Consider the following 144,179-nt stretch of genomic DNA (forward strand, 5'->3'; position numbering starts at 1 on the left):
TATTTCGTCTAAGCATCCAAAAACGTTTTTAATAGATTTAAAATTACTAGATATTTCGATATTGGTACATTTGAAAATTGTAGCGTTTTATAACAATTGAATTATTAAGTTTACTGCCGCACTCAGCGTGGAACATTAATAACATAAATATAATTAAGTAATTAAAAAAAAAAATACAAAAAGCTTTGCATACATTTTCTGTCAAAATCTTTATTAAAATTGAAGGTTTTATAATTATAATTAAATGTCTCTGAGTACGGCAAATAGACATGCAAAGCTTTTAACAAAATCCTGCATTCCGAAGAAAAAAATATGTTGGTCAAAATATAAATAGGTGAAATTGAATTTTTTGTATTAAAAACAATACACAGTTTATGGCTTCAAAACGTACGATTAAAATTCATCGTTCATCATGCTTAATAATTCAATGTAAAAAACCATATAACTAGAGAGCAGTGCTTGTGGTTAGTTCAAGCGTTATTACCGTGTACACCTATCTAATAAATTCTACACAAAAATCTCCACTTGTGAAGATAACCAGATCTTACAACAAACTGCCTGACATTTGGAATTTAGAATTCTAATTTCAAAACAATTTTTCCTCCTACATCCGTTATAATTTTAAATACAAAGTTTCTGATCCTTAAACCAAATTGATGTATTTGACGTAGAAGTTTTCTACTGGCAGCATAGCTGGCGTGATACGACAAAACGTAGGACGCACAGAGCACAATAGAGGACTCGCCTGCAAGCTATACGCTTAAAATGAGCATACTGGCATAAACGCACATATGCGCACAATTTTCTGCGTATGTGTAGCGCACACAAAACCGCGATCTGTACATGCTTCGCACGCACACATCGCTATGTTCTGTAAGTGCTTTACGCACACACACAATCTGCGTATGCTTACAACGCTGTCTGTAAGTGCACGTTACGCACACATGCATGACGACATCCCCTAAATATGTAGGACGGTACACATGGTCACTGTGTGGTCGATTATAGCAGCCCCCGGTCCAGTTCTTTCCGCAGCATGCGCGTGAGTTTGAGCACGTCCTCATCGACCTGGCCGGCGAAGAGGGAATCTAACAACTCACCCCTCGACGCGAGATTGAACACTCCGGCTAGGCGGGACACGGACTTCTCTGATAGATGCCTCTCTACTACCGACCTGAAATGTGAAATGTTTCTTTCTTGGTTATATAGCGTGTAGTAAGCTTATGGTAACTATTGTAGTACTTCTTTACGCACGCTTGACTTGGGGAGTAAGCTGGCAATTGCGTGACGAGAGCGTTACGAAAAGTTTGATTGAAGTGAGGCGGACGGAGACTGTGCCCATGCACATCTTCTTCTTCTTTCAAAATACATATTTAAAGATGGAGTTCAAGGAGTTTCACTTCAGTAGTGTGGTCTAAAGCACACTCGTTTTTTGTGTTAGTTTGATTCAATAGTGCTCAATCTAGTATCCAGCATATCCAACTCACTTGAGCGACTGGTGTGACTCCCGCAGCGCGTCCTGCAGAAACACGCGGTCGTACGAAAACTCCACCTCGCAGAACGAGATCACCGCCATCAGCACCGTCTGAAAAAAAAAACAATTTTGAAATTCGAAGGAACAGAAAATGCGAGCATGTGTATTGTGTGTTAGTGTGTATCATTTTAAAATTCGAATGAACAGATTTAACAAAAGCGAGCGTAAAGTTGGCGTAAAGAATATCGAAAAGATATAAGATAGAAGAAACTTAGGGAAGAATAAAATAATTTGTGGTTGACATAGGTAATATTTTAATATTGATATAATATTTCGTCCCGATATAACTAATATAAGTACTTCGATTCGACTACGTTTAATTCGTTTAAAACTTCGTTATCGATTCGGTAATTATTTTTGTCTGTAAGCTCTTATCTTTCTATCCTTATCTATGTATTTGACATAAATTATAGCACTGTTATGTATTATATCAATAGTATCTTCTGTTAAAGTACCTCAAGCTCATAAACCACGGATGAGGTCAAACTCAAAAACTCGACCATAAAGATAATATTATTTTTAAGAGGGGTTATCTTCTTATAACAACACTCTCACCATGCTGTTGTTATTGTTTATATCAACTTTACATCCTAGAAATACAGCACAATAAACTACAGACTATGTTCGATGTGTAGCTTACATAAAATTGATGTTGTGTAAATTATTACATGAATTATTAATTATTATTATAAACTTGCAGCAGCTACCATTTTATTATTAAATGAAGTTTGTAGTCCCAGCAGACTACATTTGCCTTTTTTTGCGCCGGGAAAATGCTTTTAAGCATCTTGCGGGGGATGGGGGTCCTATCCGCAAATAATTGACACGAATGGGCCGGGTCGACCGGAGAAATACCACGTTCTCACAGAAAACCAGCGTGAAACAGCGCTTGCGCTGTTGCGCCGAGTGAGTGAGTTTACCGGAGGCCCAATCCCCTACCCTATTCCCTTCCCTACCCTCCCCTATTCCCTTCCCTTCTCTACTCTCCCCTATTCCCTTCCCTTTCCTTCCCTACCCTCCCCTATTCCCTTCCCTTCTCTACTCTCCCCTATTCCCTTCCCTTTCCTTCCTTACCCTCCCCTATTACCTTGTTCCCTCTTAAAAGGCCGGCAACGCACTTGCAGCTCTTCTGATGCTGCGAGTGTCCATGGGCGACGGAAGTTGCTTTCCATCACGTGACCCGTTTGCTCGTTTGCTCTTTTATTTCATTAAAAAAAAAGTTGGTCTCCGCTGCGTCCGAAGATGGTGGTGGACGCAGCTCTTACAAACTAAAACCTCGGCGGCACCGTACTCCACTATGCGCCTTGGGCGTGCCGCGGGATCGCATGAGCTAGGGCCGCATTTATATTTTTTATGACTTTAATTTTGCCGCCCCTATGTACGGTACGAACTCTGCCGCCATCCTAGGACTCCCTAGGACGCCAAAGGAAGTAGCCGCCCATAGGCCATGGCCTATACTGCCTATACATAAATCCGGATCTGCCCTACACCACGACTCCGTCGGCAAGCGTCTGCTACAGCGCAGGCTCTACTTTGTGGGGATTTTTGCATGTGCCGTAGCCTACATCTCCTGTCTCGCTCTCACACTACGCGTGTCTCACTCACGTGGAACTTGCTGCGGAAGGCGGCGAGGGCGCGCTCGTCGGCGGGCGACAGCTGGTTGTGTCGCCGCAGCACGCCCAGCTTCACCGCCGCCTTGATCACGTGCTTCACCAGCCGCTCCGCCTCCCGCCTCTCCACGCGCTCGCGGAGCACCGTCAGGAACTGAAATGTAATAAACACCTTGTTAATAAAACAAAAATATATCGTAATACTCTATTTACACTCGCGCGCGAGCCACGAGGCGAGCCGCGAGACGCGCCGCGAGTTCTGAGTGTAAACTCGAGCTCGCGGCTCGTCTCGCGGCGCGGCTCGCGTCGGGAGCGATTTCCAGCTCCTTTGGAAATCGCTCCCGACGCGAGCCGCGCCGCGAGACGAGGGGGACGCGAGCTTTGTGTTTACACTCGCGCTTCGACGCGAGCTGCGAGACGCGCCGCGAGCCGAGCCACGAGGCGCGAGTATAAATCTCGTATAACAAACAAAGTTATTAACAAAAAAAATACAAAAAGCCAACATCACGCGGTATTCCTAGGCGGTCACCCATCCAAGTACTAACCGCGCCCGACGTTGCTTAACTTCGGTGATCGGACGAGAACCGGTGTATTCAACGTGGTATGGACGTTGGCGAACACTAAGTGCAAACGACTTTTCTGATTTCGATGTTATACATAAAGCAACATAAAATATACTAACAAAAAGCCAACATCACAGGCGCGGTCGCAGCCAGAAATTTGAAGGGGGGTCACTCAGTAGTCACTACACTATTTTTTTTTATCTGCGCCCTCGGACGGTTCTGGGTTTTATTTTATTTTCAATTTTACCTTACGTTTTGGGGAGGGTCATGTCGCCTGTGACCCCCATCTTCGGACCGCGCCTGCAACATCATGCGGTATTCCTAAATCCCAGGCCACCATGGCGGCGGTGAGCGTTGTATATTTGACCTTTAACTTAACTGAGTTAACAATAACTAACTCCTGTATTAAATTTTATTAAAATCGCTCCAGCCGTTTAGACGGTAAGAGGAACAAACATACAAACTCAAAAACATTCGCATTTATAATACTAGTATGATATGATTATACTTCGCTTTTTGAAACTAGCTAAAAGCCAAGCTTTGTGAGGGCTCGCGTCGTTTTTTTGCCTGCTAATAATCATGAAGCTAATACAGAGAACTTAGTATTAGCTCCGTGGTAATAATCTTTTAGAATTTAGGGTGTTTAGAGTTCACACAGTACGGCGCGGCGCCGCAGCGGCACCGCAACCGCGGCGTTGCCGCTGCATTAAACTGCAGGCGCTGATGCACCCTAAGGCAGTTTTTTTATATATTTTAATAGTAACCAAACCTTGACTAACCGATAATAAAACATTTAAGTACATAATATTATAATAAACTACCCTGCATAGCATGGCCTCAAGTTTATTCAATGAAATAGCAAACATAGCACCTTAAATTTTTAACTTCGCTGGCGTAAACTAACGCAACATTATTTCATGTTTATTCGCGGCGAGCACGAGGGAGGTGTGTAATGTTAATAATGAAAATTAATGGACACACGGCACACGGCGCCGCAGCCTGAATATTTTAACGCTCGGGTTTTGGTGTTTATTACATAAAGGTGCCTCTTCACAATGGTCCACGCTGGCCCACGAAAAGTCATCGTATAGACTATAAGGCGGGTCCACATCAAGCGAGCCGCCTCGGGCGAGGCCCGCCGCGCGCGGCAAGCGAGCAGCCGCAGGCGAGGCATGCTCGCCAAGGGCGAGGCGGACGCCCGAGCCATTGCTTACAAAGACACGATGGCACCGCAGGTACGCACAGCCGTGGCAGCAGCTAGCATATGCTTTTATTCTGCTATAAACAACTATAAAAAATAGTCCGAGAATCTCGTCTGTATGATCCTAACAAAGACTCCATTTTTTTAGATCCTTAACAGGAATATTCATTTTGCGGCTGATTTTTCTCCAAGAATCTTCCCTCATCTTTTAATTACATAAAAATAATATTAATGTTTTGAACGGTGAGGTCCCAGTCGGTGTGGCGGCCAGTAGATCCGACATTTTACGATTTCCTTAGATTTTATGCTGCTCCACCCTTTGCCAAGACATGTTGTGACATTGGCTTGGTGGAAAGGGGTCACTGAAGCTGGGAAAAGTTTCTAGGGTGTTAAAGAGATATCGTTCTGTGTCGAATCTACCCGCCATGTTGCTTAGGACTTTAGCGTTCCTGTCTTTTATAGCCATTTTTATAATCTTTTATGTGTTCGGTTGACACCTCCGTGGCTCTTTTTATGAAGCTTGCCACAGCATCTCCATCAGTGTCATTGTAATAGACACAGGTGTTAGTGTGCCGGGATATAACTACAACTGCATAAGGAACGCTGTCATGGATTGCCAGCTTTCGGGACTTGGTCTGTATGATGATCACCGAGGGACTCGTTAATCCCTGAGCTTCATGGATAGTGAGGACGCGAGAGTCCGTTCCCGATCCATAGCCTGTATTAGTGAGGGCTGCTTTCTCCTCTTGTGTGTGGACAAGATACAGGGTATTTAGATCGGTTTTAGGTATTCTCGCTCCTGTATACTTCATTAGCTTTAGGGACCGCACAATTTCCTTCGATGAATAGATGTTATTATAGACCATGCTTAAGGCGTATGCCACATCCATTGGGCTCCTGTGTGTGCAAGACAACTCCTGGGTGATGCTGGTTACCAGGTTTGGACGAGTGTAATTAAGTTTAAAGAGGTTTTCACGCTCTATAAACGGAAGTTGGTTAATATCTCCAATGAGGATGACATCGTTGGCGCCTGTTAACTGATTCGCCATGACGATTGAGCCGAAATGGTTCATGAGGGCCTCGTCAACTATCAACCTTTTGTAGGTTCCTTTTGTCCCATTTACCATGGTACGAACTTTATCTTTAACTTTGTTGCCAGTTCGTAGCGATAGCCTTTGCTTTAGATCCTCGGCTGCTTCGATTGTCGTTGTTATTATAACGTCTGTTTCCTCATTGAAGTTATTAATGATCCAAGTTGTCTTCCCACATCCAGGAACAAAGTAGTTCATAGGTTTTGCGAATATGTCCCAGTCCATGCTGGATTCGGGGTCCCCAGATAGGACTTCTGCCATTTCTAGTATCCTGTCTTCCAGCATTATTCTGGTACATTCCGCTATTACCACTATTGGATCCTCAGATTTTGTGATAAATTTGAGTGTTCCCGTGCGTTTTGTCTCATCCTCGTCCAGAACCCCGAATCCGCAGTCGGCACTTAATGCCGCCATATACTGCCCTGTCATCGCCCCGGCAATTATTGTGGAGGTGACATTGTCGTATATGGCAGCTTTTGCATCCTCGAGTCTCACTTCTAACAGCTTTTGATTTTTCCGCTGATAGGCCTGCATGATCTTACTGCAGGTCAAGAGCTTTATGGTCTTATTTGCTCTTATTATCGCCTGGAACTCGAGGAAGGCATTTATTGTATGATCTTCGGGGTTCTGGGCCAGTCTGAGTTTTGGCGGGAGCACTTGCCCGAGATCGGCCCTATATCTTTTGTTTTTATTTGCCGGTGTTTGTGTAGATGGTTCCCTCAAAAAAGCCTCCATTGCTAAAGCCTGCCGATTTGATTGTGTAGCCTTGATCCGAGAAAGGGTGTTTTTATCCTCGATCATTCTTTCACGATGAAGTACTTTTTTGATGAAGCCCACAAACGCTTTTAATTTGGCCATTGTGTTTAGAGACTTCTTAATTTCATTTTTATTTCTCTCTTTCTCATCCTCTTTTTTGTTCTCCCGTGATACTTGGAGTCGTTCACTTGCGGAGGATGAGTTCGCCTTATTGCTGGGTTGGGACGCTGCTGGCTGATCATCACGATTCTTTTTTAGGAAGCTTAGGTCATCCCCTCTGTTCTCGTAGACGATTATCTCATGATGTTCTGAGGCTTTTACTATTCCATAGTAATTTGCAGCCCTGCCTTTGTCCTGTCCCAGTGACATGGCGTCTCGCTGATTATGTGTGGGGTGGTACTGTGTCTTATCCCCATTGCTCCCAACTCCTTCAAAGACGAACATGCCCGTTCAAAGGCTGTTTGCGCATCCCATTCGAATACTATTATCGTTTTGGTGTCTGATTTCAGTATTCTGCATGGTTGGCCAGCGAAGGTAGTTGTTGGGAGAGCTAAATATTTGCTCATTTTCATGTTCGTCTTTGATGTACTTCCGTTTAGGATTGCTGCTAGTCCCGGTGAGATGTTGACGTGGTTGGGAGTGCTAAGACGGCTGCATGTTATACCCAATGTTTCCGTTGGATTTGACATAAAGAGAGGGATCAGCCTTAGTTTAATTTTCGGTTCCCCGTTTTGTCCGCGGGCTAGTAATTGTTGGGTTTGCTCTAGGGTCGGCTGTGTTACAATTTCGGTTGAAACTGCCCGTTGTATTTCTGTGTGTGCCTGTGATTGTGTTGATTATTGAGTTGAGTTGATTATCGCGCAACATAATTTTCTTAGAATCTAATATGAACCTTATCCTACGGTAATAGAGCTCAATTTCCCTCGCTAACCTGGTCCAGCAGTTTGGCGGTATGTTCGTCGAGAACTAGCGCGCGCGCGCTGGCCGCGCCGCCGACGCGCGATAGGAACTTCTTCTGCGCGCGGAGCGAGATGTCGCGCGCGCACCACGCACCCCCCTCCATCGCTGGAATAGACAGACATATACAGATAAAAATATATTATGTAACATAAGGCAGTTATTATTAACTAGACGTACCGCGCGGCTTCGCCCCTGTCAATTTAGAATTTCACAAATTAGCTAAATTATAATATAATATAGGCTATATGTACACAATATCTTCATTATTTTGAAGTCAGTACCAGTTTTAAATATAAAAAATATTTTGTCATAGAACTCAGTATTATTAGCTGGTACCGTCTTCAAAATATTGAAGATAATATTATGTACCTACAGAAATAGTTGAGGTTTAGGAGAATTATGCCTAAGGCACTTCAAAGAGTAAGAATTATTATTTAATACTTTTTTATTCATTATAAATTATTATTGTTAATTTAAATTCTCAGAAGTAATAAAGTGCGTTAACGCTTTTCAGTTAAGGCTGAATTTGTTATGTTCAGTTTTAATAATTCGCTTCGATGCGTTTCGAGTCGTTAACGCTTTTCAGTTAAGGCTGAATTTGTTATGTTCAGTTTTAATAATTCGCTTCGATGCGTTTCGAGTTTCCACTCTGCGCTAGTATAAATTGACCCTTACTGCCAGCCCGTGCTATGCCACACTTATTTACTGGCGTAGCATTCTCGTAGCGCTACGCAGGGCAAGTGCTACGGCGCTACGATTGAGCCCGTATAATAAATATTAAATCTATGGATTGAGCCCTACGGCCTACGCCAAGCATGGCCACGATAGAAAAAGAACTTTCTTCATATATATATATTGTGGTTTCCTTAAAGATAAGAAACATACATATTGAAGATCTGTCATTTTGTCTTTCAAATCTGTCAGCATTTCTATAGATTCATACTACGATTAATAAAAACTAAGGAAGAGTAACTGTGTCAAAAATTTGTTCCGATTCTGCAAAATGTGACCCGAACCCGAATAGATGCATACTTTATGCAAAAAGAGCCCCGAACACATGCAAGAATCTATATATTAATGGGTAGTATTTAATCGAGTGACTGTAAATTACAGTTTTAGGTGTCAAAATTACTAAATTTGGGTTACAGAATTACTATTTGAGCGACTGAGAGTGAGTGACGAGAAATTAACAGAACAGCTACTTAGAAATTATTTATTTGATTTACTTAAAATACAAAATGAGCAGCTTTATAATTTTTGAGCGACCTAATATCTGTTTGAGTATCAACGTTACGTCCTGCATTTTTTTCAATATTTGGCAAATGTAATTTTTATACTGAGCGGCATTTTATCTTAAATGAAGTGTTTCGAATACCAAAAACCACTTTGAAAAATACACTAATGAGCAGAGTAAAATGAGCACACATTAAAACAAAAAAATGAATATGAAATAACTATTTGATGAAACACTTTTATTCAGGGACTACTACGGACAGGGATAGAATTTTTTTTTATTACTATCAAGCAAATTTTTTGTGAGTAGCTTCATTTGGATAAGAGGAACAACAATTTTATATGTGAAAAAAAGTGGTAGCTAACAGAGATAGAAAGGATTTCATACTTTGATTTGATGATCCCAAAACATGTATTGTTCTATTTTAGGAACTTAAATTATATAACGGTAAAAGTTTAGAATCATACCCAACGATTTAGAGGGGTAGGGGAGGGGGGGGGGGGTGGGGGTAAACCCCGTTTATATATAAAATCATTAATAAATTACACAAATTATAATCCTTAACGGAACGTCAAAGAAATGGGTAAAATTTTAATGGCGACCTATACCAAAAAAAAACAACTGGCTTCAATTATGACTCGACGGAGCCCCGCTACGCTGGGCTCCTACTTCTGGGTGATTTACAAAAAAATAACCACGATGGCTGAGGCGGCGACCCTAGCCATCTAACCTAACCCAAAAAAGTCGTATTGGTCCGCAGCCTAACTCACCTGACTGCAACGATTCGTCGCCCCGCCCCCATTCGAATTCGCACGCATTTAACGATATGTAGTTTTCATTAAACACGTATCAAAATATAAAGCCTCAAATAGAATATCAGTAACCAATTATCATTAATAAAGCAGCTCACAAAAGTTTGCTCAAAATAAACTTTTTAGTAGCTCGTAATAAATAACCTCACTTAGAAAAATTGAATCTATATTTAATATTGAAGTTGCCCGCTATGTATTTCCAGTCGCTCACTTAGTAATACCACAGTATAGCAATATAGGGATATGTCATATTGCTATACTGTGGTAATACAGTCGCTCGGATAGAATTTTAATATCTGAAATAGATTAATCGCAATACACATTTTGTAAGCTCGTTCTGGATTTTATTATAAATCAATATTAGTCGTTAGTTTAGTTTATTTTTCGCTTAGTCAAATTAATACCGCTCATGTTATTAAAACAGTATGTTCATCATCAGTCGCAAAGTAATTTTTTATTCGCTCGTTTTATTATCTTAATATATATATTTCTTGTGTGCGTATGTATGTGACTGAACTCCTCCTAAACGACTGGACCAATTTTGATGAAATTTTTTGTGTGTGTTCGTGGAGGTTCGAGAATGGTTTAGATTTACAGTTTGGTCTACTGGAAAATGTTTTTTCAATTAATTTCTTATTTATAAGGAGTTGTTGATTTTGGAATGTTTTACATTAGATCCGGCGGACGGCGCTATCATCGCATTCAATATTATTCTATTTCAATTTTAGTTTGTCCTGACAGATGGTGCTACGATTAATTTGAAAAAAAATTTGTTATTCAATTCATGTGCTGATTAAAATATTAAATAAATAACACATAGGCTACAATTTTAACCGACTTTCAAAATGGGGGAGGTGTTATGTTCGTTTTCTTATATTCAACGATTACTCCGCCGTTTGTTAACCGATTTTCAAAATTTTTCTTTTAGTATATAGGGTATCATCCCAATTTGGTATTATATTCAGAAAAGTGGTGATCTGATGAAGGATCCATAAGTAATCGAGGGAACTCCTCAAAAACAGGGAAACATATGGTGACTTCGGTTTCGTGAGAAGTATTCTAAGCATATGCTACCAACAAGTAAGATTTTGCACCGAGATATACCTGGTATACCGTGGTTCGGAAGGTGCTGAGAGAATTCCTGATTCTTTATAGATACAAGTTTGGGAGTTTCGGCGTTGTTTTAAGAACAGAAAGCATATGCTACTATGCAAATTACATTCTTCATCATCATCATCACTACCATATTATACTATTTCATAGTCTTTTAGATCGAGACTCGAGTTTGTCAAGCGATAATTAAAAAAAATCTATATCTACCTAATATTATAAACCTGAAGAGTATGTTTGCTTGAACGCGTCAATCTCAGAAACTACAGGTCCGATTTGAAAACTTATATCAGTGTTAGATAGATCATTTATCGAGTAAGACTCATCATTTATCGAGAAGTTTATATTATATTATTACTCTAAGACTAATACGACAGAAGAAACTCAGGAAAATGTGGGAAAAACGGGGGAAATATTTTTTATGGGAAAATGTACCTACGGATTCTATAAAATTTCTAATTTACGCGGGCGAAGCCGCGCGGGACATCTAGTTTCCCTATATTAATGCGCAAGCGAAAAACTTTGTATCCCTTTTGACGAAAAATGCGGAAACGTAGGTAAATGAAATTTTGCACAGTTATAGTTTATATGGTAAAGAAGTGCATCGAGCTAATATTATTTTGAAATTATGCTTTTATCATACATTTTTTTAAGAAATAAAACATTACACACACTACAACACACACACTAGGAAAGATGTCAGATTGTCTGTTGACAACAAGTTGATAAATTGAAAATGGATTATAGTATTTTTTTATTGAATCTGAGATACTGTTAGACAATGCTTACACGGCCAGTTTGGGATCAGCTGAGTCCCAGAGACAAAGGTTGAAATTTTTATAAGAAAGTCAATATTTAAAAAAAAGTATAGGTAGTAATCCTAATGTCGTTGAAACTAAGGTCGAATTTCGACCATTGGGAGATCTCAAGTATTATATTATTAACAAATAACAAGTATTATTAAAAGCCACCATTAATATGACAATTAAGATTATTAAGATCTATCGGAACTATCACGAACACTGCCCTAATAATAAGTTATTGTATTACAGCTATAAATTCTCATTATCACCCGACTTAGACAACGGCGGTACAACTATAAGAGCGGTATATCACCAATTTAGTTAAAGTTATAGATGTGATGTGTTTTAACCGACTACAAAGAAAGGACATTTAAATTCTTAATACTTTTCGTATGTAGTTTTTCACTGCTAAATTAAAGTTAATCTATTTATTTACGAGTATATTAAACTAATCTTAAAAGAGTAAATTTATTTAGGCATGAAAATATCCTACATCCTTTTCCTACATATATTTTTATGACATAAGGGGGCAAACGAGCAAACGGGTCACGTGATGGAAAGCAACTTCCGTCGCCCATGGACACTCGCAGCTTCAGAAGAGCTGCAGGTGCGTTGCCGGCCTTTTAAGAGGGAATAGGGTAATAGGGGAGGGTAGGGAAGGGAATAGGCTAGGGGATTGGGCTTCCGGTAAACACAATCACTCGGCGAAACACAACGCAAGCGCTTTTTCACGCCGGTTTTCTGTGAGAACGTGGTATTTCTCCGGTCGAGCCGGCCAATTCGTGCCGAAGCATGGCTCTCCCGTGAGTAAATGTCTCCATACCCATCAAAATCGTTTTAGCGGTTTAAAGCTGAAGAGGCGAATTAGCATTTCGTAGTAATTCTTTGATATTTGTCTATGATACGATAAAATATTTATTTTATGTAACACTTTCAATAGATACCTAAATCTGTGGTAGACTTGTCGAAACCGTCCTTGAGAACTAAACCTACTTGAACTTTCTTCATTTCTTTGTCTACGTTTCTGTTTCGCTTTTTTACGATCAGCGTTCCTTTATTAAATTTGACGCCATTATATGCCAGGGGGAAAACATTCAATTCGGGGGTAGAGCTCTTGAGTGTAGATTCTAGAAATAAAATTCGAAGTTTATTTATACTATGAAGTAGTATTATTATTATTTATTAAACATTGTAGGTACGTTTATAATTTTTTGTCAACGTTAATTTGAGAATATTCTTCTCTAAAAAACTTAAAGAGGAATATGCCAATCTATACTTACGTTCTGACCCTCTATTTTTGGCCAAACCTAATCAAAGAACAGCATTTCTGCATCTGCGCAAAACTAAGTTTATTACATTTTGTGTCTGGTTAATTTAGTGACAAATAAGCCGCTAATTAGTTATTAACAGTAAACTAAACGACCTCGGATATTTCGGTGTCAACATAATAACACAATAAGCGGCTTATACGTGGTATTGTTAATATTAAATATTGATCGACATGGACCTTCGATTCGATAATAGTATTTTAAAAAGATAACTAACCGACTTCACAATTTATAATTAAATAGTTAATTGAGAATTAAAATTGCATTACCTCAAAACTACTGAACCGATTTTGATGAAACTTGTAGTGTTCCCTAAGTTGAACAATACCTAGTACAACACAAAAAAATAATGGCTTAAATCGGACTAGTAATTTCGGAGATATGCGAACACAAACATAAAAACTAGGAATAATAAAAACTAAGGAAACGTAACTCCCATACTTCAACCGTTTTAAATTTGGCTCCTTTTCGAAAACTAAAATATGACAATTTAGATTTTCGCCAAGGTCGTATCCCAGGTAACGTATCATAATATTGCGCACCGGATGACAGCCTGCGCGGTTATTGTCATTGTCATAGTTATGAAACAAATAATTGTCAAAAGCGGATAGTATTATGCAGTATACACCAAGCACATCGGCTACTATCACGAAGAAACGAGCACATAATTATTATTTAAAATCAAAAATTTTCCTCTGATACTTAAGACATCGATAATAATTATAATATTATACATGTAATAAGTTAACCCACGACCTCCGAGTCAAGAGCCGCGCTCTATACCACTAGACCACGGAGGCGTTCAGGGATTAATAAACTTATAAATTATCTTTTTAGCTTACAAAAATACCGATTGGAAAGCCCAAAAAACGTTGTTCAAAACTTACGTATTTAATGTTAAATCCACGTGTTTGAGGCATTCTTTGACCATTCTTATGGTTTAATATTTAACGGAACCACAGAACTCAACAATATCTAGCATTAAATGTTCACTAAAAACCTTTATTACCACTTTTATTACATGAAATATGCAGACAGACTCCTTTGTTATGTCCTAGTAAGTAGGACATAACATTACACGCTTTTGACGCTTAAACACCGATATAAGGCTCTCTCTAGTCTATAGTAAGTACCTCAATGTGTCAGCCAGACCCTAAAATTTCGTTTATGATTAAATTGTTACATCTTGCTTATCACTGTCCATGGCGAATTTGTAAAAAAATTGTAATTATATATTTTTTTGATTATTACACTTTTAGAATAATATGTAAATTTAATAAGACAAACACAAAGAGACCAGCTTAATTTTATACAAATACCTACCCTAGCATCCAACTTAAATAAACCATCTTTTTGGGTCGACAAAAATACAAGAAAAAACGTATCTGTATGTCTTCTACACCATTTTCTACACCACACAGGGCATTTAGGCATTTTAACAACAAAAATATTGTAAAAAGCTACGTAAAAAGTAAGTTAACAAACCTATGTAAACAAATTGTAAAATGAGTTTGACAAAATTGTCATGTCAACCTAGTTGAATGTCACTCGAGTATACATACACGAAAAATGTGTACCGAACACATGCATAAATTTGCATGTACTCGGGTCACATTTTGTAGCCTTTTGGTGCACTTTTTTTGACGGAGTTACTCTTCGTTAGTTTTTATTATTCGTAGCATAAAAACATAAATGCATAAAACAAGTTGAATTATATTTCATAGGTAGATGGGGGACCCAGGTACGTTATTTGGTCGCGTTATGTCAAACCCAGCCGACAGATTACTCATATTGAATTGACATAACCTGACTGAATGACGTACGTCTGCCATCTGCCTGTGAATAAATTTTTTCGATAGTACAATTTTATTTAGACTACGGCCAAGCAAAAAGACAGTTATATTTTTTCGGTCATATCCTCATCTCCCGTATGGTCTAGTGGCTAGGATACCTGGCTTTCACCCAGGAGGCTCGGGTTCGATTCCCGGTACGGGAAAATCCTTTTTATTGTTTTTTTTCTTTATTTTTTATTTATTATTATTCATTTTATAACCTTATTCCGTTTTATAACTTTTTTAAGGTAATAAAATTCCTTTAAAGGTGCTTAATATTATGTTCGTTTAACAAGTTTCCGCAAAATGTCATTGAGTAATGAGTACACCACAAATGGCTATTATTGCCTCGTAAAAGCTGGTCTTCCGCGAGGTCGGTTCCTCAAGCCCAGGGTCAGGGTCAAGGTTGGGGTTCAATTATCCGATAACCATAATAAGGTCATAATGGTGCCATAATGGATAGTTTCTGAATTTAATTCGTGTTCTATATCTATATCAAATCTATACTAATATTATAAATGCGAAAGTATCTCTGTCTGTCTGTCTGTCTGTCTGTCTGTCTGTCTGTCTGTCTGTCTGTCTGTCTGTCTCGCTTTCACGCCAAAACTACTGAACCGATTGCAATGAAATTTTGTACACAGTTATTCTAGAGTCTGAGAAAGGACATAGGCTACATTTTGATGTGGGAAAATATCTTATTTCCATGAAAATATCGATGAAAATTACTTCGCATTGCGCGTGGCCAGCGCTCATCCCGGGGGTCCTGGGTTCGAGTCCCGCAGGCGGAACAAAAAGTTTTCAATGTTCCTGGGTCTTGGATGTGTATTAAAATAATATTTCAAAAATCTTAAATATATTTTATGTATAATATTATAAAAAATCCAGAAATATATCGACGCGATGCAATGAACATTTTAGTTCTAATACGATTCAACAGATGGCGCTTTTTTTTTACTTCGTTGTAACATAGAACTAATCATACTTATTAGTTATTATGTTTTTGTTTATAGTTTTTAATACGTTAGAATATTATGTTTAATAATATTATCACTTGCTATAATAATAATCAATCTATCTGATCTTATAGAACTCCTACTGCATTTCTAAGGAGTTCGAGTGTGTTGTGTTGGCCTATATTCCATCCAGAAAATATTTTTACATTTTAATTCTAATATATGAAAACAGATGGCGCTTTATTTTTTACTTCATTATTATAACAGAACTAATCATACCTACTTTATTATATATTATTGTTTTTATTCATAACTAGCTGTTGCCCGCGACTTCGTCCGCGTGGACTTTAGTTTATAGTGCGCGGTGTCAACAAAATTTGTGTCAAATTTAAAAACTTTTTAAAACCCTGGTAAGTGGTACCCCTCTTAGGGCCGCGCAGCGCGCTACACCGGAATGGCAGCGCTGAAAGTGCTCGCCTCGCCGCTGCCATTCCGGTGTAGCGCGGCCCTTAATTAATCAAAATACCCAAAAACAGCTGTGCAGTGTGCACATAATCTGTACTAATATTATGAATGCGAAAGTATCTCTGTCTGTCTGTCTGTCTGTCAGTCTCGCTTTCACGCCAAACTCCAAAACTACCGAACCGATTGTAATGAAATTTTGTATACTGATAGTCTAAAGCCTGAGAAAGGACACAGGCTACTTTTTTACTGGAAAAAAGGGTTGTAAGGGTCGTAAATTTGTTCAAAAAATTCATAATGGCGTTCATATGGCGCCGTGCGTCTTCTACATGGCGCTGACGCTTGCTCAAAAGTCTTTCTATAAGAGGTGGTATCATCTTACATTTAAGTCTCGATTTTTTTCGATTGTTATATCTATTCTACGGTATTAAATAACTCAGTACTTTATCTGTGCAGGCAGTGACGTAACCTTAAGACCAAATTTCACCAACGACTGTTAAAGTTAATGCTCGAATTAGTATCACGTTAGCTGTTTCGTTTTTCATATGAATGAAAGAGAAGACAGGATATTTTAACAAGCTGTTAACACTAACAGACGTTGGTGAAATTGGGGCTAAACCTATCAATGATAAATAGTTTATGGGTAAAGTTGTGTAATTGGGGGGCTAAATAAGCTTTAAAATTTGGCATAATATATAAAGTTTAACATACAAAAATGAAGTACTTATTGTTTGCACACTGCACAGCTGTATTGATTTAAGGGGTACCAGGGTTTTTTTATAAAAGCTTTTGACACCAATTTTGTTGACATCGCGCGCTATAAACTGAAGTCCACGCGGACGAAGTCGCGGGCAACAGCTAGTATGAAATAAAAGTAAAGCAAGATAAGGTAGGTTGAGACTTAGGTCTATAGGGAGTAATTACGACCTAAAAACGTAACTTACGAGGCTTAGAGAATAATAGCTTATTATTACAATGCTCTGAATCTTAAGCTGCAGTTATATTAAGTTTTTTTCTCGCGATATAGCTTAAAAATATTTTTAAATTTAACACAAGACACCATAGAAATCTCTAACAAGGAAAAAATGGAACACAATGATATATTTACAAAACTACTTAGGGACCCATTACACTTATTGCTCGTAATCCCAATACGCCCCTGCTTTGTATTCAGCGGGGCTCCGGATAGAATACATCGAGTATTTTTCTCAATTAAGGTTCATTTAGATTTGTTTGAGTTAAGTCGGTGACAGTTGACGCTGTGAATTTAAATTTGACGCTTAGAATTGGTGGGTTCTACTGGTTCATTAGGCTTTTGTTCCAATAAATGGAGAGAATTGCACAATTATTATGGTGTAACTAATGTCGTTAATTCGGAACTTGATTATTTCTATGACACTATGACGCCCGCAACTCCATTCTGCAAAATTCGTTTATCACCCGGAAACCGTACACTTTACCGGAATAAAAAGAATCCTATGTCCATTTCTGGGACTCAAAGTATCTCCATACCAAATTTCAACTAAATCAATTCAGCGGTTTGCGCGTCAGGAGGTAACAGACAAACTGACAGACACACTTTCGCATTTATAATATTAGTAACTATATGGATGTACTGCCACCTATATAATAGTTCTTGCGCGGTCTCTAAAGATAAATCTACACCAAAGTAAACACTCACAAGCTAGAAAGTGAAAATCGCAGGTTTGATATTTGCACTAAGCACAACTAAAATCCTGGATACTAAATGCAAAAGTGTATGTTACCTATTCACGCATAAATACAATATATTTTGAGGAATATTCGAAAATAGATAATATAAATAATAATATACGTTATTTGATATAAAACTAAAGCACTTACGCACAAGTGCGTCGCGAACAGCTGTCTTTAATATACCCGAGCGAAGTTAGGAAGTTGGTATAAACTTTTTATTGTTATGTCCTTGTGAGTAAGTGGAGTGTTTCGCACGTGCAATGTGTCATAGCTTTCGAAGAAAAAATCTAAAGATATATTAAAAATACATGACGCAAATCATAATATTAATACGCGAACGAAAAACTTTGTAACCCTTTTTACGAAAAATGACGAAACGTAGGCGCGTGAAATTTTGCACAGTTATAGTTTATATGGTGAAGGAGTGCATCGAACTAATATTATTTTGGAATTATGCTTATATCATACATTTTTTTAACAAATAAAACATTACACACACTACAACACACACTACAACACACACACATGAGAAATGACAGATTTTTGAGTGACAAGCCTATACATACGAATTATTCTCTTTTATTTATGGTTGAAGTCTGTTGACAACAAGTTGACAAATTGAAAATGGATTATAGTTTTTTTTATTAGACAATGCTTACACGGCCAGTCTGAGATCAGCTGAGCCCCAGAGACGAGAGTTGAAAAAAATATATAATGATAAAGTCAATATTTTTTTACAAATTAAACGTAGTAGTCCTAATGTCGTTGAAACTAAGGTCGAATTTCGACCATTGGGCGATCTCTAGTTGCATTAATGAGCCTGCCTAGTATACGCCAACGAGATATCTCACTCTCGAGATAATTAAAAACTCATTATGTCAAAATCTCGACATTATCTCGATAAAACTCTATAAAAATGTGTTATTTCGATGATAGATCTACGCGAGAAAAAATATTTGTCATGCTAGGCTGAATAGAGATGAAGATACAATCCATCAAACATCGAGAATCGAGGAGTCCCAATCCCCTACCCTATTCCCTTCCCTACCCTTCTATATTCCCTAGAGGGAATAGGGGTGGGACCCCTATTCCCTCTTAAAAGGCCGGCAACGCACCTGCAGCTCTTCCGATGCTGCGAGTGTCCATGGGCGACGCAAGTTGCTTTCCATCAGGTGACCCGTTTGCTTTGCCCCCTGCACACAAATAAATAAATGAAAACTTGTGAGTTATCTGGTTCACCATGACTCAATATTATCAGGCTTATTCATTGAGGGTATTTACAGAAGTTGTTATGAGCTTAGCGTAGTAAATATTTACTTGTGGCTTAGTAATTGCGCCTAATGTGTAAACCTACCGCAATCATTAATTACACATAGCCATTTCAATCTTAGCAAAATTGTAGTTGGTTTGTATTTGCTTTGCATAAATTAGCTCTTTAAGAAACCAGTTCCTACCATTTTATACGATATATGGATAGAAACTATCAATACGAAAGCGTGACTGCCTTAAAGTCCCGCGGAAATAGTTGGGGGTTCAGCAAGGTTCCATTTAGGCACCTCTGCTCTACCATCATACATATCTAAGTAACGCGTTATAGCAAGGTTCCCTTTACGGACCTCTGCTCTACATAATATCTAATGTGTGGGGTGTTCAGCAGGGTTCCGTTCTAGAACCCCTGCTCTACAAAACAGCTAAGATGTGGGGTGTTCTGCAAGGTGCCGTTTTCGGATCCCTGCTCTACATAATAGCTAACACGTTATAGGGTGTCCTGCAAGGTTTCGTTTAGGCACCCCTGTTCTACACAACAGCTAACGCGTGGGGTGTCCAGCAAGGTGCTGTTTACGGACCCCTGCTCTACATAATATCTCAAGGCCTTAGCTTCAGGTTCTCTGCCAAGCCCGAGGTCGACGTCGCACGCGATACCGCTGTTACCGCCGGGGGTTCCGCTGCCGCGCTGCAGTGACTCAGCTGATCAATATCTGAATGGATTTTGCCAATTCATATACGGTAATGGAACCTATATTAATAACTAGGGAACTCGTTAGCAGCGAGGGCATTTAGGGTTCCGTAGCCAAAAAAAAAAATCAGTCGGAAAAAAACCCATATAGTTTCGCCGTGTCTCTCTGTCTGTCCATCCGTCCATCTCAGAAATTGCGTACTATATATAATATAGTTAAAATAACTTAGGGCCATAAAAGAATGGTAGAGACAATCGCAAGATTCTACTTTACAAGTGCTGATGAACAACAGATTTTTTTAATGTCAAAATGACCCCAAAAACGGTCGAGCAGGACTCGTGGACTACATCAGGAGCAAGACCAACTTCGTCTTGAGGGTCGAGCGCTTGGAGTCCCGCCACAAAGTGAATTTTAGCTCCTTTGTGGTGAGAGTCCCGACGCACCATCTACCGACCTTCGAGAAGAAGGAGTTCTGGCCGATTGGAGTCGTCTACAGGAGGTTCCGAGGACGACTTCCGAACACGTCGCGCCCCACATCGCAGACAATACGTGTTTAGTGTTTTAGTGTTAGTGTTAGCTTTTAGTATAATTGTATGTATGTTAGTCTATAAGGTATTTATAATATGGGCCAAGATGCCTGAATTAAATAAATAAATAAAAAAAAACCTCGAATTGGAGCTATTATTTGACCATGTTTTATGCTTAATTAATTAAACAGTGCAGTACTTATCTACTCAGTTTAATTAAAATTGTTGTAGAAGCAGTAATTTTAATGATGTGAAATGTGAATATTATGAATAGTAAATACCAAAGCTCTGACGCCTTTCAAGGGCGATTCCTACATTATCTAAAGTTCATCTAGAATTTTAATTAAACGTTTAGTATTTACTGATAAAGATCTAGATTCTATGCTATTTTAAAAGCTTTTATTTAACTTGCTCTGTATGTATGTAATTATGTATGTTACGATGGAATTTTGCAACTCAATTTTAAGGTAGATATATTTAACCGATTGAGCTGTTAATGAATCAATGTGTAATAATAATAATAATAATAATCTTTATTTGCAAAAATATGGTCATAAGATGGTACAATTTTACAGTGTCTCACATATTTTGGTCGATTTTCTCGACATGCAAACATTAAAATATGAACATTGGTCAAGACTCAAGATAGTAACATTAGTTCCATAATAATCATTACATTGTCATAATCACTACACAATTAATAATCAAATTTATAAGTTAAGGCATATAATATCGTATTTTTAAACATGTCAATTAAAAAATATTAAAATTAGCAATGCATACAGTAATTAAATTAAATTCATCATCTAAAACGATTTAAAAAACAAAAAGAAAAAAAAAAAAAAAGAGCGATAAGATGAAGGAGAATAGATGAAGAAAAAAAAAAAAAAAGAAGTTATAATGTCAGTGTCATCTTTACAGTTCTGTGCTATACATTGTGGTCATATAATCAAGTCTATACAATAATTATTTATTGATTATAATAATAAATTAAATAAAAATGTCAATCCAATAAAAATGTCAGTCAAATTTACAATTATTAAAATTATTAAATAAGGGTTATTTACCATAGATGTCAAAGAATTTAAAATTACAGAATTATTTAATTGTAGTAGTAAATTATAAAAAATATCAACAATCTAATTTTAACTTGATCAAAACCTTCCTACATTTTGTCTGTCTTCAAAATATTCTTTATTTGAATAAAAACATTTGTCTAACAGCCAAGAAAACAAACTATTTTTAAATTTATTGTAGGTTGTTATATTTTTTATATTATTTGGTAGCTTATTATATATATTTATTGACATGATAAATGCATTTCTACGATAAATTTCAAGATTTTGTTTAGGTACCCAAATTTTATGCTTATGCCTACTTGATCCTTGTTTCTGCATTTCTTGATTTGTTGGAAATAAATATTGGTATTTTTTAACAAAGAGACAGATCTCAAATATATACTGACACGGTAGGGGGAGAATTTTCAGGTCTTTAAATAGCGGTTTACAATGTTCCAAGTAGTCAGCTCCCGCTATAGCCCTTATGCATCTTTTTTGAACAATAAATGCCCTTGTGATATCTGATGAGTTCCCCCATAATATTAACCCATATCTTAAAATAGACGCAACATATCCGTGGTATGCCATTAGTGCTGAATTAACAGATGCTATATTTCTAATTCTTCTCAAGGCAAATATAAATCGATTCAATTTATTACACACATTGTCAACATGGTCTTTCCACTTCATGTCATTGTCAATTGTAAAACCTAGAAAGTTTGTTGTTGTCACACATTTTATAGGATCTAATTCATTGTCATTATCATCAATTTTTTTATTAAATTTAATAATTTTTGTCTTATCTAAATTAATTTTCAAATTATTCTTATTTAGCCAATTTATTATATTATTCAATTCAATTTTAATATCATGATTTAATTGTCCTTTTTTACATTTAATTATCAATGTCGTATCATCAGCAAACATAATACATTCATGATTTGTTGAATGTGGCAAGTCGTTAATATACAATAAAAATAGAATAGGACCAAGTATACTGCCCTGTGGGACTCCGATAGTATTCAATTTGAATTGCGACTGATATTTTTTTAATCTTTTGTTGGATAAATTAGTTATTTCTGTACACTGTGTCCTATTTTCTAAGTAAGATTTAAACCAATCGTTAGCATTTCCTCTGATACCACATTTATCTAATTTATTGAGTAGCATTTTATGTTCCACAAAATCAAAGGCCTTACTCATATCCAAGAATACTGCGGCGGCTTCTAGACCTTTGTCAATAGCCTCACCGATTTGTTTAATTAGAGAGAAACAAGCTAGGGTGGTAGAGCTCCCTTTTATAAAACCAAATTGTTGCTTAGTCAATATATTATTAGTGCTAAGGTAACTCATTAATTTATTTGGTCAATGCTAGCCTTACCCCGTGTGGGGACATTTATATTAATATCTAGATTATGGTTGTATAGTAAAGCTTTAAGTTCTTTCGTCTCATTTGAATTTTTTAAAATATCTATGTTCCAATCCCCACATATGATTATATTCTTTTTATTACCTTTATTTATTTTATGTAATAAATAATTAAGTTTATCAAAAAATACCTTAAGATTAGCTTTTGGTATTCTGTATATTGTAATAATAATTGTATTCAAATTTAACAACTCTACTCCGCAACATTCGAATTCAAAGCATTTAGTAATTTCTTTTGTTATATTTAGGTCTTTGAATTCCATATCCTCTTGAATAAGAATACAGGACCCGCCCCTCTTTTGATCATGTCGTGAAAAGTGAGATGCTAGTTTATAGCCAGGTAGGTAAATATTCTTTTCTGCTCCTGTGTTTAAAAATGTTTCCGTTAGGCATATTACTTGTATATGACCAATTTTATTTTTTAAAACCGTCTCTATTGTTATTTGTAAGTTATCTAGTTTATTCAAAATACCAGCTATATTCTGGTGAAAAATGGTTAATTGATTATTTGTTTTCCTAAAAAATTCCCTACTTTGTCAAATTTTTTATTACTGTTTAAGGGTTGAAAGTAATTTGTAATTTTATTTTCATGGCTGTTATTTTTATAATTTTTACTATTTATTGTCAATTTTATTATTTTATTTTTAAGTGATTCAGTCATTACTACTTCTGTATTGTTTTCCTTCTTATTGTTATTTTCCTTCTTGCCTGTAATATATGCCATATCGTAATCTTTTATTCCTATTTCTATATTAATTTTGTAGCTTATCTCTTTTAAAAATATTTTTGAGCTATTCACAAAACCTGATTTAATGGGCAGTATTGTTATGCCTACTAATTTTCCATAATATTCTTTTATTTTTCTATTTATGTCAATTGTATTTAAATATTTACTATACATAATTGGCACAATTAACACGTTTGTATTAGATAATTTTGATAATATTGCATTTAAGTTTTGAATGATATGGTCACCATTTTTGTCGTTTGCTCCTATGCCTAAAACAACATAATCTGCTTTTGTAAATTTATTTATAGTTTCATTTTTTATCTCACCAATTATATTATTACTATTTGCATTTGGTTTTATAATAGCCGTAACGTTATATCTATCATTCCATTTGTTATATTTATTTTGCCTATCATCTGCTATTACAGCACCTAACCCTCTTAATTGTTGGTCGCCAAAAATACAAATTTTTGGTTTTATATTGCTCTTTTCTGAGATTTTTCTATTTTCACAATTTTTGGTACTAAGGATGTATTTTTTGTAAAAATGATACTGCTCAATGTTTGTACAAATTGTTTTAGTCAGATATTGTAAATAAGGTATACTTTGATCCAGTCTTATGCTAGGGTCGATGAAAATGGCATAGCTATAATTTTTTATTAGGAGTTCAATATTATAGTTGAGTAGTTTAGTGTTAAGAAAACGATTTTGCTTTATGCCTATAACGAATACTTGACAATTTCTTAATCTAGATAAGGTATTACAGAGTTTAGAAAATAGTTGATATGGATTGTATGTTACTAACCAAGCTTATAAAAAGCCTATTGAACAGCAATCGTATTTTGTAGTGACCATAGTGTTAATTCACCACAAATAATATAACAAAACATAGACTCTTAAATAGTATTTTCGGCGAAAGCAGGGATATTTAAATATGATGTACTTAAGTAACATAAAATAGTTCGAACCATGCATATTTACACACATCTGAAATGCCTATTACAATAAACTTAAATACCAATTAAGTGATATTTTAAAAACCTTACATAACATTAAAGAACTCGTGATGAACCTTAACAATATTTTTGACCATAAAGGGAAAAGGGGTCAAAAAATCGTTGAAACACAAGCAATTTACCTCCTAACAGCGATAAGCTGGTGTTTTCCAGTCACGTCGTATATTATTATGCATCGCCTTACGTATTATACATATTGATTTTATTTTCCTCATAACCGATCAGCTATAAATACTTTGGTTTTATTGATAATATTGTAATGGGCTGGCTACTCCTATTTTAGTAAAACCGTAATCAGTGCTATAGGTAAATTTATATTATTGTAGCGATATTCTGCATTGAATTATATTATCAGGGCGAGCGTATATCCCACAACTTGTACATTTGGTCGTACACTTTACGAAAAACTATCACGCCTAATGATTTGTGCTTTAAGGCTGTCTACATACACGCGGCGGTGCCGCTCCATTACGCTCCATTACTCATCCTTGTGTTTCTATTTGCCTTACACACGGCGCCGCGGCGGCGGCGATTCTTTACCGCGGCGGCGAAAAACGCTGCCGTTGTGGCGCCGTCTGTAAACACGCTTACATAGTAATTTTATTTATAATATGTAGATGTGTTATTATCGATCCGTCAAGGTTTTTTTTATAATAATAGGTACTTAGATGAATTATGATCATCAGTCAGTCAAGGTGTGACGCCGCGAGCCCTCACAATTCACAAAGCTTCATGGCTTTTGGCTTAGTATTATTAATAATAGACGATTTGTGGCTAAGTTGTTTATTTGTTTTCCAAATAATTGTTTAAGAACTTTAGGTTTAATCCTGTTCTGAGGTTTAAGCTAATATTCGGGAGGATTAAACCAATAACATTGCAGATAAATTGCTATTTCATAAACGTAGGCGTTTATGAAAACTAACTTGATTATTGAGATTTGAGGCCTTTTCCACGTTGGCCATGATTACGACCAAGATATCGAAGCTGTAGCATGCATAATCGACATCGATCATGGACAAATAAAAATTAAAATACAAGATAACGGCCGCAACTCCGTTACGACAAAACTCGTTTATCGCGCGGGGACCGTACATTTTCCGGGATAAAAAGTATCCTATGTCCTTTCCCGGGTCTCAAAGTATCTACATACAACATTTTAGCAAAATCAGTTCAGCGGTTTGGGCGTGAAGAGATAAAGACAGACAGACAGACAGACATTTATAATAATAGTATGGAAGTATGGATGTCTCTACACGTTATGTAAAATCGTTTGTATTGGTCCGTCATGAAACAACAACAACAGCTTCAATAAAGCCGCATGTCAACATCATGGTGAGACCGCACTACGCGACACTGCGGCAGTGACGCGACGCGACACTTCATGTTCCATGGAACTGACGTTTTACAAACGTGAATCTGCGGGGTTAAAATGGTCGCTAAATCATATAATTAATCATATTATGATTCAATATATCGCGGGGCTAAAATCATATAATTAATCATATTATGATTCAATATATGATTCTCCAAAGCGACCATTTTAGCCCCGCTGCAGTTGCCCCGTCCCGTTTTACAAAATATGTTAGTTCGATGGAACGTCAAGTCGTGTCGGTGTCGTGTGATCGTGTCGCGGTTTAGTGCGGTCTCGCCTTAGATACAGGGTGTAACAAAACTAATAATATACTTAATACTTTAGACTTAGAGTGTGTATGAGCTTATATAGAGTTTACTGCGTATGAACTTATAATATAGAACCCTAAACAGAGTTCGCTGAGAAAGTAGCAGCGCTGAAAAAGTAACTTTTTTCACCTTTGTATGGAAAAATTCATGATGCGGGGGGGCTTGCACTTAGAAATCACAAAAAAAATTGCTCGTTCAGCACTGCTACTTTCACAGTGCTCTATACATATATGAGATATATATTCTCATACACACCCTAAAGCGTTATCACTTAGTTTTGTTACATTATTGTAGAATGATAACAATCGTGCTGACGATGATGATACTGGCATATTGTGTCACAGTGAGTTTAACTCATTGAGTTCTGTTACACAACTACCTTCAATTAAGAGTCGAGACTCAATTGTCTGAGACGGCCACTGACCCGGCTTAACGAAACAATTAAGACCTTTAATTGGAAAAAAAATACCAGCGGGACGCCGTGCCTGGCCGATGGGAAACGTCAAAATTAAAAAAAAAATTGCCAGTAAGTACTGCGGTACTGCATGCCACATTTGAAATATTAACTGTCTGCTCAAAACCCTTAGGACCTGTTTCACCACTTCCTGATAAGTGCCGGATAGGTTATCCACAACTTAACTTGACAGACAGAGTATCTGTCAAATAAGTTGTGGATAGCCTATCCGGCACCATATCAGGAAGTGGTGATACAGACCCTAATTCTCGTATTTAACTTGGGGTTAATTTGTCTACAATTGTACAATTCATTATAAGTGAATTAAAAGTGCAAGATAATTTTGATTGAGTTTATTGCATGAAATGTGGTGTAATAAAAAAGTCTTAAAATAGGGTATACTGTATGGATCATTCTGCTTTATCGTGGCGTGCAAAATAATTTCAAAATTATATTGATTCGAAATTATAAAGATTCCTAGTAGTCATTACGGAACCCTAAAAAGATGGTACGCACTGTACATCAAAGATTGCAAGAAACACCATTTACTATGAAATTATTTTTCTATCTTTTTATCGCCCCATTTTATCTTCAAAATAAATCAGTTACACGTGGCCATTTTCTTAAAGGAAAAATCTCTTTTCATGTTGAACAAAAGCCCCTCTTTCATCTTATATATAAAATTCTCGTGTCACAATGTTAGTCACCGTACTCCTCCGAAACGGCTTTACTGATGTTTACCAAATTTTATATGCATATTCAGTCGATCTGAGAATCGGCTACTGGCTACTTTTTATATTGATAAACTGTGCATTTGTTGAATAAATAATAGTAAATTATTACCACTCGAGACTGACGGCGGCCATTATTTGTGCGACGGGACAGCGATGGACGTTGCCATGGTGCCATACTTATTTAATAAAATAATAAAATGGGCGAAATACTTTATTATGGCAAAACGACGTTTGCCGGGACAGCTAGTATTTCATAAAAATCATCGTTCACTTGAACAATATAGATTCGTAAAGATTTTATCTGCAACTACATATTATAATTATGAAGCCCGCAACTCCGTCGCACCAAAATCCGTTTATCGCACGGGAACTGTACATCTTTCCGGGATAAAAGATTCCTATGTCTCTTCCCGGAACTCAAATTAGCTCCATAACAAATTTCAGCGAAATCGGTTCAACGGTTTAAGCATGAAGAGGTAAGAGACAGACAGACAGACGCGCTTTCGCATTTATAATATTAGTAGGAATATCCTTTTGTATCCGAATCTATATATATAAAACTCAAAGGTGACTGACTGACATGGTGATCTATCAACGCACAGCCCAAACCACTGGACCGATCGGGCTGAAATTTCAATTCCATCCCTAAGGGGTTAAAATAGGGGATGAAAGTTTGTATATAATAATACTTCTTAACGCGAGCGAAGCCGCGGGCAAAAGCTTGTATTATATAATTCGGATACTGGTACAGGTAAAACTCATTATCTCAGATATAAGAGACTAGTGGAGCGAATATTATTGATATTACGATACATTGAGGTGAGGACTGAGGAGGTGTTGCGGTATACTCGGCTACTAGCTGTGCCCCGCGGTGTTACCCGCGATTTATTAGGTAAACTATATTGAGTATTAATAGGTAAATAGTTATTGGTAATTAGAGACAAAATTAATTGAGTTTGATCATCGGAAACATCAATTTTTGATGAATGAGGGATGGAAGTTGATTAACTTGTCATATGCTATTGTTTTTAACCGACTTCCAAAACGAAGGAGATAAAAATATATTATGTTTTATGTTCAGATTTTTTTATGATTTATGATTAACTTCGCTTCGCTTCGCTTCTGTGAAACGATTTCCAACACTTCGCAGTGTAAGGGGGGGGGGGTCCGCCCCCCCAAGCAGGCGACAGGGCGAAAGCCTATTAATCAATTTAAAAAATGAACATAACACCTCCTCCGTTCCGGAAGTCGGTTAAAAATGTAGACCATGTGTTAATCCACGATATCAGCTAGCGGCTTGTAAATTTTTGTCGAAATCGGCTCAAGAACAGCAGAGTAGTCGTTGAACAAAAAAAATCAAATGAAAACGATCATAACATCTCCTCCATTTTGAAAGTCGGTTAAAAATGTAGCCTATGTGTTAATCCAGGATGTCAGCTACCTCCTTGTAAAATTTTGTCGAAATCGGTCCAGCCGCTTAAGCGTGAAGAAGTAACAAACATACAAACTCACAAACGCACAAACTCACAATCTCACATACTTTCGGCTTCATAATATTAGTAGGATAGTAGGATTATAGTCCACACTGTGCGCTTTCATCTTCAATTTTCGTCATCAACTTTCATATTAGCGCATTCAATAATTGAATGCGTCTAGGAACGCAACGCCAATATTGTAATTTTTGAAGTTTTGGATACGGTCAGAGGGCATGCGTCGCGGGCATGCCTCACGATCGCTTTTGACTGCGCTATAACGCATGCCCTTGACGAACAGAAAAAGGCACAGTGTGGACAAAGCTAATTGGCATATTCGGTGTCTTTTATTCGGCTTTATTCGAAGTTCGAACACAAAAACGTGCGGTGGCGATAAGTATAAACTTATCACGAGTTATACTTATGCAACTCACAGTCCTGCAAGGTTCTTGTGGCACTGGTACAATGTGACATTATTATCTGGACATGGCTGACGAATTATAGCTTTCACTCAAAATGGCAAATAAACTATTGTTTCGCATGTGGCACCTTAAAATATGGTTATTGGTGGCGTTAGTTTCATGTTGACTTTTTTTTATTATGAAATAAGGGGGGCAAACGAGCTAACGGGTCACACTCGCAGCATCAAAAGAAACTCGCAGCATCTGAAGAGCTGCAGATGCGTTGCCAGCCTTTTAAAAGGGAATAGTAATAGGTGAGGGGAAGGGGTAGGGGAGGGTAGGAAAGGTAAGGGGAGGGAATAGGGGAGGGTAGGGAAGGGAATAGAGTAGGGTATTGGGCCTCCGGTATAAAACTCACTCACTCGGCGAAACACAGCGCCATCGCTGTTTCACGCCGGTTTTCTGTGAGAACGTGGTATTTCTCCGGTCGAGCCGGCCCATTCGTGCCGAAGCATGGCTCACCTACGTATTGTTTTGCATGTGGCACCTTAAAATATGGTTGCGTTAGTTTCATGTTGAGTTCTCTCCAAAAGAGCCATGTAGATCTGTACCTAGTGATTTTGTCTATCTACTACATTTAAAAAGTGTTCTTCCGCATCTGTGATTATAATTTTTAGAAAAAGCTACTTATAGTTCGGCATCGCTATTAACGGTTTCATGGACCATGGTGTTGAACTGAATAACAATAAACTCCGTTACTTAACTGTGATCAATATGCATAAATTATATGCTTCACCAGCAAGATCTATTGCGTACGAGTAAGGAAGATTATTTGAACAATAATATTTTAATTTAAATAAGAGTTATCAACGTTTGCCTCTACCAATGCAACCGATACAATTATTGTTGACTAGATGACGCCCGTAACTCCGTTGCGCAGAAATTAGCTTGTCGCGCGAGAACCGTACATTATTCCGGGCTAAAAAATATCATATTTCCTTTCCCAGGACTCAAAGTATCCCTATACCAATTTTTTTTTTATGAAATAAGGGGCAAACGAGCAAACGGGTCACCTGATGGAAAGCAACCACCGTCGCCCATGGACACTCGCAGCATCAGAAGAGCTGCATGTGCGTTGCCGGCCTTTTAAGAGGGAATAGGATAATAGGGGAGGGCAGGGATGGGAAGGGAAGAGAAGGCACGAATGGCCATTATTAAAACAGTCAAAAAATTAGACAGACAAACTTTCGCAATTTATAATATTAGTATGAATTCTTTTGGCGAATATTAAATCAACTACCGCATATGCGACGAATGCCGAATGTTTGTCAACCAGTAGCGTCCCTAGCACATAAATCGCGATCGAGGGCCGACCGAAACATTAAACACACCTATGTCCAATATTTGCTACGTACGTATTTTCCATTGCCGTAGTTCACAGTTATTTCACCTCCGAGTTGACTCTTATGTCTTCGGTATAGGGGTTAAAATGCAGAGTTAGGCTGTGAATAAAAAGACATAATTAGGCTGTTCGACATGGCTCAGAGTTCTTTGCTGTCATTTATAGTATGGACAAAGAAGGAGCAAAAGGGCAACGGATACGTCTAACAAAAGGTATTAACGCCACACAATAAAAGCGAACATTCAAAAACCATTTTTCGGTTCGACTGTGCTTGCGGTTCGACAAAACGTGGCCCATGAATTTACAAGTACTGTAGACCCTCGCTAATCCGGCCCCTGGCTAGTCCGGCGCTCCTTTGTAATCCGACTAACATGCCTATCACTTGAAAATTAAACGTCCCGAAATAAAAAGGTACTACGAGTATAATATGCGTACCTGGCTTTAGGAAAATGATTTGTTCAGATAAAACCTTATCATTTTGATTTGTAAATTTGTAATGTATTGTAATGTGGAAAAACACAAGGCAGTACTCAGAAAACTGCTAGGCAAGTGTCAAGCGTATGACGAGGCCCAAGGACTCAGGTATAACTCTAAGAAAAGAGAACTACTTGTTTTCCAACCCCGTGAACATAAAGTTAGCACAATACCACCCGTGTTTCTTAATGAAGTTCCACTTGCTAGAGTCCATAAATTTAAATACCTGGGTCATTGGGTAACTGATACGCTTGTTGACGATGTAGACATTGAGAGGGAGCGAAGAGCGTTGGCCGTGTGTGGGAACATGTTAGCTCGTAGATTTGCAAGATGCTCAGATGAGGTAAAAGTGACTTTATTTAAAGCTTACTGCCAGTCCTTTTACACATGCAATCTATGGGCGAGCTACACCCAGCGCGCGATAAATGCTCTTCGTGTTCAATACAATAATATCTATAGAATGCTGTTAGGACTACCAAGGTACTGTAGTGCCTCAGGCATGTTTGCAGAAATTCGCACTGATGGCTTTAACGCCATAATAAGAAAAAGAGTGGCGTCATTGATGCAGCGTGTCAGAAGTAGTAATAACAGCATTCTAAGGGTATTATCAAATCTTGATGGTTTGGTAAGGCGTTGGATAGGTTCACGTTAAATAGGAATAGGCTCATTAAAAGTTCCAACGCCTCACCATTCCTAATACACAAATTGTTGCTATTGTTATTTGATAATGTGATGACTGATGTACTAACATAGTTTAAGTCTCAATTATATTATTTACTAACACTATGGATTTTTGTTGTGATCCGAAATAAAAGTTATTATTATTATTATAAAATCCAACATCTATAGACTAGTGTAGACTATATCTAATTCTAAATATTATGAAACAAATTTAACAAAGTCGCTTTTTTCCCTCATGTCCCTTTGTTCCCTTTAATCTTTAAAACTACGCAACGGATTTTGATGATTCTTGAAGTGTTAGATAGCCCATTTATCGAGGAAGGCTATAGGCTATATTTTATCACGCTAAGACTAATAGGAGTGAAGAAATAGTGTGGAAAAAACGGGGAAATTTATTTGAAAGGGCTTATCTCGCGAACTACTGGAGCAATTTTAATGTTATTTGGCACGGATAAGAAGTAGATCACGTGAAGGATTATAGGCTATCGATTTTAATATTTTTTTCAGTGGCTATATATTTTAAACCCGTGCCGGCCACGCCGGGGCGGGTCGCTATTATTCAATAATCCGAAACGGCCATGCAAATATACTGTAAATAATAATATAACGAAGGAGAAGGAAGGAATATTTCATTAGTAAACCAGCAAACCTTAAAATATAATCATTGCTATGCTCGTGGCTATGCTCATAAAAATTTTGAACTAAACTGCGTTGAACCTCTTGAATATGATCCAACAGAACAGCTTTAAAAGCTATTATCCATATCTGATAAAATTTTGGCCCTCGAACGGTTCATTTGAAGTTATCAGCTACCTGGCTGGCTGCCAGAATGCCTGATACTAATACTTTCCGCTGTTCGCTGCATGATAGTTTTAAACACGCATATGCACTAGCCTGAAATCTGAATGCTAATCGAGTGTTGAAAATATTATTATTTATTATTACCTACATATTCAACTTGTACGTACAACTTATACGTGGGAGAGCCATGCTTCGGCACGAATGGGCCGGCTCTACCGGAGAAATACCACGTTCTCACAGAAAACCGGCGTGAAACAGCGCTTGCGCTGTTTCACGCCGAGTGAGTTTACCGGAGGCCCAATCCCCTACCCTATTCCCTTCCCTACTCTCCCCTATTCCCTTCCCTTCCCATTCCTACCCTCCCCTATTACCCTATTCCCCCTTAAAAGGCCGGCAACGCACCTGCAGCTCTGCTGATGCTGCGAGTGTCCATGGGCGACGGAAGTTGCTTTCCATCAGGTGACCCGTTTGCTCGTTTGCCCCCTTATTTCATAAAAAAAAAAACTTAATTAGAAATTAATACAGTAGTTAACAAAGGTTATGCGACACAAAGATAATGCATATTTCTGCTTTCCTCCAAACAAAGTCTTTGATTTCCTTCTTGCATCAATTATAACATTATATGCAGGCGTGGTCGCGATCAACGTCTACTTAGTAAGTTTTTAAACTAGTTATTGTAAAATATTTTCTTACAAAAGCAGTACAGACCTAAATATTAAGATTACCTAATAATTTTGCCCAAATTATTTTATAAGGCTTAATCCACACTAAAGACGGCTTTTTCTCATTCTAAACGCTTTCTTAGAATTTTAGGTTAGTAAACACTCCCGAAGCTCGAAATTACATAGGACAATGGGAAGCTTTTCCCCGTTCCCGCGCTATAAACTTTAGGCGCAAACGAGGGATGTCTGGCACTATGTAGCCGTAGGGTCTATGGTGTCAAACAGCAGTCATATGTTACGAAATAGCTTTCACATGTCACGAATCACGATAAGTATAGCTGTCATTCAACAGATAATCTACTAAATTAGATTCCGTGGTACCTTGTTGTTTCACCAGACATACAATAATAGAGCAAAGTCAACTCAGCCACTCTGACATTGGCAACTCGCTGAGGCCGCCATAATTTAAGAAGAAGAAGAAGTATAGCTCTCTGACCCGACATTTGATACGGTACGAAAGACCCTACGGCTACATAGCGCAAAACTTCCCCCATTAGCAGGCAACGTCTAGATTTCAAAAAATAGTAAGGTTTAAATTTTAATAGCATGTCATACAATCGTATCTTGTGTGTCGGGCCTAAAAGGTGTCGTGTTATGGCTTGCGTGACCACAGCGATCGATGATATACCGGTACAACACCGTAGTCCGTACCCTAAAAGACAAAGTTACATTCAAACTCCGACTAACTATAATCTTTATAACTACAGTACCTGGATGCTCGGTATTATAGCAAACACTCATTGACTTCGTGTTACTTAATAACGCCATCTGCTGGTCGTTAAAACAATTAGTTGCTCACATAATAGTATTATTATTCGCCAATAGATGTCAGGAAGAGTCATATTTTTCAGATTATCGATAAAACACGAGTAAAAAGACATTTTCTGAAAATAATTCCTAGCTAGATCGATTTATCCCCCCCGAAACCCCCTATGTACTAAATTCCAATTAAAATAACCGAGATTCCAATTATATATAGGTGTATATATTATATATATATACACCTATACAGGCTGTAACAAAAATAAGTGATAATAATTTAGGGTGTGTATGTGTTCCTTGTAGAGAGTTTACTGTGAAAGTAGCAGCGCTGAAAGATCAAATTTTTTTTTCACTTTTGTATGGGGAAACTCGTGACGCTCGGGCCCTTGCCCATACAAAAGTGAAAAAATTTTTTCGTCTTTCAGAGCTGCTACTTTCACAGTTAACTCTCTACAAGGAACACGTACACACCCTAAAGTATTATCACTTATTTTTGTTACACCCTGTATATAATTGCGCACAAGTCAAAAACAATGGTAGACTAAGGTGGATTGAAAGTTGACGCAATCTTTTGGCTCAAAGGATGACAAAGAAACCAAAGCTGCTGATAGTATAATTTAATTTTTAGGGCTCCGTAGCCAAATGGTAAAAAACGGAACCCTTATTCATTCCACCAATAGAACGTGCTAGAACGCTTCCACGAATTTTATTGTTCCCATCCAACGTGCGCCGTCCTCGGTCCACTTTTGTTCCTGCTTCAGCTAAATCCGTTTAAGGGCTTTTTAGGGGAGAATCATATACCTATATAATATAGATATGCCTTATCATATTGAGGCACTCTTCGGGTTTGGTTGGGGCCAGTATAAGTCTTTGTCATGAAAGTGTGAACAAATAACCCAAGTGGTAAAACTCAATTTCAAAAGTTAATACTTAATTATTGTCATAAAATTGTGCTGCAAAATATTTAGGTACTGCGTTTCTCAAACCACTGCAAACGCTATTTAAAACAAAAAAGTAAAGCTTGATCATCGTGATGATCATCATTACAATGCAGAAGCTAATCAAAGATATTGCCATGTTTTAAAAACAAAACCCCTCGACAAATCCACATCACTGACCACTGGCATGTGGATTCCACGCGCGCATGGAAATTTCTAGACCCCTTCCCTTGAATCCATAATGTAATTCCCGCATACTTTGCGTACTGGCTGAAAAAACTACAACACGAACTGGAGCTTATTTATAGCATTTTTTAAACATTTCTATGCATAATAAGGCAGCGTTTCCACCAGAGATGTGCTGCGAGGAATGTGTTTTTGAGAACCAATAGAATCACTTCATTTCAAGTGGTGGTTCATTGACGTGACCTCACTCAGCGCAGCAGTTCTATATATATTTTTTATAATAATATAATATCTATGGACGCTTCACACCACGTCAGTCTGGCCCCGTGCTAAATACTAAAGGACTTGTGTTACGGGTACTTAATTACGGGTAACTTTGAAAACTTTTTGTTCCCGCGTCGGCGATTCAAACCCGCGACCCCCGGCTTGAACTACCAACAGCCCACCAACTGAGTCACAGAGTTCGTCATTGGATCTTAATCTCTGGAAGCGCAGCCTAAGAGGGTAAGTTTTTTTTTTTTTAATGAGGGGGCAAACGAGCAAACGTGTCACCTGATGGAAAGCAACTTCCGTCGCCCATGGACACTCGCAGCATCAGAAGAGCTGCAGGTGCGTTGCCGGCCTTTTAAGAAGGAATAGGAGGGGGATAGGAATATAGGATAATAGGGGATTTCCCTTCTCTTCCCTTCCCATCCCTACGATGGGAAGGGAAGGGAAGGGAAAAGGGGAGGATAGGGAAGGGAATTGGGCCTCCGGTAAACTCACTCACTCGGCGAAACACAGCGCAAGCTGCTGTTCTGTGAGAGCCATGCTTCAGCACGAATGGGCCGGCTCGACCGGAGAAATACCACGTTCTCACAGAAAGCCTTAAAATGAGTTTACCGGAGGCCCAATCCCCTACCTACCCTATTCCTTTCCCTACCCTCCCCTATTCACTTCCCTTCCCTACCCTCCCCTATTACCCTATTCCCTCTTAAAAGGCCGGCAACGCATTTGCAGATCTTCTGATGCTGCGAGTGTCCATAGGCGACGGAAGTTGTTTTCCATCAGGTGACCCGTTTGCTCGTTTGCCCCCTTATTTCATTAAAAAAAAAACACAAAATCGCTTAAATGGTTTGTTTATTAATGTGTTAATGTCTGTTACGTCTTCACAGACGTAACAGACAGATAGACACACTTTTGCATTTATAATATTAGTATAGAGGATGTGTCATGTGCATGTCCATTGCCCCTGGTATTGTGAGCAATATTTATGACAGCGGGATGCCGCGTGCAGTCGCCGAGCGTTCCTAATCTGTCAGCTTCAGGTTTCACTTTTCAGGGGCGTTTATAAACCTAGCACGTAACGCCCCCTTAATGCAGTCGTGTATGAGTGAAAAGCCCTTACACAACTGGAATTTGTACTAAAAAACCACCCCTTAGCCTGAAAAGATAAAGTGATTTCTATCTATAATTTTTTTTAAATTAGGTTATTATTTTTCGCTATGGAGTTGACCGTTTTAGCAATATGTATCTGCTTTTTAATGATAATATCTTAGCTGTTTACTATAAAGCCACAATATTATACGTGTTAATTAAAATTAAGCCCTGCTGAAACATTTTCCATAAACTTAGCGTAATTATAAGCTTCAGACATTAAGGTCATCCCTCGAGCAAACGACCTTGACCATTATACATTTGACGCGTTGCCGAGATCGCACAAAAATCCAATTTTTTTACTCATCCCAGTTCAAAATTGATAAAAAAAAAATTCAAACGGGGAATATATAGTTATTGAAATTGTCTATCTATTGTCGTGTGTTTCAAATTTAAAACGTAATTTGTAAATACTATGGAGATGCTGAAAGTATGCTTCAATTTTAATAAATTGGTATTACTTTGGAAGCTAATATCATGAGTATAATAAACAAAAATAGGAAATTAATAACGGGGAAAGGAATGTTGATATACTAAAGATTATTGCTGTATTTTTATTATAACTTTGTAGCTTTCAAATTATGAGTTTATAAGGTAAATTCCGGCATCTCCGTAGGGGGAGCGCCTTAACATAAGCCTTCAGTTGCCTATAATGGCGTCTAATTATACGTTACAGTTTTTTAATAAATCTCACATGCAAAACAATGTACTAAGCCCTCCCAACCCTCAGCCCTTACGTGCCCACCCACCGTCTGACAGACGAGCAACGTGCTATTGACAACGTGACTCTATAACGAGCGCTTCCTTTACTGCAATTATATCGAAAGGTTGCAGCTTTAATAACTGGCTGTATATTAGTTGGACGCACAGATAATTGCTAGTTGTAGAGTTATTGCAACTTTTCAAAATAGCTTGAAATAAATATTAGGGAACGTGCGCTACGATGGAGCTGCGAGCTGGTGCAGCCAATCCCAAACTTAAAATTGGTTATTTGATATTATACTCTACTACCTACAGTGCCACGATCCCTATGGTGTAGCAAAAAAAACAATCTATCTGTATAATAAATCTAACAGACCCCATAGCAGTGGCGAAAACTAGATTTTCTTAAAGTCCTAGCCTATGGTTCGTATGACAAAGACGTCTTGCAAAATTTAAGATCGAGCTAAGCCGATAGGATGGAACCCCACGCCACTCTTCGATAGTTATAATACAAAATACTTATTATGCATACACCAAATATATCCTATGTGATACGCCTGATTTATCCTATGATTTTGGTTTTAAAAGCAAAAAGCAATTTTTACTTAATACTTTTTTTTTCTTTCATGCCTCTGCAGTGTATTCAAAAATATTTCACAATACTGAATCCAAGCACCAAATGTTTTTATAATAAAAAACCCTCAACTACATTAAACCTATTTTGTCGTAGGCGGCAGGTAGGTCACTCGTTAAAAAAACATTAAATATGCAAGTGCTCCATTTTCATTGCTATCCTTGACATGAAGTATTTAAGTGTGTCAGGTAGACTACTTTTAATAAACAATAGAATTATTTATGATCGACAGACAAGGTGATTTTATGGGCTTTGAATTAAAGAATATCAATTGGTTGACTTGTAGGTGTAGCAAATAATTATTGAAAGCATTAAATTATAAAAATAAAATGACTTTTAAAGGCCGGCAACGCACCTGCAGCTCTTTTGATGTTGCGAGTGTCCATGGGCGACGGTAGTTGCTTACCATCAGGTGACCCGTTTGCTCGTTTGCCCTCTTATTTAATAAAAAAATAAAAAATAATAAAAAGACTGTATCGTCTGTAAGCTAGAGAGCTTACAGACAAGCTCTCTAGCTTACAGACGACTGTTATAAGAAGCGACAAGACCTAAACAAATTAATTTTCCACTACCCCTGACGAACAGACAGTGACGGATTAAGACTACTTGATGCCCTAAGCAATCTATGCCTGTGTGCCCCCCCCTATCCGTATGTCAACTGGAATCGGTCTTTAAACTTTTACCACCTAAAAACATAAGTTTTTTCCAAGAAACTTTTTTGGTGTGGTTTTTTTGGTGACGTGAGAGTGAGATGTGATGCCCTAAGGATGGATGTTTTTTGTCCTTATTCTGGTGCCCCCTCAGACGCGATGCCCTAGGCAATTGCTTAATTTGATTAAGGGTTGATCCGTCACTGCGAACAGAGGTGTTATTCATACAAGTTTGATGTGATGTGCATGTATTTGTCCGTGGTATATCGTTGCATTCAGACGACTGGAGTCTGGATCGATTTGGAGCTTTTCTTGATTAGAATCTGATAAGATCGCGAGTGTTCCCAGCAATAACTCGTCACAGTCAGCCTTCTCGCTGAAAATTTTATATTTAGTTTTTTTAACGGTTGTTTTTTCAATTTCTTATTTATGAAAAGCTTCCTCCACACTGTGCTTTTTTCTGTTCGTCAAAGGCATGCGTTATAGTGCAGTCAACAGCGAACGTGAGGCATGCCCGCGAGTCGCGACACATGCCGTCTGACCGTACGCAAAACTTCAAAAATGACAATGCGTTCTTTGACGCATTCAATTATCGAATGCGCCAATATGAAAGTTGATGACGAAAATTGAAGATGAAAGTGCACAGTGTGGACATAGCTAAACCTGAATCAGAGCATTTTATATTTTTGCATTGTGCTGCATAATATTATTATGCTCTCTGATACAAAAAAAACTCCTTCAGAGCAAATCAAAGCGAATGTTTCTCTTTCACCTCATGGAAAATATTTACTGTGTGCAGACTGCAGGTGCAAACTTACTTTGATCTATTCTTAGAATACTTCGCAACAGACAAACAGTATTGAGATTTATGCATACGGCATAAGTGCATTATCTACACTAGGGTTGCTGAGGATTCCTCTTCCTCATAATGAGGAAGTTCCGCAATAATTTGGGTTCCTCAACCGTTACCGCATCCTCATAAATAAAAATACAAAAATCCTCTTCCGCTATCGCTTCCTCAAAATTTAGGAGGAATTTATGAGGAATTTCACTGCGCATGCGCGTCGCGTATCTAATCATGGCAACGCACACGCCAGAGCGCGATGCCGGACCGAACGGGCGAGCGAGACCTACCCTCTCGCCACCCGCGCTGTTCCTTGCTTGTTTGTTTTAATTTGATTGACATAATATAGCAAGCGTTGTTTTGTTTACGCGTGTACGCACTACGCAGAAACGCACGGAGTGCGAATAATCTAATAATTTGATTTCTTTTATCGAAAATCGAAATGAGACCGAAGTGTAGTGCTATATATATTTTTTTTTTAATTTGGTTCACAAAACAAGATACAATTCACAATACATGCAGTTATAAATAATAGAGTATAAAAATGACTAATACTTGGGAATGTATCTCTCTAGGAAGTGAACACAACATGCACATAACAAAATAAAAGAGTTGTCAACTAAATACTAAATTAAATACAGTTACAAAAAGAAAAGGAAAAAAAAGACAGCCATTACCCTAACCGAAGATCCCCATAAGAGACTTTTTAGAAAAGACAAGAGAACCAGAGAATATGTCGTAAGCCGTATTGATAGCATTATAAGATGAACATATCAGGGGTTCCCAGACTTTTTTTGTCCACTGCCCACTTTGAGAACAAAATATGTTTAAGTGCCCCCATTGTTTCACCTACTTTCTTTTCCTAATTTAAATCAAGGGGCTTTTACCACAAATTTGTCACTAATATTAGCCCCCCCAGCCTCTACAAAATGCCGCCATTTTTTCTGAGTCCCACACTGACTTTAGACCTTCAGCGCCCACAAGGAGGCGTAATCGCCCACATTGGGAAACGCTGTACTATATGGACGTACTTCCTCTTCCGCTTCCTCATCCGCATCCTCTTCCTCAAAAAAATATCCTCTTCCTCATCCGCATCCTCTAAATTTGCGCGTGACAATTCCTCTTCCTCCTCCTCTTCCTCATAATCACTTCCTCAACAACCCTAATCTACACTATAAATTCACCATATAGGTATAAATATATTTTAGTTATATTTTATAGCCGTCCCGGCGTCGCACGGGTATAAAATATATAGCCACTGAAAAAAATGATTTAAATCGATAGCCTATGATCCTTCACGTAGTCTATTTCTTATCTGTGCCAAATAACACAAAAATTGCTGCAGTTATAAGTAGTTCGCGAGATAAGCCCTATCAAATAATTTCCCCCGTTTTTTCCACATTCTCCTATTAGTCTTAGCGTGATAAAATATAGCCCATTAGCCTTCCTCAATAAATGGGCTATCTAACACTGAAAGAATTTTTCAAATCAGACCAGTAGTTCCTGAGATAAGCGCGTTCAAGTTAGCCCTTTCAAATAATTTTCCCCGTTTTTTCCATATTTTCCTCTATTTCTTCGCTCCTATTAGTCTTAGCGTGATAAAATAAAGCCTATAGGCTTCCTCGATAAATGGGCTATCTAACACTGAAAGAATCATCAAAATCCGTTGCGTAGTTTTAAAGATTAAAGGGAACAAAGGGACATGAGAGAAAAAAAGCGACTTTGTTTTATAATATTACTAGATGTTACCCGCGACTTCGTCCGCGTCAACAAAATGTAAAATACATAGGTAAAAAATAAAAAAGTTAAAATATGTCCTCCTCCTTTTTGGAAGTCGGTTAAAAAGTAGCCTAAGTTACTCCTTATTACATCAGCTATCAGCCAATAAGAGTCCCGTCAAAATCGGTCCAGCCATTTCGGAGATTAGCCGGAACAAACAGACAGACATACAGACAGACAAAAATTCGAAAAATTGTTATTTTGGTGTGAGTACCGTCTAAATATTCAGATACATGTAGTAAAAAACGGTTATTTTAATATTACAAACAGACACTCCAATTTTATTTATATGTATAGATGTATAGATGTATAGATTCACCATATAGGTATAACTTTAATTTAGTTGTAAATTCATGACGCTGCTGAAAAATTATAAAGGATACCTACACAATCTAAAGTATTTTACTTTGTTTTGTTATACCCTGTATACTATTACTTGGTTTATTAATGATCAATATAATATTGAATTCATTTACTCGACGCATCATGTGATTAAAGTCCTAACTGTTGTTATAAGCGACCCCTCACGCATTACACAAAAATATATTCTAAGCTGGCGACATCGCACTGACGTCGTATGAGATAAAATATCACCAACCCTTCCTAGCGCGTTGAAGTGTTACACAAACACAATATCCTTTGCAAACGAACATAAATTACGTCTACCTGCAAATAAATGGAATCCAGGACTTACATATGATACAGGAATGTCAATTGTGTATGTTTGTTCCCGCAGTAGGAAAAGCTACGGTACGGAACACTTCGTGCGCGAGTCCGACTTGCACTTGGCCGATTATTACAGGTTATTTTTATCACCATCGTTATCATCCGAAGTTGATAATAATTTCGGTTTCGCCTGTTTAGGTGTGTAGTAGTGTGTTTTATGCTAAGTACTCACATACGGTTTTGCTCGATAGTTTTACTCCAAATCGAGCAATAACCACCGTGTGGACCGTAAAACTGATAGCTTGAAGGCTCGCTTCGAGCCGGCTCGATGGAATTAAATATGTCAAATATGTCATTTCCTTCGATTTGGAGTAAATTATAAGTTTATGAGTAAAACTATCGAGCAAAACCGTATGTGAATACTAAGCATTATAGATCCACATGACATATCCCATGACACTGTCATCCAAATCCTTCATTACTATTAATATATTGATATCATATAGATACTATAATATTATAATATTTTGTTAAAATAGGAGCAGTATCGAGGGTAAGGACATACACGCATAAACTGCCGAAATCATTACACTTCCTTTTAGCTTCGACATAATCAGGTAATCAAGGACAAAGTTGGCTGAGACCCATTAAAAAATCTGCTCTAACATCTCCAAACTCCAAGCTAAGCTGGAATAAGTCACGTTCATAATGAACTTGAAACATGAAGAAACCTGATATTCTCGAGTTCTTTATTCTTGACATTACGCTGTATTAGGTTACATCAAGGAAACGGTTGCAATCGATCCGTATTCACATCCTTATTTGCTAATCAAATCAAATCAAATCAATCAAATCATTTATTTGCAGAATAAGTAGGTGAAAAGATGTTACAGATTTATAATACAGGAGGTGCAACTTATTCTAACCTATATGAGGCATGCAAATTATTATTATTGTCAAAGTTCAATTACATTATTATATATTATATTACTAAGCTACTGGTAAAAATTTGCTAATAGCTGGATACTTACGGCCGTTCCCAATATTTGATCTATCTCTGGTTTTGCCCTACTAGAGATAGGAATAGCTCACAATTGACTTAAAATATATGTCTCTAATGTCTAATGTGAGCTATTCCTATATCTAGTAGGGCAAAACCAGAGATAGATCAAATATTGGGAATGGCCGTTAGACAACTTGTATTCGATAACAATAGCACATAAAACATCGTGTCGAGCTAGACAGGCATAAAAATTCATGCATGTTTGTTTTCTACCTTCGTTGTAGAGATTATCGAATGCAAGGTGTCCAAATCTCCAGCTTCTGATATAATTAATAATATAGCTTTCGACCGTCACCGGTGGCTACCTCCACTATTAAACACATTTTATGATACATAATGTTTGCACAGCCAAGGCACATAATCCATACTCCCATGCTTATAATGTGTGCTAATATACAAGACGAGCTTTTGCCCGCGGCTTCGCTCGCGTTAAGAAGTATTATTATATACAAACTTTCATCCCCTATTTGAACCCCTTGGGGTTGGAATTTATCAAAATCCTTTCTTAGTGGATGCCTACGTTATAACATCTACCTGCATGCCAAATTTCAGCCCGATCCGTCCAGTGGATTGGCCTGTGCGTTGATAGATCACTATGTCAATCAGTCAGTCACCTTTGAGTTTTATATATACAGATGTTAGTGTAAACACCGTTATCCTTGAAACCATTAAATGAGCCCCTCAAAATGAACAACTTTTCTATGAGAACAATGCTGGGAACTAAAAACAATCCGTCTTCATACCCATATAAATTGACGATTCGGGCATCCGTATGGGTATGAAGACGGCATTTTTTTTGAGTTCCCAGCATTGTTCTCATAGAAAAAGTTGTTCATTTTGACGGGCTCATATTTTGATGGTTTCAAGAATAACGGTGTTTATAAGCACTAACACACTGTATAATGCGAAAGTGAAGTGTCTTTCTGTTATCTCTTCACGCCTAAGCCAATGAACCGACTTGGCTGAAAGGTATGGAAATACTTATAGTGAAGACTGAAGCGCAACGAAGTTTCGAGCGTCATCGAGTATTTTTACCGACTTCCAAAAAGGAGAAGGTTATACGTTCGGCTGTATGTATCTTTTTTTTCTTTTTTTTTTTGTACGTTCAACGATAACTCAGCCATTTGTGATCCAATTTTCAAAATTCTTTTTGTGTTGTATAGGGTTTAACTCGAATTTGGTACCATGTTCACAAAAATGGTGATCTGATGATGGGATCCTGGAGGAATCGAGGGGACTCCTTGAAATTTGTATAGAAATATATAGTGATTTCAATTTTTTCTGAAGCATTCGAGGTAAATGCTACCAAAAAGTAAGATTTCGCACCAGGTTATACCCTGGATCCGAAGGTACCAAACAGAACTTTTGAATCCTTATAGATACAGGTTCAGAGATGTCGGCGTTGTTTTAACAACTGAAAGCATAAGCCAACACATCAATTAATTTGATCATCATCATCAATATCATAATTATGCCATGGGTCATCACATTATGACTTTTATGACCCAATTATTGATGCTTTTCGTGATATTTTGCATCGAAGCAGATGTTTTTGATGATTATTTCGCTGTTTGTCGACCGATTTTCAAAATTCTTGTGTTGTTGTATAGGATATAAGCTTGATTTTATATAATAATTACGAAAGTGGTGAGCTGATGATGGGATCTATGAGCAATCGAGGGAAATCCTTGAAATTTATCAAAAGACTCATAGTGGTTAAAATCTTGTTTCTAGTAACTAAAACATATGTTACGAATAAGAGAAAGTTCATACGAAGGTGTCTTTTGGTCCAAAGGGACTGAATAGAACTCCTGAACCTTTAAAGATAAAAGTTTTTAAATTGCAGCATCGCTTAGATAACTGCAAGCATTTACCACAATTTCGCTTACAGTAACATAATGTGAATAGTTAACATTCGTAGTGGTTATTTACGCATAAAGCTTTATCTTGTATATAACTAAAAAGAGTGAAATTATTATTTTTAACAAAAAATTAAAACCGACTTCCAAGGTAAAAACAATAATAATATGAACTAAAAAGTATTAAATAACTCTTAATATTAAAATAATATATGAAACTGTTTTTGTAGAATATCTACATTCCTCTCCTGATTCAGTACATAAGAAAAATAATCGGCCAAGTGTGAGTCGGACTCGCGCACGAAGGGTTCCGTACCGCGAAAGTAGACAAAAATGTGTTTTTTGTATGGGAGCCCCCCTCGAAAATTTATTTAATTTTTATTTTATTATTAATTATTAAAGAACACATATAATTGAGGATTTTGTAAAAATTTTAAGTGCCTACTTGTTACCATTACCACAGTATAGCAATATGACATACTATTACTGAGATAGAGCAAAAAAAGCCAAAAAAATCACATTTGATGTGTGCGAGCCCCCTTAATTTTTTAAGGTTCCGTACCCAAAGGGTTTTTACCCTTTGGGTACGACAACGAAGACAATGAAGTCTCAGTAATAGGATCCCGTTTTTACCCTTTGGGTACGGAACCCTAAAAATTACTAAAATAAAAATTCAGTAACTCGTAAAATACCTGTTACATAAAATCTTTTATTTTTACAGTTATAAACAATCTTAAAAGTTATTAATATATTTTCCCGCGATATAAAAGACAGAACCTTATGAAAGTCAAGAGGCTTTTCTCTCGAAATACGACGAAACGAGCTTAAATTGGGGGAAATTTGACAGCGGAAAAATTACATTTCCCAACGAAATTATACGAGAATTTGTACGTGGGTCAAATATTACCGGGGAATATTGCTATTAAGAAAATGTTTCTGTAATAATATAGAGTTAGGTTTTGTGTATTGACACCTAAAAAAAAGGTATGATTATAGCCGTAGGGGCATATAATAATACTCTTCTGTTTTGAAATTAGGTTTTAATCATTAAGCCCTATAAAAATTTGCTTCTACTCACCTAAGTTCTAAGTCTGCCGTTACTTGATAAATGAAAAATGCATTTTGGCACATACTTAATATCTGAGGCACATAATATTATAATTTGCGAAAGCAATTTGCGCGTGTTTACATATTTTTTACGACAAAGGCGACTCGCATAAAGATGCAAACGAGATTTTTATCGTTGCCTAATGAGGTCGGTGACTCGCGAATTCTGATGAATCAGCCATCGGAGGTCTGTCAGGCAACTCGTTAATCATAAGGCGATCGATTTTGCTGTTATTAGCCCCCGACAAAAAAGAGGGGTATTAATAACAGTTATAAGTTTGATGTGTCTGTCTGTCTGTCCGTCTGTCTGTGGCATCGTAGCATCCAAACGGGTGGACCGATTTTGATCTAGTTTTTTGTTATAACTCAGGTGAACTTGTTAACAAGGTCCTAACTCCTACCTTAAGGTGACTGATTTTGCCGCAGGCTATTGCGAGTTGCGACCGACAAAAAATAAAATGCTACTTTATGATATAGATAGGCTGTAGGTTTTATTTTCTACCGACATTGGTCTAGCGTCCCATGCCGTCGCTGCTTCGTTGTGGCGTAGAGCAATATGAAACCTATAGCCTATGTCATAAAGTGGCATTTTATTTGAATTTCTGTCGGTGACGTCCCGGCGACGGCGGAGGTGGCCAAGCGGTCGGGTGGGAGTTGGGACCCCATGTCGCCTCCCCTTCTTCGCTACTTTCTAATAAGCGCAAGGTGGAAATTTTATTGACGGCTAGGGGGTGAGAGACGTGCGAGTAAGTACGCGGACTTATGGCTCGACGATCTTAATCGCCTGTGTGTCAGCAAAAGCCGCGAGCCGCGAGCCTGGGGACAAGGTAATCCAGTTCGAGCGATTCACGTGTGTCACCGACGCGAGCCGATTAAGTTCGCGAACTTAAAACCCGCGTGCTTTAAGTTCATACGTCTATCAGGCCTTTCACACATAAAACTGCGAATTTGCAAAAATCTGCAACAAAACTGATACATTACGATGCGATATGATGCGAATTCGCCAAAATTTACTTGTCGCGTAGGAACCATATTTTTTTCCGTGACAACAACTTTCCTATGTCCTTTCTCGGGACTCAATGTTCGCCAAAAGTCTCGAGGGTCATCTAGTATTTAAATATCTATATTATAAATGAAAATGAATTTTATGTGAGTCTTGCAGCCTCTCGCTTCTCGGGAACGGCTGAAGCGATTTGTCTTGAAATATTCGTTAAATAAGTCTAGGGAAGGTTCATATTAGGATTTAGGAGGGTCATCAAGTAGCTTATAACAATAACGTCCATAATACATGTACATAATTTTTCCTTTTTCCTTCATTCCTTAACTTTGTCTACCGTATAGGCATTATATTACTCTTATCGTACACAAAACTGGCATTATCTTGTGCAATACACTTTTATTACTGTCATACATGGTTGTACAAGGTACACGATGTTTGAAGCTGCGGAAATGCCAGTAAAGGACCATTGACACGAATAAAGGAGTAAGGACACTGATCACGCCACATACTATCTGCGTCGTAAAGTTTCATTCGTATGAGCGTTAAACATGACCGTATATTTTTATTTTTTTCTTTGCTGTATTATTAGTTTAGATTTTTTTTATTTACTAAGTCACACGACTTGATGAAACGAAGAAGTAACACTAAAATTATAATGTTATTTCAATGTATAAGATGTTTTAAAAAAATATATTTCGATCTGTATTTAATTTTTTAAAAGTGCTATCTAAGTCTACCGAGCTTTAATAGGGCATTAGTAAGTATTAGGGTACTTATATTAACAATTGTTATATTATGTGTAGTAAGGTCACAAAATATAAAGTAAATATTATGATTTTCAGAATCTCACACAGTCACAGAATATAAATATTAGTAGTACCAACAGAATTCCCACTCGTGAAATTCGTTTAAAAAAATAACAACTCATGCTACGATACTATAAAGTTCAAATTCCGACCGCGCAGTGCTAGGTGCCTACAATTATATTTACCTACATGTGCGCTCCCTTTCTATCGCGTAAGAGGTACCCTTTCTGACGAAATCAAGATTGTCACCTTTTAGAAAATAAAATAATCTTCTTTTAATTACTATAGCTACTAATAGCAAACTTTTTTATAGTAAAATCAAATTTTAGTAACTTAACGTATATTTTATAATAGTTTTATATTCGATTATAGTGTTGGAGCTGGTCTGGAATTTTTTACAACTTAAACATAGTAACTTGTATTTATTTATGTGTAGTATGCGGTTTGTTTGTAACAAATTGGTTTATTTGCTATGTTTGTGTATTTTTTTATCTTTTTTTGTATTTTAAATTCTTAAATTACTTTATTGAAATATTTCTTTGCCTTTTTTCAATTGTTCATATTTATCAGATTAATAACGATTATGTCACAGCGGTTAAATCAGTACGTAGATATATGTGACAAAAAAATCTTGCGCGCGCGTCACCGCTCGCTTGTGAGTCCCTTGTGAGTTGTGATCTGCCCCTTTAAAGGGGTACTTACAGTTCGTACCTAAACGGGCGAGTGGGACAGGCCTGACACAGTTTGCGATTAAAATATCAGCGTATGAAAAGCGCTCATCAAACATCACACATTGCATGTTATGACTTCTGACTTCTGAGTCATAACTCATAACTCATACACGATCTAGACAGAATCAAGGTAAAATAAGCATGACTAAGTTTTTACTACATTATCGCGATTACCCATCGTGGGAAAAAATGCCGTTTGCCTTTTCCTCTCATTGTTTTAAGTACAAAGCATTTGCAACTGAACTGTAAATAGAAATTGCAGAATATGCATTTAATGCACATTTAGCTCCAAAATTACAAGCTAAGAAAAAGCTTTTAACTTTAAATTATTAAAAACATATTTATTACAATAATGTTCTTCTATCTGTTATTGATTTTCAAAACTACTTGAAGAGACGGGATTTTGTAGCGCCTTTACTTGTCGAGAAAAGTTTTAATGTAACTTTGTCCTAGGGTGAGATCAAAGCGTTGGACCCTACATAAAAGGCAAGTAAGATGAGAGTCTTCGAGTTATAAAAAAGTTTTACTGATCAATAAAATTGAATCTGAGACACCACCGTTATAAACAGGCTTAAAAGGTTAACAGTAGATGAAGAAGAATAGAAATACTGACAGATGGATGATGGTAGAGACAAAATGACTTTTTTATAATAATAATAATATCTATGGACGCTTCACACCACGTCAGTCTGGCCCCGTGGTGAATTCCTGAAGGACTTGTGTTACGGGTACCAGATAACGGAAATATATTTAATACTTTTATACTATACATATATTTAGGATTTTTATTGTTTTATTATATAAATGATACACATATTTAATACACGTCCATGACCCAGGAACTTAGAAAAATTTTTGTTCCTTTTTTTTCTTAAAGCGGCTGATTCTGTGTGTTAAACATGTAAATACATATAAAAATGTATCCAATGATCAAGGCTGATCAAGGATATTTTTTGAAAATCTGCTGTCAAAAATTGCCATCAGGTTCTGATAGACATATATATATAATAACCAACTCTATGTTCCTATGTACGCGCATGAAAATTCCTCTAGTCCAAATGTTTAGCCATAATTTACGCCAACACCATACAAAACCCATGTCGACACTCGAGACCCAAATATTCGATGTTAACCCTAACACGGTCAATCTCCACGCCTTGCTATGGGCTTGGTTTATGCTGATGCGTCACATTTTTTACATATTTTGTGAACTTTATGACCCAGGAATTAAGGTCGAAAAATGCTAAACTGTTAAACCGTACATATTAATATGCTGCAGTAATGCCAACAGACCTTTTGTGAGCCTGTGACGCCATTGTTCATATCTGATACCGTACATTTTAATGTTAAACATCTGGTGACGTATTCTGATGATTCAGTTTTGGCAGCATTTTCGCGCAACTTTTTAGGGTTCCGTAGTCAACAAGGAACCCTTATAGTTTCGGTCTGTCCATCCATCTGTATGTCTGTCTGTCTGTCTGTCCGTCTGTCTGTCCGCGGTTTTTCTCAGAGACTATAAGGCCTACAAAGCTGTGATTCGGCATGAATGTAAAATGTACATATTAATGCCGCGACGCCGACAAAATGGTATACAAAAACTTAAAAAAAAAATTATGGTAGGTACCATCGAGTTGATTCCTATGCAATTGACAGACCAACGTTATTTGGTCGAATATGTCAATTCAATGTTGATTGTGATCTGTCAGCTGGGTTTGACGTAACGCAACCAAACTACTTAGGTCCCCGATTTGTATAGGAATCAACTTATCTGATAGTACCTCCCATACACATCAAGTGGGGGTGGTTTATTTTTTCCGTGTCCACCCCACCGTGTGGAGTGTCGTTGGATATGTTTTTAAAAAACATTATGAGTATTCAAAGACCATTTTCCGATTCAGGGATCCGTTTGTGAAATATGAAGTTTTAAAGTGGAAAAAATCGTTAGAGTCCGGTGTCCCGTTTCTACCAGCTAAACGGTAGCATTGTATCTTCGTTCCTTGCCAGATCCAATCCGCTTTCTAACGAACAGCAAGATGGCATTTTCTCGAAAAGTCAAACAAACGTTGGTAACGTTGGTTTGGAAGTATGTATATCTATACATAGGTACATATTAATATAAAACAAAGTAACTTTTTTTCCCTCATGTCGCTTTGTTCCCTTTAATATTTAAAACTACGCAACGCATTTTGATTTTTCATAAGCTAGGTGTTTATAAAGAATAAAAAATTAATAATTTTTAGTTGTAAAAATATTGTAGTGCAAACAAATGGCAAAAATTCGTTTTCTTAATTTTTAATTTTTATAGATAAAAGTACTAGATAATATACTTAGTAGGGACGTCAACATGATCCAGGGGGGGGGGGGCAGCTGCCCCCCCCTCGGTACGCCCATGCGCTCAAAGACCGAAAACGCTTAGTGAGCAAAAAAATGGCTCACGCGCGCGTTTCAATGAAAACAGGCCAGTTAAATGTTGCAATTAAAAATAGTAGAATTATAGTACTGGTTAAGCGTATTCTGATGACTCAAGTTTTGTAGAATTTTCTCGCGTAATATTTACTAGCTGTTTGACCGAGCTTTGCTCGGTATCCGATGAAAATGACATTTTCTTGAAATGATTTCTAGCTAGATCGATTTATCGCCCCCGAAACACCCTATATACTAAATTTCAATGTTGGGATTCCGATTCCGAGATTCCAATTACAAGAATTGCTCGTTTAAAGATACTAGCTATATAAAGATATAAGATAAGATTTTGCAGTGACAAAACATATGCAGTTTACATATTTCATTAAATCAACAAAACATAATATTACTTACTTATATAAAAACGTAAAATAACATAAATAAAAATAAAAGAAATAAAAAAAAACTTACAAGATTTGGCTACCATGAAGAAAACTTAAATAAATTCAGGACAAAAACAATGGGCTCCAACACTTCAGATCCTGTAAACAAAATAAAAATAAAATTAAAAAAATATAAACAAAAAAGTTAGCAAAAAGATTCGAAAATAAATAAAACAGGGTAAAACAGGGTTAAATAAAGTAAATTTATACAAATAAAACGAAATTCAATGTTTCCCTTTTCTTCGTCTCTATTTTTTAAGTTACTAACTTAAAACATTATTGAAAGTATATTTTTCAACATGCATTCATACTATCCATACTAATATTGTACATAGCGAAAGTGTGTCTGTCTGTCTTTCTGTCTGTTACCTCTTCACGCTTAAACCGCTGAACCGATTTTGATGCGTACGAAGATACTTTGAGTCCTGGGAAAGAATATAGGATACTTTTTACCCGGAAACATGAACGAATTTCTGCGCAACGGAGTTGCGACTTGCGAGCACATAAAGTTAATATACCTAGCGGAATAGAGCAACAATCTCGAGCTGTCAAACAAAACGGAAATTGGTTTACATCTGTGTGTAAAAATATGTGTACGTATACACTAACACAAGCATGATTGAACATGAATTCTATGAGATTAAATTGTCAACGTGCCGATAAGTGCCGACTGGACGTCAAAAAAAGAGTTCTGCTGTCATGTATCACACGTCTCTTTTTACCACGCAGTGTTACTGATAGTGACATCTCGCTTGCTAAGGCCTTTGTTTCTCTATTCAGATAGGTATATTACTTAACTTTACTTATGTGCGAGCATCAGCGAGTGAGTAAAATATAAATTTTTTAAACACATTAATCTGTCTAAAATATTATAATATGAGGTCAAAGTTCAAGCCTCTGCGAAAGAAAACTTTTTCACGCGTTTTTACCACTTTTTGACAAGATAGAAACGTGATAAGAAAAAGCTTTAATTGATATAATAAATATTGTGTTCAAGCCCCCAAACATCAATTGGTTGTTCAAATTATTAATAAATGAACTAGGAAATTTGAAATAAAACATCTTTGGACTAGGAAATTCTAATTAATATTATTATTTTCGATACAATCCTAGTTTGATTATTGATTGATTATTGACCAACTCTATCAAAAATCAATAAAAACAAGTTGTATACTAAGAAAATAAAAGCGACTTCAAAATTGTACTAAAAATTAAAAACAAATCATCGGATTTTAATTAAACTTTAAGTATTCCCTAAGTTGAACAATACCTAGTACAGCAGAAAAAAAACTTAAAATTTTAACATAATATTCCTTCTAATTTTAATATTTCGGAAAGTAATAATGTCACTTTCACTAAAAGTTGCAAAACTATTCGGCATTAATGTACCATCAACCAGTTTGAACGTGTGTGACGGTTATGAGCCATATCTCCTAACTTGTCTCATTAATGCAGCTATGGCGCTATTCCCCGAATTCCTCATCCATTTGGGCGACGAATTTCACAGAAATCATGCAACCTTGACCTGGAGGAATTCTTGATATTTCACAGATAATAATAATCTATCCAGTATCCATCCATCCATATTATAAAAAGGAAAATTCATTATATCTGTTGCCGCTACACGCTTTAACCACTGACACCGATTTTGAGGAAATTTGGAAAAATTATAATATTGTACATCCACATGCTTAAATAATTCCGGGAAAGGACACTTTAAACGTAAATATTTTGAGCAAATGAACTTGCAGGCGACATTATTAATCTAAATTAATTTAAATTAAGTTATGCAGCTATGCTTCGTGGTTAAAACATCTTGCATATTAAGCAGCCTCCACACGTTGGCCGTGTTTGCCGAACAGAAGGGGACGGCGCTATACCAGAAAGAAAGACGCAAATAATTCAATCTCTTTCTTTAGTATAGCGCCGTCCTCTTCTGTTCGGCCAAACACGGCCAACGTGTGGAGGCTGCTTTATGGCGGTGGACACAAACACATAACGTTAGCTCCTGGGCCCATAACCTGCGAGGGGTAACTCTTACGGCTTCATGTTTATTGCGTACCCACACGTAATACGATTTACGTAATACCCGAGTTAGTCACTACTCACTATAAACTGACCCATTTATTTTTAAATCACAAACGTCATTGTACTTTTAATTGATTAAGTAATGAAATAACTAGATTGACTGGAAGTTTCCAAAGTTTTAATCGTTATACGTCTATTATGATTTTCTTTCCAACTAAATCCAAGTAAATGTTTAGAAAATACTTTTGGAACGAAGTTCCTTATCGCGCGTTCGACGTAAAGAAGGCTAGACAGAACGATATTTGACCTCGACACTTTTTTATTAGTACCTGCATGGTAGGGGCAGAGGGCGTTGATAGTATTCCTGTGTGTCAACTAGATGGCGTTTTTGAGAATAAGCAGCGACGCGTTGTTAGTATTCCTGGGCGTCAATAGATGGCGTTTTTTAATAATTTTTTGAGTGTATATATTATTGTATACAGGTTTTTTGAACATAAGAAATAACTTCATCCCATTCGGGTGTCCCTTGGCACCTCTCAAGTTTTTATTTTTTTCCAGTTTTCATTGACCAGTGACCACCCCCTAAATTAAGTGTCCAGTAGTTACAATAACCTGTTCATAAGTTCCACAAGGGCCTAATATAGAACAATTACGCTAGGTGAGTGGTGAGTGGTGACGCTTATCGCTATGGCCGGTTGCTAAAAACAGACTATTCTAATTTACTATATGGCTAGGTGCATTAACAAACTGCTTAATATTATAATTTATACACCATACAGGTGCTGATGCTAATGATGTATTTTGGGCATGTGACCGGTTTAAGGCGCCTTAAATACGTTCACCTCATGATTGGCTCCGGCTAATGCATTCCGCAGCTGGTTCATATCATCTCAGATGCATAAAGATGCAGTACATCAATTCGATTTGATTTTCCTGATTTTCCTTTTCCTGATAAATCAGCTTGCATAGTTAAATTGAAAATTTCTATCATGTAGTTTTTACAATGGATAGATAAACTAATAAAATGGTTTCTCAATTCTTGAAAAATATGTAAATAATTCAGCATATTATGTACATTTTATATCTAATGAAGTAATAAGTAATGAGTTTCCCGCAGTAGGACAACCAAAAAAAATATCTCCAAGTCTGACAAATTGGTGTGAAAATACGTTGGTCTATGCGACGAAAAAATTGGCCCTTACCTGCCAATACCCATAATACATAGCTGATCTTTCGTCAATCCTTTTTTTTAAATAAGGGGGGAAAACGAGCAAACGGGTTAACTGATGAAAAGCACCTACCGTCGCCGCTGCAGGTGCCTTTTAAGAGGGAATACGCTCTCTTCTTAATGGTTTCTGCCTGTTCTAGGAACATCCTTTCTGTTATACGTCTTACTGGTTTATGAATGGAAAATGGATCAGAATGCGTGCACATTTTATAGCAAAACTGAAATCACTGCAGGAAACTGGGAGCTATTATTGAGTATTGACATCCAATTAGTTACAGGAAATGGTGATAATGCATGACCAGTTTCCTTATGAGTTTGCTCGTTGTCGACAAATTTTATGTCTCACAGGAAATTTCTATGTTGCGATCAAAACGTTGTTTCCCCATTTTAAAATATTCTATAGGCCGATTTCCTTTCAGTACACTAAGGAGCTAGTGTTTCACCACTTCCAGATCAGTGCCGGATATGCTTTCCACTACTTAACTTGACAGATAGAGTATGGAGTATCTGTCAGATAAGTTGTGGATAGCCTATCCCGTACTTATCAGGAAGTGGTAAAACAGGCCCTAAGTCAGCCGTGTCCTTCAACACAGACACAATAAATAGACATGACACTGTATTATTTGCTTCTATTAGTTAAGTTCTTTGATAACATCAAACATGCAGCTAACTTGTGCGCCAGATTTAGTCGGCTTAGAGTAAAGATGTTAGATGGTCTACACTGCACTGCATAGATATCATTTAAAATTATGTTTGTAGGCTAGTCTCATAATATACTGGCATAAAGTATAAGGTTTGAGAATTATTGTGACACGCCTCCTGGTTTGGAACATGGCTAAAAGGATGTACAAAATTTGGCTAAACATAATATCCAGAAAAATATACTAAAACTTTAAATTATAACATGTGATAATTCCTTTAATAAAGGGAAGCATGGTCTTTTATCCTAACTCCAAATAAAAGCTACTAAGATAACATAACCACCAATGTCCGCACATTAGGAATATTTTTACCTCCACGTAGAAAAATCCAGGAAAAGGGTCGGGAACCTTCATTATGCCCGTAATGAAATTCCCTTTGATCACACGCTCGTCTTTGACATCTCGGCCATGCCGATTATACATGGACCTGCTCGTTATTTACACCGACACAAACAATACAACAAACGTTACAGCTACATTATTGTGATAAACGATGCTTAAGAGGATACACCAGGGGCGAGATAAATTAAAAATAGGTATTTGAAAATGTATTGCTGCCTCACCAATCTCAAGTCTCCCACCGCAGAGCGCGATAGAGACAACACGACAAAAGTTCTAATAAAAGAACAGAAAATCTTCGATTCGTTGTCCGCTGATTCCTTCTCCAAAACTTAACCGATTTAAGTACTTTTTTCATTAAGAATTAAAGCAAGGCTTGAGCTGTGTTCCTATGTTTTATTTTTTTGTATATTTTAGCCAGTTTTGTTTTCTGGGTGTTTGAACACAGAGGAAAATCTGGCGATTTTTTTGGGTTTTTGGACGTTATTATCTTTTTTAATAATAAAATTATGAAAAAAAAGAAAACATAGGGACATGCTAATAGTGGCCATAGACATTCAGGAAAAAAATCATAACTCTAGCGGCATTATCTAGGGAGGAAACAGGGGACAGCGTTTGTATGGAAAATCGGTGGTGTGGACTCCTCTTAAGTACCAGCGGTTCGTACTTTTTAGTCAACGCGGTAATTGGGAACACAAAAATGAAACAAATGAGATGTTGGAAAAGCTTTTTCTAGAATTAGAGCGGTAAAAAAGAAAATATTTCTGAAAAATGTTTTTTTAACACGAGTTCAAATCAGCAAAAAAGGTACATGTAGAGTCCCCAAATTCAGTATCGACGAAAAGTTCCTAAATCCAGATTCGTCCTAAAGGGAAAATGCGATACTGGCTGCGGTCTCTGCTAAAACTCGCCTCTCGATCGGGTATCAATGACATGCAAGGTATGTTCACTTCGGTGTAACCGCAGCCGTATAGGATGGCTTGCGTGAAAACATTCAATTTCCTCCGCGACCGGTCCACAGCGCATTCGGTCATTACTCACACATGGCTGTTTTGCATATCAGTTACACGCGTTTTAAAATTACTAGAGATCGCCCAATGGTCGAAATTCGACCTTAGTTTCAACGACATTAGGACTACTTTTTTTTTTTTTTTTTTTTTTTTTTATGATATAAGGGGGCAAACGAGCAAACGGGTCACCTGATGGAAAGCAACTTCCGTCGCCCATAGACACTCGCAGCATCAGAAGAGCTGCAGGTGCGTTGCCGGCCTTTTAATAGGGAATAGGGAAACATGAGAGGGTAGGGAAGGGAAGGGAATAGGGGAGGGTATGGAAGGGAATAGGGTAGGGGATTGGGCTTCCGGTAAACTCACTCACTCGGCGAAACACAGCGCAAGCGCTGTTTCACGCCGGTTTTCTGTGAGGACGTGGTATTTCTCCGGTCGAGCCGGCCCATTCGTGCCGAAGCATGGCTCTCCCACGTACAAATATTTTGTAAAAAATATTGACTATCATTTTTTTTTCAACTCTTGTCTCTGGGACTTAGCTGATCTCAGACTGGCCGTGTAAGCATTGTCATGTCATTTATCTATAATATCTTAGATTCAATAAAAAAAAAACTATAATCCATTTTCAATTTGTCAACTTGTTGACAACAACCATAACCATAGACTTAATATATACTGTCGTATAAGTCTATGACCATAACAGACTTCAACCATAAATAAAAGAGTATAATTCGTATGTATAGGTTTGTCACTCAAAAATCTGTCATTTCTCATGTGTGTGTGTGTTGTAGTGTGTGTAATGTTTTATTTGTTAAAAAAAATATGGTAAAAGCATAATTTCAAAATAATATTAATTCGATGCACTCCTTCACCATATAAACTATAACTGTGCAAAATTTCATGCACCTACGTTTCCCCATTTTTCGTAAAAAGGGTTACAAAGTTTTTCGTTCGCGTATTAATATTATGATAACACGTTCAATGCTCTTGAAATGTTACATAATTATGTGCAGCATATTTGAAACGAGACTTTAATTTAAACTCGTGATGGGGATAAAGGAAGTATTTATTTACTAAACGACATTTAGAAAGTAGATTCTCATTATGACCTTGTGTTATAATGAACCAATAGCGATTACGAATGTGTGGAAACTGGGAAGGCATATTTGTCTATGATTGCTCATGATCGTCGACTATCCTCACGCAATCATGGCGGCAATCTCGGTTATTCATCAAACTAGCAGTGCACAACAAAATTGACTTTGAAGAGATTAGTCGGCAAAGTTATCCAATGATTTAGTTATTCACGTCTGTCACTATAAGCGCCATAGAGTATGCAATTATCATGGCAAATGAGCTGGTGCGAGATTCATTGCATAGTTTATACTCCACTGGGTGTTAGCTGTTAACATCGGAATTCTATGAGAATTTTACTGCAATGTTATGCCTCGGAATCGGGAAATCTATAATATACCTAACTGCAATGTTATCTGTTATCACACTAGAGGCAGCATCAGCGTAGACAGTAAACAAAAAGTTTTGTTCGACATTTGGCAACGTGTCTGTCAACATTCTCACACGACGCGCGACGTGTGCAACATGGCGGATTTTGACCGGATTCAAAATCAAAAATCAAATCAAAATATTTTTTACTCAGTTACTCTGAACAAAAATGTTTCCGAACGTCGTTACTAAGGTGCCTACCACCGGTTCGAGAACTAACCCGGCGAGAAAAACCGGCGTAAGAAACTCGCACGGGGCCATCTTTTACTAAAAAGATGGAAAATTACAAATACAGCATTAGTAGTAGATTATTTACTGTATGTGTTTGTACCACCCTCTGTTCTGACCTTTGCGTAATACTCCCTATATAATGAGAGTAATCCTTATTTCGTTGTCATAATATTATTAGAAGTGTAATAACGGAATCTGATTTACGATAAACGTCAAAACTCATGCCTGGCGTCTGTGGCTTTGTCGGGAGTTTATCTACTCAATTAAAAGCACTATCGAATAGATAAGCCACCCACAAAACCGCAGAGAGCTCCATCCAGCTTTACAGTTACGCTTTACCACTAACGGTATATTATAACTTGTATCGTAAACGTTAAAGACATGTCTTCCTTACTGCTAATGGCATTACATAAAATTTATTGAATTTATAACCCGGAGTCATTTACTCGTACTACAGTCTGTAATAATTATTATAGAATATATTATAAGGATACTGAACAATAATTATTTCAACTTATTATTAAATATTTTTACCTCAGTTAACTGTAGCAAAGCACCAAGTAATATTATAAACGAAAGTGTGCGCCTTTGCCAGTCTTTCTTCTTGTTACTTAACCAATTTTAATGAAATTTGGTATGGAGATAGTTTAAGTTCAAGGTAAGGACATAGTGATTATTGCAGCAAAACGTACAAATCGTACGCAATAAAAAAATGTACCATGTTTAGTGATTAGTCAGTCTCTACAATCTTAGATGCTCTACTTTTAAAGTGTGTAAAACATGAAGTAGTTTATCTGCGTCTGTAGTTAATCAATTATTTTTTTGCAAAATTTACATATAAAAGTGCATACCATTGTGAAATCTGATTAAATTCCATGTTTAAAAAGTTATTGTCTTAAAGAATACGAAAGTGAGAAAATCCATTGACTCACGCATGTCGACCATCGACTCTTGTAACAGTTTGCATTATAAGCCGCACTAGAGACAAATTTTAATTACTTAAATGTAGCTTAAATGTAATTGATGAAAGGTCTGACAGATAACGTATGGGGCTTATATCAAATCTAATAAGTCTTCATTTAATTACAGTTATGTATTAATTATTCGTCTCTGAATGCGATAGTAAGACATTTATTTATACAAAATGTTAGTGTAAACACCGTTATCCTTGAAACCATCAAATGAGCCCGTCAAATGTTTTATTGTTCTCATAGAAAAAAAACTTTTTCTATGTGAACAATAAAATGCTGGGAACTCAAAAAAATCCATCTTCATACCCATACAAATTGCCGATCCGTATGGGTATGAAGACGGCTTTTGTTTTGAGTTACCAGCATTGTTCTCATGGATAAAGTTATTCATTTTGACGGGCTCATTTGATGGTTTCAAGGATAACGGTTATTACACTAACACACTGTATAATTGGAAAATTAATTGTGTTGAATGGGAACCATACATATTTTCAGATTAAAAACTAACCTTAGATATCCTTACCGGGACTCCGATCAAATTTAATTATGGAGATCCGAGATACCATACCAAATATCACCAAAATCAGTGATTAATGTGTGAAGAGTTGAAAGACAGACACATCATCACATTTATATTATGAATTACCGAGATCATCACAACGGAACGCGCGTGATATCAATAGAGCTATAGAATTCTCACTTTCTACTTGTAAAATCGTGGGACAATAGTCTTTTAAATACTTCTTGTTGACGCTATTATCTGACTGGAGTTCAAGATACAATTTTATATTAATACAAAATGATGCAAAACGAAATAAACAAATTAATGCAAAAAGTTGTTTTAGCCATATCAGAGAAGTTGATTCCTAGGCAAATGGCGGTTCCTAAGTAATTTGGTCGAGTTAAGTCAAACCCATCCGACCGATCACAGCTTATACTGAATTGACATAAGCCGTCCACATGACGTAGGTCCGTCAACTGTCTAGGAATCAATTTCCTAGATGGTAAAAATATTAGCACATTAGCAATCGGTCTAGGTGTTTTGGAGGAGTTTTGCAACAAACGCGGTAGATGAACTAGTCGTAGCTCTACGTAAAAGCATCGCTTGTTTTTAAACGCTTTTCATTTTCACCCCGTCATACAAAAAATTCACCCCGAATTTTGAGAACGTAATATGCTGTTATTTTGCATATTATAAAGGCTTATTGGCTTCGCCTGCGTTATCACTTATGACTTATCATATTTTATTCTCTATGCTTATGAGATTTTTCTTAAATTGTCATACTGACTTAACCGCTCTACATTTTTTGTTGATTTTAGGGTTCCGTACCCAAAGGGAACTGAGACTTCGATGTCTGTCTGTCTGTCTCCAGACTGTATCTCAAGAACCGCTATATTTCTGAAATTTTCACAGATTGTATATCTGTTGCCGCTATAACAACAAATACTAAAAATAAAATAAATTAAATATTTAAGGGGGGCAACAGACGTATTTTTTTTTTGCTATTTTGTGCTCTATGTCACTAATGGCAACAGGTAGGCTCTTGAAATGTTCACAAAATACTCAGTTGTATTTATACTTTAATAATTGATGGTAAAATTAAAATAAACTCAAAAATTAAGGGAGAGGAACTCCCATAGAAAAAACACATTTTGTTGGCAATTTTTGCTCTATAATGGTCGGGAACACTTCGTGCGCGAGTCCAACTCGCACTTGACAGATTATTTCTGATACTAGTTCTAAGGAAGCTTCAGTGACAAGTGACGACTACTCATATGGCAAACAGTGAATCATTTCATAATGCAGGATATAGTGATAAAGTTACTCCAGTACCTACCCGACTACGGCAAATAACTTATGAATCTTAATCCCATGATTCATGCTGTATTAGCCTAAATTCAAAAATATATCTTTGTTGTCCTGTAGCTAGATTATGGTATTTAATTTTACATTAATTTTTTAGTGGATAAGTCTGGTAGACCAGTTCCACGTTCCTCTGGGCGCTTCAGCTAATTGAGGCACATCCCCAACTCGGGGCACCCAAGAGGTTTCCCCTGAGCTGCGTCATAAAAAAAGGATTCTATCAAGCAGCAAAATATTATTTCAATAAAGATACGTCAAACAACTGATTTTGGTGAAAATCAGTTGTTTGAAATTCTAGAGAAACTACACGACTCTGTTCAGCCCCCCTAGACTAGTGGCAAAACGCTAACGCTACAAAATGTATGCGATTTGACATAAGTCATCGCTTCGCTAGCGAATACTAATGTCAAATCCATACATTTTGTAGCGTTAGCGTTAGCGCTAGCGTTAGCGTTTTGCCACTTGTCTCGGGGGGCTGGTGAGAACAGAGTCTGCCATATAGTTTCTCTAGAATTTTATTTACTCTCAGAATTCATACTAGAGAAATAAGTATTAAATGATATCGTTAATTAAACTGGTTTATTATTTACGTAACAATATTAATGTTAATACAACCGTTAAAAAGTCACGCGCGCGTTGGACAGAGTGACTAACGCCGAAGATATGCCTGTATCAATAACAATGAGAGCCTGTATTGGCAATATTAGTTTACTGGTTTGTTTGGTCATTGTTTGCATTCTTACGACTGCAATCAAAGACATTTTATTTATTTTTTAAATTTTAATTTAATGAAGAATTTGAGTGATAATTCTGTAAAATAAATTCTAATAAAAAGAGTCTGGAGATTAACGGTCGTATGAATAAAAAAATCTTAGTGAAGGTTTTAACAGTTTTCTAACTTAAATGTTCGCTAAAGTTATTAACCGTCTTATAACTTATAAAATCTTTGAAGTTTAGTTAATCATTATTCGTAAGTTAACTGATCATTAAATGTCTCGTGCGGCCGTTAGACATTAAGGGCCTGTTTCACCACTTCCTGATAAAGTGCTGGATAGTCTACTTTTTTGACAGATTCTCCATACTCTATCTGTCAAGTTAAGTAGTGGATAGCTTATCCGGCACTTAACAGGAAGTGGTGAAACAGGCCCTTAATAACTCACTCTGCTAGGACAAAATATATAAAATAACAAGTAAACCTACTAAGTACCAGTTAAAAATCAAAATGAATATTTAGTAAAAAATATTATGAAACTTTAAATCTTCTCACTTCATTCAAGTAACTAAAGTTACAAGTTTGTATGGAACTTATTCCGACTCAAGTTTTTAGAATTTGTTTTTTTCCAGTCAGTCTAGATTTCTAGAACCACCTAGCTATAGGGATGCACTTTAAGTCAAAATTCAAAACCCTTTTCGTCGCATCCTATACTACTTCACTACAAGGTACTATTGTGTGTAGGCCCTTGTATCCGATCCGGGATAAGGGCATCCCTATCCCTCAATAAGGGCGTGGTTGATCGCCGTTAACGAACAGCTGTCCGCACACCTGCCTAACGGCTGGCAAACATCTTGAGTCGCCATTTTTAAGTGTGGCTTTTTGAGGACGGGAATTTCTAATGAGTATAAATGTTTGTAGTTTGAAAACCAACAATCAAGTTAGCTAGTAAGTTTGCTTGTAAAAGTAAAGTTTAAGACTAATTATTGTTATTTATCTAGATTCTAGAGCCTCTAGAGGTAGAGAAGGGAGTCCCTTTGCGAAACATTGCGGTGTCTGTCATGATTGCAGTCTGTGTGTAGTCGCATTTCTGATTTCGAACTTTATATTGTTATCAGCTAGCAGTGCAGTGGTATCAAAATGAAGCTACTCACAAAAAATTTGCTTGATAGTAATAAAAAAAATTGTTCTAGAGCTCCCTGACTATTATACATACGTAGTGTTTTTAGTTGAAATAACATTAAACTCTGACATTTGAAGTTCGAGGGCCTAGAAATTATTAATTTATACGTCTTCGTTCTTTGGCCTCTTGGGATTGAAATCGTGGGAGGGCAAAATATTATACTCGTAAGGGCGATATTTACACAGAATATGTATTATACAGTGAAATACCACAGTCGTGTCTTGAAACTAAACTCACTCCTTACATAGATGATTGCAAGTGACGATGTACTGTATTCTTTTGCTACTGAAATTATGCTATATGCATGTGCTTATTTGGAGTCTCTGACGTGACTGTGTGCGTTTAAAAAACTTTTACGACTTGGTCAGTAAAAGCCCGTTTAACGGTCTAGAAACTATGAGGCTTTTAGCATTTTCCTGGGAATTTCTAGAAGGAAATAACTCTACACCTCAGACCAATATAAAAGCTATGTCTACCGATTAAAGTAGACATTGCCCTCGGCCGAGCACATTAAATATAATACGATATTATACAATACTAGCTAACAACCCGCGACTTCGTCCGCGTCAACAAAATGTGATAAGTTGATAACAAAGACAGACGTATGGTATGTAATTTGGACCATATCTTATGCAACATCAAAAATCATTTGAAAATCGGTCCACAAACGGTGGAGTAAAATACATAGGTAAAACATAAAAAAGTAAAAAATATCCTTTTCCTTTTTGGAAGTCGGTTAAAAAGTAGCCTAAGTTACTCCTTATTACATCAGCTATCTGCCAATAAAAGTCCCGTTAAAATCGGTCCAGACATTTCGGAGATTAGAAGGTAAAAACAGACAGACATACAGACAGACAAAAAATTTAAAAATTGATATTTTGGTGTATGTACCGTCTAAATATTCATATGCATTTAGTAAAAAACGGTTATTTCAATATTACAAACAGACACTCCAATTTTATTTATATGTATGTATAGATGTATAGATACTGTATACCATAAAGTTAATATACCTAGCGGCCTAGCGGAATAGAGAAACAAAGGCCTGAGCAAGCGAGATGTCACTATCAGTAACACTGCGTGGTAAAAAGAGACGTGTGATACATGACAGCAGAACTCTTTTTTTGACGTCCAGTCGGCACTTATCGGCACGTTGACAATTTAATCTCATAGAATTCATGTTTAATCATGCTTGTGTAAGTGTATACGTACACATATTTTTCACACAGATGTAAACCAATTTCGGTTTCGTTTGACAGCTCGAGATTGTTGCTCTATTTCGCTAGGTATATTAACTTTATGATAGGTATCTACATACTACATACCGAGGGCCCTGTCTCGGTACTCTATTCGGTAGGTGTAATCAGTCCTTTATTGCAGTGTTTCCCAACCTGCCGTCTCTGGACCATACATATTCAGAATTTTTTGCTGTTTATTTTATTAAGGGGGTCCCTAAAAACTGTATATAATTTACTAGGGGTCCGTGGCAGTAAAAGGTTGGGAAACACTGCTTTATTGTACGCTTGTATTGAGGTAGACTCTAGCCAGTAGAGAAAGTAGCTTTTAATTTTTACTTCCGACATAAACAGTCTCATTGGCGTACTGCCCCCCCCCCCCCCCCCCCCCCCTCACATATTTTCAGGCAGATTAATAAAAGTCAATTTTCATGATTTTTCAATATGCCAGACCAACTATCTTCTCGAAACAGGTATGCTGCCCCCCAATAGCTAAAATCCTGGGTACGCCCATAAACAGTTTAAACTATTATGTTGAATTTTATACCCATCTCTAATTATTATTATTAATTCTCCTAATACCTATATTACACAAAATATTATAAATCACCTCTCATACCCAACTCAAATTGAACATTTGAACGGTAGCGAATTCCGAGTATAACATCAAAGGACCTAACTATTGATATTATTTCCACGAAACTGTTGGATGCTTAATGAGATCAAACCTTTTGAGGTACGCGCACATCAAAAGGGAGCCGGAGCGGAGCGGATCGCATTTTCCATACAATATGTTCTATGGCCAAGTTAGGCAATGTTACATGTAAAATTCTTGCCTGTCGCCAAAAGGCCCGTTTGGCAGTTCTCTGGACTATCCCGGTACAACTATACATTTTAAAAATTCACAACATATTTTATCTTAATTCTTAGTGCAATGGTCAAATAACTCATTCAGATTGGCAAATGGCTTTTGCAGGGAAACTATGGCCGTATTTTAAAGCAAAAAAAAAACCTATTCTATAATCGATCTCAGAATGAGTTTGTAAAGAAAGAAAGATGCTGATATTCATTTTGTTAGCCCTAAACTCGCTTCTAATCTCAAAATATACAATCAGCAATATCCATTTCACTCTAAATTCCTTGAAGGGTATTTTAAGCCCTGCCAAGGACAAGGACTTCCTTAATCAATAGCTATTCAATTCATGGCCGTTTAAATGTTGGCCCTTCAAAGGGACGACCGTATTTATGACTTGGTATTAGTGAAGACTTAGAAATAATTTATTATACTTAATTGAATATAGTATTGATGTAGTATGGCTACTATTTCGGACTTCTACTAGTTAGGGATTGTCCATTAATTACGTTAATTATTTAAGGATGGGGTGGGGGGAAAAGGCCAAAACAACGTGAAAAATTCACAGTCCATATATATTTTTTTATGAGCTAAGGGGGCAAACGAGCATACGGGTCACCTGATGGAAAGCAACTTCCGTCGCCCATGGACACTCGCAGCATCAGAAGAGCTGCAGGTGCGTTGCCGGCCTTTTAAGAGGGAATAGGGTAATAGGGGAGGGTAGGGAAGGGAATAGGGTAGGGGATTGGGCCTCCGGTAAACTCACTACTCTAGTGAGTGAGTTTACCGGAGGCCCAATCTCTTCATATTTACGATAAGTACTTATAAGATTATGTGGAAAATGATTTATTACCTACTAGACGAGTGAGTTTATTGCACTGACATAATATAAACTTGTGGTTTATTGCATATTTTAGGTACTTAAGTAAAACTAGAAGATTCACGATAACTGTGGCAAGAACCGATATAGTTCTATAATCTATTAGAGACGCTGTGTCTTATGTTTGTCTACAAAATCTTAGTGCATCCGTGTAATCGAGATCTAATAAAAAAAACTCGACCCCAACTATGTATTCGACTGCAAATAAAAGATCTACTAAGCGACGAAGCTCATTTAAAAATTAAATGTAGTTAAGCTTTCAATTACCTAATTGGTTAAGCCAGTATCAATTAATGTAATGTTAATTAAGGCTAATATTAGGCTAATATGTATATTTGTCATACCTACACGGGAATTTTTGACTCGAAACTTGATTTCAAATGGCGTGCATTCGAAATTTACATTATGATTCCTGCCCAAAAAAAATTATAATTCGATTTAAATTTAGAACATCAACGCGCATCTAAGACGTATTTTTTTCTTGCTTAATTGCAATTTGCAAACGAATCTTTACCAAAATGCCTTAGGCTGATTATTATTTGACCTAGTTTAAACAAGAATATTTTTATTATTCACGTCTCCAATGGCACGTAACGGTTAATAAACTAGCCGTTACCCGCGACATGATCTGCAAAACATTTAAATAAATAACATATTAACACGCGTATTGTTAACTGGGCATCACGTTTTAAGGCCAAAAATCCAAAAGACTATAAAATAGCAGGCGCAAAGGTTCGGCTGGTACGCTTTTAGTCACACACTTTGCGCCTGCTATTTTATAGTTTTTTGATCGTCGTTTTTTTATACATCAATTAAATCGAGCTAAAAAAACGAATCGCCCTAGATGTATTCTTTGTCTTTAATTCAGTGCAAAAATTATCTGAAAATTCCAAATAATTTGGACATAGTATGGAAAATTCGTTAAAAGAAGAGGTAAGTTTGGGATTTTTTTCTATCGAGTGAAGTTCATGATATTGTGTAATGGAATATAATATAAATTTCACTGTGTTAGATCCTTAACTAACACATAATATTATATTTTTTCAGAATTTAAATTACTATATTTTTGTGTCTACTGTCACTTTTAAATCTTGAAAATCGTCCGTTTCTGGGAATACAGGGCCTTAAGGAAACTCTATTGAAGCAGGTGTCAAGTTAATTTCTGCGTGTTGTTCATATTATTATTATTATTTCTTGTGTGAGTTTATCGTCGTTAACTATTGTAAATATGCGGTTAGTTTCGTGTCGCATGACTATACTTACCTACTCTTAATAGTATTCTAGATAGACAACTATAATAGTTTTCTATGGAAACGATAGACGATACTTGAAATTGTGTATTGTGGTTCCTTCAATAAGAATAGGGATGACGTAAAATTTTTTTTCTTGGTGTAAGTGATTCAAAAATAGGAATATCGGTGAAAAAATGACTTTGATAGCTTAAAAACTCTCCAAGATATCCATACAAAATGTTACCTGACTGTGACGTCACGCTTAGGTAGTTTGTTCGATAGCTATCAAAATCAAAATGCGTTTATGAAAGTAGCTTGATAAGAATTTTTTTTATAAATTGCCTTATCGAATGATATACAAAAATTAAGGCATTTTATAAAAAAAAATCGACTTGACTATCCAACTTTGAAGGCTCATAACAAAAAAATACTTATTTTATGAAGCTGAAATTTTGGGAATACCTATTTTTTATCGCTATGTCTTTATTTTATTCTTATACAAAAAGCAACCGTAATGCCTCATGGTAAGTGATTGCCGCCGCCCGTGGAAACCAGCAACACCAGGCAAGTCATACGTTTGTAAATTCTGTGATGTAGGGTACATTTTGTGGTCCTTCCTTATACTAGTAATCTGCAGCCTTCTTGGCCAAATTATAATCTAGACACGCGGGTAGCGTCTCAAGCCAAGTTCAAGTAGGTAAGTATAACAGAACTGGCGAGCAGCACCGTGTGTACTAATTAAAAATATTTAACTCATTAATAATTGCTATCGATAGTTAAACTTAAAGAGCGAGAAAAAATATAATGCGTTCGAGCGCGCGAAATTATTGACATGTATTTTTTTTCTTCTCTATAATATTTTTAAATGAAAAATAATATCCTCAGGAATAAAAATATTATTCCTAATTTAAGTAAGTAGTTGATTTATCAAATGTTTTCACCTATAATTGCAATAAGTATTTAATTAATAATTTTATGTGGCATGTTAAAGTAATGGGAAAATATCTAATTACAGTAATTAAATAATACTCACAGGAGCTGGAGACATGGCACTCATTGAGGACACACTGGTAGATAATCCAGGATTCCAACTCAATCATCGTAGAAGCTGTCATGGTTATAATGATTGCACTTTTATTTTACGTACGAGCTTTTCATAGATTGCACAGTTCAGTAAAACAAACTGGCTAGTATTTATTTTTGTGTTACGAGTTCCATCAGATGTCGATTCACATGCAAACAATCCCGATGTTTTGATCCACCCACGTCTCAAAATATGAACCGCTCAATTTCCTGTACAATGCACCTCACAGACACCGATCTATTTCTGTACTGGCTGCCCCAGCCGGGCCAGCCCCCAGCTGAATTGATGTTCAGTGTTGCCAGTTAGTAAGTACTTAAAGTGCAATGTCAGTGAAATTAAATTTCTGACAATATTAATAAAATTATTAAATTATTATAATTAATTTTAAATGTATTAATATATTTCTGTATGTATTTTCTGAATTTGTACTCCCAAGCGTTATTTGCTTGCATAACCAATTTTGTTACATCGACAATAATGAGCAACATAAAAAATACGTCAGACTTAAATTAAAAATAATAAAATACTTGTTATTACTATGGTTAAAAATAACAAATATTTTAGGTTTTTTTTATATTCCTATAACGACCGAAATGTTGTGCTGAAGAAGCAGTCACAAAACTTTGTGTTATGCCCACCATTGACCATGATACCATTGGACGATCTGCGTGTATCGTCCAATGGTATCGTCACATAGCACGAAGCTTCATACGATAGACGCATGTGCGGCCGCGGCATTACACTAATTCCAAAAAGCCTGGCCGTTTCCTTATTTGTACCTTTCATGGTGATTTAAGGATTTAATGCCGCACTCAGACCGTCGTACTCAGAAACATTTAATTATGATTAACCTTCAATTTATTGAAAAGTTTGACAGATAATTTTGTATTGATTACATTTAAGTAATTAATGTTCCACTCTGAGCGCGACAGAGAGACATATAATATAAATAACTTAACCGTAATTAAATGAAGAGTCTGACAGATAATATTGTATGGGCCATGGGGCGTCAAAATGTTCATTTAATTACAATTAACTAATTACTTCTTATTCCTTTATATAATTACAATTAACTAATTACTATTTATTAAGTGCCGCACTCTGAGACATTTAATGATGAATTAAACTTAAATTTAATGGAAATCTTCATTTGATATTATGTTAAAATCTTCATTTAATTCACATTTTGTGAGAAATAAAGTCTTAAACCGTAAACCGTATTTAATTACAATTAAGTAATTAATATTCATCTTTGAGTGCGGCGGTGAGAGCTGCAGTTACCAAGCTTTCTGGCAAACATATCGAACCTTGCAATATTTTCTAAATGTCAACTGTCAAATAAAAGACGTCATTTTGACATATTTTAATTCAGCGAGTTTTGTCGATGTACATCGATTGTAGAATCGATTAAATTTTTTATTTTTGTTTAAAGTAAGTATTTCCGACATTAATATATGGTTGTTTTTATTACCATTTAAATAATTTAATACATTTTGTTAATTATGTAGTGCCCTTAAACTAATTGATATACTAATTTCTCATTTTCTTTTGACATTTGCTTTAAAAAAAAATCGATAACTGTGTCGATTAAAATTTTCAAGCTCTTTGTCACTCTTTCTTATCTGTATAATTTGTGCTTGTCAAAACTGTCAAAATATTCCATTTGACATTTCGTTTTTCAATTTTTCACAGGTTGTTTCGTTTGTTGAAAGTGTAATGTGTATTTGTAAATATTAAAGACGTAAATTATAAAAGTGGTTGGAAATTTACTCCAAAAGTGCATAAGAACTATCGATAGTGAAACATTAGATGAGTGAACATTTTTTCCAATCGTTCAAGCCCTAAAAGGTGCGTATAATTTGAATATTTTTGCGAGTTATATTTTTGTAACACCTGTTTTGAATGACAATATTTTATCGCTTTGTGTTGTTTGTTACTTCATTTCATTAGTAGTCTGACTTTAAACTGTACATAGTTTATCTAGGCTCGTAATATAAGTAGGCGTATCGTTTAAATTGGAGGCGTTCTAAGCCAAAATATTGGGTACGTTATATGGCTTAATTTGGCTTAACCTTGAGCGTTTATTATGTATTCGAGTGTCGTCAACACTGCTAAACGCTACGAGGTATGGACTTAGTACCAGTTACCACCTATGTTAGAAATGTGTATTAATTGATCCAAATCTCATGTAGGGTAACCTTTATGATAATAATAATTGCTCAATAGTGTTTAACAAAATATGTTACAAAAATAAAAATAGGTACATATTATCTTAGATTATAAGTAACAACTATACATTTTAATTTAATTAATTGTGAATGAAACAAAATACTCAAGTCTTGAAAAAAATATTATGCTGCATGATATCTAAATTGGTAGCTTAATATGTAATAACCAATTTGAAAATAAAATAATTCTAAGTAATTTAACCTTTCAACTTGACCCTTTGTTCCCTTTAATCTTTAAAACAACGCAACAGATTTTGATGATTCTTTGAGTGTTAGATAGCCCATTTATCGAGAAAGGCTATAGGCTATGTTTTATCACGGTAAGACTAATAGGAACGAAGAAATAGAGAAACATGTGGAAAAAACGGGGAAAATTATTTGAAAGGGCTAACTTGAACATGCTAATCTCAACAACTACTGGTCTGATTAGAATTCTTTCAGTGTTAGATAGCCCATTTATTGAGAAAGGCTATAAAGCTATATTTTATCACGCTAAGACTAATAGGAGAATTAAAAAAAAAAACGGTAAATTATTTGAAAGGGCTTATCTCGCAAACTACTGGAGCAATTTTTATGTTATTTGACACAGATAAGAAGTAGAGTGGACTTCACGTGGGTGAAGGATCATAGGCTTTTATATCGATTTTAATCATTTTTTCAGTGGCTAGCTACCCGTGCGATGCCGGGGCGGGTCGCTAGTTATAAATAAACAGAGTAGTAGGTATTTCCGCTATAAATAAAACTGATGTTAATAATGCAATCTATAAACAGATTTATGACTCATGTTTAAATTGTATGCATGATCTACGTATATAATTATGTTAAAGAGAACTTGTTACAATTTCTTGTATAGAAGCATAAACCAAATTTTATGTAATTTGTGTCATGTAATTAAAATGTAAATATTGCATCCTAATTACAATGAAACAGTGACTGGCTGTGGATTTTAGTTGTTCTCTACATATTATATTAGTTTAAACAAAATTTGGTGATGATCAAAAATTCCATAATTGCATAATAGGCATGATGACTATTTTTTTAAGGACACTTAAAAAATAGAAACATTGTTGAAAGAATGACTCTGATAGCTTAAAAATTCACCAAGATATGACCATTCAAATATCCCATAAAAAAGACCTGCCCGAAACGCTCCATACAAAGTGCGAAAGACTGACGTCAGTCTTTCGTAGTTTGTATGCATCGGGAGACAACTTTGTTCGACAGGTATATTAAATATTGCGTTTATGAAAGTGGTTTCATAACAAAAGTTGCTTTTAATTGCATAAGTTATCGAATTGTATACAAATATTAAGAAATTTAATTGAAAAAAAAATCGACTTCAATATCCAACTTTAAAGGCGCATAACAAAAAAAATACAAATGCTATAAAGCTGAAATTTTGGGAACACTTATTTTTTATCGTGATTTCTTTATTTTATTAACAAAATTCGCTTATCTTTGACCTTGTCATCATCCCTATTGTTAACATTAAATGTTTGATTATGTTTTTATTCTAAGTGGTGTTAAGATTAAAATCAGACAAACCATCAAACATCTTTACTTACATTTTTACTTTTTTAAATTGCAGCTGTTAGTGTACAATATCATAGATAAGCATTCCATATCATTTTAAATAATATTATGTGGGCAGAATAACCAAATGTATGCTGTCTCGAAAATCTTCACTTAGCATCCAAATTTTTTATATTGGGCTAAGCCATGTTTTGCTATTGGTGTACATATTTAGGCTGTATTTCTCAAAACCTATATAATATGTATAGTAAGTACATTGAACCATGAAGGGTCCTTCATGGTATTTGCACTTGCCATCTTTAACCTAGCAGGTTCATTGAACCATAACATCTACTTGTGCAGTCACATCAAGTTTCCTGACTTTCCCTTCTATATCACCATGCATGGAAGATTTGTGGTTAAACTGGTACATTTAGTACAAAAAACTAGGCCTTTTCATTTGTTGTGGATGATTTATACAGTATTATCAGAGTGAAGTAACCACTCCTCAAATACTGTAGTGCCTGGGACAAGATTTAAATGGTTTACATTTAATACAATACTTGAAAGAAATGTAATTATTTAATCACTAGATAGGGTTGCCATCTGTCCGGATTTCCCCGGATTTGTCCTAGTTTGAAGGGCGTCCGGGGTGCGTCCGGCCGGTTTTTTGAAAAGCGTCCGGGTAAAATCCAAACACTTTTGATGAGAGAAATTTAACTTTTAAGTAATGCAGCAATAAACGAAAGATAAAAACTCGCTAAGCATACATACGGTTTTTGCACGGACTTGAGTTAATTAGATTTTTACAAATTCTTCTTGGAAAAGCAAAAACTGGCAAGACGTTATCGTAAATACTGTTTAAGAGGTGTCCGGGGAAATGACCACATTTCGGCCAAATGTCCGGGAATTTTGTCGTGCCTGACCGGCGAAGCGAATTTGGGTGATGGCAAACCCTATCACTAGATGATCCGCAATTCCGTTTCGCCTTTTTTTCGAAAGGGTCTAAGGTACTGGTCTGGTTAAGACCATGGTAGTTTAATCGTGGCTAATAACTAGTCTGTTGCTAGTTGTTTTGGAGATAAACATGAGGGGGCCTGGCCCCCTCCCCTAAAGTCACTCGTGTGACATTCTAATCGGGCTATATTTGGGAGAGCTACGAAAATAAGCTATTTTTATCTGACGTGGGGCGATTTCGCCTAAATTCGTTTATTGCGAGTGAACTGTACATTTATTCGCAACAAAAACCATTTTATTCTATTTGTCCTTTCCTAGAATAGGGATGATGACAAGGTCAAAGATTAACGTATTTTGTTAATAAAATAAATAAATCACGGTAAAACATAAGTGTTTCCAAAATTTCAGCTCGATAGTATTTGTATTTTTTTTGTTATGCGCCTTCAAAGTTGGATAATCAAGTCATTTTTTTTTTCAATTATATTTCTTAATATTTGTATACCATTCGATAACTTATGCAATTAAAAGCAACTTTTGTTATGAAACCACTTTCATAAACGCAATATTTAATATACCTGTCGAACAAAGTTGTCTCCCGATGCGTACAAACTACGAAAGAGTGACGTCAGTCTTTCGTAGCACTTTTGTATGGAGCGTTTCAGGCAGGTCTATTTTATGAGATGTTTGAATTGTCATATCTTGGTGAATTTTTAAGCTATCAGAGTCATTCTTTCAGCGATGTTTCTATTTTTTAAGGGTCGTTCAATTACCAATAAGAAAAAAAAATAGTCATCAAGCCTATTCAAAGTATCTCCTTGCCAAATTTCATCGAAATCGATTCAGCGTTCGCGTTTATAATAATAATTAACCCATCGATCGTGGAATAACGAGACACAATAGCTTATCTATTTTTATCGCGGCCGGATGCGGCCGCTTAGGGCTTCATGAATATTAGTATGGGTAATACCAGTAACTTTAACAATTTAGGGCCTGATTACCACTGAGTACTGACTAATCACCGATAAAATTGGCCGAAAGCCACACTACTAGGTAGGCGTAACAAGGCCCTTAATATTATATTGTACTTGGAAATATCACTCTATCAGTCATGTTAATTATGTAGAACTCAATCTCCGACTTCTCAGTTTCAGGATCGCGTCGCCTAAACCTAGCTACGCCACTGCTATGTATCGAGATCATATTTTAGGTTCACTTCCAACTTTAACGTTAAGAAACTGCCCTTTTTAATTTCCTGGGTATCTAGTACCGTGTATTTCGTCAATTTCCAAGTACATATTTTAGTGCTCACTGCTCGTATTTCGTAAGTTAATGAATATTTTACGTTCTAGGTTCACTGGTTTGCCTTCGTGTCGCGGCGTATAAGCGGAGAAAGTGTCAATATATCGTACATTACACTTTACGTGACTTAATTTCATTAGCTTATGACTGCTCACGACGATAGAGCTGTGTACTGGGATTAAAATTGTATGAGAATGCTAGTTTTGAAATATTTTCAAAGCTACCCGCAATGGCAACCAGAACCTTACCAGACTTGACAAAGTAACAGAAAATCTGTCCCTTTAAGTGTTTTAGTCCGTGTGTTCTGTTTACTTACAGCATTATTGTAAGTGATACTGTAGTCTGTAAGTAAAGAGAAAGAGGTGTTTGCAATTTTTTTGTCTGAATAAAGGCAAAGTTTTGGAATTTTGTTGATGTTACCTATATAAATCTGACCTTGGCCTAGGTCGCTAAACTTAATTTAAGCAAAATTTAAGGCTGCATTCACATTAAAGCAGCATGAAGGCAGCCTTAGCCCGCGTTGCCAGATTTTTTTGTGCCAAGTCGGGACTTTGGAACTTTTTGAGTGAAAATAGCAGGATTATTTCTTCAAAAGCGGGACATAATAAAAAAACGTATTATAAAATCAAAAGTTTTCAATTTGTATCTTTTTATTTGACTTTAAATTACGTTTACGTGACAATAGGTAGCAAGAGTAGCCATAAAAAAATCTACCACTCTATCTCCCACACTCATCTTCATTACGCACCTTTCTTTCTAAGCACGCTTTTCAGACGTGCGCGTTTTCTGCTCGCGCGGATTCATCATTCAGTTTTGATTTAAAAATCGGGACGCCCCGCAAAAATCGGGACGTCTAGCAACGCTGATTTAAGTTGACCATACACTCCCTGACCTTCCGGCAAACTGCATAATATTATGGCTGATGTAATGTAAAAGAACACTAAAGCTGGTGATGATACCTTCAGACCTTGAATGCAACGTATCAGTTTCAGGACACAATTGCCCAGCACATGCACGTAATGCTTTTGTACTTGGTACGGTCGGGGAAAACGATAACGTGGGAAATGCTACAATCATTAGGTACAGCCTACAGGTCTTGTTTATTTTTAGTAATATTTATAAGTAATAAGTCGTAGTCCGTAGATGAGATGTAAACTATTCGTTTCCGTTCCCTAAACAGAAAAATCCTTATATAATACGTAAAATTATGAATGTGAAAGTGTGTCTGTGAGATAATAGAGATACCGATGCCGGGGAAAGGACATAGGATACTTTTTTATCCCTGAAAAATGTACGGTGAAGCGATAAACGAGTTGTGGCACAACGCCGCGCAGTTACAGGCTTCATCATCATAATGAAATGTAGAGTGCGGGATAAAGATGGTCTAGACCAGAGGTACGCAAACTGTTATAGTACGGTGGTGATCTTTTAGGAAATATAGGATAGTCTAAGCGATAAGTTGAGAATGGCGAAATATAGAGATAAGGGTCATAAAATACATATCGGAGTTTTTAACAAAAAACGTAATACCTTTTTTTTGGCAACCTAATTTGCTTATAACTTTTGCAATTTTTTGTGTGCTAATACACGCTTCCGGTACATTTTTCTAGACGTCTTCCCGAATCTAATGAGCTATCGTACGTATATATATGACCCTTATATTATTCCATATATACCTTTATATTTCGCCATTCTCAACTTATCGCTTAGACTAGGAGTCTGTAATAGTTTTCTATCCTCACCTAATTCAAGGGAAGCCCGTAACCTACTAGACATATTAAATTTAAACTAGCTGTTGCCCGCGACTTTGTCCGCGTTAGCACGTCCCAAGTATTATTACGTACAAAAATATTCAATGTACAGAATTGACCTTCCTACGATTTTATTATATTTAAATGTTCCGCGCGGCTTCGCCCGCGTAATTTAGGAATTTTACGCAACCGTACATTCTTCCGCAAAAAAACAGCCTATGTCCCTTCACGTGGTCTATTCTTCATGTTTGCCAAATAACATAAAAATTGCTCTAGTAGTTCTTAAGATAATAAGCAATTTCATATAATTTTCCCCGTTTGTTCCACATTTTCCTCTATTTGTTCGCTCCTATTAATCATAGCGTGATAAAATATAGCATATAGCCTTTTCCGACAAATGGGCTATCTAACACTGAAATAATTTTTCAAATCGGACTGTTTTTTCCTGAGATTAGCGCGTTCAAATAAGCCCTTTCAAATAATTTCCCTCGTTGTTTCCACACTTTTCACTATTACTTGGCTCCTTTTAATATTGGCGTGATAAAATATAGCCTATAGCCTTCCTCAATAAAATATGAGCTATCTAGCACTGAAAGAAATTTTTCAAATCGGACCAGTAGTTCCTGAGATTAGCGCGTTCAAATAAGCCTCTCAAATAATTTCCCACCGTTTTTTCCACATTTTTCTCTATTTCTTCGCTCTTATTAGTGTTGGCGTGATAAAATATAGCTTATAGCCTTCCTCAATAAATGGGCTATCTAACACTGAAAGAATTTTTCAAATCGGACCAGTAGTTCCTGAGATTAGCGCGTTCAAACAAACAAACTCTTCCACTTTATAATATTAGTATAGATTTTTCCACATTTTCCTCTATTTATTTGCTCTTATTAGTCTTAGTGTGATAAAATATAGCATATAGCCTTCCTCGATAAATGGGCTATCTAACACTGAAAGAATTTTTCAAATCGGACCAGTAGTTCCTGAGATTAGCGCGTTCAAACAAACAAACAAACTCTTTCGCTTTATAATATTAGTATAGATATTTCGTTGTAAGTAATATGTATATAGATTGTATTATTATTTAAAGTATTTTATGTTGTGATTGATTTGTTTATAAGCTTTATGGGGTTGGCATAGTGGGTCACCGACAAAACCCCTTAAATAAATTGATTAAAAAAAATAGACCACTTTCGTTGGACCCTTTTTTTGCGTTGGGGAAATGCGTTTACGCATCCGCAGTCTGGGGAAGGCTACCGGGGTATGTGGGACTCCCTGGGGGCGGAGGGCCGCGCCCGGGCATACCCACTAAAACCCCAACGGTGTTCCTGCTCTTCCGCTTAGGCAGACTTTCGTTGGACCCAGCAAAATTTTGAAAGTGGGGGTCCATCTGGACCACTTTGCGAATTACTGGTGTAGACTTAAGCCTATCGTACACTTGACAGACCGTCATAGTTTTTCTAAGTAGTTATATGTATAAAGTGGAATGTTCGATATGACTTATCAGCTAATGATCTACTTACTATACACTATCTGTGACGTCGATTTTGCCCATGTTCTTATCAATTACATTTAAAAATGTAACTAAATAGTGAATAGTATAGTGAGTCATTCTGTCATCTGGGAGAGCGATCAAGAACTTCGGCAGGTTTGTGTCGGCAAACCACCGTGGTTTGCAGACAGAAACCGTGTGAAATAATAGTATGAGTTAATCAAGGCACTATATTGGACTGATTTGACTGAAATTATACCATGATCTTACATAAATCGTGAGTGAAATAACACAGGTCGTAATTCTAGTGTTGGTGTCATAGTAAAGTTCAAGAAACCTTTGGGTGTGATCCAAAACTCTAGCAGTATACTGGTCATTCGATTTGACGAGATTTTCATTGGCTACCAAGAAGCCAGGCACTGCGCACTATACTGTAGATCTACCATGAGTTTAAAGCTATAGTATTTTTCGATACTCGATACCGACTACCGTAAATTTTTAGTATGGCAAATTTTATAGCGCCTCTAGAGGTTACTTGCGGAATTAAAATCGCTATACTAAATAATATTTACGTGTCGGTATCGAGTATCGATAACTATAGCTTTAAACTCATGGTAGAGCTGCTGTAGAGTTTAGGAACACACTGTTTTGTTTTCCTACAGTTATTTATGTAGGAGTTAGACGTAGGCAGTAGCCATATGGTGCGTACATCTACGAATACGAATACGAATCTTGGTGTCGTAGTTAGACACTATTACGTCTTTAATACGGAAATGAATAGAGCATACATTAGAATACATTAATTTTTGTTTAAACCTCTTAGGAAAACTAATGAGTTCAGATCTTAAGATAGGTACTATTAAAATTTAAACTAAATCTTCATACGCGGCAAAGTTCGTGTCAAGAGAAAAATTCTTTCTCCACCACGCACGGTGCGAAGAGTCCTTTTAGATTAATGGAAGCTGCACAACCACTATTTTATTTTGATCTCGCAATTTCGTTGCATCGAAATTCATTAAAGGAGTGAGCACACTGAGACGGGCCGTGCCGGGGCTCAGCGTGCCGGGGCTCATCGCAAAAATCCGCCTCCATACAATTTGTATGGAAGCAGAAATCCGCTGCGCACCGACACAGTGTGCGATACGCGATCCTTTTTATGGTTTAAGCGTGAAGAGCTGTAACTGATAGACATACTTAGCAAAAACAGTAGTAATTTAATATTAAACATAATATTATGCCCGATTTTAAAGGGTTTTTGAAAGAAGCTTATCTGTTCTCTAGGGTTTTTTGATTAACGTCAAAACATTGACCAATCAATGACGTTGTTGAAAAGATTATCTCCTGTCAAAGAAGAAACGGAGCATATTAAGCGATTAATATCTAAATGCTGAAGTTACAACCCTAGTTCATATATTTTAACACCTTGACGCAGACTATGCGACCTCATTAGCCGTACTCGTGAGGATTGTCTTCCGTCTACCGGACTAGTTAAGGCGCTGATCGCACTATTGTTGTCTACAGGAAGACTTGGAAGAAATTAGTTGAAAGAAATGCTCGTTTTACTACCTTTCTTTAGAGATAACACGTTCCGCGCGGCTCCGCATAATGAGTAAATTACAAGGGAACCATACATTTTAAGAAAAAAAAACCCTTCATGCTCTTCTCCGTGGTCTATTATATCTGTGCCAAATTACATAACAAATCGGTCCAGTAGTTCGTGAGATTAGCGCGAACAAACTATAGATAAAGGATTTCGTTTATGAAGATGTTTCAGGTTCATTTATTGGTACACGTTTTGACATTAGCTAATGAAAAGCGCTGTTGAACATACAAACCTCTGACAACACAACCTCCGAAATCGGGAGGCTTTTTTTTACATGGGGAATTAATGCTTTACGCATCCCCGGCGATTGGGGCTATCGGCCGGGGTATGTGGGACTCCTGCTAGTCTACCCACTAAAACCCCATGGTGCTCCACTCATCGCTTAAGAGGATACACCAGGGGCTAGAGAAATGAAAAAAAAGCACGTGTAATATCTATAGTTGTCTCCCTTACCTCAAGCCTATACCGCAGAACGCGATAGAGACAACTGCAGAAAATCCAGAAAATCAACGATTCGTTGTCCCCTGATTCCTTCTGCAAAACTTAACCGATTTAAGTACTTTTTTCATTAAAGATTAAAAAAAGGCTTGAGCTGTGTTCCTATGTTTTGCTTTTTTTGTATAATCTAGCCAAATCTGTTTTCTGGACGTTTGAACACAGCGGAAAATCTGGCCATTTTTTTGGGTTTTTGAACGTTCATATCTTATTTAATAATTAAATTATGAAAAAAAAAAGAAAACATAGGGACATCGTATTAGTAGTCGTAGATATTCAGGAAAAAAAATATAACTCTACTAGCATTATCCAGGGAGGAAACAGGGGACAACGTTTGTATGGAAAAAATGGCGGTGTGGACTCCTCTTAAGGTAGAGTTGCGGGTACGATAGAACCTACTGCAACTCCACCATGTCAGATGAAGGCTAGAGACAAAATGTAATATCATGCCTGTCGCACGTTTATCATTGAGGCTCCTTCTTACTCCCAAAAATAATTATACCTAGTGGCTAGTCCCATTATCGTATTTCCAATTTCAGTTTAAATAGCATGCAGTCTCTTTCGCTTACGCAAATAATTATACTTGCGAGTGGGACAGACTGACGAGTGACATTTTAATCAATGCACCGTTTTATTTTTAAAAGTCCTAAAAACGGAGCTATTAAAACATCCTTTTAGTCATGAAACGAAAATAAAAAGTATCTCCCGTATCGTTTGTACGTGGGAGGGTGTCACCTTTGTGTTTTGGCAGCGTACTTGTAAACAATTACCCAGGTGTACGCTTCCAGAAGTGTCTAAATTCTAATGTCTATATTAGCTTGTTTAATTGTATCTAAACATGGTATTGTATGCTTTTTAAGGGTACACAAGGAGCCGTAAAGGATGTGTTGAAAATATTAAAAAATATCCTTTAATTGATGGGAGGCCCTCGAAAGTGTTTTGGCCATTTTCAGATCTTCAAGAGTTTTAGTTTTCGAAAATAGTAGCAAAAAGTCCTAATAGGCCTGCGGAATTTTAGAACTAATGCCTAATAAGATGTAGAGACATTACTACTAAAATCATGGTAGAGCTACATGAATAGATTTGCTCTAGGTGCGAATGCTGCGGCCTACGAGTTAAGACATAATTATGACAATAATTCTATACATAAATGTTTACATTGGTAATTGATAATATTCCCAAAATGTTAGGTAATCCTAAAACGTGATTCAAAATGTTCTTTTTTATTTGCAGGGTCTTCGGATATGGTGATGGAAAGTAATTCGATAACGGAAAAAATAAATGATGGTAAGAATATTTAATTATATTTTGACTCATTGTATTCTTCATGTCCTAACTTCTAAAATAGTTTTGGGTTGTTCCTCGGCCTCCTAAGACCATATAAGAGGGTTTTTGTGGTTGGCTACCGCGACCGCCGTCAATCCTGGCTTACAGGAGTTGCAGTATTGGATAGTGGCGAAGTTCTATAAAAAAGTCCATCTCTAATTTTGTTAACTGTATATTTATATTGGCATATTTGAACATTTTGCATAATGCATATTCTTTAAAGCTATGTATCTAGTACTTAATAATTACTTTATTATTATCTAATTTATTGTTATTAAGGTATTCAGTTTATCTAATGAGTTATTCCATTATTATATTATTAAGATTAATAATAATTAACGCAATTATTCAGTTATTTAATGTAGAGCAATGCCAAATGCCGATTACGGTGTGATCAATACAACCTTCATAGTCTCTATGTAGTTCAAGTTAAAGGCTACAACGTATTGTTGTATGAACTTGTATGAGGAACATTTTGATTCTTCTTTGAAGAAAATACATCTAGGTTTTTCTGTCTTCACTCTTCGCTATAAATTCCATTATTATGCAGTAAACAAGTACATTTGATGGGCATTATCTGGGGGCACGGCAGTGCCCCAGCCAAGCTTTTTAGCAAAGGCACAAATATTCTGAGTAATCATACTCTTATTACTTGCATTTGGTAAAGTCTACAGTCAAGTTATAACACCAATAGTCAGTTCTCTATTCTGCTATTTTATTTCAATATTAACACAGCTTTGATCGTATCCGGATCCTACGAACAATAAACTATTATTCTCATCTACCAATCATATTGCTTCAGACGTTGGCCTAACATTTAATGCATTCCCCAAGGTTGACCATGGGCCATGAATCCATACTTCCACACTAATACATATATTACTAGCTGTTGCCCGCGACTTCGTCTGCGTGGACTTCAGTTATAGCGCGCGATGTCAACAAAATTGGTGTCAAAAGCTTTTATAAAAAAACCTTGGTACCCCTTAAATCAAAACAGCTGTGCAGTGTGCACATAATATTTCATTTTTTTTAATTATACTTTATATATTATGCCAAATTTTAAAGCTTATTTAGTCCCCCAATTACACAACTTTACCCATAAACTATTTATCATTGATAGGTTTAAGGTTACGTCACTGTATCACTGTATATAATAATATAAATTACTGACTTATTAAATAACGTAAAAAAAAAATAACAGTCGAAAAAAATCGAAACTCGAATGTATAATGATACCACCTCTAATAGAAAGATGTTGGGCAAGCGTTAGCGCGATGTTAGAGACGCACGGCGCCATCTAGTATAAATTTTTGGAACTAACTTAATTTGAACAAATTTTCGTATTTTCACCCCCTTACAACCCTTTTTTCCAGTTGAAAAGTAGCCTATGTCCTTTCTCAGACTTTAGACTATCTGTATACAAAATTTCATTACAATCGGTTCGGTAGTTTTGGCGTGAAAGCGAGACAGACAGACAGACAGACATACAGAGATACTTTCGCATTTATAATATTAGTATAGATAAATGCGTAAGTGTGTCTGTCTGTCTGCTACTTCTTCACGCCCAAAACGCTGAACCGATTTGCGGAAATTTGGTATGGAGATACTTTGAGTCCCGTGAAAGAACATAGGATACGTTTTATCCCGGAAAAATGTACGGTTCCCGCGCCATTAAGGGAACTTTGGCGCTACGGAGTTGCGGGCGTCATCTAGTGATGAATAAATTATACAGGCTAATGAACACTTCAAAGGACCTTAATATTCGTCTTTAAGGCTGCGTTTCCACCAGAGCTGAGCGGAGCAGTGTTGCGAGGAATGTGTTTTTGAGAACCAATAGCATCGCCGCGCTGAGCGATGTCATGGCAAAGTCATGTCAATGAAGCGATTCTATTGGTTAAGAGGATACAACAGGGGCTAGAGAAATGAAAAAAAAGTACGTGTAATATCTATAGCTGTCTCCCTTACCTCAAGCCTATACCGCAGAACGCGATAGAGACAACTGCAGAAAATCCAAAAAATCAACGATTCGTTGTCCCCTGATTCCTTCTCCAAAACTTAACCGATTTAAGTACTTTTTTCATTAAAGATTAAAAAAAGCTTGATATGTGTTCCTATGTTTTGCTTTTTTGGTATAATCTAGCCAAATCTGTTTTCTGGACGTTTGAACACAGCGGAAAATCTGGCCATTTTTTTGGGTTTTAGAACGTTCATATCTTATTTAATAATTTAATTATGAAAAAAAAGAAAACATAGGAACATCGTATTAGTGGCCGTAGATATTCAGGAAAAAAATTATAACTGTACTAGTATTATCCAGGGAGGAAACAGGGGACAACGTTTGTATGGAAAAAAGGGCGGTGTGGACTCCTCTTAAGGCTGCGTTTCCAACAGAGCTGAGCGGAGCAGTGTTGCGAGGAATGTGTTTTTGAGAACCAATAGCATCGCCGCGCTGAGCGATGTCATGGCAAAGTCATGTCAATGAAGCGATTCTATTGGTTAATTAAAAAACACAACATTCCTCGCAACACAGCTTCGCACAGCTCTGGTGGAAAGGCAGCCTAATTGCCCATGATCGATGTCGATTGTGGACGTTGTCCACAGCTGCGCGAGCATGGATATCCATCAAGGCTTGGACCTTGTGAGGCCTTTATGACTTTTATGAGAATGCCACTTTGTAGTTTTATTTTGCCAACACAAGAAACTGTGTAAGATTATTTTGCCGAAAATCTTAATTTATTTCTCGAGGTAATTTTGTGAAAAGCTGTAAAAAACAGATGTCTTGAAACTCTGATCCGACTTCGCCTAATTCGTCATAAAACGACCCACGCAGCGTCCGACATAATGTAGGTCGTGGACTATTTTATTTTTGTATGTAGATTAAGTACATACAGTGTTTATAAACGAGTACTGGAAATTAGACCATGTTAGAATAATATGGAGTTATTTAAATTTTTCTATGTAACAGATCCGTTTTCTTATTATGTATCAAACCTTATTCTCCTGTTCTGAGTATTTAACCTACTTCAAAAAAGGTTGCCACTATAATTATCGACTATTCATTTTGATTTTTGATTGATATATATATATATATATATATATATATATATATATATATATATATATATATATATATATATATATATATATATATATATATATCTTAAGATTTCGCACTTAACACCGACTTATCTCTGTTTAATAGCACCGTCAAATTAATGTGTAGTGTGACCCAGTCTACAAACGTCCATGTAACTTCTAACTATCGCGCGTTCGGCGTAAATCTGAAGGCTAGACAGAACGATATTTGACCTTGATTTCAACTCGACACTTCTTTATTAGTAAATAGTACCTGCATGTTAGGGGCAGAGGACGTTGATAGTAAGTATTCCTGTGCGTCAACTAGATGGCGTTTTTTTAGTGTATATATGTATACAGGTTTTTTTAAGATAAGAAATAACTTCGTTCCACTCGGGTGTCCCTTGACACCTCTCAAGTTTTTTTTTAAACTCCGAGACGTACTAGCGCCAAACCGAAGTTTTGATCCAGCAAGAACTTCGGCAGTATTACCATAATAATTCTGAATGCCTCATATATATGGACCGTTGCAAAACAAAGTTTTACAGCTGTTCAAGAACTTTGTTGATAGTTCCACTTCGGATTGATTGTTGCGAAGGCAATGTCAGACAATGGAGGCAATGAGGCGTGGGCAGGATGGGTTCGGCACAATACTGTGACCCTGGGCTCAGACAATACACCTTCACGTAACAGGAAGAAAATAGGATGTAATGAAACTATAGAATTCTACAGGGTGTAACAAAACTAAGTGATAATACTTCAGGTGTGTACATGTTTCTTGTAGAGAGTTTTCTGTGAAAGTAGCAGCGCTGAAAGACCGATTTTTTTTCACTTTTGCATGGGGAAACTCGTGACACTGCGGCGCTCGTCCATACAAAAGTGAAAAAAATGTTGTAAAGTATTATCAATTACTTTTGTTATATGATTCATCACAATTCACAATCAATAAACAGTTCTTGTTCTAAAACTTAAAAGTACGTCCGTTGTGCTTTAGCCTTTTACCTTTAGTTCTTTGACTTTCGTACACTGCAACCCTGTGCTGTCTCCCGCTATGTTTGGAAAGAGGAAATAAGAATATTTTCTACTCCTTTCCTATTTTCTACTGGATTAATTTATGTACGGGTCCCAAGTCATCTTCAGCATGTCCCTGATTTTGATCATATCAAAGACTTCTCGTGGTTGATTACCGCTGTCGATCAAAATACTGTTTTTGTTACAACTGGAGGCATTGGTTGCTGCGCCGCAGTTTTATACTTTTGTATACCGGTGTAATGTAATTTTGTTATGTAACTTTTCATATTTTGTTTTAGTAAATAAACCATTCATTCAAACCATTCGATCATTCGTTCAATTCTAGCGTCACAGGGGAGTATAGATACATACTCTCGAAAAAATCTACTTTCTGGCGCAGTCGGGTAAAAAATCGTAATGTTTTCAGAGCGGCTGCGACCAAAGGCAGGCGGTGACGTGATGCCGGAGCGGTCGGTGGCCATGGACCTCGACCTCAACTACGCCGCGCCGTCCAACCTGGTCCTCACTCCGGCACCGGAATGTGAGTGAATAATCCTGGAAGTTAAGATTAAAACGTGGGAGAGCCATGCTTCGGCACGAATGGGCCGGCTCGACCAGAGAAATACCACGTTCTCACATAAAAACGGCGTGAAAGAGCGCTTGCGCTGTGTTTTGCCGAGTGAGTTTACCGGAGGCCCAATTCCCTTTCCTATCCTCCCCTATTCCCTTCCCTTCCCATCCCTACCCTCCCTTATTACCCTATTCCCTCTTAAAAGGCCGGCAACGCACCGGCAGCTCTTCTGATGCAGCGAGTGTCCATGGGCGACGGAAGTTGCTTTCCATCAGGTGACCCGTTTGCTCATTTGCCCCCTTATTTCGTAAAAAAAAATGATAGGAGTAGCTAGTAGTCTACTACTAAATTCGTTTCACTGGGATTTGAGAAATTACCACACTTAGGGCCTGTTTCACCACTTACTGATAATGTGCCGGATAGGCTATCCGCATCTTCACACATACGACAGATTCTCCATACTTTATCTGTCAAGTTAAGTGGTGGATAGCCTATCCGACACTTATCAGGAAGTGGCGAAACAGGCCCTCAATGGTTTGGTCGCGGTTTGTCGATTCCAAGTCTCAAAATAAGCATTGTGAATCAGGCCTCTAGTCTCTGAAAAGTAGAGAATTGAATATATAGATCGAGCTGAAAAATTAATACTTTAGAAAGAATTTGGGCCTGATTACACCAACCGAGTCTCTACTCGGTGTGGCGAGACAGTGCAAACAGACAGTTTGATTGGCCGAGGGCACTGTCTCGCGAGTCGCGACTCTACTCGATAGGTGTAAAAAGCCTCGTAAGCGTCAGAATAAACTACATGCTAAATGCTAATACTTTGACAGTGAAGAGTTGAAGACACATACACGCCCCAAAGTATTGCCACTATGTTTTGTTACTTAAGTGTATTAATATTTTTAATCTTAAAACTAATATGTTGTCAGGTCGCAAGCTCTCCCGCGGTATATCCCGGGCAACAGACAACGAGGGCCTCGTGTGGGCGCTCCGCAGCAACACGGAGCCCGACCACAGCCCGCTGTCGGACCACATACTGCTGCTGCCGGACATATCTGTCTATCCGCCGGACTTCAGGTGAGAACAGACGAGTTCAGGCTCCCGCACAAAACTGCGAATTCGCATCGCATCGCAAATATCTGCGACTAAACTCATAATAAAAATGACATTGCGATTTGCGTTATGTGTGGGAGCCCTTATACCTTAAATGTCATCGGTATAAAGGTCCTTGAGTTTCTAGAAGATTCGAGGGTGACAAGGTCCGGAGAAAATATCTCGGAATGGGACTCATAGTAATGACTTATAGTATAGAGAGCGCTAAAGGGTTGTCATGTCCTGAAATGTCTTTCACTGTATTTAAAAAGGCTTTTTTGCCTTAATGTTTTTGAGGAAATAGCTGTAACATACTGTAGCTTTTTTCAACAAATATTGTGACGTTCACGGTTCAGCTTAGCACGTGCGACTGTTTTGAATTTTTCTTCAAAAACAAAGGTAACCAAACAAAAATTAATTAAAGCCTGAACCAATTTTTTTTAATCTACCCGCATTGTCGAAATTTTAAAATGTTGTAATATTTTATTGTTCTCATAAAGCTGCGCATGCACTGGATCGGAATCGGAGCGTACGGATTGGTTGCTTTGTATTGATTTGTATGGTACTGCGTGCACTGGATCGGCATTTCTGCGCCTGAGACCGGAATTTATGCCGATGACCTCATCCGCAGCCGCGTCTATGGGTCAATTTATATATTTAGTGCAGAGTCAAAGCGCATCGAAACAAAGTATCAAAACTGAACATAGCAAATCCAACCTTAACTCCAAAGCGTTAACGCACACATTTCATATATACATTAATAACTAAATTGCCGATGCGGAATCCGAATGCAGTGGACGCACCCCATCGGCATTTCGTAAATGACGACGCTCCGTACGCTCCGATTCCGATGCAGTGGACGCGCAGCTTAAAAGTGACGAAATGTCTTAATGGGAAATAAAGATCGTTAAACCGAACCCACTCTTAAGACAAAAATAAACATAAAGGATGTTATTTTGTTATTTATTTCGTACACAAGTCATAACAAGAGCACGACCTTAAACTTTTTGCCCTTCCTTTTATTTTCCTTGATTGTTTGACCACAAACTTGCACGTAAATCTAATGTATTATGTTTTATGACTCATAAAAGTACCCTCGTTTGTTTAATATGCGTTTTCTCACGTTTTTCCACTTAATAATTGAGTAGTAAGAATTAACATTTTAAAAGAAAAAGATAAATAAATTGCCTTAGTTCACATTTCATACAATAGTTATTGTGATTGCCAATAACTTTTAGTTCTTAGAATGTTGTTAATGATTTTGTAATTAAAATTATGTAATTGATATTAGATTGATTCTTTGTTCTAAGATCGTAGTTAACTACTATATATTTTTTATTGTCTAGGTGTCCCGGTTCTTAGGATACAGCCTAGCGACAGACAGCATAGTCTTAGTAAAAGGGTGCCGTTTTTATCTTTTGGGTACGGAACCCTAAAAAGACATAAACCGACGCCTGACAGTAGTATATAGGCGTTAAGGTGGAATAGCCATAGGTACATAATATATTATATTTCACACATGTGCTCTGATGAATTAGTATAAAAAAATTGCTAGTTTTCTCTCCAGAGTCGAGCTTAGCCTCATACAGCCATCGATTATTTGCAGCTCACGCAATTATTGCTGCCAAAATCATTAGACTTCCTTCTAAACAAGTCGGGTAAAAAGTTGTATGAATCATTTGAGTGTCGAATCAGCCAGCATGACAGACGTGGCGCGACGCCAACACGCGACCAGACGTTGAACCGACAGCCTTGTAGTTAGGTAACTGTCTTCCGTGATCTGTGTTCTATCATGGAATTATAGTATGTATAGGGGCATTTCAGAAATTCCGTAAGAAGTCTTGCCCACATTTTGCTGACTTAAAATAGAAATAATAATCAGCAGCTCAACAATCTTAGCACTTTTGTATAAAACATTAAACAGCTTGATTTTTTTTGTGTTAGACAATTTAATCTACATTATATACCTAGTTTACCTACCTAGTAAAAGTTTCTTACTTTTGAATATTTGGATACTATTTGAAAAAAAAAAACATCTGCTGCAATACATTTTAACATGTTTCCCATAACTGTGCACAACATCTGTAATAATGTCCATACAAAAGAACTATTTTTTTTTCAGTTTTTTTCCTATCCAGCTGATTATATTCAGTTCTACTTGTATAACAAATGTTACTTTTACCATTCCAGGATATACATCGAGAAAGATCTCCTCGAGACAGCCACACTAGTCACTTTAGAATCAGCGAATATCCTCAACTGGTGGCGAACGGGCCGCGTTCCCGGAGCTCCTAGACTATTGCCGTTAGCGACATCTGGTGACGGCAACTGTTTGCCACATGCTGCCAGCTTAGCGGCTTATGGCTTCCACGACAGACTGCTGGCTTTGAGGACGAAGCTGCAAGCTTTATTGTCGGGAGAAAATGGAGAGGCGTTGTCAAGTAAGTAGATTTGGGCTCCTGGATAAACTAGCAACCTCTCGCGACATTCTATTAATGTTAATTGACTATAATTAATTTATCATTATGTTGTAGATAACCAAATTAGGCTAGTATGCCTTCAACGAAATTATATATAATTTATTCTACAAACCACATAATAATAACCTCTCAAAAGCGCTAGAAATTTCGTGTTACAGACTCCTCTTACTTCTTATAAACTCTAAGATTACATGTTACGTCGTTTTGCCACTTTTGTTAAGGCTTCTTACAGACCAATGTCAGCCAATGTCATTGCCAACGGCAGATGCAACTTCAGCCGTCGACGCGTTGACGGCTGCCGTCGACAAGTGTCAGGTGCATTTGTATCTGCCGTTGGCAAGTGCCGTTCGTTTGTAAGAAGCCTAAGCCATAGAGCCGCTCAGCTCATTCTCAACTTCATCTCTCTACTAAGTAACCAGGTATTTTGCCACTTTTCAGGGGCGATCGAGCGGCGATGGCGGTGGTCGGAAAGCCAGTCGCTTCGCGCAGCCGGCTTGCGGCTGTCAGAGGCGGAGTGGCGGCGCGAGTGGGCGGACGCGGTGCGGGCGGCGTCAGCGGAGCCCCGTCCTCGCGCCCCCGCCGCCGCGCCGCATTATGCGGCTTTGGAGCACTTACACGTGTTTGCGTTAGCGCACGTTATGAGACGACCGGTGATTGTGTTCGCTGACGTCGCTTTGAGGGTAAGTAGCTATGGACTTCGAAGGCGAGGATAAGTACCATATTGTCAAGCTGCGAGAAATCGGGTGCTAGGATTTAGGAAGCTTTATACCCAACGATAAAAGAAAGTAAAATAACACATACCCGCACATGGCCGAGCCTTTATAAAATATGTGTAATAATAGCGAAGGTGACGTGCTACATATTTAATTTGCGCAGTCGTATTCCCTTCCCCTCCCTTCCCTACCCTTCCCTATTACCCTATTCCCTCTTAAAAAGTCGGCAACGCACTTGCAGCTCTTCTGATGCTACGAGTGTCCATGGGCGATGGAAGTTGCTTTCCATCAGGTGACCCGTTTGCTCGTTTGCCCCCTTATTTAATAAAAAAAAAAAAGTCGTGTCTAGTTTTTAACCAACATAGACTATAAAACAAAAAAATGCACTATGTTATTCGACCTTTATGAGGCGAGAAAATAGCAATAATTTAATTTACACATGATTACTATTACAGGACTACAGCGGCGAGCCAGTAGCTCCAATCCCCTTCGGTGGCATCTACTTGCCACTGGAGTTGCCACCGTCACAATGCGGCCGCTGTCCAGTGCTGCTGGCTTACGACGCTGGCCACTTCTCGGCTCTGGTGCCAACGGAACCCCTACCCAGAGACGGAGCCAGGGTTCCCTTGGAAGACCACGCAGGAAACCATATGCCCATACGGTAAGTGGGATAGATGTACTTTTGACTTTTGTATGTGCGCTAAGAATATAATATAATTTATTATTATTTTTAACAAAAAATTAAAACCGACTTCCAAGGTAAAAACAATAATAACATCCTTATAATATGAACTAAAAAGTATTAAATAATTTTTCCTATCTAATAGTGCCTTTTTCCGAATTCGGCTAAAACTCTACTATTTCTGTACTCAATCTTCATCATTTTGAAGTCGGTACCAGATAGCTGAATCTTCAGTCTGCCAGAATATTTGAAACTTTTGGAACTGAAAAATTTCGAAAGTCGGTTCACAAACCGCAGAGTAATCGTTGAACATACACAAATAAAAATAAAAAATAAAAATATCCACAGCCGAACATATAACCTCCTCCTTTTTGGAAGTCGGTTAAAAAGATACATAACTGAATTGATGCTGAGAAAATAAAAGTAATGTACTTACTTATAATTAACTAGCTGTTGCCCGCGACTTCGTCCGCGTTAGTATAGTAGATCACGTCAAGTATTATTTATTGTAAAAAATATTCAATGTACAGCATTGACTTTCCTACGATTTTATTATATATAGATGTTCCGCGCGGCTTCGCTTGCGTAATTTAAGAAATTCACGCAACCGTACATTTTGCAGCAAAAAATAGCCTATGTGCCTTCACGTGGTCTGTTCTTCATGTTTGCCAAATAACATAAAAATTGTTCATTTTCCCCCGTTTTTTTCACATTTTCATCTATTTCTTCGCTCCTATAAGTCTTAGCGTGATAAAATATAGCCTATAGTCTTCATCGATAAATGGGGTATCCAACAGTAAAAGAATTTTTCAAATCGGACCAGTAGTTCCTGAGATTAGCGCGTTCAAACAAACAAACAAACAAACTCTTCCCAAATATAATATTAGTATAGATAAGTTTCACACACTATTTTAATGGTAGAATGGAAGCATCACATAAATAAGATAACACCGTTGTAAATGTACTGCATTCTGTGAATAAAATATTTGATTTGAAAAATAGTTTATATTCTAGAAGTGTGAGTAGGGTAGATATAGTTTTGTGTGTACGAGATAAAAGTAATGTAGATGATATTGTATTGTTTGTTATACATTTACCTAATTAGATATAACAAAAATATTTAAACAACACAAAGCTGCACAATATTTTGTTACTGTCAGCGACATTAAAAAACGCTCTCGGTAGACAAAGAGTAAAATATTGTACTGACTACCAGTGTATCTGTTGTGTATTTCAATCAATCAATAATTACACAGCGAATAACTTAGGTATACCAGCTTGCTGTCTCTTTCTGTCAATAAACAACTTAAATCTTTATGGCAATATAAATTTTGTATGTATTTTCAGATTCAACGTAGACCCGGGAGATGATTTTAACTGGGACGAGGAGCCAGACCAAAAAACCATAAACAATCTGCTACCAGACGAATTCCAACGAAACGCCATGCTAGCCGCCTACTTAGATCTAGAAAGAGTGGAATGCCTAGCTCCTCAACCGTCAGAGGAATTAAGAAGATCACTAGATGCGTTGTCGACTAAAAGTTCCAAACAAATGAACTCTGTGGTCAAACAGTTTGGGAGTATTGGCCGATCTATGGGCAGTAAGTTGAAGAAGAATTTCGGGTCTATGGTGAAGCTTTCTAGCAAGAGTAACAATGATGATGTTTTGGTCCGAAGGCCGTCTACTTGTGAGGTGTTGTGCTGCAGAGTGTTGGCAGCAAGAGCACCGGTACAGGAGGAAATGGTGAAGAATTACTTGAATGAGGCTTGGATAGGGTAAGAATGTTTCCTGAAATTTTTTAAAGCAAAGTATAGTATGGATTTCTCTGTCTATTCTAAATCTGTGATTTTCATTCAATTTTTCTAAGCCAATTAACAATTTTAAATAATTAAAAAATTGGGACGTATCTAAGGCCGGTATAAATAGTCAGTACTCAAGATGCATCTCGATCTCAAGACGCAGTTCGGCTCTATGATTGGTCCAAATTTTGACAGCCAACCAATTACAGACCGAGATGCATCTGAGTACTGACTATTTATACCGGTCTAAGTGCCACGGCATCAAAGTTTCTACAACTCGAAGATATGAAACACGCAGATGATAAGCTAGTTATAACAAAATACCATCTCGCTTGATCGAAATCGCATAAAGATTTAAGGCCCATATCAAAGGGAGACTCCCTTTGATATGGACCTTAAATCTTTATGGCAATTAATTATTAAATATAAAAATGAGTATACATACTTACCCACAAAATATACATAATGTTTGTGACTTTTTACAGATACACGACAGAACAAAACCGAAAGGAGCAAGATGCGCCGTCTCAACCACGCTACGGCACAGGCCGGTCTCAGTTTTACACGGAAGCTGGCAACGCCGCGCACGCCGCCGCCCGCGCCGCTCCATCTCGCTCCCGCACTACCGACCGCACGCTATATCTGTCTCGCTCTACCTTCTACGACGATCGCCCCCCTTCGCCCCGCCCATGCCGCGCGCCGCTCTGTCCGTACTTTGGAAGCGAGGCGTATGACTACTATTGTTCGCGGTGCGTGCGTATGAATTGATATCTGTCCCGCTCTAACACGTAGCGGTATGATTCTATCTCGCTCTTGGGTATGATATCTGCGAAAATATAATGTACAGTGCGTATTCGGTTACCGAACCTAACCTAAAGGTTGAATTTTTTTTTTATTTCACTACAATATTTTCATAACAAAGTTCATTTTACCGCCTTAAATTATTAGTGTTTTATTTAAAAAATATATGTTACCAGATCGGTATTTTTAGAAATTATAAACCGTTTTTAACAAACGTCGAAGATATTATTTCCTTCTGCGAAGTGGTAACATATAAGTATAAATGTCTAATTATATTTAAATAAAAACGTTTTAAAATTTAAATGTTTAAGATTAGGCAGGGTCGATAAGAAAAGCTTTTTAAACTTTAAGATTAGCGATTTTAAATAAACCAAACATATTTTTGTATACATATTTAGACTATTATAGATGTCTATAGTACTATAAATTGCCGTTAAAAAGGATGTTTCCCTGTTTGTAGTTTTGACTCTTGAGGTAGTATTTTGATTAGAAATTTAAAATAAAATCACACTTATTTTTATACCAACCTTAAATATTATTTTCATTACAAAGCATACTTAACAGTGCACAGTGTACGGAGGAGACGAAAAATCGGAAATTTTCAATTTTCTTCAATTTTGAATAGGCATTAGTATAATGAATGCGAGAGTAGAACACCCGCGTGTCAATTCACAATCGTTTTGATGCTACGAGCTACCAAAAACTTTTACATAATAAATAAAATTTTGTATTCCACCTGAAAGCCTATTAAATAAGGTATATTTCAAGCCTTTTTCCTGATCCGCTGTGTCGATATTTTACCTACAATAAAATAATTTTCATTTTTAGGTTTTTATTTTTTTTGATCCAAAACCAAACAAAACGCGCAATCGAAAATATCGACAAATTAAAGGTATACAAGCATTCTATACACACAAAAAAATCACCCGTGAGATCTGTTATTCATTCTACTCTCGCATTCATTATACTAATGCCTATTCAAAATTGAAGAAAATAGAAAATTTCCGATTTTTCGTCTCCTCCGTACACTGCGCAGTGCAGTATATAATGTTTAAAATATAAACAGTTACATTTTTGTACCCTTGAAAAACTAAAGATAACTGTTAAAGCGATCGTATTACTAGTTGTAAGATTTTAGTTTAACCCACTTACTAGTAAAAATATTTACACAATAGGCAATATAATTAGTAAACCAATTTAAGCCTATACATATTGTGTAACATACACGTCTTGTCTGATACGTTGGAAAATAGCCTTGATAAACAAGAACAAAACATTGTATAGCACATCCATTGTATAACTATTTTTATTAGTAATTGTTTAGTTATGTAGTTTTTAAATTATTTACAAAAAACATGAAAACATCATCCATAAAGGAAATAGTTAGTGCCAAGTATTTGAAATTATGACAAAGTTAATGAAAAGAAAGGATTTAAAGTTATGAAATGAAGTAGGTATAGAAATAATATTTAACAAACTAATTGTTCTGATTGCTTAAAATGTTCAAGTTTTTTCTGTAGGTAATGCTAATTATATTATATTATATCCTCTAAGAAAAGAATAAGGCTACATTCGACCAAACACATTTGCTGATAAATATCCAAAAAGCTTCCCAAAAAATGTGTTCAGTGCTAGATTACAACAGGGTGTACAAAATCTTAATTCAGACAATAATTGTCATGAAGTTGATAAAATATGATTGATCATCAGAACATCTTTACAAACTTGTTATATTAATGAAACAAATGTTTCCAATGTTTACACATGTTATACAGGATTGTTTTTTCACCAGTACAATAAATCAACAAACGTGATAGTTGTCAAAAATAAAAAATACTAGCGATTTTTGTTACTACCCCCCTGGAACAAAAAAACAAAAATATCAAGCCCCGGACTTATCCGCTAAACTACTAAAAATGTGGACGCATTACGCATTAGAGGCCGGCCGATCGCTTACCTCACCCCGCCGCCCTCTACCTCATACCGCACCCGTTGTCGCCTTGTATTTAGTGCGCCCAAGCGGTATTAGATTATATTCATACGTGGGAGAGCCATGCTTCGGCACGAATGGGCCGGCTCGACCTGAGAAATACCACGTTCTCACAGAAAACCGGCGTGAAACAGCGCTTGCGCTGTGTTTCGCCGAGTGAGTGAGTATACCGGAGGCCCAATCCCCTACCCTATTCCCTTCCCTACCCTCCCCTATTCCCTTCCCTTCCATACCCTCCCTATTCCCTCTTAAAAGGCCGGCAACGCACTTGCAGCTCTTCTGATACTGCGAGTGTCCATGGGCGACGGAAGTTGCTTTCCATCAGGTGACCCGTTTGCTCGTTTGCCCCCTTATTACATTAAAAAAATAAATATTGAAATGATTTTTTTTGTGAAATATACTCTATTATCGATACCAATGACGAGGTAAAATTTATTGTACTGGTGAAAAACTAATCCTGTATTCTGTTTGCAGTAACACAACAGTGGACACTGTTGAGTTCTTCGTAATAAATATAAATATACACAGTAGAAACATTTTCAAGATCTGCTGTCTATGTGTCTCATTCGACTTTCCGAATGTTTCAGACAAAGATCTTGAATCTCTGTGTAAATAGTGGCAAGAGAGCATTATCCATTTGCAAGTTTTTAAATCTCAAACTATTGATAAAATCAGTATGTATATAATACGAGCCAAGGAACAAATGATAAATAAATAGAAATGACATATGAACTGAATTCACTATTCCTTGCCAGGAAATGATTAACATAATATTGTGTAAATTAGCCATGCCCCCCGCATGGCTTGTTCTATGGCTTATTAAAACATTTCTATTTTATTATTAGTTCTTTGGTTAATATAAGGACAAATAAATATCAAATTATTAAAATAAACTGTGATGAGTTGCAGCTTTCCACATAGATTAAATATAGATAAGTATTTTCCTACTAAAACCTCCTATCATATTGTTAAGGTTGACAAGAACTATTTTAAGATTTGTGTATTCTTGTTATTACTTGTTAAAGTTTTGTGAAAAACATATTGAAAGTTACATTAATAGAAAGTATTTTAAATACTCGACTTCTAGAATACTGTTACATAGGTGATAGGACAAGAGAATTCTCTCTACCTTATGTGACATTACCAACATATTTTATTGAGTGTGTAAACTTAGGATATCTATAATTACCTATAACCAACCTAAGAGAAGCTGGAATCTGTATAGATATTTTTTAACCTTGTAGCTACAATAATTGTTCCCGTCCTGTTTTTGTTTGCTAACAATTAAAGTTTTTGATCTTCTAGTCCTAATTAGTATAGTTAAGTTGTATTTTATTTAATTGTAAGTTTTTTTTGTATAAATTTTGTTAATTGTTTTTGTTGTACCTTATTTTTAACAGTTTTTTAACATAATAATAATGTGTTATAGGCTGGGTCTACAAGATTATAAAAAATATGTAAAATGGGAGAAAATTCATAGCACTAAAAATATGCCTTTGTACTGAAAATATAGTGTAAAATAGAACACAAAAATGTCAAGCTAATAAACTATATAATGAATGGCTTTGGTGTCCTCAATTCTCAACTCTAATAAAATATTATACAGGGTGCAATTTAACCTTCCTGCCAAATTTTAATATATTGAGCCTTGTTAAAAATAAAAATACACGTATTTTTTCTTTTAAAGTCACTCAGTACTAAAATGTTGAGAAATACCTTCGGCAAATTATCCTAAAAAACACTACAATTAATGGACACGATGCGTCGGCCGCGCGCGCGCCTCATCCCGCGTCACCCCCTTTCATTCCCCCGCGCCGCGAGTAACCGTTCTGCAATGTTTTAAATGGGGTAAAATATGTCATTGAAAAAAATAACACTCAATTTTTTTTTTGTTAAATGGACTCTCCTAATGATACCTAAGCCCTGGAAAAAATTTGGCAGGAAGGTTTAATTGCACCCTGTATTGCAGAAATCTATTTTCAGTGTTCTGGATTTTCTCTGGACTTTTAGATTTTGGAGCCAGCCAGCATGGTTGCAATATGAGTTTGTGTTTTCATGAGATAATTTAGAAATTAACAGAAGTTTCATTTCTATTATTATAACTCATAGAAAGTCTTGCAACCATAAATATTTTACACTCTTAATTTCTAGATTAGGATATATTGTTTTGTACTTACAAGAGAGATACAGTTTGAGTTCAAAATAAATATTAATAAAAGTACTCATTCAACGTAAATGTACACCTAAATACAAAAATTATTGATTGTGTTACAATAATCTTCAAGTTATGATTTTGACTGATATTCTCATAACATGCTCATAACTTGTAGGTTAGAGATGCATATCATGTTTTACTAGAAATAAAGTGGTTGTATTTTTCAAATAGCCTTTTTTAAAATTTATTCCCTACCTTAGTTTTGAGAAATTATAGTCAGGCATAAAAGTGAAGAAATTAAAAAGTGGCAACATCGTAGTGTCATCCCTTTTTTCTAAATCGATTTGAAAGGGATGACACTACGATGTTGCCACTTTTAAATTTCTTCACTTTTATGCTAGATTATAAGTCTTATTATCAGGTCTTATTAATTGGTCCAAAACTAAAATAATGACCAATAGCACGAAGCGTAGGGTCGAGGTAGACGAGCAAGAAATGCAATATGTCGACGAGTACATCTACTTGGGCCAGTTAGTTTCTTTTGAAAATAGACAAGGGAAGGAAGTCGATCGTCGAATCGAAAACGCCTGGAAGAGCTACTGGTCCATGAAGACGCTGATGAAGGGAAATTTACCAATCTCCCTAAAGCGCAGACTCGTCGACATGAGTATTCTGCCTGTCCTAACCTACGGTGCACAAACTTGGTCATGGACCGATTCACAAAAGTCCCAACTCGGGGTTTGCCAAAGAGCAATGGAGCGCAGTATGTTAGGAGTAAAACTTCTGGACAAAATAAGGAACACCACACTGCGCTCCAAAACAGGTATCAAGGATGTAGGTGTCAAGGCTGCCAAGCTGAAATGGGATTGGGCGGGTCACGTCGGCCGTATGCATTCCGACCGCTGGGCCTTGCCCAGCGGTCGGAATGCAACAGAGTGGGCACCTGAAGACGGACGCCGCCGCCGAGGCCGGCCTAGAAAAAGATGGCGTGATGAGCTGGAGGCATACCAGCCAGGCTGGCCAGCGGTGGCGCAGGAGAGAGACAGATGAAAGTCTTTGGGGGAGGCCTATGCCCAGCAGTGGGACAGTTTAAGCTTATAATAATAATATCAGGGCCGTCTCTAGCCCATGTGGCGCCCGTGTGCAAACATTACCCTAGTGCCCCCTAACAAGCGCGCGCGCGTTCATAATGAAATGGGTACAAAGTAAAAGTACAATTTGTCCGGCCGCTTAAGGGTGAGGACTCTAAGCGGTGGCTTCTTTCGTTCCACCAAACGAACTATTTTATTTTATTTTATTTTTATTTATTTTATTAGAAAGGAACAGTAAACAGCTACACTATGTACATATAACTATAGCATAAACAAAGTACAATAATAATAATAGTGTAGCCCACAGCACTGTCCACAGATTTCTTATATTATATTTTACTTAACAAAAGCTAGGATGGCTACTAATCATGCACCAGATATCGCTGACACTACATTAAAAAACTAGTTAAAATATAACAGTAACAATAAAGTAAGAGCCACTAAGAACTAAAAACTAAAAAGTAAACAGTAAAGAGAAATAAAAAATATATATATAAAAAAAATATAAAATATATATTGACTACATTTGAAGAATAACAACAGAAATGACTACTATAACTACTAACATTAACTACTACTAACATCTAAATTATGTTACACCTATAGTTAACACCTATGTTAACGTTTTACAACTTGTAAATCGCTTACATAAGTGTATGATATAAACACAATCTAAACTTAGATAGAGAACATGCAAAAATATCAATGTGCTCGAAATAAATGTTATATGTCTCAACCATACGTCTAATTGGTGAGCGTTCTCCGCTGTTAGTACGACAGGCACCCACAGCGAACAATTTGCCTGCGCGCACCTGTCTTCTATGGACAGTTCTGGGGACCGCGTAGCATATAACATTATTGAGGTCCAGACAGTCGTACTTATTATGTATAATGTTATACAAAATCATGCCTTCTAACTGCTTACGTCTATCACTGAGTGTCAGGAGTCCGTATTTACTGAGCAGTTGGGAGTAGGGTAGATATGACTTGTGACATCTGTAATGCATGGCCCGAAGGAACTTAAATTGGACATTCTCAATTACATCTATGTACTTATTATAATATGGATTCCAGATAGGCACTGCATACTCCAGCTGAGAACGTACCAGTGTCTTGTATAGGCATAAGTATGAGGAGGAATGTTTAAAGTCATTGGTAGCTCTCATTATAAATCCAAACATCTGATACGCCTTATTTACAATTTTATCAACATGGGTTTTGAGACAGAGTTTTGTATCAAGCAGAATACCGAGATCTCTGACACTGTCCACGTTCTTTAGAGGCTTATTGCAGAGTGAATAGGTAAATCTAATGACCATTTTATTTTTAGTGAAAGTAATATAATTACATTTGGGGATGCTTAATTTCAATTTTCTAGCTAAACAATATGCTGACAGTCTGTCAAGATCCTCCTGTAGAAGAACACAATCGTGTGGACTCTTAATTGCTCTATAGACTTTTAGATCATCCGCGTATAGAAGAAATTTGGAGTTCTTAAAGCAGTTGCCGATGTCATTGATGAATAGTATGAAGAGCAAGGGACCTAGAATAGATCCCTGTGGTACGCCTGAGGTAACATGGGAGAACTCTGAATGATAACCATTAACTACGACCCTTTGTACGCGGTTGGTGATATAAGAGCGGAACCATCTCAACAAATCCCCTCGTATACCGTTGTATGCAATTTTGTCGAGTAGCAACTCGTGATCCACTTTGTCGAAGGCCTTTTGGAAATCCGTATATATGGTGTCAACTTGTACACGATTGTCGATGTTATTAAAAAGGAATACAGAGAAAGTTAGTAAATTGGTGGTAGTTGACCTATGCTTCACAAAGCCGTGCTGTTGTTGTATAATAGCCTTGTGCAGCACAGGATATATCTTATTATGCACCAAGCGTTCAAATAGTTTGGAGAGAGAGGACAATATTGATATCGGACGGTAGTTTGAAACATCTCTCCTGGAACCACCTTTATGTACTGGAGTAATGTTTGCTTGTTTCCAAAGCTTAGGCATCACACCCTTCTTAATACATTTGTTATACATAAGCATTAGAGGCTTACAGATAGAAGATGCAGTGTTCCTCAGAAAGTATGGCGACAGACCATCAGGACCAGGGCCCTTGCTTGGATCGAGAGCTTTGAGCGCAGATCTAACTGTGTCTTCACTAAAGTGAAGGTCAGTAATATGTATGTCATTTGAGGCGGTTTCTGTGGGTTCTCGTATATTGAGCGTGGATGACACTGGTTCGTATACAGATGAAAAAAAGTTGGAGAACATGTTACATACGGATTGAGGATCGTTTGAGGTATCTCCGTTGAGTTGCACTTGTTCAGGAATACCTGCTTTATCCTTACTGTTATGAACGTAGACCCAAAAATCTTTAATATTGGTGTGAATACTATGTTCTACTGATTGAATGTACTTTGTAAAGCTGCTTGCACACATTTCCTTAAAAGTTGCTCTGTATTGTGAGAATTGCTCATAATCGGACAGATTTTCATATTTTTTCCACTTGATCCAGAACTTCTGTTTTTTTCTAAAAGTTTTAATAAGGGTTTTTGAGAACCATACAGGGAAACCAGAGGTCTTGGTTGAGGCTCGGGGTGTATGAGGCTTAATAATATTATCAATGTAATTGTAAAATGTGTCAAGAGCATCATCGGGGTCCAGAGAACTGAGGAGCTGAAACCAGTCTGTATTTTCAATTTTTAGGTTAATCTCATGATAATTAGATTTATAGAAGTTATATTTCTGTAGAGGTCGCCTTTTCAGGGTAACGGTATGTACATTGAGATTAACTTCACATGTAAAAGGAGGGTGAAATTCATCAACCGGAAGAAGTGGAAACAGAGCAGCGGAAATTTTACATGTGGTATTACTTAAAATTAAATCTAGAATATTGCCTTTCGAGTTGGTAATATTATCATTGTACTGAGTGTAGTCAAGCAGTGCCATAAAATTAAGTAATTGCATACTATTGGTACTTGTAACCCCAGAGTAAATTATACTGGAGGATGTTGAGGGTCCTGGAATATTCCATTTAATTTCCGGGAAGTTGTAATCACCCAAAACAAGCGCGTATTCGACGCCCGGCTGGTTCAACAAATCTTGCAGATATTCAAAATGTTCTGCGTATACGTTGTTAGTTGATCTAGGCGGTATGTAGGTGGCGCTAATGACATGGTACTTGAAAGACTGAGTACTGGGCACTTGAACTTGTATGTGCTCAATAGTATTAGATGTAAAATGAAAAGAGGTAACCAGTTCCGAAGATTTGAGCCCACGCAGCACAGCAACCAGGACACCCCCACCATCACTCTTCCCAGTACAAATTCGATCACGATCCCGTCTGTATACAACATAGCGTTGGTCAATGAATTCATTATTATTAATTTCGGGTATAAGCCAAGTCTCCGTAAGAACTACTATATCATATGCACTACTCAGGATGTTCATGTACAATGTACATGCTCAGCACAACTATAACAGCACATCAAGTTACCACATACGTACTGTCAAATTTCTCCAATATAAAACAGATAACAAACTCTATTGTTATTTGTTTGTAGATTGAAGTTTTTTTCGGTTTTCACCATGATGTGCTCTTGAGGCTTGACTGACCCTAACAAGCCTAACCCCAAAATGTAAATTTAATATCGCTTAAGTACTTCAATTTTACTTTAAATTTCATGTTCTATACTTATTTAACACTAGCTGTTGCCCGCGACTTCGTCCGCGTGGACTTCAGTTTATAGCGCGCGATGTCAACAAAATTGGTGTCAAAAGCTTTTATAAAAAAAAACCCTGGTACCCCTTAAATCAAAACAGCTGTGCAGTGTGTACATAATATTTAATTTTTTAAATTAAACTTTATATTTTATGCCAAATTTTAAAGCTTATTTAGGCCCATAATTACACAACTTTACCCATAAACTATTTAGTACTGTTATAAAGTACTGAGTTATTTAATAACCTAAAAGAGTAATAACAATCGAAAAAAAAATCAAAACCTGAATATAAGATGATACCACCTCTTAAAGAAAGAAGTCTGGGCAAGCGTCACCGCGATGTAGGAGACGCACGGTGCCATCTATTATGAATTTTTGGATCTAACTTAATTTGAACAAATTTACGCATTTTCACCCCCTTACAACCCTTTTTTTCAGTAAAAAAGTAGCATATGTCCTTTCTCAGGCTTTAGACTATCTGTATACAAAATTTCATTACAATCGGTTCGGTAGTTTTGGCGTGAAAGCGAGACAGACAGACAGACAGACAGAGATACTTTCGCATTTATAATATTAGTATAGATCACATCATCACAACATCAGTATTAATTCGATTTCATTGAAGAGCTCTAACTTCTCTACATCCGAAGAGCCAGCATGGCACAATTTGTTTTCTAAATTAGAACACTGTGCTTTTTTGTATCTAAATCCAAATCCTCCCACTACCTATTTTGAAAAAACGAGCGATAGGACACTCACTATTACACCAAATAATATAATCTTCATTTATGTGTTAGGTTCATTTCACGTTGAAAAATAAAGATTATAATATTTAAATATTGCAAAAGCCGAGCCGCTCATGGCGTGCCTTGCTTTGCTGTAATTCTACAAATATAAGAAGTCCTTCAGATATTACACAAAAATGTTTGCAAGCTGGAGTTCTTTTTACGTTGGTCAATAAAGCGTGGGCCGTGGCGGCCGGCCAGCGCGGGCGCGCGCCGAGTGCGAGCGGCGCTCGGCGTCCCTAGAACTGCGGCGCCCGTGTGCACCGCACACATTGCACCTAAGGGAAAGACGCCCCTGCTTAGTATTATGAAAAATTATTATACTTATTATTATGGTTAAGTAATTAATATTCGCCTCTCAGTGTGGTAGAAGATGTCTTTAACAACATGCAAGTGTTTTGATTTATTATTTGCACACTCAGAGGGAAACTACAGAAACCATCTACAAATTTTAGACGTGGGAGAGCCATGCTTCGGCACGAATGGGCCGGCTTGACCGGAGAAATACCACGTCCTCACAGAAAACCGGCGTGAAACAGCGCTTGCGCTGTATTTCGCCGAGTGAGTGAGTTTGCCGGAGGCCCAATCCCCTACCCTATTCCTTTCCCTACCCTCCCTTATTCCGTTAACTTTCCATCCCCACCTTCCCCTATTACCCTATTCCCTCTTAAAAGGCCGGCGACGCACCTGCAGCTCTTCTGATGCTGCGAGTGTCCATGGGCGACGGAAGTTGCTTTCCATCAGGTGACCCGTTTGCTCGTTTGCCCCCTTATTTCATTAAAAAAAAAATCAACAATCTACATCATAAACCTATAATGCTAGTATATATTATGTCTATGTCTACATCATAAACCTATGATCTACATTGAGTATTGACATAAGAAGGTCTTTGTTAACCTTCAATTTAATGAAAAGTTTGGCAGATAATGTACGGGGCTTATGTCAAAATTTTTAATTATATTTTACTACGAAAAAAACTATTTATTAACATTTTTAAGTGATTATTGTACTACTCTGAGTGTGGCAGTAAAGCCTAAAGGACTCGCACGTCTGTCACCCCTTTTAAAGTTACAATTTTTATCTATCAATAATTATAATTTACTATAAATAACAGATAAATTAAAATTGGGAATCTCTTTCCCAGTGCCCCATGACAATATTTTGTTAGCATTGTATTATTTTACTCAGGTAACAGGTTTCTGTAACGTCGGCTGTACACTCTCGCCGAGAGCTCTCGGGCGAGAGTCTCGTGCGAGAGCCCCTTGCCCGAGTGCGATCATGTACATTCTCGCTTAGTTCAATCGCAGTTATGAACTCAGAGAAGATGGACCATTATTTTTCTCTATGCATCGAAAGATATCATTGTAATCCAAAGATCTATAATCAAATTTTATTTTATTTCTCACAGATAATGACTGATAATAACGTTTATTATTGTTATTTTTCTGTTCTGCACTGTCTAGCGGCGCGACTAGTAGTGAAAAACGCTAGAGTGTACAGTAATGCGCTCGCTTTCCTCGCGAGACCCTTTGTCTTGGGCGCAAAATACCGACACCGGACCGAGAGGGTCCGAGACAGGCGAGACGAGGCGAGCGCACCCATTTACACTCTCGCACTCGGGCCGCCTCGCTGTGTCTCGGCGAGAATGTACAACCGACATAAAATGTTACTTTGGTCACTTCAGCTTACGCTTTTAAAAAAATATAATGAAACGTAAAAAACAATCTCTTCAGTCTTCTTAGTCTGTGACTCTGTGGTAAAAAAAACAAATGTCAAAACGTAAAATGTTTGCAAAAAGATGCATTCTCCAAATATAACATAATTTTAGAAAAATATAAAGTTATTACGGTGTAAATAATGTCCGGAGGTCTTATTGATAAAGTATATATAGGATTAGACAATGCGCCAGCCGCATTCGACATAAAATCAAGAATACTCGGTCCCGTAAGTATGACGAACAAGCTTAGCGATTATTAGACAAATATCCACAGATTGCGTGATTTGTTGATATTTTACAGAATGGAACAAACCTCGAGTACATAAGGTCCGAAACGGGAGTAGTGGCAGTGTTGAAAAATGACAAATTCGAACCATTGCATTTGGCGTTGCACCATACGCGCTCCGAAGCTCTAGCATCGGCTAGATCTCTGGCACAGAATCTAATAGAGACGATTCGAGCTGAGCTGGCGCAATGGAGCGCGGCGCAGGCCGGTGGGCCACCCCCGGCGCTGAACGTTCCGCCGCCGACGTTGACGACCACCGCCGCGCCTCCTCCCGCGCCGCCGCCAGTCGCGTCGGCCGTCTCCACACCGTCCTCGATGTCGACGACGGCACACCCGACCGTCATACCGCCGGTGGTGAGCGTGGCGCCCGCGTCCGCTCCGCTTATGACCGTCCGTCAGCCAACGGTACTACAACTTCTACCTCAGCAGCAGTATGTTCTTAACCAAGACAATGGGCAGCTAATTCCTATAGTTCAACCGGGCGTGCAAGTATCCAATACTAATTTCACATCGTTACCAATGGCTCAGCAACTGAGTGCGCTCCAGCAGCCCAATTTCGGGACTCAACTAGTAGACTTATCCAGTATGCAGCCCATAAATGTGACACAATTGAGATTAAGCGGAGTGCCTTCGTCGATGTCTATGATACTGCCCAACAGTTTCTCAATTCCTCAAGCGAGCTTAACGGGTGCCGATACGACTACAGTCAGCTCTGCGACAGCCACACCCGTCGTATGTGCAGCTCCCAGTACTAATTCCTCGCAGAAAATCTTGTACAGCACGGAGAAGGTAGATAAAGATGTGAGGTACCACATACAAGGAACTGATGCAATGCAATGGACCGTGCCGGGCTCTCAGACTATGTTAATACCTTATCAGCAGTTTCAGGACCTTACATCTAATCAGACAGGCCTGACAAACATACAGCCACAACAATATGTTTCTGTAAGTAGAATATTCAGCTTTTTATTCATAGTATAACTATAAGCAGGGCATTTACATAAACAATTAACCAATTCAGTGCGGATGACACGGCAGACATGTCATATATTTATTTAACATGTGGCAAATGTTATTTCGAAATGATTGTATCTCCCTCAAATTACACTTTAAAAGGTTCTGCTCTGAACAAAATCATCTTAATTTTCCACGTCAACAAACAATCCTATAAGCTTTGTTTCTGAATATTCATACTAATATTATAGATGCGATAGTCTGTCTGTCTGTCTGTTACCTCTTCCCGCCAAAACCGCTGAACCGATTTTGCTGAAATTTGCCATGGAGATACTTTGAGTCCCAGAAAACTAAACGAATTAGGAAGTATCCTAAGTCCTTTCTCGGGATCTCCCGCAAATTACATTTTAGAAGGTTCTACTCTGAACAAAACCATCTTAATTTTCCATGTAAAACAAGCATATAGGCTTTGTTTATTCTGTGAATTAAAAAAAGTTGGGGCTGTCATTTTTCTAACTTTAAAACCTACAAAAGGTTTGCAACATCTATGGTGAGACATATCCAACTTCTATGGCGTATGACACGGCTAACGTGTCACGAGAAAATTGTATTCCGCCACTACTAAAAGTTTTAAAAAATGTGCGACGCAATGAATCGGTTAACTGAATCTCTACAATATTTTATCAAGATTCATCACTCTTAATCAAAAGTCCAGTCAATGAGAGTGATGAGTCAGTCACCGCTCCGTATTCACCCCGAGTGAGCAGCTTGCTAGAACGTTGTGTTTGTGCATTCGCTTAAAGTACCTTCGCACTAGTGATGGGATTCACCAATCCGAGTTATCGATATCCATAGCGACGACTATACAGTCAATGGATCGCTACTTGACAAGGTATATTTTATTTATCGTGGAAGCTTATGTTACTTCTCTTAAAGTCATCCCGGTATCATGAGAATTCTTAACATTGAATTCATACTATGATTTCATAATGTATAGGTATCACTATTATAATAATTATTTTATGTTTTAATGTTATAAAGTATGTTACAAGTAGCCTGAAAAGATCAGCTGAAGATAGTGAAGATGTTTGGAGGTTTCCTAAGAAAACTGCACCATCTAAACTGCAGGAACGTTACGACCATAGCCGTAACCTAACATCTAACAGCTATGAAACACTAAATGTCGATAATGTAGTACATCCAATCGACCAAAATCTACGTGAAGCTACCATACCTGTAAAGAAGAAAGGTCACATTCCACCAGTAATCTTGGATATCAAACCGGAATGGACTCATAAAACCATCTAGGATTTGGTCTCACAGCATACCAAAACATACTACTTACAATATAGGGCTAATAACAAGGTCGCAATTATATGTCACACACCTGATGCCCACCAGGCCGTTAAAAATGGACTAACAAAAGAGAATGCTCCTTTCGTGACATACACTCGCAAAGATGAAAAAACACCTAAAGTTGTCATTAAAGGCCTACCAGCTCAAGTTGAAGAGGAATTACCAGCCGAGTTTGAGAACCTAGGATTCCATAATGCCAAAGTAATACGGCTGACCGCTAAAAATAAAGATTCTCCGAGAAATTCTCCATACCTTTTGGAATTCCCAGCTGGAACAGACATTGCGGCGATACGAAAGCTTAAGTACATATGTAAGTGTGTCATCACTGTAGAAAAATATAAACCTAAGCGATCCATCGGTACTCAATGTTTTAGATGTCAGGGATTTGGCCACTCATCTCGTAATTGCAACATGCCACCTCGTTGTGTCAAGTGTACCCTAGCACATGCTACTGCCGAATGTCCCAAGAAAGACCGGATTGAACCTGCCAAATGCTGCAACTGTGAACAAGACCATCCAGCTAACTATAGCAAATGCAAAACAAGACTTGACTACTTACAGAAGACGCAGCAAAAGAAAAAAGTGCTACCGCTACACCCTCCACAAACTGCAACAAAACTCACCTGGCTGCCTAAAGCAAGAGATAATGGACCACACTTAATTAACAATATACCCAAGGTATATGATGTGAATCATGGTCTTCTACCTGAGACCGAATTCCCACCTCTTCCGAAGCCTCCAGCGAAAGGTATCCGCGGTTTCGAACAAACCAAGATTGATGATAGGCCTCCTGATTTAAAATTGCCGCACAGATTACAAAATTCTGATGACACGACTAGGGAAATGATAGAAATTTTAGTGATAATCAAAAATATAAAAAAGGAATTTACAGATTGTACAACTTTATTAGATAAAGTTTTGCTTATTATGTATAATTTGGGTCAATATGTGTAACAATAATAATTTATTGCGTATCATTACTTGGAACGCTGAATTCATTTGAGCCTGCCTAGTAGCTACCGCCCTATTAGCCTATTGCCTACATTGGGTAAACTTTTCGAAAAAATTATATTGGCGAGACTAAAAAAGGCCACTGATAAAAAATTTCCCAATGAGCAATTTGGATTCCGGACTGGTCACTCTACCGCCCAGCAGCTTGCGCGTTTGGCTGAAAGCTTTTGATACTGTTTGGCATGATGGGCTCCTTCACAAGCTGATTATTTGTGGTGTACCCTTATGTATAGTCAAATTGATAAAGTCTTACTTACTGGGTCGTAAAATCGCAGTCCACATTGGGGATACAAAGTCCGTTTATCTGTTTGTTGAAGCTGGTGTTCCCCAGGGATCCATACTGACACCGTACTTATTTTTAATTTTCATTTATGATGTTCCTATCCAACCCCGCACGCTCCTGGCTTGTTTTGCCGACGATACAGCTTCTTACACATCTTCAAAAGATATTGACATCGTGATAGGCCGTCTTCAGTTTTCCCTAGAATTGTTGCAAAATTTCTTTACCACATGGAAATTAAAACTCAATGAGAGCAAGACGGAAGTCATTCTTTTTACTCGGCAAAGAAAACTTCCCAAAAGATTATTGAATATATCAGGTCACTCTGTACCGTGTAGTTCGTCCGTAAAATATTTAGGTGTAACTCTGGATGCTAAGTTGAATTATTGGTCCAAACACGTTAGCCAGCTTCGCATTAAAGGAGCACAGGCAATTGGCTCTCTTCATCCTATCTTGAATAGAAGAAGTTCGCTTAGCCCCCACACTAAACTAAGAATTTACTCAACATTAGTTCGACCCTGCATAACATAATATGCGTGCACCGTTTGGAGTAGCACTTCTAATACAAATTACCAACTATTGCAGACTATTCAGAATAAAGCCCTTAAAATTGCTTACAATACGAAATTTCGTACCAATCTCAGTAACATTCACTTAGAATTAAAATTCCCTACGTTACGAGAATTTATTCTTAAACTTGCACATAAATTTTATCAGAAAAATAAAACCCATTACAATACACTAATTTCATCCATTGCACGAACTAAAAAAGAAGACCTAAATTACTGCTTAAGGTTCAGATAAGTTAAAACTTGACGACTTGAAAGACGTGGGAGAGCCATGCTTTGGCGCGAATGGGCTAGCTCGACCGTAGAAATACCATGTTCTCACAGAAAACCGGCGTGAAACAGCGCTTGCGCTGTGTTTCGCCGAGTGAGTGAGTTTACCGGAGACCCAATCCCCTACCCTATTCCCTTCCCTACCTCCCCTATTCCCTACCCTCCCCTATTCCCTTCCCTTCCCATCCCTACCCTATTCCCTCTTAAAAGGTCGGCAACGCACCTGCAGCTCTTCTGATTATGCGAGTGTCCATGGGCGACGGAAGTTGCTTTCCATCAGGTGACCCGTTTGCTCGTTTGCCCCCTTATTTCATAAAAAAAAACTATAAATTATTATTACTTATAGCTTAAACAATTTGATCACAGATTGCTCCAGCAAATAGTTTTCAACAAACTTCATTACCACTATCAGCGGCACAACTACATCAACTACAAGCCACTGGAACCATTATGCAACTAAATCAAAAGGTTAGTGCTCTTTTATATTCCTTGAAAAGTTATCCAACTTAAATTGGCAGTATCTTGAAGTCTATATTATTTTTAGTGTGAAATTGGCAATGTTGTAAGAAGGCAAAATTTTGGTCAAAATAAATAAATTCTGGAACTTTATATTTTAAATACTTAAATTAAAGACCTGCATATTTTTATTATATAAAATAAAGTTATATACTCTCTCAACAGCCAATAGTAAGCAGCGCGTCCCTAATTAATATAATATCAACAGGACAAGCGTCTTCACCACATATTATATCAGTGAGCATAAGAAATATTATAGTAGTGGTTTTCTGTTAATTTTCCTTTTCATTTTTTCAGCTTTATCACAATTATTTGCGCTATTTTACGGTATCACCTTTCTATGTTTCATATTTAGATGTTCTACACTAACCTTAGTAAATAATATCAGTCATAAAATTAACTGTGGTGTAAAACAGACAATTAATTTCTTACCTATTTACCCAATAGTCATTGTACTTATAATATTCTCTTAGTCATTAATTTCTCTACCTAAACATCTAAAATCAACTAAACAAATGAAGTTAAAACTATACATCTAACTATACTTATATTTTATCCAGTATTGCTTCTGCACCCAAGTCTAATTTAAGGTTTTGGGCTTTAACTGTCACCAGTATGTACAATATTGACAAAGTTGGCGCTCCATCAGTTCCTAAAGCATAACGACATCTCAAAATATTTAAACAAATTGACCCAAAAACTGCAGATAAGATTCAAATTATGTGTGCATAAAAGTCTGTTTCAGCATTTTCTTCTAATGCCTATTCCCAAGCTTTAACTTTGTCAATATTTCTAAGTTTAAAAAACAATAACATATTAACAATTAAGTTCTATTTTAGACCTCCTCTACATCAACAAAAAGTATAGGACAAGAGGCGAGAGGACAAAAAAGATTGTCAGATGGTACACCGAGTCAATTGCAGCTCCGACCAATCGCACCCGCTGGGTAAGTCCTACAAGACATTAGTTTAAGCTAATACAACAATCATTCGATTGTATATCTGTAGAGATTGTTTTTTCTATTGAAAATTTACATCAAATATTGCCAATATTGGAACATACCCTAGCATAATTACACATAGACGAATAGAACAATACTCACGAATTGGTCTATCTTTCGTCTCGTCTATAGTAATTGTGCTAGGCAAACATTTAAATGTTAACATATGATTAGTTGCATGTTTCAACGTAACATTAAATAAGCAATCACTACAACTTCCAAAAATCGTCGTCACCGCGAATTATATGAGCCGAGTCCAATTAGCTTCTTCCAAATTTCCAGGCCACATAATGGACACTTCAGAATATTTATTTAGCAAATTCTTAAGACAAATTCACAGTGCAAGGTCAAGGCATCAAGGTCTCAAGGGGGTTTCCTCTCTTCTGTGCATGTGATCGTGTGAGGTTTTAACGTGTGTGTAATCCGTTCTGCTGCCGCAGGTCTCATGTTAGCCTGGACAAGACTTCGACTCGAGACTCACGGTCGTGGACAGCCGCAGGTACAAGATTTACTGAAGCTTACAAACAGACAAACATATTTGAATTTATATTCTACTGGGAGTGGGAGTACTATTTGCGATAGAAAATTTAAGTTAGCACATCAATCATTCAATACTATACTTGTGTAGGTGAATATCAAAACCCAGCAAGTCACACCCATACTCGAAACTGAACTCTTGTCGATTTTATTGAATTTTGTGAGAAAAATGGAACAACGCAGTATATACAAATTAGTGTGGTGAATCCTGAAAGAGCAAAGAAGATGTCTGTGTCAAAAGTTAAAAAGAAAAATGCCCAGAATAAAGTTGAAAAAAACATATTTCTCTCATTTGCTAAGTTTCGCTTATGGTGGACATACCGGGATTTGATATTTGCCTACACACTTTAAGCATTGCGTAAATCTATACATGTACGTACTTAAAGAGCATTTTAACATGTTTTTGCTAGTGTATGTATGCGCACAAAAATTGAATCAACTCATTTCAGCGTAAGGAGCTCCTAATTTTGAAGAACTATATAATATCAGGAAATTAGTGTGTATGATGGGTAGGTGCAAATATTTTTGTCTGTTCATAATATAGAACTTAATTATTATTTACTACAAATATCAAAGCACACAACTAAAACGGGTGCCACATATATTATAAGCAAAGCGTTTCATTTTCAGAGTACATTCAGTTCCTTGATTTGCAGCTACAACCGTTTGTTAACGTGTCATCAAGATCTTTTAAATAAATTATTCTTTAACATATTCATGATAACCCATAGACGCACAGGTGACTCCACGGCTGATTTTACAATGGGGGATGCAGATTTCCGCGATTCCTGTATCAATTTAACCAGTAATACTGCTCTTATTCATTCTCTAACTTATTGGAACTGCCATCTTTATCTGCTTCGTTCTGGCCTTCAAAGCTTCGGGTGCCAAACCTTAGAATATTTTCCACAGGCATCCTGACAAGCGCTGTCTTCATCCATATGCATCACTCTGTTCATGCAGGCCTAGTTTCGGAAGTCATAATTCTTTAATAACTTACCTCCCACTTTTAGATTTGTAAATCTGGAACTCTATGTTGCTGACACGACTCAAGCTTCCATAACTGCAGCTGCTTTGCATTTTTGCGTAATTTGCATCGGCGTAAGCTTAGTTTATTGGACATCTGCAACTTCGTAATAAACATCGCTTTAGGCTTCTTCGATTGCAGGTATCAGATTCTTTAGGTACCTCCTGACAGATTCCTGGGAACAACACACGGAACAACCTCGCATGAATTCCTTGTCGCAGAGCAACCCAAAAGACAATCATCAACGGAATTCTTTATGCTAGTTTGATTTGAGATTTCATTATTTTGCATGTTGATTGTTGCAGTGGTGACAGATCTTCTTGTAGTATATTTGGAGACACATCTCCCAGGTTTCCTGATGTGAATCATCAGGAAAGACAGCAATCTAATGTTTTTCTTCATTCCATTTCTATAGAGTTATATTTTAATCGTTTGTAGCAGATTGTGCAGTGACAAATCGTGGTTCCTGTTAGCAAGACAACAATATTTTACGTTCTTGCGTTCTTACATTTCGCAATATGCGTCCTAAACTCCTAATGCTATTGACGCTATCAGCGTTGCAATAAATTAGCGCAATGCTTCGCGTCGCTACTTTCTTAATTTCATTTATCTTTGCAACAGCAAAGAAGCCTAAACAGAGCCAGTCCAAGGAAGAAATTCTAGCCTGGTTGCTTCTTCGGAACTAATCTAAATATTTTTCTACCAGATTTATAGCAGCTGTCCGCAGTCCAGAACGAGAAAGTTCGTGTCACATCACATATTATATGTTTAGTGTTTAAGGCAATGCGTACCTAATACGATAAAATTATACAAGTTACTTCTGATTCCGAAATTAAATTTCCTTCTCTGCAAAGAACCTCAAATATCGGAATTGAAGTAGTTGTATATTTTTTAAAAAGCGTAGCTCCTGTTTTTATTTTCCTGGCAAGTTCTATAGCTTATGCTATTGCAGGTAGAGAAAATACGGTTGTCAGTATGGGAATGAAGATCAATCCAGCGCACGGTACCATTATACACGTATCTTCGGGACAGCAAACTAAGTAAGTTGAAGAATAAAAATCTATGGTTACTTTACATACATCATACAACACTTCGTAGAATACTCGTTACAAACATATATTTCCTTTCAGTGTTTCGGCGTCCGGAATAACTCAAGATGGTTCAGGAATGTACATAAAGCAGATAGATAGAAACTCCATTCAGATCCAAACCAACAAAGACGGACAAAAGCAGGACTTGAACTCGAGCAAAATGCAAAGCACCGCCCAAAACGTTCAAATGATCACGGTTCCGCAGGGAATGACAGTATTACAAAACCCTTTAAACATAAGCCAGATGCCGACCGTGATCGGTCAACCGAACAGTCACGTATACATGATACCGACCAACCATCCCAATTTGGTGCAGGGAACGATTCCTCAGGGATTGCTCGGGCAGCAGATGCTGCAGCCGGGGCAGAATGTGACTGTGATGCAGCCGAACCAGCTGGGAGTTCCTGGGGGCGTCCAGTACAATGTTCCCATAATGCCGATGAACATGCCTCCCAACTCCCAGTACATGCAAGGACTGAATCTCAACGCGCAAATTTCGGCTCAGCAGCTGAACGCGGCGCTCGCCAACCAACAGCTTGCGAATTCCAACCTTGCTGTATCCGGAACCATTCCTATAGTGCAGGCTCCGCCGCCCTCGTCGCCGATAACTAACGCTCAGACCGCGATGACGCAGCAGGCTCAGCAAATGTTGCCGCAGAATTCGACGTTCATCACACCGACATCCCAATACGCCCAGATGCCTCAGTATATGATGCAGGCCAATTCTGGAACGTTAACGATGCCTGGAAACAATCCCGCGGTCCAGTATAGCATTCCGCCGGCACAGGCTGCCACCCCAGCACAGAATACTGCGGGCAATGGACAGTCCTCGACGTCCGAAAACGAGAACTCGAACGGAACGAACGGTCAAACCAACTACATTTCTTCTTCGTCGCAGGAGAGCAGCTACATACCAGGGACGACCACGATGCAAAACGCGCAGCAAAATTTCACTTCCGATGCTAGCACGACTCCCACTGCAGGTTTCACTTCGACTAACCAGACTGTTTCTCAACAAACATACTCGAATAACGGCAGCGGCACACAAGCGTCTACGTACAACGGCAGCCAAACGTCAACACAGCCACCAAACTACGCACAGAACACATCGAACCCCCAAACACCGAACCAAACATACGCGACAGTATCCACGCCCACCTCACAAACGTCGCAGACCAATTTCTCCCCATCCACAACACCAGCTCCGATTCAGACATACGCCGGTGCGTCTATGCCTACTTTACCGAACGTGGCTTTTCCGCCGAATCAAACACATCAGAACCCGTATCCGAATGCAACGGGTCAGAACATGGCGGCCTACGCCAACAATCAGTATCAGTACACCAGCCGCCCCTGGTTTAGGCCGAGATACGGCTCCCCCCAGGGCTCCCCCTACTCGGGCGGTGTTCCCCCCGGGAATGGACCCCCTATGCCGGTCCCCCCGCCATCGAGCAACTACAACTACTGGCAGGACAGTTGAAACTCTGAGTGATGTACCGATTCTGGCGTTACCTTGAAAGTTCGGTTGATCCGAAAACTTGCGTTCTTCCTTTGACTAAAAGTTTTACTTTGTTCAGTATATTAAATATTTTGTAAATAATTTAAGTTTTAAGCGTAAATGCTTGCAATGTCGACGAAATTTTCTTATTGAAAACTTTAAAATACCAAACTTATGATTAGTTTAAAAGTGAGGGTAGAAAGAATTTGAGGCATCTTGCTCCATACACTATGTAATGCTATTTTTATTATATTTATTTTTTTAGTCACAACTCACTTTTATGTGGACTTGTTTTAAATACTTGAAATGAAATTTTACGTCTAATCTGTACTCAAATTGATGTTTCTATGTTTTTGTGGCCCGTTAAAAACATTTTTAACATTAAATCATTTACATGTTAGTCAAAGAATATTGTTTTGTCCTATAGTCAAAATGAAATAAAGTGTCTCCAGCGGTCGTTGACCTTTTTAGTCAAGGAGCTATATGAAAAATGCTCGCACTGTATTCAGTTAACTTAAGAAAAAAATGGAACTGTTATAAGTTATAACTAGACACAGACTATTAAAAATTCATCGGAAAACCTCATCGACAACTCATACCTCTAGAAGATGTTTCTTGTTTTGTAACTTCATTGTCAATCGCGATTTCTATGGAAAACGATGACGTATGACAAGTTGGGCAATACGAGAATAACTTGCCCGAAAGAAGCTTTGTTTCGACTTTGGGACTAAAGCATAAAGCTAGCGGAATAGAGCAACAATCGTGAGCTGTCAAACGAAACCGAAATTGATTTACACAAGCATCTTTCTAAGAGATTAAATTGTCAACGTGCCGATAAGTGCCGACTGGACGTCAAACAGATGAAAAAAATTGGTTCTGCTGTCATGTATAACACGTGTCGTACCACGCAGTGTTACTAATAGTGACATCTCGCTTGCTCAGGCCTTTGTTTCTCTATTCCGCTAGGTATATTAACTTTATGGACTAAAGGCTGATTTAATTCATCAAGTATGGAAAGACAAAACAGCAATTAATGAAGTGATAACATAGTATAAAATCTGAATGTATCTCATTATTACATTAAATTCTTGGATAAAATGGAATGGTCGAACAACATTATAACCCGGTCACAATATCTGTAAACTTCGCTAAGCGCCTTTATGACGTCATTAAATCTATAGATATTTTGGTCGGGAAGTAAATATAAGAGACTGCTTTATAAAGATTACATTTATAAAATGTATAGAGAACTATAGATAAATCTATATTATCGCAATGTAAATTTATTGTTTCATTTCATAGTTTAAGTGAAGGTAGAGTAAGAAAATATTCAAATTTCCCGCCTTGAGTATTTTTAAAATGCTGCATACTGTATGCTGATAAAAACTTACACGCTGAACAATCTTTGTACAATGTTTTGTCTTTTCAGGCGATTTTTCAATGTATTAGACAAGGACAAAACATTGTATAGCATATATCATTTTTATTTAGTAAGAACGAGGTCCTCCAGCAGCAGCTATTATTATCGACAACACTATTTAATAAAAAATGAATGTCAATAAGTGCCAAAGTTTTTCTCAATTTCTAATTATTTTTGGTTGTTTTGACTGATTCTATATGGATTGTGTGCAAAATTTTGAACTCAAGAATAAAACACATTTAATGGCATGAACTTGGAAAACCGTTATTCGGTCAGCGCATCTCTATTCATGTTGAACGAAATAAAGAACAGACATCAAAACGTGAGGAAAGCGCATCAACTGTTGAAGAGGCAAGCAGATGCTCTTCGAAGCAGATTGCGGCAAGTTGCTTTAGAGCTGTGTGCCACCCAAGCACTGGTCAGCCATGCTATGAAGGAAGCTTATATCGCGCTAGCAGCAGTTAAATTTACGAATGGAGAATCGAATGCGTTTATTCTTGAAAATGTTGCCAAGGTAAACTTCGCGCCAGCAGTCGGTTCAAATTTATTAGGACTATTATAGTCAGAATTCAGATGACGCAATAGTGTTGGTTATCCCTTTTGAACTTTACATTTTTATAGCACTGAAACTATCCTTTGTTCTTTCCCAGGTATCAAAATATATCCATACCTTTCATCACCATAAGTTCAGTGGTTTTAGCGTGACAGACACACTTACTTTGACATAAACATTTTATTGGACGTTCCCGAAGGATTTGGGATAGTTATTTGTTGTTTTTTCATAATAATATATTGACCAAATAATCTATTCTCATTACATTAACATAGGCACAAGTTCGTGTTCAGCGCACTCAAGAAAATATAGCGGGAGTACCGACAATGTCATTACGAGCAGTTGAAGTCCCCTACGTTGGGGACGTCCTGAAGTATTCCGGCCTTGCGGCTGGTGGACATCGCACGAGCGAAGCAAAAAAGTCTTTCAGAAATGCCGTAACGGTATTATTGAAATTTGCAACTTTGAGGAGCACTTGTGGAATCTTGAATAACGCTCTACAGTCTACGCAAAGGTATTAGTAAAGGTGTAGCAGTTACTCGTCGATTGAAACAAAGAAAACGTTCTGAAATGAAAAGAACGCCAGCCGTCTTTGAATACGTTCGCAAAACGATTTCTTCTGTGCACAGGTATTTAATGGTATGGTCATGGTATATGAGAGATTTTTTGTCGTTTTCAGAAAAGTGAATGGGATTGAAAAAGTTATAATGCCCAAGTTGCTGAACACTGAAATTTACATTACGAAAGAACTTGACGAAAGAGTAAGTTACTTAACCATAGGCAGAATCTATATATATAAAACTCAAAGGTGACTGACTGACTGATTGACATAGTGATTTATCAACGCACAGCCCAAACCACTGGACCGATCGGGCTGAAATTTGGCATGCAGGTAGATGTTATGACGTAGGCATTCGCTAAGAATGGATTTTGATAAATTCCAACCCCAAGGGGTTCAAATAGGGGATGAAAGTTTGTATATAATAATACTTCTTAACGCGCAAAAAAAAAAGCTCGTGTTTTATAAAAATAAACATTTTGTATATAAACCTCATATTTCATTTTGAATTTTGATTTCACAGGAAAGAGAGGAATTTTATAGACTAAAAATGGTAAAAGCAAAGAAAAGAATAATAAAATTGTCTGAATTGAGGAACCGTCAAAAAGGTTTATATTCTTCAGAAAAAACTTTGTCTACATCAGTATCGGTAATATCAGAGACCAGTATATTTATTAATCTATGGTAATATCTACCAAATGTTCCGTTATAAGCGATCAGTCTTCATATTATTCTTGGGAATGGTCATCATTGGAGTCAAGTTGTTCACAAAACTCAAACGTTTAAGGGCCCCGAAGACGATCAAACGGTTTGACTCAAACCGATTTGATCGTTTACAAAGCTAGTTTGAACGGTTTGTCAAACATTTACGTGTTTGAAGCTTGTTTGATGAAATTTCATATTTTCGTTGTGTTTGACGCGCCGTTTGTTCGTGTTCCGACGCGTTTGAAGGTTTGATCAAACCCGGCTTAGTTTAGTGCTGGATTATGAAGAAGAAAAAAAGAATTCTGTAGATGTTCGTGGGTAAAACGATATTATGTTAGTCCATAGTCCATACCATTCTTTGGACCAGTCTTTTTTTATGAAATAAGGGGGCAAACGAGCAAACGGGTCACCTGATGGAGAGCAACTTCTGTCGCCCATGGACACTCGCAGCATCAGAAGAGCTGCAGGTGCGTTGCAGGCCTTTTAAGAGGGAATAGGGGAGGATAAGGATGGGAAGAGAATAGGGGAGGGTAGGGAAGGGAATATGTTAGGTGATTGGGCCTCCGGTAAACTCACTCACTCGGCGAAACACAGCGCAAGCGCTGTTTCACGCCGGTTTTCTGTGAGAACGTGGTATTTCTTCGGTCGAGCGGCCCATTCGTGCAGAAGCATGGCTCTCCCACGTATATCTTTTTTTTCTCTTCTGACAGAGGACATTAACGTTATAAACAGAAGATAAGAAAATCGCGATCGTCGTTCTAGAATCTAGAGCATCTTCTGCATCACAAGACGTGTACTCGACAGCGCGTATTGAATGAAACTGCGCAGTGTCGTTTGACAAACCGTTCAAACTGACATCAAACGGTTGCATCAAACACGTAAGGTTTGAATCAACCCATTTGATCGTCTCCGGGGCTCTTAACTTATTTTATGTGAATTATGCATTGAATATTGACATAAGAAACTTAAAGGTCTTTGGAATTATGTATCTGTACTATTATACAGGATGTAACAAAAATAACTGATAATACTTTAGAGTGTGTACGTGTACCTTGTAGAGAGTTCACTGTGAAAGTAGCAGCGCTGAAAGACCGAATTTTTTTTTTTTTACTTTTGTAAGGGGAAACTCGTGATGCTCGGGCCCTTGCCCATACAAAAGTGAAAAAAAATCGTCTTTCAGAGCTGCTACTTTCACAGTGAACTCTCTACAAGAAACACGTACACATCCTAAAGTATTATCAATTATTTTTGTTACACACTGTAGATACACATTTTTTCTAAACCCTGGAATTTTATTAGATATAATACGGTATATTATTTTAAAGGAGCTTACACTGGAGCTAATTAAAAAAGTTACTGTTTAGTTACGTGTTTTATTATTTTAAAGATAAACCATCATAGAACCCAACCATCGTCCAATCTCTCGCCCATCGGCTTTGAAAAGTCCTGGCATTTCCGAAATTTTTCCAATATCTCGCCCTGGAGAAAATATTTTTTGTTAAGTTTATAATTCACAACTTTTATAAGAATACATTATGAAAATACCATGTAATTAATATGTAGTACGTTGTACGTAGTACATATTAATTCCATGGAACATACCCAAAGCTAGATATAGGTTACTGCAAATGGTCTTTCGAGGTTATGAGAGGCGCCATCTTGTGACATGGATAGATTATATTACTTTTGCCTTTCATTTGTTTTATGACAATACATTTAAATTACTCACTGGCCCGGTTTTTCTGATAGTTTCGCTATAGAAAGTTGTTGGGCTCGATCCTGTTCCGTAAAGAGGATATTTTAAATGCATCTGAAAAATCGTTACTTTTGAAAAAGTTAGTTTTTTACAAAGCTGAAAGCACGTATGAATCTAATAGTTACATCTTACATTTTTATCAGCTGCTTCTTCAAGTTTTCTAGGTTCAAAATTAGCTTTAATATAATTAGCGTCATACTCCGTACAGTATTCCTGTATTGGCTGCGGTGAAGACATTTCTTTTATAACTTGTTCGTACATTTCTTTCCAATACAAATCCCGAAGCATCCGCTTTCGTATTCCTTCTAAAAAATTAGAAGAAGTATAGTAGAATAATAATATTATAGTAACCACTAACCATGTAGGAACCATGTGAGTCTACAGACTATTCTCACAAAACTTACCACTTGGGTAGGCAGAAGCCTTATGAATTCCGTAACTGTTATGCATTTCACTACCCTGAGCCTCAGCTGGTCTTCCATCCTGCAATATCCAACTGCGACTGTAGTTAGGATATTCATTATAGGCAGACGGCTCAACTGGATCTTTTGGATGTAAAGTTATTCGCTCTATAGGCCGAAGTTTTACATCGGTACTTTCTTTGTCAGGTTCTTTTATTTCAGCCTGAATTTCTTTGTCCATGTCGTAAGATTTTACTTGAAATATAAAAATATCTAAAAATATTTTTCTTGTTTCTAGATTGCTATTTTGTTTCCATGGCAATAGAATTTTATTTAAAAAAAACAATGACCATAGACGACACTCGACAGTTGACAGATGACATTGACATTTTACTACTGTCATAAGTCATTTTCGTATTTCAATTGTCAATAAAAAACGAAAATGTCGGAGGCCTATCAATTGGCCAAAAAACAAGATTTGCCTCCGCCAGGAGGCTACAAACCTATTCCATTTAAGAGGCTACCAGCTAAACAATATTTCAGTGGTGGGTTACACATTTCTATAAAGATAAGCTTGACAATTCTTATTATGTAACCTCTTCCAATAGGTTAACTCAATCTTTATTTTCTCTATCTTTCTTTCAGGATACACTTTATTCGCAGCATTCGTAGGCGTTACATCCTTCGGTTTATACTTGTACAGCATAACAGCTAAGAAAATCCTTAAACATGACATTGAAATGCGCTCAGCAAAACTGGCAGTGTACCCGATGTTATTGGCGGAGCGCGATCGTGAATACTTGAAGCAGCTCCGCAGAAACCGCGATGCGGAGGCTGAACTCATGAAGGATGTTCCTGGATGGGAGGTATGGCCTTAAATATCCTCATTTTTTCTTTGATCTGAACATAAACAAAGTGCTATAAATGTGCAACCAAGTTTGATATTGTAAGTTTCTTTAATACATGATACAAATTCAAAGCTTTATACTCTGTAGTACAAACTCCAGTTCAGTATCAAGAACACATTGTTGTCTAGTATAATATAGCTTTAAATGTTATAGCAAGTACTTGCTTACACAAAAAAAAATATTATCTGTCATTTAACATGTTCAACATTTCAGGTGGGCACCTACTATGGAGAGCCCGTGTACAAGAATCTACCCAAAGACACCCTCGTGGATCCCATCTTCCATGAATACTATGTTCACAGCTCTCCCTCCAACTGGTTTAAGAGGGCATACGCTGCGCTGCGCTCTTAATACTCCTCTGAGCTTAGTCCAGTCAGTACAGCTTTCTTGTTTCTGCTGATTGGTTAGAAGTGATTTTTATGTTCTTAAATTAATTAATAGTTAGTGCTGGACTCTTAATAAATTGTAAATTAATTAAATGTTTTATTATTTATGAAATTAATTTTGTCATAAATACAACTTTAGGAGCATAATAAATATGTCAAGAAAGATAAATAACATAAATAAAAAGCTGTTTTGTTTAATATTTTTTATTTATAAATTTCTTGTAAAAAATGCATAACAGTATATTGTTATAAACTACATAAAATAAATTTCAAGCATTATAATATTATTAAGAGTATTTCCAAAAAAATCATACAACTAAATAATTTCATTGTAACTATATTACTGCATCACTGGAATTTTATCAGGTCACTAATTATTGCATAAAAATAATCTTAAACAACAAAATATTTTTGTCTTGATCTATGACACTTTTAAGTTTTAATCTCTTTTTTTGTTCTTTCAATGGTTTTAAAATTAAAACCAGTCCCCAACCTTGTCAAGTATAAATATATAGTCCTTACCCCTAATACCATTACCTAACTAAGTAAGCACAGCACAGAAAACACATTCATGAAATTGACTAAAGTATACATTTTTGTTTTCTCAAGTAAATAAATTGGTATTTTTCATAAGCTAGAACAACATATTAATTAAATTTTTCCACTAACATAATCTCAATAAATGAATATCCCAACAGCGGCTCGCTCTTCACAAAAAAGACCTCCATGTATTTTGATGACTGTCTTTAATATGAAAGAGAAAAAGAAAAGAATACCCTAAGGTTGGGTTGCACCAGATGCGTGGTCAAAATTAAAGTTATGGTTATAGTTAAGGCAGATTTAACTTTAACCTTAACTTTGACCGGAGAAATTGACAGATACCAGCTGGTCCAACAAGGTAATCTATGATCGTGGGGGCGCTGCTGGTAAAGGAGAACTGTCAAAAATGGCGTTTTGTATGATGACAGCGTTAGTTCCTTTTTTTCGCCACGTACAATATTTAAGCCCGGCCGCACATTTCTGATACGAAACAGTTGAATTTCGCCGGACCGCCACCCCGCACACTATCCGAAATATCCTTCCAGCGAGTTCGAGCTCACTCGGCTCATTACAAAATATAAGAGACAGCGCGGGGGCATTTTCAAAAAAATGTGTACCCCTGGCTTTTACCTTGTCCCTTGACTTCGCTACAGATTATTTGTAAAAAATTACATACTAACATTTTGTAATTTTAATGTAGGAGCAAAAACAAGTTTTCTTTTATTAAAGTACATTCACGTTTGTATAAAATTTTATTTAGTATGAGATTTATAAGGTACTTAAAAACGTACCGAAAACTATTAAATTCACCTGTCCCCTTCCCATAAGTTGTAACAAAATCTTTAATAACAATTTTTTTTCTTAGAGTAAGTTGCTTAAAAAACATATTTTAGATTCCTAAATATTTAATGTATCAATTGAATGTCTTGTTATTGAAAAATCTAACATAATTTAACTACAAATTAATTAAAGTTGTTTGGCGGGGGTTTTTTTAAATTTCTTAAATTAATTTTATTTCATACTTTTTAAACTTGTGTTGGTTATAGTGCAGAATAATCATATTCTCATGATTACCATCTATCAATGTTCTTTTCAATAAGGCCGTTAATATGAGCCCAAACATGAAACCTCCACTTTGGGTTCATACGAAGCTCGGTTTCTAGCTATAGAATCCAGGTGATGCTGCAGCAGCAGCATGTAAATATTTACTGTCTATCTACATCTTACTGGCTGTCGCAATTAAAATAAGCCCAAACACGAAACTTCTGCTCAAAGTTGGCGAGTTGGATATCCTATTGATTACCAGGTGATGCTGCAGCACCAGGTCAACTTTCCAGTAATATGTGTATATGTATATTGTATACTCACAAATGTCACGAACTAGAATGAAATATAAGACCTATCAAACGACAACAAGTTGCTAACGGCCTTTCATGAACCAGATAAACCCTGATTGTCCAGCAATGAGCAGGCTGATGATGATGACATATAGCTAAGAACACTCTCGATCATGTCAGCTTTTAAACAAAAAAAACTAGATCAAAATCGGTCCACCCGTTTGGATGCCACGGACAGATACACACACAGACAAACAGACAGATAGACAGACACGTCAAACTTATAACACCCCTCTTTTTTGTGGGGGTTAAAAATGTTTAAATAAAAGGTTTTTGTGTTATAAAAATTTCTTTAAATATGTTAAATATTACTTACTCATGTAAAAAAATGAAAAATAACCTAGTGGGTAGGTCACATAGTCACACTATGGATTAAAAATAATTGCTACTCCTGTTGCTCCTTGAAATTATCTATATTTTTTTTAATAAACAATTAAATATGCATTTCACTAGATTAAATAAACGAAGAAATCCATTTATTGCTGTATTTTTTTGTATTAAATTATATTTTACATTTAGTCGCACAACGGAATCTGTTTCGTCGAAAATTCGATTTTGTTTCAATAATATCAGAATAATATAACGTTTTCGGCGTACTTTTTAACTTATTCCATTAGTTCAATATTTTTCCTTGTATATGACATTCAAATAAAGGTAAATAAATGACCTTAAAAAATATAGACATATTTTTGCAAGGGTACACGTTTTTTTGAAAATGCCCGCGGACGTTCAACTGTTTCATATCAGAAATTTCGGACAATGTGCGGCCGGGCTTAAACTTTGTCGAGATCTATGGTTATAGTTAAATATGGCGTCTTGATGGCGTCCATTTTTAACTTTAACCAAAGGTTTGACCTTTTGCATTGTAGTTAAAGTTACAGTTATAGTTAAAGTTAGTTGGTGCAACCCAACCTAAGAACCCCATCTTTAGATTTAAATTTAAGTCAGTTACAAAATCATTTTTTTGTTATGGTGAATAACTTCTATCTTATAGCTATCATATGTGTATATTAGGTGACTCTTGCTTCTATCTGGGCGGGTCTTACAACCTAATTATTTTTTGTCTTATCTAAGGTATATTTCATCAAAGTTTGTACCCATGCTACGTACAGAACCTTTCCACCCCTCTCCCTAAAGAATGTATGGGTATTCCCTTAAGGCCCTCATACATGGGGAGACCGATTGAATCTGGTCGGAATGGCGCAGGCTAAACTAACCAGGATAATTACATATATTGCGACAGCTATGCAACAGACGTTGACAGACAGCAGCAGTCTAAAGGTACAATTCCGTGCATCGCGATCGCTCGCGGCCGCGCGGGCCCTACGACTGTCGTCGGCCGCTTGCGACAATAGTCAATGTATGAAAATGTATGACACCGCTTCCGAGGCCCGCGACAGACGCGCGCGACATTGTCATATTATATTAACTTCAAGACATGTCGTCGGCCGCGCGCGTCTGTCGCGGGCCTCAGCAGACGCGCCTTTACCAATTACCCCCGAAACTGATATGATTCCGATTTACGAGTCTAATTAGTTTTAAATTGAGCCGCAGCAGGACCGTGCGCTAGTATAAGTTCTGTCAGGAGTGGGAAAAGCCGTTGAGGTCGAATTAGTTCCAAATTGAGCCGCAGCACGATTTCGCGCTATAATATGTCGGAAGTAGCAAAAGCTTTGAGCTTGAGCTGATTCAATTCTAGATTGGATTCTGATTCTGTCCGGAGTGAGGCAGCTGATTACCTGCAGTCAAACCTGCGGTATTTTGTTTATGAATGTAACTTTGATCGACAACAGATTTTCTGCAATATCTGCTGTTAGCAGTGCAGTGGGTTTAGCACCACCAGCACTAGACTAGACTCACGCCTCTCGAAATTGCGCTCGTTTAGCTTCACCCTTAATCGCCTGTCGCAAGATACGCAATACCTTGCGGATAATTAATAGAGAGATAGCTTCTCCGTATATGGGGGCCTCTATACGCATCTTACAAATATGTTAATAATATGCCACAACCCTTACTTACATTTCCTTATCACAATCTTTGGTTTCAGTTTCTTTGATCTGAGCTTGGTCATATGCGACATAACCATAAACATACCGGGTATAGTTAAAAACAATAAATACACTCTCAAAAACGTAGGCATATGGAAAGCGAAGTTCCATTCGTTCGGTAAAGCTATGGAGAACTTGTTTGTCTCCTCAAAGTAAGGAATGTTACGTAGTACTACCATTGATTCGCAGAGAATACCGAGTGGGTACAGGGGTATCCAGATAGAGTACCGCAGCCATGTCAGCAAGTATATTTCTTTGTTGTACAGCTGGGCTATATAAAATGGATACCTGTAACAACAAGATATTTTACTAAGGTCTTATAGTACAGGTTCCCAACAATTTCTTTTAATTACTATCAAGCAATTTTTTCGTGAGTAGCTTCATTTTGATAAGACGAAGAACAATTTCCTGTGATTGCTAACAGAGATAGAAAGGATTTAGTATTTCGATTTGATGGTCCTAATATAAGGATTGTTCTATTTGTAGGACAATGTTACTCTTAAATTATATAACTATTAACCTATCAATATACAAAAAAACAGCTGGTTAGGGTTCCGTAGTCAACGAGGACTTGTTGATTACAGAATTTGTAATCAACAAGTCAATTGTAAGCGAGTTTAAAGCGATGCGTCCATTAATCTAGAGCAGTGCCGAATTCATATTTTTAATGAGACACATGTACCATCGCGGAAATTGATTTATAGCCAGTTGACAGATCCACGTCATTTGGTCGGATCATGGCGACATTCGTCAATTCAATGTCAATTGACATTGAATTGACAGATGTTGTGTTAATTGACAAAAATGAAATTGACAAAAAATTGACAATTGACACGAGACATGATCACAATTGTGATCCGCCGGCTGGGTTTGACGTAACGCGATAAGCGACCAAACTACGTAGGTCCCCCATCTGCCTAGAAATTAACTTGTCTGATAGTACTTGAATTCTGAAAATTTCTCATTGGTACACACTACACGCCTCCACCCGCGATCGAACCTGCACCCTCGTGAGTGCGAAATATAGGTCTACCTACTAGGCAACGGACGCTCGGGATCTCTACACCCCTAATCAATATCAATATCCTTCATTTGAGTCTGGTAAAATTCATACCTAATAATCTCCACGGTGCTCCATACAAGGAACAGGTAGAACACGACGGGTTTGGCGTGCATGCGCGGCTCAGCCTCTATCATAGCGAACAACACGAACGCTCGCCCGCCCACTTGCATAAACGCCATTAGTGGACTGCCCTGAAACGTTAAGAAAAGCATCTAGAGCCTTAAGGCGCTTTCCCACGTGCCACGACAAAATGCGGTAACGACTTCAGGCGCCATACATTTAGGGGGGTATTACATTATCATTTATATTGGATCATTTCTATGATCATATATAGGATTAAATATATATGATCATTTGATCATATCTGCATATTACATTATCATATTTCATTGATCCTATTTTACGTCATATGTGGTTTCAATAGCCAATGGAGAGCGCTAACGTTGACAGATATTGACGTCAGGGTTACTAGATCTCAGAGAATTCGATTTGTCAAAAGACATTGTCATTTTTAATATGGCTTGTTTTTTGTTATTTCAGCAAAATTATCCAAGTATATAATTAGAAAAATAATTACATTACATTATTTGAAATATATTAACGAACAAGAAATTAAAAACTCTTTTTTATATTAAATAACTGGCATCACCTATTTCTATGACCGTATTGGATCCAATCTCTTAGTAAATGTCAAAAATCTATGATCAAGGAGGAAATGAATCATATGTCTATATTACATTATCCAATATAATTGACTCAATGATCTCGGATCCAATATATATGATAATCTAATATCCCCCAGTACATTTCTATATACCGTTTTCACACGCAACGACACCGCACAGCACGACACACGATTTTTAGATAAAAATCTTAAATATGTATAGTATAAAAATATTAATTTATATTTCCGTTGTCTGGTACCCGTAACACAAGTCCTTCAGGTACTTAGCACGAGGCCAGACTGACATGGTGTGAAGCGTCCATAGATTATTTTTTTTACATTTTAATAGCAAAATTTTCATAAATATTGTATATATTTGACGTGGGAGAGCCATGCTTCGGCACGAATGGACCGGCTCGACCGGAGAGATACCACGTCCTCACAGAAAAACGGCGTGAAACAGCGATTCCGCTGTGTTTCGCCGAGTAAGTGAGTTTACCGGAGGCCCAATCCCCTACCCTTTTCCTTTCCCTACCCTCCCCTATTTCCTTCCGTACCCTCCCCTATTCCCTTCCCTACCCTCCCCTATTACCCCTTAGAAGGCCGGCAACGCACCTGCAGCTCTTCTGATGCTGCGAGTGTCCATGGGCGACGGAAGTTGCTTTCCATCAGGTGACCAGTTTGCTCGTTTGCCCCCTTATTTCAATTTTTAAAAATTAAAAAAAAAAAAAAAATTACATGTTCCCTATTGTAATAGTTGTGGATTTTTATTCAGGTGTGATGTGTGTAAATATAATTAAAAAAATATATATACACACGCACGAAAATTGACTTGCAAAAACGTGATACTCACCTAAACCTTTGGACACCAGTGTGAAAACCTATAGGCAAAAAAAAAACTAATGCCTAATATCTCAGTCACAGAATAAGATTGCCTATTCAATATTCATTTATCATACTTGATTCATTGTCGCAAACTAACCTGTTATTTCAAGTTAACAAACAACTTACCTTAGTATATCCGAACATGGGATGCATAACTTCCAAAAACATCATTAGCTGGAGGAACTTCATAGCAGACCCAACATGCTCGTACGTGGTAGGCACAGATTCATACTCCAACTTGGCGTACCTCACTCCCATCACAGCGAGGATATACATAAATCCGATGAATTGGAATAGATTGTATATCACTAGGTACACTTTTTTCAAGTCTTCTGGAAATAATTTTCAGTAAGAAACATTTGATAGCAACAAACAGGTAAACAGATATAGACTAACTACCAGTTAGTGCACAACAGACACGAATTTAATCTTGTTTTTACTAAATAGAAACAAGTAAGGAAAATATGGTGTTGAAAACTTGTTTACGTAGTTATATTATTACATTGCTAGAAAGTAGAAACTATGAAAAACTTCAACCATAATACAATATACCTTTCCTGTAGCCAATTTCCTCCTTCTGCAACATATCGTACATGCCAGGGTAGTCTTTCATCACATCCCGTGTCTCATCCTCGCTGTCACAATCCTCTGACTTCCACAGGTCAAAGTTTATCTAAAATTTTATAATTTTATTTTATTTTAAGATACATGGAAAACTTACAGCTATTGTTACAATGAGATTAAAAAAAAACGGAATACATAATAAGGAGCCAATTAGTATAATAATAATAATACCTAGTACTACTGCAACACAATTTACATTTTAGACAAGAATATCAGTTATTTTTTTATTTTTTTTTATTAAATAAGGGGGCAAACGAGCAAACGGGTCACCTGATGGTAAGCAACTACCGTCGCCCATGGACACTCGCAACATCAGAAGAGCTGCAGGTGCGTTGCCGGCCTTTTAAGAGGGTATACGCTCTTTTCTTGAAGGTTTGCAGGTCGTATCGGTCCGGAAATACTGCTGGTGACAGTTCATTCCAGAGTTTTACAGTGCGCGGCAGAAAGTTACGCGAAAAACGCACTGTGGAAGACTGCCACTCATCAAGGTGATGAGGATGGTATGTTTTTCGCGTGGGACGATAGCGAAAAGTTGCAGGTGGTATGATTCCGAACAATTCCTCAGAGCACTCCCCGTGATACAACCGATAGAGGATGCAGAGTGAAGCAACATCTCGGCGTAATTCCAGGGGGTCCAAGCTATTTGAAACACTATGGCAGTCAACAATTCGAGCAGCCCTTCGTTGGATACGATCCAGAGGGAGCAGTTGGTATTTTGGCGCCCCTGCCCAGAGATGAGAACAGTATTCCATATGAGGCCGAACCTGCGCCTTGTAGAGTTGTAGGCGTTGGTCCGGACTGAAGTACTGTCTCGCTCTGTTAAGAACGCCAAGCTTCTTCGAGGCTAATTTGGCCTTACCCTCAAGATGATATCGGAACTGGACTTCGCTCGATATGTTGACGCCAAGTATCTCAATGCTAGGGGAGATGGTTAAAGATGTGCCCTCGAAACGAGGATAAACGACCATTGGTGACTTTTTAGTGGTGAACGCGCAGACTTGTGTCTTGGCGGGGTTGAATTGGACTAAGTTACGTCTACCCCATTCAGAGACCTTCTCCAATGAATTCTCCACCTTAGACACAAGTTCGTTTCGACTCTCAGTGACATTTTGCCGAGAAATATTAGGGGAGCCGGTATATAAAGCATCACCTGTACTATCATCCGCATAGCAATGAATGCCTTTGGTTTGTAACATGTCATTGATATGCAGTATGAATAGAGTAGGCGATAGCACACAGCCCTGAGGGACACCAGCATTAACAGACTGAGTTTCCGAGCATTCGCCGTCAAATACGACCTTTATGCTTCTGTCTGCTAAGAAACTAGTGACCCACTTACATAATTTCTCGGGCAGCCCGTATGATGGAAGCTTTGATAGCAGCGCTTTATGCCAAACCCGATCGAAGGCCTTCGCAATGTCCAAACTAACAGCCAATGCCTCTCCCTTCGACTCAATTGCCTGAGCCCAACGATGAGTCAGGTATGCCAAGAGATCACCAGCCGAGCGACCCTTACGGAACCCGTATTGTTTGTCGCTTAGCAATCCCTGGCCGTCCAAGTATCGAAGAAGCTGGCTATTGATAATGGATTCCATTATCTTCGAGAAGAGAGAGGTTATAGCGATTGGTCTGTAGTTGGAAGGATTTGAGCGATCACCTTTTTTGGGGATCGGGTGCACCAAGGCTGTCTTCCAGGAAGCCGGGACTATGCCAGTGGAATAGGAGAGCCGAAAAAGACGCGTCAAGACCGGAGCCAACTCTGGAGCACACTTTTTCAACACAATAGGCGGGATTCCGTCAGGCCCACTCGACTTTTGGATATCAAGAGAACAGAGGGCTTTTCGCACTGAGCGCTGATGAAACCTTTTTTTTAGTTTTTTTAGCTGATGAAAAATTTTTTTAGTGTTATCTTATTTCTTACATTACAGTATTTCATACAGAGGAGATAAACAACTTAAAGATATTTAAAGGTTAGTGAGAAATCTGGCACCATTTTTTAGGGTTCCGTAGCCAAAGGGTAAAAACGGGACCCTATTACTATGACTTTGATGTCTGTCTCCAGGCTGTATCTCAAGAACCGCTACACCTAGACTTCTGAAATTTTCAGTTTGTGTAATTGTATATAGCTGTTGCCGCTATAACAACAAATACTAAAAACAAAATAAATTAAATATTTAAGGGGGCACCATCCCATACAACAAATCATGTGATTTTTTTTGCTATTTTTTGCTCTATATCAATAATGACAACAGGTAGGCACTTGATATGTTCACAAAATACTCAATTGTATTTATACTTTAATAATTGATACTAAAATTAAAGTAAACTTAATAATTAAGGGGGGCTTCCATACAAAAAACACATTTTTTGGCTATTTTTGCTCTGTAATAGTACGGAACCCTTCGTGCGCGAGTCCAACTCGCAAGTTATATGCTACGAACTGAGACATAGGACATTTTAAATTTTTTATTTTAATTTCAATGTGCTAATAGCAAATTATTGGGCTTTTGAAACAACTTACCTTTACCCATGCTGGTTTCTGTGGTTGTGCCGTCAGCCGGGGCCACCAAGCTGCCTTTTCCTTTGACATGATCACATCCACTCTATTATCAAAGATTCTGACCATAGCCCCATCATTGTTCTCACCCTGAAATATGAAAATATAATACTTATAATATTAGGTTAAGCAAATATGTACTTATTTTACTTCTTAATCCTTCCATGGCGGATTCATGGAAATGCTATTGTATTCATTGTTGTCGCGATCACTGGTGCTCTTATGGGGCTTGAGGAATAAGTAAGTCAGTTATTTTTATATTATACTCTTACAAAAAATGATACTTCATTTAAAATATCATTTTACATTTTACATTGGTCTGGAAGTTTGATTTAAAATTGTTTATAATATTATCAAAATTGTATATTTGTGTAATGTATAGTTAGGTCATAATGGGATCTTCTTTGTCATACCACCATGAGAACACAATTTCAATTTAATCCTTCGATCGTGGATTCTTGGAAATCTATTGTTATTATATTGTTGTCGAGATCACCGGTGATGTTATGGGGCTTGATTTCTATTCATCTTAATAAAATTGTAATATGTAAACTTGTGCTCGGACTTGGATTCTAAGTAGTTATGACCCTAAATTATAATTAAGGTGATCTTTAAAAACAATAGAAGTCATTTACACTAAGTAAGTACCTTAGGAAATTATTTTTTGCAATAAACAAAATGTTACATAAAGAGGTCCCTTTCTCTTTGGCTGTCTCTTTTTCTAGAATATATTTAAAGTCTCAAAATCTAGTTGGCTCAATTCAATGCTACTCAATAATTGCTAATACATGTTTCAACATGATATTATTGTGGGGATTTTGAGAGACAAATACTATTTTAAATTGTTTAGCATTGTACAAAATATTGAATCTTTCAACAAATGTTATTGAGCCCCTCCGAAATTAAAGCTTGGCTACGCCTGTGTACTTGTAGTGTACTTACAGATTTAACAGGCGAAAATAAATCCAGGCTAAATTCATATTGGCTTTCTCCATGGGCTCCTACACCTTTAGCAGCAAACTTGATGGTGTTATCTACTACTGAAATGTCCGGCTTAGCAACGTTCTTCAAATCTATCTTGAGCGATACGGCTTTATCAGTTTGAGCCCAGTAAACAAATGGACTTGGTACCGTCATTTCAACCGGCTATTTTTATGTAATATTCGTCTCCTGAAAGTATTAAGTTTTTTTTTGTTATTTTTAGAGGAGCTTTGTCATCTACCAACATTTATTGTTTGAATAACATGCAAAGTTACTTGAATTTTATAAAAAAAAAACTGCACCACGGTCCACGAAAACATGAAAGTTATACCTAATTAATGCATACAAACAAATACATACAAAAATATTATTAAATTTGAAAATACTCTTTTTAAGGAAAATTTACCTGCGTATTATTATTTAATGTTTATAATTTAATTATTTTTGTCTCTATTTTCCAATTTCCACAAAATTCTTGTTGCGGAGTGGTTGTGGACTTCTTCTTCTTCTTTATAAATGGCCTCTTTTGAGGAATAGCCAAATGCCAATGTCAGTTTCGGAATGCGGGCTACGGCTGTCACTTCTACTTGTCAAATGTATTTCTTCTTCTTCGTCCATAATCCATTTATAATTTATGATAGGTAATATTTCGATGAAGAAGTAGGGTAAAATCATAGACTTAATATAGCATTATAGGTTTATGGGTAAAATCATAGACTTAATGGCTGCGTTCCAGAAGACGTTAATTTTGACCAAAACGCTCAAAACGTCCCCTTCTGCCGTTCCATTTGACGACCGCGGTCGTGTTGATCGCGGCTATGACGTCACTCATGACGTCATCATTTTCGCTCTAAACGACCCTCGATGAAGATGGGTCAAAGTGGTCGTTCTAGTTTTTTTTTTAATTTTAACGTAACTATATCGCGAAAGCCATGTTCGGAAAGTTTTCACGACAGAGTAGAGACAAAAAACTTTATATTATTTCATTACAAATAATATTTTAATTGAAATATGTATATTAAATGAAATAACATTTTATGAAATATTTTGATTGGAAAATAAATTGTTTTAAATGAAAGGTCAAATGATTTCTTATAAAATATAATACTAATTTTCATCTCTCCTATACCTGTTGACCTCGTACTTGACTAAGCATTACGCGGTATTGTTACCTAACGTTTATAATATGTGACAATAGTCAATATTCAACGTATGTGGTTTTGTTATTAAAATATGATTCAATGTGAAAACTCAAATACATATACTTATGTAATAAAAGTTTAACTATATTAAAATATTAAAAAATGTAATACTAAAAACGAAACAAATATAATATTATGTATTTTATTTGTAAAATAAATGTAACTATAAACAATTACTTTTATTTACGACTTGAAGAAAAGGATCGTAATATCCAAGTTCGGTTCAATGTACCTATGTATAAAAAAAAATTATAGTTCTTTTTTTAAACTTTTCTCAAAACGCTCAAAACGATCCATAATCCGTTCCACTTGGGTTTGTATCACTGACGCTCACATGCTAGTGGAACGGGAAAAACTACAGTCTTGAGCGTTAGCGTTTCAACGTCATCTGGAACGTAGGGAATATATACTGTAAAATACCATTCATTAGAATTTTTCACTTTATAATTTGATCGTAAAAATAAAAGTTTGTGGTTTTTATGCGACGTAAATAATAATGGTATTAATATTGAGGAGCATTCGCGTTACAATAAAAATAGAGTATTTTTTATCAGGTTGCGGTGTAACCAAAATAAAACATCTAGTTTCGTCGCCATGGTCATCGCGTGCGCATATTATACTAGTAATCTGTGGCGTGCGCCTTGGTTTTGCAAATGAAAAGAAAAAATTAAGAATCATGCTAGTTTTTAAATTACTTTTTATGATACACATTGCGTACGTTATTATAAACGTGTTATTGTATAAATAAACATCTATTACGTATGTTACCCCTTACCCTTTTCGTTTATGTTTTATTAGGAAATCCCTGGATTGTGTAGTATGTTCCTATTATTTTTGTTTCCGAAGTAGGCAAATGGCAAGCCTCTAGTTTATATTTCATTCAAGAACCTGTGGGATCTATTTCACTTCCTAAAAGATACCTACTATTAGCGCGCAATCGTTATGTGCATGGCAAGAAGGGCCTTAACCTTGCAGTGGCCCTTCTTTTATATTGATTTAACATTTTAATAGCAAAATTTTCATAAATATTATATTTGCATGTTCCCTATTGCCATGCACGTAACGATTGCGCGCTAACAGGGATTTCCCCGCGACACCGTTTTGTTTTAAGCAGTTTTCAGGAGGGAGGGGGGGCTTGGGGAGGCCCATCCCTCCCAAGATTCGACCGGTGCCGAAGCTCGCTAAAAATTGAATTAAGGCGAGGATAAACCCCAATTTGTTATTCCGTGACTCCCGGTTTACCTAGTTCCAATATAATAACGAAGTGTTAAAAAATATGAGATATAAAGCACAATATTCAAAATACCTTAAACCATAAACATTTTAATAAAACGTAATACTTTGGCTGTAATTAATTTACGTATTAACTAGGATAATTGTACATTTTATTTGAATAAATTGTTAGTAAATCTATATTAAAAATTCTTTAACCGAACAATTTTGTTTCTTAATATTTATTTCCAAAGATATTTAAAAAAAACATGAAAAATAGAGAAGATCCGCCCGAGAACCTATAGTTTTATGCTAAGCTGAAATGAATCTTATTGCGATGCGTATACGCTTGGTCTTTGGTTGTGTGCAAGGTTATCGTTTTTGATTGAGATTAATCCCCGCCTTAAAGGAAAAATTTTTAGGAAAGGACTATGAGAAGAAACGTCCCCACCAACCAACAGAGCAGAAACAGGTGTCATTCGAAAGATCTACTAGAATAGAGAATTTTTTACTATGGCGACATCTGTCAAATACGTGGGGTTACAGTGCAATTCCATCAAACTTGGCGCGGCGTCGTCATCGTGCCATGACACGACGCGACGCTGCCACTCTGACACGGTGCGACGCCGCACAGTGTCCCGGTGAAGCGAACGGTACACCGCGCGCCCCTATTCAGGGTGAAACTTCCGAAAAATGGCGTTCCAAACTTAAACGAGGCATGTGAAATACCTATCAAACAAAGTCGCGTAGTGGAAATATTGTCAGATTTCAATCAAAGAACCACGGGGCGGCGCACTGTTCGTGGCACCGGAAGTCGGAACACGCGTCACGTGTCACGGTGGCGGCGTCGTATCGTGGCACGGTAACGATGCCGCGCCGTGTTTGATGGTGACGCGGCCTTAGCTTTTGTAATAATATATTGTTTTTATTTTATTTTTTCTCTTTTACATAATATGCATTTCCTTAATGTTTAAAGAAATAATGTTAAAATATGGAGATCATATTAATATTATTGTCTTCAATTAAATCGTCATTTGTTTGTAAGTACATGAAATTAAAAACCAGCACAGTGCGTATCGGGTCACGCGCAATATAGGGCTCTGTAGTACCGCTAGTTTTTGATAATTTTTGTATCGTCAATGAATGTACATTTGTAACGTGTTTTTCACCACCAACAATACCATTTCTCAATAAGTTTTCTTAGCCGTGATAGTTTTCCTTTAAAATCAGCATTATATCTTCTACTCCCGCGAATTTTTCCACATTTCCAGAAGCAACCTGAGCTAAACAGCTAAATCTAAGCCTGAAACCTGAGCTAAAACAATTTGAGCTAGTGGAAGGGGGGGACACTGGACTCTAACGATTTTTTCCACTTTAAAACTTCATATTTCACAAGTGGATCCCTAAATCGGAAAATGATCTTTGAATACTCTGAATAATATTTTTTAAAAACGTACCCAACGACAACCCACACGATAGGATGGACGTGGTAAAAAAAAAAACCCCGGCTTGATGTGTATGGAGAGCTACCATAAAAAATATATTTTATATACCATTTTGTCGCCATCATTAAGATAATATGCATACATGCCTAAATACAGCTTTGTAGGCTCTATAGTCTCTGAGAAAAACCGCGGACAGACGGACAGACACACAGACGGACGGACAGATCGAAACTATAAGGGTTCCTTGTTGACTACGGAACCCTGATATGCTTTTTGTTTTTAGAAAAAAAGTATTTTTTTGTTCAAAAATAAACACCTTTTTCTTTGGAGAAAAGTTTATTTTTTTAATAAACCCCATTGATTTTGAAACTGACACTGGTACAGGGTACTTAAGACTTTTCTGGGTCCCAGTGAACAAATCGAGACGCATCCCATGACTGTTGAAGGGTGGGGACGGGGTCCATACAAAATCCCCCATAGGCCAACTATGAGCTTTCAATAAGTACCGAATTTTTTTCTCGGCAACGCACCGTTTTAGCGATATGAGCAAAAAGCTAAAAATATTAAAACTTGAACCCGTCCTCCCACCCTAGGCGATATCGTTATAATATATAGCCTATATTATGTCCTAAGTATTATTTTTCAAAAATATTCACCCCCTTACTAATAAACGCTGTATAAGCTTTGAATAGTTAAACAGTGTTTTGTCTTCTTCAATCCAATTAAAAATGTCACTTGTGTGACAGAAACAAAACAGTGTATAACTATTCAAAGCTTATACAACGTTTATTAGTAAGGGGGTCAATGTACAGAATTGACTTACCTTCGATTTTATTATATGTATAGATATTGTTTTATTTATATAAAAAATACGATTTAAAAAGTAACTTGAAACGGAACCGATTTCAAAACACAGTCAGCTTTCGGTGACGTCACACCTGTGACCTGCTATCCCCACGTTCCATTTAGCGTTAAAAACGATCAAAACGCTCAAAATGTCTCTTATCGCGTTTCGATCGTTTTAACGCTAAATGGAACGCGGGGAAGGGCAGTCATACAGACTATAGATCCGTTGCGGCGCCAAAATTTAAATTGACCATTTTAAACCGCGGTTTTTGCAGTAAATTTTAGTGTTTTAATTTCATAATATATACTTGTGGTCTATTCTACATGGAGTTCTTTAAAAATAAACACAAAAATAAAATATCACATCTTCTCTATTTCAATCGTGGGACTCAAAGTGTCTCCATACAAATTTTTAGCAAAATCCGTTCTGGTTTGGGCGTGAAAGGTAATCGACAGACAGACAGACTAACGGACTTTTTAAAAGTTATAATATCAGTATGGGTAATATGTTACTATGTAATATTGGTAAGAATTTTAAAAAAATCAAGTCATTTTTGTTAAATATTTATTATTTAGTTATAAATACTGTTACGGACACCAGTGAAACTTATCGAATGAACACAGACAACATTAATTCCCTACTCGATACTAGATGGCGTTAGGTGCACGAGTACATGCTCGAACTTTGTAGAAACTTTCCACACTTGTTTACGCGAATCGGGCAAGGAACTTGCTGGAACTCGTCTCACCCATATAAATAGCTGCAGGTAGACGGGCCGGCAATTCAGTTCGATACGAGCTATCATCAAGGCGCCTTCGAAGTGAGAAACAAGTGATCAAAAACTAATTCTAGTGGAACCTACGACTTCGCTACGACCTAGGACAGTGAAAGTGCTCAGTGAATTGGATCTAGTGCTTAGTGTTGGACTTAGTGCCAGTGAATAAAGTCATCAAGAGAGTCAGCAGGTCTTTCTCTCCAAATCCTTCGAACCCTAGATTGCATTTTTGTCTTGGTTACCAGCTGTATATATTTTAATATTTATTAGTGGGTAGAACATGAAGGTATAATACTATGGGTAGAAGGTTTTCATCTGCTTTAAGTACGGTTTAATTTTTTGTACGGCTCATGAAGGTATAATACTATTGGGAGCCTTATATTTTGACAGTTGATAATGTTACTCTTTCTTACTAACGATGCTGTAAGTTGAGTGAAAGAGGAAGCTCATATCGGTGTGTAAACGTCAAAAGCCTGTAATGTTATGTCCTGTTATATATTCCGTGTGTCCTACCGAGTAGAACATAACAAAGGAGTCGGTCTGCATATTTCATGTTTTAAAAGTGCTAATAAAAGTGCTTAGTGAACGTTAAATGCAATATCTTGTTGGGTTTTGTGGGTCCGCTAAATAATAAACCATAAAAACGAAGGAATGCCCCAAACACGTGGATTTAACAAAACATACGTAAGTTTTCAACAACGTTTTTTGGGCTTATCAATCGGTATTTTTTGTAACTTAAAAAGAAAATTTATAAGTTTATTAATAGCTTAATCATGCTGTTTATGAAATTAGTGATAAAAATGTCACATCAAGTAATAATTTGGCTACAAATATAGCATAGATTTTTACGTGTGCTTTAGGGATGTACCTTGGTTGAAGTATAAATTTATATCGATAAAAATATTGTCATGGACTAAATGTTTTTTTTTTCAGGATTTGAAAATGCTTCAAAATAGACGAAATATTTAGACGCAAGTTTCAAACGTAAGTTTGAAACAATGATTTTATTGAAATAAAAAAGTTCTAACGGAGAGTAAAATGATCAACAACTCTTACACCTCCCCCCTGTAAGTAGTCAAATCGTTACTTGGATTTACTTTTTGAAATTTATTTTTTAATAAATACCAGACACAATAGATATTCAGTTGTTATGCGGCACCTGGGTTCTGTTACTTGGTGGGTCCTGAGAGACTTTTTTAAAAAAAATCACTTTTATTAAAACTAGAATATTTATTTAAAAAACTTAATAATTATCTTAAGAGAGAACCTGCACCCGACGAAGGTCCAATTCGATCTGATCAAAAAATACGGAAAATGGAATAACAGAAACAGCAAAAGTTTGCAATTGCAATTCATGGAAATGCAACTGAAAACCTAAGCGTTTTTACTACACATACGTTGACATGTGACTTCCGATATAACAGCCCCCCCGTTAAGATCGATCATCACATCTTAAAGTGATGAGAGATTGAAATTACTTTAAGCGCGAGAAATTGGACTTTCGTTTGGAGTATACAAGGAAGTAGCTAAATTATAAATTATTTAATTAATGACATTTATTTAAAAATTAAAACTTAACTAACACACAATAAAAACACAAAATTATAAAAAGACACAAAAATTTTAATAAGAGATTATTATAATATGTAATTATTATAGAAAATAATGTTTATCATTATTTATTCAATATTCAAATAAAATCATACAGTAATAAAATTGTTACATTTCATGATCCTTTACAACATTAGTTATAACAACATTTCTTTTCAAAGGAGTCGGTGTGCTTACAAAATTTGTTTCTTCCAACATAGAATCATTCTTTACACTATTATTATCTTTAAATACTACAAGAGATGTTGGATGATCAGTGCGAGTCTTTGAATTATGACACTGATTAAAGATTTGAATACAACAAGGATTTTTCTGAGAAGTAATATTTTTGCGACATTTATATAAGAGATAAAATATGAATAATATGCTACTAAATAAACTTAAGGACATGTAATAATTTCCATATGTATCAAAGTGAGATGGATTTTCTAAATTATACAACTCATCTTCCATCGAACGAAGATGGATGCTGGCATGAAGTAAAGAATCAAGATTACCAATGTTCTTTAAATTAGAATGTGGAAGTTTAGAAAAAGTTTTATTAATTTTAGTTTGTTCACAACAATCGTCTAATAAAATGTTGAAATTGGAAATTACATTTGTTACGTTGCCGAGTGATGTTTCATCAACTGCGGTGAACTGCAAAGTCTTATAAAATGCTTTACAATGTTTAGGTAAGGTCAGGATGCCAGTACCAAATAAAATTACATCTAAATTTACGTCAGACTTTTCGCAGGTAATATGAGATTTCCCTGGTTCTGATTGTACAAAGATCCAACGGTTAAAACTAAGCTTATGAAATACATCTATAGAACCATGAACAATTTTAGCTACACAAGAGTCTGGGAGTTTAGTAACCACTTCAGTCAATAACGTTGTTTCACACGTAGGATTGGCAACGACTGAGAACAAGTCGGCGAGCACACACACATAACACTTTTCACTTATTAATTTGCACTTGTCAATGTCCCTTAATAGTGAATAGAACATGCGATCACCTGTTACTGCTACATATGAGCTAGTCGGCTCTATTAGAATATAGGTGTCTGGTTTCAATATATCGTATGGGACGGGTAATGGTATTATATTATAAAGATTATAGGTTTGAGGTAGGACTAAAGTAATGTGAAGGACGAATATTATTTTATTTTGATGATAATAGCAAACTAATTTAGAAATATCGGTTAATTCCTGAATATTTTGTAGCGTTAATGGTATAGGCAAATCATAATGGCTAGGGAGTTTATTTCTATGTTTATCTAATTCGTTATATAACTGATAGGGACTGAGTACAGTCGGGTGTAAAATATTAAGTTTTGCAAATAAAATAGCATTATTTATGTCGTCGATATCGAATGACGACGTTAAGATTATAGCTTCCAAAGAGTTGGATAAAGAGTTAATTTGAGTTTTTAAAGTAAGCTTATCATTAGTATTTGAAACTGAATCTAGTATTTTATGTATTGTTTCCATATTTTCCAAAAGATGTTTTTCATTTAAATTAACTTTTGACATAGAATTATTAAACGATGAAATAGTGGATTGTATGACATGAATATTATCTTTCATAAGATGAGCGAGATGTTTCTCGTCTGTCTGGACACTATTTATAGCCTCTGAATATTTGACAGCATCTTCAGCATCCAATGTACCGAAGATAGTTTTCAAGATAGAACCTCCTAAGTCAATAAGACCTCTTTTAAAACGCTGTTTTGTGTTATCATTGTGAAGCAAATATGAAACCGAAGAAAACTTATTAACATTAATAAGGTGCTGATTTTTCAGCGCCGTAAGAGAATTTATGCAATCCGACTGTATTTTCGACGACGTAAGAGAATTACAAAATACGCTTAATTTTTCTAATAAAAATTCTACCTTATCTAGATTCGGTTGAACATGACTTATATCTAAATATGCTAAGACTTTCCAATCATTATTAGTAAACTTAACATCTAAGAGCTTATCGAAATAGAGGCCCGGACTACTAATGATGGGCGATACGTAATCTGATATAGCTAGCGGCGACAGCGCGCATCTGAAATAGAACGAAAGGACTTATGTTACGATTATGTTATAGTTATTATATAGTTACTACTAACTTACTGACCTAGGACACTATGACGTATCGTCACTTGCTGGCTTTATTTCATCGAAATGATGACGTACGTGCTTACGATTAATTAATAACGTAGCCGTATGATTACCGTTGAGCTTTATTATTTTATAAGGGCCTTTCCACACTGGGGACAAGGCTTTATTTTGCTTATGGTGGCAACGGACATACACCATATCGCCAGCATTAAAAATGATAGGCTTTGTTCGTATATCATAATAATTTTTTGACTTTTCTTTAGACGCTTGAATATTTTGTAGAGCCTTTTGACGGCTGTAATAAAGACGATGATTTAATGCTCGAATATAGTCTGTATATGTATTATTATCGAGAACATCTATGCTAGATGGTATGTAAGGCTTAAAACCGAATAGAAGTTCTAGAGGGGAATAACCCGTTGTACTATGCACATTTGAATTATAAGCTATCATAGCGCTTGGGATGTAAAGGTCCCAAGTATTTTGATTTTCGCCTATATAAGATCTTAAATATTCTTTAAGGGTGGAGTGGCTCCTTTCGAGAGCTCCACAAGTTTGAGGATGGTATGGTGAAGCGAAAATATGCTTAATACTGAATAATTTAGCTAATTGTTTAAAGAGATCTGAACAAAAGTTTGTGCCTTGGTCTGAAATTATCATTTTAGGTATTCCCATGTGAGCAATATAATTAACGAGAGTTCTAGCTGTGTCTTCAGCTGAACATGACTGCATAGGATAAGCCTGTGAAAATTTTGTGAGATCATCTTGAACGGTAAGTAAAAATTTATATTTATATTCATATGTTTCAGGCAATGGACCGACAAGATCTAAATATATTTTTTCATTAGGCCGCGATGCTGTGGAAGTAATTATCATTGGAGCCCGATTGGTTTGACGTAAGGGCTTATTAACTTGACAGGAGCGACAATTTTTAACATAATCTTCGATATCTTGTCTCATATTTTTCCACCAAAATTGAGATTTTATTCTCTCCAGCATACGCGAGATACCGGGATGTCCGGCTACAGGTGAGTCATGATTATCTTTTAAAATTTGCTTAATTTCACTAGGTGTAGGATATTTTATACAATTATGATAGATATGAATTTTAATATTAGTGTTATGAAAAAGAAACGAAATAATATTATATATTTTTGTGAACGAAAGTTTAGAGAAGGGATCTGTGAAATCTGATATTGCTATCTCTTTCTCTTCGGCATACCAGTATTTTATCATGTCTCTATATTCACGAAGGACATTAAATATATCTTTGTAAGTCATTTCATCAAAATGATTTAATTTAATAAACAAATGAGTAAATACATGATTATCGTTAGATGTTGAATAATATGAATGAAGTTCGCGTTCAATATTTCGAATATTAGGCTCACTAGTAGATGCGTCTATAATTTCGCTACAATAAGGAATAGAATCATCTAAATCGACTGATGTAGGATACGCGATTAATTTTATTTTAGTTTTTAATAGGTTTTCATTATGTTCTTGAATTACGGTGTCAAAAGTAACACCGGATTGTTTCGAGATTTGAAGAAATTGTTCGTAAGTTTCAGATATTGACGGAAGGTTATGAGAGTCGATGTCACTTCCGGGTGACAGTGTAGGATTACATAACATTGAATTATCAGTTGTATTTTCATCTAAGGCATGTACTGGATAACGAGATAATGCGTCAGCGTTAGCGTTTAATTTTCCTTTTTTATATACAATTTCATAATCATACTCTTCTAATTTAAGGCGCCATCTAATGAGTCTGGATCCGGGATCTTTGACACTGAACAGCCACACTAATGGTTTGTGGTCTGTTATTATTTTAAACTTACGGCCATATAGATAGGGACGGAACGTTTTTACACCGAATAAAATCGCTAAGAGTTCTTTCTCTATGGTAGAATAATTGCCTTCGGCATTATTTAGGGTTCGTGACGCATACGAGATAGGTTTATCTTTGCCTATGTCTCCTTGCGATAATACAGCACCTACCGCGTAATTAGAAGCGTCGGTAGTTAATAAGAAAGGTTGATTGAAGTCTGGATATTGAAGTAAAGGTGCTGAAGTTAATTTATCTTTAAGGTTATTAAAAGCTAATTCTTGCTGATGAGACCAATTAAATATTGCATCCTTTTTCAATAGAGATGTCAAAGGTTTTGTGAGTTGTGAAAAGTTATTTATAAAACGTCGATAGTATCCGACTAAGCCTAGGAAGGATTTTATATCCTTTGGATTTTTAGGAGTTGGGAATT

The 144,179-nt window shown here is 37.0% G+C and overlaps 7 protein-coding genes, 1 long non-coding RNA gene and 2 other non-coding genes across 12 annotated transcripts; 5 read left to right on the plus strand and 5 right to left on the minus strand.

Annotated features, from left to right (window-relative positions):
- Positions 1–257: 257 nt before the first annotated feature.
- On the minus strand, positions 258–68,791 carry LOC121734059 (tumor necrosis factor alpha-induced protein 8-like protein). Its single transcript, XM_042124467.1, has 6 exons — positions 68,493–68,791; positions 51,521–51,591; positions 7,687–7,820; positions 3,140–3,298; positions 1,488–1,585; positions 258–1,174 (listed from the first exon to the last, which is right to left on the minus strand). The coding sequence occupies exons 2-6, from the start codon at positions 51,534–51,536 to the stop codon at positions 1,003–1,005; spliced, it is 579 nt and encodes a 192-aa protein (XP_041980401.1). The 5' UTR covers positions 51,537–51,591; positions 68,493–68,791; the 3' UTR covers positions 258–1,002.
- On the minus strand, positions 3,641–3,759 carry LOC121734541. Its single transcript, XR_006036738.1, has one exon. It is a non-coding gene; the product is annotated as a 5S ribosomal RNA (ribosomal RNA).
- On the plus strand, positions 14,927–14,998 carry Trnae-uuc. The gene has a single exon. It is a non-coding gene; the product is annotated as a tRNA-Glu (tRNA).
- Positions 68,792–70,228: 1,437 nt separating the features above from the next.
- LOC121734514 (OTU domain-containing protein 7B-like) lies at positions 70,229–93,478 on the plus strand. Its single transcript, XM_042125141.1, has 9 exons — positions 70,229–70,391; positions 81,111–81,164; positions 85,717–85,830; positions 86,787–86,934; positions 89,140–89,390; positions 89,868–90,109; positions 90,598–90,803; positions 92,172–92,600; positions 93,110–93,478. The coding sequence occupies exons 2-9, from the start codon at positions 81,122–81,124 to the stop codon at positions 93,390–93,392; spliced, it is 1,716 nt and encodes a 571-aa protein (XP_041981075.1). The 5' UTR covers positions 70,229–70,391; positions 81,111–81,121; the 3' UTR covers positions 93,393–93,478.
- Positions 76,086–93,560, minus strand: LOC121734515. The gene is made up of 3 exons (XR_006036716.1): positions 93,470–93,560; positions 91,687–91,689; positions 76,086–76,099 (listed from the first exon to the last, which is right to left on the minus strand). It is a non-coding gene; the product is annotated as an uncharacterized LOC121734515 (long non-coding RNA).
- An 11,388-nt stretch (positions 93,561–104,948) lies between these two features.
- Positions 104,949–115,822, plus strand: LOC121734513 (mucin-5AC-like). 2 transcript variants are annotated; one of them, XM_042125138.1, is made up of 8 exons: positions 104,949–105,120; positions 105,195–106,124; positions 109,986–110,087; positions 110,301–110,372; positions 110,975–111,081; positions 111,576–111,634; positions 113,652–113,739; positions 113,830–115,822. In XM_042125138.1, exons 1-8 carry the CDS (start codon positions 105,034–105,036, stop codon positions 115,268–115,270), a joined length of 2,886 nt encoding a protein of 961 aa, XP_041981072.1. In that variant the 5' UTR covers positions 104,949–105,033; the 3' UTR covers positions 115,271–115,822. The 2 variants fall into 2 exon arrangements, with proteins under 2 accessions (XP_041981072.1, XP_041981073.1); XM_042125139.1 differs by lacking the exon at positions 110,301–110,372.
- A 925-nt stretch (positions 115,823–116,747) lies between these two features.
- On the plus strand, positions 116,748–118,597 carry LOC121734227 (V-type proton ATPase subunit D-like). The gene is made up of 4 exons (XM_042124706.1): positions 116,748–117,222; positions 117,537–117,775; positions 117,941–118,022; positions 118,344–118,597. The coding sequence occupies exons 1-4, from the start codon at positions 116,956–116,958 to the stop codon at positions 118,506–118,508; spliced, it is 753 nt and encodes a 250-aa protein (XP_041980640.1). The 5' UTR covers positions 116,748–116,955; the 3' UTR covers positions 118,509–118,597.
- A 1,285-nt stretch (positions 118,598–119,882) lies between these two features.
- Positions 119,883–120,990, minus strand: LOC121734286. The gene is made up of 4 exons (XM_042124808.1): positions 120,686–120,990; positions 120,414–120,586; positions 120,255–120,335; positions 119,883–120,004 (listed from the first exon to the last, which is right to left on the minus strand). The coding sequence occupies exons 1-4, from the start codon at positions 120,921–120,923 to the stop codon at positions 119,921–119,923; spliced, it is 576 nt and encodes a 191-aa protein (XP_041980742.1). The 5' UTR covers positions 120,924–120,990; the 3' UTR covers positions 119,883–119,920.
- Positions 120,991–121,073: 83 nt separating this feature from the next.
- LOC121734287 (NADH dehydrogenase [ubiquinone] 1 alpha subcomplex subunit 13) lies at positions 121,074–122,065 on the plus strand. The gene is made up of 3 exons (XM_042124810.1): positions 121,074–121,227; positions 121,328–121,548; positions 121,804–122,065. Exons 1-3 carry the CDS (start codon positions 121,125–121,127, stop codon positions 121,939–121,941), a joined length of 462 nt encoding a protein of 153 aa, XP_041980744.1. The 5' UTR covers positions 121,074–121,124; the 3' UTR covers positions 121,942–122,065.
- Positions 122,066–124,789: 2,724 nt separating this feature from the next.
- Positions 124,790–133,233, minus strand: LOC121734229 (very-long-chain (3R)-3-hydroxyacyl-CoA dehydratase). 2 transcript variants are annotated; one of them, XM_042124710.1, is made up of 7 exons: positions 133,142–133,233; positions 132,697–132,927; positions 131,719–131,844; positions 129,126–129,246; positions 128,700–128,902; positions 127,076–127,215; positions 124,790–126,249 (listed from the first exon to the last, which is right to left on the minus strand). In XM_042124710.1, exons 2-7 carry the CDS (start codon positions 132,889–132,891, stop codon positions 125,925–125,927), a joined length of 1,110 nt encoding a protein of 369 aa, XP_041980644.1. In that variant the 5' UTR covers positions 132,892–132,927; positions 133,142–133,233; the 3' UTR covers positions 124,790–125,924. The 2 variants fall into 2 exon arrangements, with proteins under 2 accessions (XP_041980644.1, XP_041980643.1); XM_042124709.1 differs by having other exon boundaries at positions 128,700–128,905.
- Positions 133,234–144,179: the final 10,946 nt, after the last annotated feature.

Source organism: Aricia agestis, chromosome 15 (genome assembly GCF_905147365.1).
Source record: "Aricia agestis chromosome 15, ilAriAges1.1, whole genome shotgun sequence".
NCBI classification, from domain to species: domain Eukaryota; kingdom Metazoa; phylum Arthropoda; class Insecta; order Lepidoptera; family Lycaenidae; genus Aricia; species Aricia agestis.

What these genes read in the sequence shown, in the direction of transcription:
- LOC121734059 (XM_042124467.1), bottom strand. An exon ending in CCTTCCGCAGCAAGTTCCAC is followed by an intron (nt 1,586 to 3,139) that starts GTGAGTGAGACA and finishes TTTTTTTTTCAG; the next exon opens with ACGGTGCTGATGGCGGTGAT. An exon ending in GAGTCACACCAGTCGCTCAA is followed by an intron (nt 1,175 to 1,487) that starts GTGAGTTGGATA and finishes TTCACATTTCAG; the next exon opens with GTCGGTAGTAGAGAGGCATC.
- LOC121734514 (XM_042125141.1), top strand. Translation starts at nt 81,122, where the DNA reads ATGGTGATGGAAAGTAATTCGATAACGGAAAAAATAAATGATG. An exon ending in AACGGAAAAAATAAATGATG is followed by an intron (nt 81,165 to 85,716) that starts GTAAGAATATTT and finishes TAATGTTTTCAG; the next exon opens with AGCGGCTGCGACCAAAGGCA. An exon ending in CCTCACTCCGGCACCGGAAT is followed by an intron (nt 85,831 to 86,786) that starts GTGAGTGAATAA and finishes ATATGTTGTCAG; the next exon opens with GTCGCAAGCTCTCCCGCGGT.
- LOC121734513 (XM_042125138.1), top strand. Translation starts at nt 105,034, where the DNA reads ATGTCCGGAGGTCTTATTGATAAAGTATATATAGGATTAGACAATGCG. An exon ending in AGCCACAACAATATGTTTCT is followed by an intron (nt 106,125 to 109,985) that starts GTAAGTAGAATA and finishes ATTTGATCACAG; the next exon opens with ATTGCTCCAGCAAATAGTTT. An exon ending in ACGGTCGTGGACAGCCGCAG is followed by an intron (nt 111,635 to 113,651) that starts GTACAAGATTTA and finishes ATGCTATTGCAG; the next exon opens with GTAGAGAAAATACGGTTGTC.
- LOC121734227 (XM_042124706.1), top strand. Translation starts at nt 116,956, where the DNA reads ATGAACTTGGAAAACCGTTATTCGGTCAGCGCATCTCTATTCATGTTG. An exon ending in GCTCTACAGTCTACGCAAAG is followed by an intron (nt 117,776 to 117,940) that starts GTATTAGTAAAG and finishes TGTCGTTTTCAG; the next exon opens with AAAAGTGAATGGGATTGAAA. An exon ending in CGAAAGAACTTGACGAAAGA is followed by an intron (nt 118,023 to 118,343) that starts GTAAGTTACTTA and finishes TTGATTTCACAG; the next exon opens with GAAAGAGAGGAATTTTATAG.
- LOC121734286 (XM_042124808.1), bottom strand. Translation starts at nt 120,923, where the DNA reads ATGGACAAAGAAATTCAGGCTGAAATAAAAGAACCTGACAAAGAAAGT. An exon ending in GGCTTCTGCCTACCCAAGTG is followed by an intron (nt 120,587 to 120,685) that starts GTAAGTTTTGTG and finishes CTAATTTTTTAG; the next exon opens with AAGGAATACGAAAGCGGATG. An exon ending in AAGAAGCAGCTGATAAAAAT is followed by an intron (nt 120,336 to 120,413) that starts GTAAGATGTAAC and finishes ACGATTTTTCAG; the next exon opens with ATGCATTTAAAATATCCTCT.
- LOC121734287 (XM_042124810.1), top strand. Translation starts at nt 121,125, where the DNA reads ATGTCGGAGGCCTATCAATTGGCCAAAAAACAAGATTTGCCTCCGCCA. An exon ending in AGCTAAACAATATTTCAGTG is followed by an intron (nt 121,228 to 121,327) that starts GTGGGTTACACA and finishes TCTTTCTTTCAG; the next exon opens with GATACACTTTATTCGCAGCA. An exon ending in AGGATGTTCCTGGATGGGAG is followed by an intron (nt 121,549 to 121,803) that starts GTATGGCCTTAA and finishes TCAACATTTCAG; the next exon opens with GTGGGCACCTACTATGGAGA.
- LOC121734229 (XM_042124709.1), bottom strand. Translation starts at nt 132,891, where the DNA reads ATGACGGTACCAAGTCCATTTGTTTACTGGGCTCAAACTGATAAAGCC. An exon ending in GGAAATTGGCTACAGGAAAG is followed by an intron (nt 128,906 to 129,125) that starts GTATATTGTATT and finishes AATTATTTCCAG; the next exon opens with AAGACTTGAAAAAAGTGTAC. An exon ending in CCATGTTCGGATATACTAAG is followed by an intron (nt 127,216 to 128,699) that starts GTAAGTTGTTTG and finishes TTAACGTTTCAG; the next exon opens with GGCAGTCCACTAATGGCGTT.